The sequence below is a fragment of the Acinonyx jubatus genome, chromosome D3, assembly GCF_027475565.1.
Source record: "Acinonyx jubatus isolate Ajub_Pintada_27869175 chromosome D3, VMU_Ajub_asm_v1.0, whole genome shotgun sequence".
Classification (NCBI taxonomy): domain Eukaryota; kingdom Metazoa; phylum Chordata; class Mammalia; order Carnivora; family Felidae; genus Acinonyx; species Acinonyx jubatus.
Genome location: NC_069392.1, coordinates 21,141,570 through 21,245,713, shown reverse-complemented (window position 1 = coordinate 21,245,713; position 104,144 = coordinate 21,141,570). Strand labels below are relative to the sequence as shown.

The 104,144-nt window shown below is 40.6% G+C and overlaps 2 protein-coding genes across 9 annotated transcripts; one reads left to right on the top strand and one right to left on the bottom strand.

Annotated features, from left to right (window-relative positions):
• The first annotated feature begins 30,152 nt into the window (after nucleotides 1-30,152).
• On the top strand, nucleotides 30,153-53,544 carry DRG1 (developmentally regulated GTP binding protein 1). The gene is made up of 9 exons (XM_015081474.3): nucleotides 30,153-30,311; nucleotides 31,162-31,285; nucleotides 33,432-33,607; nucleotides 39,964-40,033; nucleotides 43,279-43,448; nucleotides 45,209-45,339; nucleotides 47,016-47,183; nucleotides 47,457-47,579; nucleotides 53,232-53,544. The coding sequence occupies exons 1-9, from the start codon at nucleotides 30,270-30,272 to the stop codon at nucleotides 53,329-53,331; spliced, it is 1,104 nt and encodes a 367-aa protein (XP_014936960.1). The 5' UTR covers nucleotides 30,153-30,269; the 3' UTR covers nucleotides 53,332-53,544.
• A 5,436-nt stretch (nucleotides 53,545-58,980) lies between these two features.
• EIF4ENIF1 (eukaryotic translation initiation factor 4E nuclear import factor 1) lies at nucleotides 58,981-103,537 on the bottom strand. Of its 8 annotated transcripts, none has more exons than XM_053206027.1 (19): nucleotides 103,519-103,537; nucleotides 102,040-102,162; nucleotides 90,112-90,185; nucleotides 86,292-86,419; nucleotides 83,279-83,565; nucleotides 82,786-82,987; nucleotides 77,915-78,090; nucleotides 72,822-72,957; nucleotides 72,429-72,608; nucleotides 71,460-71,692; nucleotides 68,529-68,600; nucleotides 67,890-68,073; nucleotides 66,834-66,913; nucleotides 66,363-66,505; nucleotides 63,614-63,698; nucleotides 62,180-62,318; nucleotides 60,755-61,099; nucleotides 60,316-60,480; nucleotides 58,981-59,734 (listed from the first exon to the last, which is right to left on the bottom strand). In XM_053206027.1, the coding sequence occupies exons 2-19, from the start codon at nucleotides 102,133-102,135 to the stop codon at nucleotides 59,493-59,495; spliced, it is 2,967 nt and encodes a 988-aa protein (XP_053062002.1). In that variant the 5' UTR covers nucleotides 102,136-102,162; nucleotides 103,519-103,537; the 3' UTR covers nucleotides 58,981-59,492. The 8 variants fall into 8 exon arrangements, with proteins under 8 accessions (XP_053062002.1, XP_026906531.1, XP_053062003.1 ...); XM_027050730.2 differs by lacking the exon at nucleotides 103,519-103,537 and adding an exon at nucleotides 103,109-103,264; XM_053206028.1 differs by lacking the exon at nucleotides 103,519-103,537 and adding an exon at nucleotides 103,109-103,264 and having other exon boundaries at nucleotides 66,363-66,502.
• Nucleotides 103,538-104,144: the final 607 nt, after the last annotated feature.

The following is a 104,144-nucleotide window of genomic DNA, read 5'->3' as shown; positions in this document are numbered from 1 at the left end:
TCCTAGGGCGTAGTAGGTGCTAAACGCCTGTTGGAGAGAATACATGAAGCTTGGAGGCTTGAGGAAAGTTCCCTGTCCCAGGAGTTAGGCAATCTAAGTTCTAAACCCAAACTGGTTGTGTCCCCTCAGGCTAGTGTTTTATCCTCTCTGAGCCATAGCTCAGAGTTCTTGGGCGGACCCCAGGATCCACAATATTTGTGTTCAAAAGTGTGTGCAGGGAGCAGCCACAAAGAGGAAAGATATCTGGTTATTGAGTGCTTACGGTATACACACGTCATCTCTCTAAGGTACATGTAGATAGATACATTCTCCCGTGGAAGAAACAGGGAAATGAGTGACTCACCCAAGGTCACACAGATCCAACCAGTTAACCTGAGTGTGCCCTTTCCATACCAGTGCCTCATGATCTGGCTATGATCATGAACTGGCTCTCCAGTGCCTTGCTTAGAAGACCATTCTGTGACTGGCTTCATCCCAGAGGGTTTGCCCAGTGAAGATGGATTCACAGAGTGCGCTCAGGATGGACCCTCATCCACAGTGCAGTCAGTGAGGGTAACAGAAGATGCATCAGCCCCATTTGCAGATAGGAAGCCTGAGGTTCAGGGAGCTTGAGTGACTGGCCCAGGATCCCACCATGGAGAAATGGCCAGAGACAGATCAGATCTCAGTTCTGGCTCCAGCTGCATGTCACCTAGGAAGTAGAATTGTTAGGGGAGCACAGAGACTGTGATGATCTCTCAAATTAATCTCTAACTCGACCTTCGTTTTTGCCTATCTCTTTTAGGCTCCCTCCCAGGATTCCATTCTGTACTTCAGGCTACAAGGTGTGCTTAGAGGACATACTTTTTTTTTTTTTTTTTTGTAATTGAGGTGAAATTTACATAATAAAATCTACCCATTTTAAAGTGTGTAATTCAATAGCACACATGATATTCAGTGTCCTACAACAATACCTCTATGAAGTTCCAAAACATTTTCATCACTCCAAGAGAAAATTCTGTACCCATTAGGCAGTCACTCCGCACTTCCAGCCCCTTTCAACCAGCAAGCTGCATTATGTCTCTATGGATTTACCTGTTGTAGGTATTTAATATAAATGGAATCACACAATGTTTGATCTTTTGAACTGGGCTTTTTTTCACTTAGCATAATGTTTTTGAGGTTCATCCATGCTGTAGCATAAATCAGTACTTCATAATTTTTTATGGCTAAATTCCATTGTAGGGATATACTATCTTTATCCATTCATCCATATATGGTCTTTTGGCGATTGTGAATAGTATTGCTATGAACATTCATGTACAAATAATTGTTTTAGTTCCAATTTTCAATTCTCTTGGATATATACCTACCAATGGAAGTGCTGGGACATAAGATAATTCTACGTTTAACTTTTTGAGAAACCAAACTGTGTTCCACTGCTGTGGTACCGTTTTACATTCTTACCACACACATATGTTTATAAGTAATTTTACAGTTGGTCAAGCTTCCCATTTTATAAATGAACATGTTGAGGCTCAGACAGGTTAATCTCTCCAAGGTCACACAGCAGGGTCCAGACTAGAACCAAACTTTCCTGAGTCTCTAACCTTTCACCCACCAAGAGTCTCCCACCCTCTCAAAGGCCCAAACTACCATCCTGAGCATTCATTGATATATTTGACAAACCTGTCCAGTGAAGAACTAAGTTAACCATATTTATGAAGCTCCTTCTCTTCTCTCAACATTTGTTGAAAGAGCCCACCACCATGTTCCCAATTTCCAGGCTGCACCTTGAAAAGATGCAGACCTTGCAATCCCTGCATCTGCCTCCTGCTGCTGGCCTGGCGGCCTCTCTTCTGTTGCCATGGAAACCACGCACCTCGGTTTTGGCAGTGCACCAGCTGGACAGGGAACTGAGAGCATCCTTGTCTCCCAGGCTAAGTGGAGCTGTCAAGGTTATTCGCTCACTAAGTCTGTATTTATTGAGCACCTACTAAGCACTAGGTTTTGGGGTTCTTTGTTTTAGACACTAGGGATATAGTTGTGGACAAGCTAGACCATGGATGGTGCTACCAAGGAGCTCACAGCCTCGGGGAGGAGACAGACAGAACACAAAGAAATAAAAAAGGCTTTTTCTGGCTCCTTTCCCCAGTTCTTCAAATTCTCCCATTTTTTCAAGCCCTGCTCAAATCCCATTTCCCCTGGGGCATCCTCCTCACAAGCTCAGATCCAAGTGATAGCTTCTCTCAGCTCTCACAGCGCTTTTTTTTTTTTTTCTGATTGCAAGTGATATGTGCATTGCAGAAAATGTAGAAAAGACATGAAAACACAAAGAAAAATAAAGATCTGAAATCTTACCACCAAGAGGTAAGCATTTCCTTCTGGTCTTTTCCCCTTTCTACATGTGTATAATATTTTTCGGGTTTATTTGTTGTTGTTGTTGTTGTTGTTGTTGTTGTTGTTTAACAGAACTGGGTCCTATTTTAGTTATTGCTTTATAATCTTGTCTCATAATAATATATTTTCTTCCCAGCACATTTTGAAGTTTCCCAAGGGCATGGACAGGGCATTGATAATAACAGAGAACATTTGTTGAACGCAAACTGTGCCAGCCACAGTACTGAGTGCATTACTTAGTGTACCCTCTGTAATTCTCAAAACACCCTTATGAGGTGTCTGCTCTGGGATTCTCATTTTACAAATGAAGAAACTCAGGACTTGGCCAGGTAAAGAAAGGAAAGTGATGGCCAAAAGCATGCATGAGACAGAGTGGTCCCTGGACCTTGATTTGCTCCTAGGGACTTCCTCATGAACCCCAGCTGCCAGTCTTTGTTGAATGATCGGCCATTAGCCAGGGACCCAATAGGAGGAGTTGATAGAATAAAGCACAGGAGAGAGGCACCCTTGTTTCTGCAGGACAACAAGAGGCCTCCCCACCTGCCTTTACTTCTTTTTTTAAGTTTTTAAATTTTTTTAGTAATCTCTACACCCAATGCAGGGCTCGAACTCACAACCCCAAGATCAAGAGTCCCCTGCTCTTCCAACTGAACCAGTCAGACACCCCCCACTGCCTACTCATCCTTATTGGGCTTGCTTAGAAGGCCTGTGAGGCCAACCCACCTCCTTCGATGACTCTCTTATGCTGCGCTGTGTTTGGCTCTCTAATAACAATAAGCAACAAGATTATTCATGGAGTAATCACCTCCTGCGGGAGCAGAGCTCTGGGTTTGGAGCCAAACAGACATGAGTTCAATTCCAGCTCTGCCTCTTGCTAACAGTGTAGCTCTGGGTGAACTGGGCCAGTATACTTAGCTCCCCCAGTCTTTCTCTGAGACTAGAATGATTGCCCACTTTTTAGAGGTAACTGCAAAGTTAGGTGGTTCATCCAAGTCTGCACCGGTGAGGATGGGGTCCAAATTGAGTACAGCACCCCCTGACTCTGACAGCAGGCTCTTTCCACTGAACCCTGGGCCTCTTTTCTTTCTCTTGACGATTGGGTTCCCTTTGTGACTGGAAAGAGTGTGCAAATCATCTGCCTGTTCTGTTCTTCCTGCTCTTTTAGCTTCACTAAGAATCATGCAAGAGGCACAGGCTCAGAAGCTCCTGCCTCCTGCCCCCACCAGGGTTATCTGGGGCCCTCTTGCTGTGGTCTTTGGGGGTGACAGTGCTCCTGTGGGCCATGGTTTATCATCTGCAGTCATTTCCTGCCTCTGGGTCACCAACAGGACCTTAACTGTTTTTCAGTTAATCAGGAACAAGAAAGGAAAAAAATCCTCATAAGCAATTGTTCTACATTTTCTGTACTCAAATTTATGAAGCCTCTCTTTTTTGTTCCTAATTAACTAAAGGACAGTGAAGGTGCTGTTGGTGACATGGGGGAAGGAAAACATGGCAGGTGGTAACCTGTGACAAACACGCCAATGGCAGAAAACTCTCTCTCTCTCTATGTATGTATGCATATATATATATATATATATATATATATATGTGTGTATATATATATATATATATATATATATATATGACAAAGAGTTAATCTCTTTAATGTAGATAGAGTTCTTAAAGATGGATGGGCACCTGGGTGGCTCAGTCAGTTAAGCGGCCGACTTCGGCTCAGGTCATGATCTTGCGGTCCGTGAGTTTGAGCCCCGCGTCGGGCTCTGTGCTGACAGCTTGGAGCCTGCTTCTGATTCTGTGTCTCCCTCTCTCTGACCCTCCCCCGTTCATGCTCTGTCTCTCTCTGTCTCAAAAATAAATAAATGTTAAAAAAAAATTTGTTTTTAAAAGATGGATTTAAAAAAAAAACTCAAGGTATTTTTTACTGTTTTTTAGACATTTTTTAAATTTGAAATTTTTGAAAATAAATTAATTATAAAAATTGTGAATGAACTTAAATGCCACAATGAATTTAAATGTACACTTTAAAATGGTTACAATGGTGGGGCTGCTTGGGTGGCTCTATCAGTTAGGCATTTTGACTCTTGATTTCAACTCGGGTCATGATCTCACAGTTCGAGAGTTCTAGCCCTGCCTCGGGCTCTGCACTGACAGTGCTAGGGATTCTCAATCTCTGCCCTTCCCCTGCTCTCCCTCTCAAAATAAATAAATAAACCTTATTGAAAATAATAAAAAAAATAAATAAAATAGTTACAATGGTGAATTTTATATATGCATATTACCTCAATTTAAATATTCTGTAAAACAAATTTTTTTTAATGTTTATTTATTTTTGAGAAAAAGGGAGCACGAGCAGGGGAGGACCGGGAGAGAGGGAGACACAGAATCTGAAGCAGGCTCCAGGCTCTGAGCTGTCTGCACAGAGCCCAATGTGGGGCTCAAACTCACAAACCATGAGATCATAACCTGAGCCGAAGCTGGAAGCTTAACTGACTGAAACACCTAGGTGCCCCTCAATTTGAAATTTCTTTAAAAAAAAAAATGCCCTGCTCAATCGGTTAAGCATCCAACTCTTGGTTTTGGCTCAGGTCATGATCTCACAGTCTGTGAGTTCAAGTCCCATATCAGGCTTGGGATTCTCTCTCTCTCTCTCTCTCTCTCTCTGCCCCTAGCCTGCTCATGTTCTGTCTCTCAAAATAAATAAATAAACTTAAAACAAAATAAAAGAATGCCCTAAAGGAAAAAAAATGTGCAAAGGACACAAGTAGACAACTCCCCAAAGAGGAAATACAAATGGCCTATAAAAACTAAATATTAAGGACACCTGCATGGCTGAGTCCATTAAGCATCTGATTCTTGATCTCAGCTCAGGTCTTGATCTTAGGGCTGCGAGCTCAAGCCCTGCAGTGGGCTCCACGCGGGGCATGGAGCCCACTTAAAAAACAAAACAAAACTAAATACTATTTCCAACATACCAATTGGCCTCTGCAGCTTCCTCAAAGAGGCTGTCTCTCAGTTAAATCCTGTTACGTTTCCAACAGCGCCCTGAGCTTCCCCAACACTGACACCACTACTCTTTAAGGTAATAATTACCCCCTAAATTGGGTTCTCTCCCACTAGACTGAGTCTCCAAGGGCAAGGACTCTTACTATTTTGACCCCACAGCATCTCCATTGCTCAGTGGAGTCCATGGGTCTCATAAATTTTTGTTGTATCAGTACATGGAAAATCATTTTTGGCTATCAAATTCTCAAATATTTTGCGACCTGCCACCATGGCTGGCAAGGGCCTAGAAGGATCCAGTGTTCTCATATCACACTGCTGGGAGGCTACACTGGGACAACTTTCTAGAAAGTGGTCTGGCGACACATTTTAAAAGCCTAGGAAATACACTTCCCCTTTGACCCAGCAATTTCACTTGTAGGAATCTGATGAAATAAGCAGAGCTGTGCCTCATGATGTAGGTTCAAGGGTGTTCACTGGAGCACGGTTTTTGATAATGAAAACTGGATACCATTTAATGTCAACAGTAGGGGTCAGTTGCATGAACAAAAGTGATGGGGCTTGGACTGAGTTAGCTGAAGACTCGGGGTGATGTGTGATCCAACCAGCAGCCCCTTTTCGGCACTTTGTGTCAGCACAACCAGACTGTGAGAAGGCAGAATGGTCCCTTGGGTCCACTCTGACTCAGGAATTTGGAGTGTCAGTCCAAGCTGGTTAATGGTCAGTCACCTCAATCCTGGGTTGGGGACAAGGATACATAGGTGGCGATACAAGCAAAACTTTGTGATTCTTGGTTCACATTTACAAAAACATTGCCAAGCTCTTTGAGGTTCCTTCCTAGGGTGACTCCCCAGCCCCCATCTGTGCAGACCTGACCTTTCAAGATTCACACAGAGAACCTGAAAAGTCAAGGTGATGGAGTAAACGCACATCTTCAGGCCTTCAGGTCTCATTTGGTTCTGACTTATAGCAACTGAGGTACAGAAAATAGGAAGAGCATCAGCTTCTTTTTTTTTTTAATTTTTAAATGTTTATTCATTTTTGAGAAAAAGAATGTGAGTGGGGGAGGGGCAGAGAGAGAAGGGGACAGAGGATCTGAAGCGGGCTCTGCGCTGACAGCAGCCAGCCCAATGCAGGGCTCTAACTCACAAAGCAGTAAGATCATGACCTGAGCTGAAGTCGGATATGCAACTGACTGAGCCACCCAGGCGCCCTGGAAGAGTATCAGCTTCTTGTCAGACAGAGGTCTGAACCCACTTCCAGCTGTGGGATTTGGGGTAAATTTACTTTACTTCCCAGAAGCTAGGGCATTCTTATGGGAAATTAGTGAGAATATTATTATGCAGACTGCAAATGCAGAAGCAAATGGTAGCTATTTTGTTGTTATTGTTTTCAGTTTAATGTTAAATGCTGTGATGAGGGAAGCACAGGATGAAAACTCATATCAAGGATGATAAAACCCAGTCTGAGGGAGCAGGGCAAGCTTCCTAAAGGATGCCGCCAACACATCCTGAATGGTAAAGGAGAAAGGCCCAGGGTATTTCTTTTCTGGCAGCTAGACCATTCTGAGAAAGAATGTACAATATTCCAATGCCAGGTGATTCCCAAACCTGGCTGGAGTAGGGGTGAGGAGGTGGAGGGTTTGGAGTAGCAGGTTATAGCAGGAACTGCTCTTCCATTCTATGTGGGGCCCTGGTATACAGTAGTCTTTTGACCTTCACTTCAGGCATGAGGATTCCTGCTTTTCTGGTCCATGGCTTATTCTCCAAAAGAAACAGAACTAGGAGTTGTACCCTGGAAAATAGTTGGAGTTTCCAGTCTTTGTGACCCCAGCTAAGTCCCTTCCTTTCTCTAGGATTCAGTTTCCTCACCTATAAAACAAGGTGGTCGACTCAGCTGAAGGTTCTCAAACTCACATTCCTCTGGGGTCCAAGTAACTTGGTGAAGTGTGTGGGGTCCATTGGGGACTTCAGGGCTGAGGAAGACACCACAGAAAGGGATGACCAGAGTCCAGCCAACAGTGGGAATGTGTTGTCAGTTCTTCCCAGTGTTGTCAGGACCCAGTGTTGTCAGGTCTTCCCATTTTTCATGAGAATCTAGAAACTTGAAAATCTCTCATTTTTAACAAGAGATTGGGTAACAGGTCCAACCTTTTTGGCAAACATTCAGTAAAGTGGCCAAATGAAACAGGCCAGTGGGCCAGAGTGGGCTTCCAGCCCCCAATTTATCATCCCTGGGATGGCTCTTCTCAGAGGAGTCCTCTGACTCAGTTTGCCATTTTATGTTCCTGAAAATTGCTCCCGGAACTCCCCAATGGGCCTTTCTCTGCTATAGTATGTAATCTATGACCTTGGACAGTGAGATCAAGTGCTTTGAGCCTGCAGGCTGTACCCCCACCATAGAAGCCCTCTGAGATGGGGCCTGGGCCTTCAGATAAGTCTCTGGTAGCCTCCCAGAAACTTATATCTTTCTTAGAAATCCCTAGAAACCTTGGCAGAGTCCCCCACCCTTGGAAGACTCATATAATCTACCCAGAGTGGCAGGCAAATTGTATCTCAGAACTTGGATTCACAGGAAGTAAGCCTGGACTGAGCCTTAGGTATCATCAAGTTCAATTCCATCACTTTATGGACCCAGAGTGGGAAGCAATCTGCCCCAAATCCAGGAGGTCCAGATCCCTGCAGAACGGATGGTGGTTACTAGTGAGCACTTAGAGGAGTCAGGTAGGCCCAGATTCAAATCCTGGCTTTGTCACTTGCCAGCTCCTGGTGTTAGCCCTTTTTCAAGATAAATAAGTTTGTTCCATAATCCACTTCTGTTTCTTGCCTCTACAGAGGCACTTTGCTTGAAATCCTACAGGAATTCCCCTTTTCCTACAGTGTTTTCTTCTAAAAAAAAAAAATCCTTCTTGTTTTTCAACAGTCAGCTCAGATTTCAACTGCTCTCTAAAGATATTCATCCATCTATTAGTTTGAATAGGTTATACATTCACAAACACACTCAAAATTCAAATGCAGCAAAGTCCTTCTTGATCTCTATCCTTTATCCCAGTAACTTTGACCTCTCCCACCATTAAGCCACTGCAGTATCCAGGATGGGGTCTTGCAGTGAAGGGGAAATGGTTGTGAAAATTAAGATTCAGCTCTGGGATGAAATCCTATGCAGCTGTTAAAAATGAGGTGAAAGAATTGTGGAAAATATTTACAAATTGTTCCTGAGTTGAAAGAGTAGGATTCTAATTTTATCAGGCAAAAAGAAGATAGAGAAAAAAAGGACCTTACCTATGGCATTTAGTCACGGGCAGAATTACAGGTGAATTTGTTTTCTACTTCCCTTTTCATGTTATTCCTTATTCAAAGTTTTCTACACAACTGGGGTACCTGGGTGGCTCAGTCGGTTAAGCAGCTGACTGACCCTTGATCGCAGCTCAGGTCTTGATCTCAGGGTCATGAGTTCAAGCCCCACATTGGGCTCTGCACTGGGTATGAAGCCTACTTAAGAAAAGAGGGGCACCTCGGTGGCTCAGTTAGTTGAGCGTCCGACTCTTAATTGCACCTCAGGTCACAAGCTCACAATTTGTGAGATTGAGCCCTGTATTCAGCTCTGTGTAACAGCATGGAAACAGCTTGGGACTCTCTCTCTTCCTCTCTCTCTGCCCCTCCCATCCCAAATAAATAAATATACTTAAAAAAAAAGAATTTTCTTTATAACAATGTATGCACTTTGTAGTCATTATAAAATACCAGTTCTTTACATCATTGACTCTCTTATACTCTTTGATCACCAAACAATTCCAGTGATCAGTAAAGTAAGGACTATTATTCCCATTTTATAGATGCACAGACTAAGGTTCGGGGGAACCTAGGGCTTGCCCAAAGCCTAGAGCTAAGATGCAGAGCCAAGACTGAAACCCAGATCCTCCCAAGTCCTATTCTTTGCTTTCTTAAGGGAAATCCCCCAGTCACTTCCTGCATTCTCTTAGCTGTGCACATGTGGCATCTAAAGATTGTGCAGGGGACAGAGAGGCCAGTGAAAACAGTCATAAAGAGACATCCTGTACTAAGGCTGGGGGAGTTTTGTTCAATGTTGATTTCCACATACATATGGGCATATGTCCATACCTTCACTGTGTTGTTTTAGTCAAAGCTCCTTTGGAATCAAACAGCAAAGATCTAGTAAAACTAGCTTAAGTAGGGGCACCTGGGTGGCTCAGTCGGTTAAGCGTCTAACTGGCTCAGGTTATGATCTTGCGGTTTGTGGGTTCAAGCCTCCACTTGTGCTCTGTGCTGACAGCTCAGAGCCTGGAGCCTGCTTCGGATTCGGTGTCGCCCTCTCTCTCTCTCTCTCTCTGCCCCTCCCCAACTCACACTGTCTTTCTCTCTCTTTAAAATAACTAAACATTAGAGGCACCTAGATGGGTCAGTCAGTTAAGTGTCCAACTTCGGCTCAGGTCATGATCTCGCCTGTTGTGAGTTCTAGCCCTGCATCGGGCTCTGTGCTGACAGCTCAGAGCCTGGAGCCTGTGTCAGATTCTGTGTCTCCATCTCTCTCTCTGTCCCTCCCCTACTCGTGTTCTGTGTCTCTCTTTCTCAAAAATAAATAAACATCAAAAAAAAAAAAACCCCACTAAACATTAAAAAATTAAAAATAAATAAAAATTAAATAAACTAGCTTAAGTGAACAGAATATGAATTTACTGGAAGGGCACTACCACATCTTGCCAAACCCAAAAGTAATGGGCCCTCAGAGGCCTGCAATGAGACATTTCAGGAAGGAGTCAGGAGTCCTGAGAATCAGTTAGAGCTCTTTTGGGTACAGGTAATAAGGTCAGCTCAAACTCGGTAAAAGAGGACTTTATTCGAAAGACACCAGGTATCTCCTAGGACAAAACAGAAATGCCAGAACTTCCAGGAGAGAGAAGAGCACTTTGGGAACCAAGGAAGTCCTTTCTCTCCATTATTTGTCTCCAACATGTGCACCAGTTTCTCTGCTTCTCTGGTCTCTGTGGGGAATCCAATGTGCCTTGTTCCCCAGCATCCCAGTGTCATGTGTGTCATTCTAGCACACAAAAGACTGGACCTCTCACTAAATTCCTAGGGGAAAGACTAAGTGACCATACTTGGATCTGTTGCCACATGGGTCCAGTCAGCTCTGGTCACAGGCAGGATGGTACAAACAAAGCGGCCAGGAGCTGGCTCTTGTTTCTCCTTTCCCTGGAGCATCCCCACCCTCAAAGATTGGTTTCTCAAAAATTTTCTAAGTTTTGTTATGTTCCTCATCCCAGCCACACTAGACACAGGACTAGAACTGCTGAGCCCAATGCTGAATCCCTTGGGGAGAGAATTGGATGAGTCCCACTCAGATCTCAGTCCCTCAGGCTGACCGTGGTGCCAGTCTTTCTCCCCTAGGAGAAGGGGAGAGGACTTGTCTTACCCCATAGCTGCCCTGACCCACACAGGGGGAGAAGGAAGTTCTCAGAAAATGTGGATTGTTATGAACTGGTCAGATACCTCACAAGATGAAGTTTCTTCCCAATGCAATTACATCATGTCGCACTGCTAAGCTTGAAAGCATCTTCATAAATGAGGCTCTCGCTTCATTATCTTCGATTGAAGCCCCAGCAAAACTAGGGCATCTTTTCATTTCAAAAACACCAGGGTTAGAAACCTTTGTGCACACCGACTAATTCAATTTGGCCAACATATTGAGCACCTACCTTGAGCTAGGCACTGTGCCAGGCCCTGACCATCCAAAGATAATGGAATATCATCTCTGCTCAGTAGATCCCTCCCCCTGCCCCCATTATTGTGTTTATGTCAGTCAAGCTCATTTAGAAATCTGTTATTTCCGACCCAGCTGCTTTGGAACTTCCATCTGACTGCATTAGGAGGCACTAAATTGCATGAATTCATCTGAGAGTCAAGATCACAGGAACTAATAATGTACTTGATCTCCTTACTCTGAATCATCATTCTTTAAAACAAAAATATTATGAAGGCCATGGACAGTGGTGAAATTAATATCCGGTTGGGATTTCCCAAGCAGCCATGGAGGCCTGTCATTATGGAGTGGGATCTGGGCCAGACGCACTTGTGATGCTCTCTCTCCAATGTATGCCTTGGCTTGTTGTGGTATTAATGGTTCTGCTGAGGGCATGAGGGGAACACACTCAACATGAGAGGCATACCTATCTGGGTGTAAGTCCTGAGTCCTCCATGTACTAGCTGGGATGGCTCACGTCCTCTCTCTGAGCCTCAGTTACCTCCTCTCTGGAAAAGGGCAGATTAGCTGCCGATTCTTCTGGGAGGAGTAGGAATTCCAGTGAGAAGCAAAAGGAAATTTTCTTTAAAAAAATTTTTTTTTTACTGTTTATTTATTTTTGAGAGAGAGAGAGAGAGAGAGAGATAAAGCGCAAGCAGAAGAGGGGCAGAGAGAGAGAGAGGGAGACTCAGAATCTGAAGCAGGCTCCAGGCTCTGAGCTGTCAGCACAGAGCCCAAACCGGGGCTCCAACTCAGAATCGGCAAGATCATGACCTGAGCCCAAGTTGGATGCTTACCTAACTGAGCCATCCAGGCACCCCAAGGAAAATTTCATATATTACTTCATTAGATATTGTCTGAATGAACTATAGAGAGCTTGTGTTTCTGTTAAGATATTCAAAACAAATTTTAAAAATTCAGAGTAAAATAGACAAAGGTAAGTTAAAAAAAAAGTTGCATATCGGCTTTTTTCATTTTCTCATTAATCCAGCAGCATCCCATGTAGCAAGCAGAGAGATGCTCCCTACATATCAACTTTAACATGCCTAGGCACATATTACTGTTAATGTCACATTGTACTCAAGCCAAATAAATGGTGCTGCTGTCTCAGCTGGGGTTTTTCTTTTACTGTGAGCACCTCATTCAAAGGCAGAGATCCTCAGATTTCTGGGATCTTGGCTGCCCCCGGGCTGGCTGAATAATCGGTAGGATCCCATGCAAAATGAAGATGCGGGGCCCCTTTTACAACAAGCAGAGAAGGGGCGCCTGGGTAGCTCAGTCAGTTAAGTGTCCAACTCTTGATTTCGGCTCAGGTCACGATCTTATGGTTTGTGGGTTTGAGCCACGCATCGGCTCCACACTGACAGTGCAGAGCCTGCTTAAAATTCTCCCTCTCTCCCTCTCTCTCTCTGCTCCTCTTCTGCTTGTGCTGTCTCTCTCAAGATAAATAAATAAACTTAAAAAAAAACAAGCAGAAAAAAGTGCTGTTGAAAGTAATAACATGTTGGGGCGATTGGGTACCTCAGTCAGTTAAGCATCTGACTTCGGCTCAGGTCATGATCTTGGGGTCCATGAATTCGAGCCCCGTGTTGGGCTCTGTGCTGACAGCTCAGAGCCTGGAGCCAGCTTTCAGATTCTGTGTGTCCCTCTTCTGCTTGTACTCTGTCTCCCTCTCTCAAAAATAAGTAAACATTTAAAAAAATTAAAAAAAAAAAAAAGAAAGTGATAACATGTAAAGCTTTTGCTTTCTTCTTGACTTGTTTTTTATTTGCTATATATTTGCTATTAATGTCTTTCCAAGGAAAGAAAAAATAAAATTTTAAGTTATTAGCATCAATATTACCATTTGGGTTTCTATTGTGCAATGCCAGTTTCCAATGCAAAAAATAGAATTTAACTCGTGTGGGTGGAATCACCAAATTTACACAATAATATTTGATGTCTTGTACACGCATTTGTGTTTTGTTCTTGCTATGACACTGGAAATGCTGCACAAAACAGACTCAACTGTTTTTCTTTCACTTCCTGATACATGTACATTCCATCAACACTCTCTCTCAGCTCACCAATGAGTAAAGAAAGACCGAAAGGGAAAGGAACTAAGGGTTGTCCTATCTTTTCCTTTTTTTCTGGCATTTTCTGCATAAGTAGTCAGCTAATACAGAGAAGGCACATGAGTAAGAAAGACTACAACAGGGTTCATTTGTCATTCGTGTTTCTAAGAACGTTAGTGACTTCTAACTTTTTTTTTTTTAATGTTATATTTACTTTGATGGGGGGATGGTGAGGGGCAGAGAGAGGGGAGAGAATCTCAAGCAGGCTCCACGCTGTGCCAAGCCCAATGCAGGGCTTGACCCCAGGAACCATGAGATCATGACCTGAGCTGAAATCAAGAGTAGGATGCTCAACCGACTGAGCTACCCAGGACTGTGTTCTCTGTGTTCAAGCAAGTTCTGATTCAAATGGAAAACATGTCTTCCCAGGACCGTGCCCCCACTTACTCATTCTTAGAATACCCCATTGACCCTGTATTTGCTTTGAGTCTCCCTGAACTCCCATGCTCCATGGGTTCACTGGAATTCTGTGCTCATGGGGCATCAAGAATGCTATGACCTTTCTTGGGGTGCCTGAGTGGCTCAGTTGGTTAAGTGTCCGATTTCAACTCAGGTCATGATCTCATAGTCCAGGAGTTTGAGCCCCATGTCAGGCTCTGTGCTGAAAGCTCAGAGCCTGAAGCCTGCTTCAGACTCTGTCTCCCTTTCTCTCTGCCCCTCCCCTGCTCACATTCTCTGTCTCTCAAAAATAAATAAACATTTAAAAAAATTTTTAAAAGAATGCTATGACCATTCTTGACATATAAGTATATATAATTATATAAGTACACCCATATTGTACTTGTTTCATTTGGTCTGTTGTCCCATAGGACTTCAGTTACAAAATGCCATTTCAGAGGTAAGACTATTAAGAATTTCAAGACGGTGACAGCAGGGCATTACATTCCAAGCTCAAGGCCCTTCTTGTTTTTTTTTAAATGTTTATTTTTTAATATTTTAATTTTTTAATATTTATGTTGAGATAGAGACAGAGAGTAAGACCAAGGAAAGGGCAGAGAGAGAGGGAGAGAGAATCCTAAGCAGGCTCCACACTGTCAACACGGAGCATGATGCAGGGTTTGAACTCACAAACTGTAAGATCATGACCTGAGCCGAAATCAAGAGTCAGATGCTTAACCAACTGAGCCATCCAGGTGTCCCTCTTTCCTATTCTTAAGTGACCTCTACATCCAATGTGGGGCTTGAATTCACGACCTTGAGATCAAGAGTTGCATGCTGTACTGACTGAGCCAGCCAGGTGCCCCTGTTTATTTTTTCTTTTTTAAATTGAAGTATAATTAATATACACTGTTATATTAGTTTCAGGTGTACAATATAATGGTTTAACAAGTCGATGCATCACTCAGTGCTCATCAGGATAAGTGTACTTTTGATACTCTTTATCTATATCACCCCTCACCCCGTGCCTCCTCTCTGGTATCCACAAATTTGTTCTCTGTTTTTAAGAGTCTGTTTTTTTCTGTCTCTTTTTTCTTTGTTTTGTTTCTTAAATGCCACATATGAGTAAAATCATATGGTATTTGTCTTTTTCTGATTGACTTATTTCACTTAAATTATACCCTGTAGGTCTGTCCATGTTGTTGCAAATGGCAAGATCTCATTCTTTTTGTGGCTAAGTAATATTCCATTTTCCATTACACACACACACACACACACACACACACACACATCTTCTTTATCCATTCATCTATGGATGGAATGGACACTTGAGTTGCTTCCATATCTCAGCTACTGTAATTAACGCTGCAATAAATGTAAGGGTACATATATCTTTTCCAACTAGTGTGTTAGTTTTCTTTGGGTAAATACCCAGTAGTGAAATTACTGGATCATATGATAATTCTATTTTTAATTTTTTGAGGAACCTCTATACTGTTTCCCACACTGGTTATATCAATTTGTATTCCTACCAATAGTATACAAGGGTTCCTTTTTCTCTACATCCTTGCCAACACTTGTTGATTCTTTCTTTCTTTCTTTTAAATGTTTTATTTATTTTTGAGAGAGAGAGAGAGAGAGCAAGCTGGGGAGAGGTAGAGAGAGAGAGGGAGACACAGAATCTGAAGCTGGCTCCAGGCTCTGAGGTGTCAGAACAGAGCCTGACATGGGACTTGAACTCTGAATGGCAAGATCATGACCTGAGCCAAAGTCAGACACTTAACCAACTGAGACACCCAGGCGCCCCATCATTTGTTGATTCTTGTGTTTTTTATTTTAGCCATTCTGACAGAGGTAAGGTGACATCTCATTGTGGTTTTGATTTGCATTTTCCTGATGATAAATGATATTGAGCATCTTTTCAAGTGTTTGTTCACTGAGACCATTTTATTTTGTTATGTTTTGTTTTATTTTATTTTATTTAAGATTTTTTATTTTTAAGTAATCTCTACACCCAACGTCATGCTCGAACTCACAAACTTGATATCAAGAGTCTCACACTCCACTGACTGAGCCAGTCAGGAGGACCATGTTAGATTTACAGAAAATCTGAGGAGATAGTACAGAGAATTTCCGTATACTATACACCCAATTATTATTACACCCCTATTAATATACCTTTATTATTAACATCTTACATTAGAATGGTACATTTATTACAATTAATGAGCAATATTGATACATTACTATTAACAAAGGTCCATAGTTTATTAAGATTTCCTTGGGTTTTTACCTAATATTCTAGATCCCATCCAGGATACCATGTTACATTTAATTGTCTTGCCTCCTTCGTTTCCTCTTGGCTGTGACAGTTTCTCAGACTTTCCATGGTTTTTTTTTTCTTTATGTTTATTTTTGAGAGAGAGAGAGTGTGTGAACTGGGAAGGGACAAAGAGAGAGGGAGATACAGAATCCCAAGCAGCCTCCAGGCTCTTAACCTCAGCACAGATCCCGACGAGCCAAGAGATCATGACCTGAGCTGAAGTTGGACGCTTAACAGACTGAACCACCCAGGGGCCCCTCAGACTTTCCATGTTTTTGATAACTTGACAGTTTTGAGGAGTACTTGTCAGGTATTTTCTAGAATATCCCTCTATTGGGATTTGTCTGATGTTCTCCTCATAATCACACTGAGGTTATGGATTTGGAGGAGGAAGACTGCAGAGGTAAAGTATCATGTTCATCCTGTCCTACCAAGGGCACATATTATGTACATGATTTAACACTGTTGATATTGACCTGAATCACCTGGCTACAATAGTGTTTGTCAGAGTTCTTTGCCAAGTTACTCCCCCCGACCTCCACCTCCATACATACTGTACTCTTTAGAAAAGTCACTATGTAGAGCCCACACTTACGTTCCCTTTCCTTGTTGATGGAGTGTCTGTATAAATAATTTGGAATTCTACACAGATTTGTCTCTTCTTCCGATTGATGTATTTATTCAGTCAATTATATCAGTATGGACTTGTGGACATATCTTACTTATGCTTTGGGTTATAATCCAATACTTCTATATTTATCTTGTTGCTCAAAGTGTTCCAGCTTTAGCCATTGGAAACTTGTATCTACAGGATTTTAGGTGAGGTTTTGTGTTGTATTTTTACAAAAATTAGGTAAACTGTACATATTAGTCTTAAATTGATTTTATATACTATATACAATGTCCATAACTCTTAGTAAAAATAATAAAGGTCTTACACATTCTTTTTTAGTAGTTATGTAACATATCATATTGTTCATATACATAATGGATTCTACTGTTGCCTTACTGATGGACATTGTTTTAGGATTTTTTTCTTTTCTTTTCTTTTGTAGTCACAAACAATACAGCCATAAACATTCTTGTACTTATTCCCAAAGTGGGAACGTGGGGTCAAAGAGCATGTATGTTTTGCATTTTAGTAAATATTATCATTTCATTTCCCAAAAGGATTGTAACCATTCACCTTTCTAATAGCAAGGAATGAAAGTGCCCTTTTTTCCACATTCTTATTAGCAGTGGATATCATTTCTTTTTTTTTTAAGATTTTATTTTTTTAAGTAATCTCTACACCCAATGTGGGGCTCGAAGTCACAACCCTGAGATCAAGAGTTACACACTTCAGGGGTGCCTGGGTGGCTCAGTCGGTTGAACATCTGACTTCAGCTCAGGTCATGATCTCACAGTTTGTCAGTTCAAGCCCTGCATTTGACTCTGTGCTGACAGCATGGAGCACGGAGCCTGGAGCCTGCTTCGGATTCTGTGTCACCCTCTCTCTCTGCCCCTCCCCTGCTCACACGCACACTCGCTCTCTCTCTCTTTCAAAAATAAATAAACATTAAAATTTTTTTTTAAAAAAGAAAAGAGTTGCACGCTTCAGTGATTGAGCCAGCCAGGTGCCTTGGATGTCATTTCTGTATTTTTATTGATATGATGGCAGCAAAATGCTCTTTCATTGTTTCTTTAACTGGAATTTCCCTGATCAGTAGACAGGGTAAGGATTTTTTTATGTTTATTGGCCATTTGAGTTTCTTCTTGGAATTGCCTGTTCATATCCTTTGCTCACTTCTCCGTCAGATTGTTTAGCTTTTTTTTCACAATTTATAGAGGCTTTTTTGTATAGTAGTAATTGTAAATGTATGTCTTTCATATGTGTTGCAAATATTTTTTACCAATTGGTCATTTATTTTTTACTTTGTTTTGGTGTTTTCTGCAGTCCAAAAATACATATTTTTTTTGGTAGTTAAATTTGCCAGTCATTTCCGTTAAGGCCTCTGGGTTTGCCTTATTTTAGAAGGTTTCTCTCACCCACGGTTTTATAAATGCTTTCTTATGGTTTCTTCTAATACTTTAAATTGTGGTCATTTAAAAAAGATTTAAGGGGTGCCTGGGTGGCTCAGTCAGTTAAGCATCTGACTTCGGCTCAGGTCATGAGCTCACAGTTTGTGAGTTCAAGCCCCACATTGGGCTTTGTGCTGATAGCTCAGAGCCTGGAGCTTGCTTGCTTCAGATTCTGTGTCTGCCTCGTTCTCTGCCCCTCCCCCATTCATATTCTGTCTCTCTCTCTCTCTCTCTCTCAAAAATACATAAACATTTTTAAAAAAGATTTAGTATTGTAGCATTTCATGTGAAATATAAGACTTATAACAATATATAGTTGACCCTTGAACAATGCAATGGTTAGGGATGCCAACCCTATGCCCAGTCAAAAATCCACATATAACTTTTGACTCCTCCAGAACTTACATATTCACCTATTGTTGATCAGAAGCCTTACCGACAACATAAACAGTTAATTAACACATATTTTGTATGTTGTATGTATTATATGCTGTATTCATACAATAAAGTAAGTTAGAGAAAATGTCATTAAATTCTACACCTGAAACTAATATTATACTGTATGTTAACTAACTGGAATTTATTTTATTAAAAAAATTGTTTATTGTTTATTTTTAGTTTTGAGAGCGAGACAGAGTGCAAGGAGAGGAGTGGCAGAGAGAGGGGAAGACACAGAATCTAAAGCAGGCTCCAGGCTCTGAGCTATCAGCACAGAGCCCAATATGGGCCTCGAACTCATGAACTATAAGATCATGACCTGAGCCAAAAGACATTTAACTGACTGAGCCACCCAGGTGCCCCACTAACTGGAATTTAAATAAAAACTTGAAAAAAAATAAAAAGAAAAAGTGTAAGAATATACATTTACAGTGCTGTACTGTATTTAGTGGAAAAAAATGATGTTTGAGTGGACCTGCTCCATTCAAACCCATGTTGCTCAAGGGTCAACTATAATTCCATTTACACCCCCAATATTATCCTTTGTCCCATTGTAGTCTGATATTTCATGTGTATATACAAACCTTGTAATACGATATTACTGTTTTTGCTTTAAACAATTGTCTTTTATTTTTTTTGTTTTGTTTTTTGGGTTTTTTTTGTGGAGAGAGAAAGAGAAAGAGCTCTTGAGCATTGGAGAGGGGCAGAAGGAGAGGAAGAGATAGAATCTTAAGCAGGCCCCACACCCAGTACAGAGCCTGACTCAGGGCTCCATCTCATGACTGAGATCATGACCTGAGCCAAAATCAAGAGTCAGAGGCTTAACCAACTGAGCTACCCAGGCGCACCTAACCAGTTGTCTTTTTTTTTTTTTTTTAATGTTTATTCAGTTTTGAGAGAGAGAGAGATTCAGAGACAGAGCAAGTGAGGGAGGGGCAGAGAGAAAGGGAGACACAGAATCCAAAGCAGGTTCCAGGCTCTGAGCTGTCAGCACAGAGCCCGATTTGGAGCCCGAGCTAACTAACTGCTAGATGGTGACCTGAGCCCAAATCAGACACTTAACCAGCTGAGCCAGCCAGGCGCCCTTAAGCAGTTGTCTTTTAAAGAAATAAGAAAACAGGGGTGCCTGGCTGGCTCAGTTGGTAAAGTATGTGACTCTTGATCTCAGGTTGTGAGTTTGAGCCCCAAGTTGGGTGTAGAGATTACTTAAAAAAATAAGAAAATGTAAAAAACAAATTTTCCGGGGCGCCTAGTGGCGCAGTCGGTTAAGCGTCCGACTTCGGCCAGGTCACGATCTCGCGGTCTGTGAGTTCGAGCCCCGTGTCAGGCTCTGGGCTGATGGCTCGGAGCCTGTTTCCGATTCTGTGTCTCCCTCTCTCTCTGCCCCTCCCCCGTTCATGCTCCGTCTCTCTGTCCCAAAAATAAATAAACGTTGAAAAAAAAATAAAAAATAAAAAAAAACACAAATTTTCCAGGTTCACTGAGATATATAGTTAACCTATAATTTAGAAGAAAAATTAAAAATATTTATCTACGTATTTATTATTTACAGTGCTCTTTTAAAAATTTTTTTGAAATGTTTATTTTTGAGAAAGAGAGACAGAGTGTGATCAGGGGAGGAGCAGAGAGAGACACACACAGAATCTGAAGCAGGCTCCAGGCTATCCGTGTAGAGCCTGACATGGGGCTTGAACTCAAGAACTATAAGATCATAACCTGAGCTGAAGTCAAGTGTTCAACCAACTGAGCCACCCAGGTGCCCCTTAAGATTTTGTTTTTAAGTGATCTATCTACCCAGAGTGGGACTCAACTTGAAAGCACAACCCCAAGATCAAGAGTCACATGCTCTACCCGCTGAGCCAGCCAGGCACCCCCTAGTTCAGCAGTTTAAAGATATTGCTCTGATATCTTCTGGCATTTGCTACTGCTGAGAAGGGCGTTGTCACATTTATTCTTTTCTACCTATATGTAAATGTGTCTTTTCCCTTCGGCTACTGCTTAGATTTTCTCTTTATCAGTGTTTTCAGTGCTTTGAATATTATGTTTTCAGGAGTGTGTTTGTATTTATCTTCCTTGAGGTTCGCTGAGCTTCTTAGATCTGTAGGATGATGTTTTCTGCCAAATTTGGGAAATTTGGGCCCTTCCTTCTTCACAAGGTTTTTCTATCCTTTTATCTCTTTTTTACATTTAAAAAATTTTTACATTTTTTACATATTATACATTTTTAATATTTTTTACATTTAAAAATTTTTTACATTTTAATATTTTTTACATTTAAATATTTCTTATTACAGATATGTTACAGTTTGATATTACCCTATGGGACACTGAGACTCTTTTCATTTTTTTCTCAACTTTTTTCCCTTTGTTTTTCAATTTAGATCATTGTTATTGATCCTTCAAGCTTTACTCTGCACTTTTTAATCTTTTCATTTAATGATTTTTCATTTAATGATTGTACTTACCTATTCTATAGATCCCATTTTTTGTATCTTCCATTTCTCTGCTGGGTGGTTTCCTCATGTTTATAATAGTTGTGTTAAATCCTTTTACTAATTCCAACATCTGGGTCCTCTTGGGGTCTTTTTCCATTGACTTTCTGTAGATTGTGTGTCTTGTTTTCCTTCATCCTTGCAAAGGTAATAATTTTTTATTGTATAGTAGACATGAATGACACATTGTAGGGCATCTGAATTTTGTTGCATGCTTTTTAGTGGTTTGAGTTTTGTTCTGGTAGGTGGTTAAATTACTGGTGGAGCCTGTTGTACCTATCAGGTTTGGTTTTAAGTTTTCTTTGGGAGAGTCTCTTGGTATTGTCTTTGGTTCTAGGGCATGGCCCTTACTCTAGGACATGGTCCTTAGTCCCATCGCATGGCCTTTTGGAGTCTTAACTGAATGCCCAAGATGTTCAGCAGGCCTACTCTGGTTAGGTTTGAACTCTAACATGTTCCAACACTGAGCAAACTGTGGTATCTCTGATCAGCTCCCAGCCCTGAGCAGTTGTGCTCTGCTAATCCTCCCAGAGGCTCACTCTGTACACACATAGCCCACAGCCCAGCCTTCTTTGGTCAAAGACTCAAGAAGTCTGTGTAGACTTCTGCCTCCTCCTACTCCCTGTTGCATTATTCTCTGCTCTTCTGTACTCTGACCTGCAAGTTCCTGCTGCTTCAGCATCTCTGAATACTGATTTCTGCCTCTTAAGCTTGGGAAGACCACTCCTTTGCTTGGGATTCACTGCAGTTGGGTAATTATCCCCAGGCAGAAAGCCAGGACAAACGTGGGACTCATCTAGTCTATTTCGCTTTTTCTCCAGAATCATAGTCTATGTTGCCTGTTTTCCAATGCCTGAAAACAATCATCTCCAGTTTTAGAGTTGTTTAGTATTAGAGGATTAGCTCATCATCACTGGAGTGGAAGTCCTACTTAAAAAAAAAATTTTTTTTAATGTTTATTTATTTTTGAGAAAGAGAGAGACAGAGTGTGAGCAGGGGAGGGGCGGAGAGGGAAGGAGACACAGAATCGGAAGCAGGCTCCAGGCTCCAAGCTGTCAGCACAGAGCCTGATACAGGGCTTGAACTCATGAACTGTGAGATTGTGCCCCGAGATGAAGTTGGATGCTTAACCAACTGAGCCACCCAGGCATCCTACTTTCTTTTTGTAACATCTTTCTTGTCTTTTTGTAAACATCTTTTTAGAGGTATCATTGGCATACAATACATTGTATACATTTACTTATTTAAGTTTTATTTATTAATTTTGAGGCCAGGGGGAGGGACGGAGAATGAGGGAGAGAATCCCAAGCAGGCTCTGTAGTGTCAGCTCAGAGCCCAATGTGGAGCTCAAAGCCACGAACTGTGAGAGCATGACTTGAGGCAAAATCAAGAGTCAGATGCTTAACTGACTGAGCTACCCAGGTGCCCCTACGTTGTACATGTTTAAAGTGTATAACTGATGCATTTTGATTTATGCATATACCCATGCAACCATCACCATAATGAAGAAATGAAGATAATGAACACATCTACTACCCCCAAGTTTCCTCTTGTTCTTTAAAACTGAAGGCAGTTCAGTTGTAAAACCATCTGTACTTGGTGCCTTCTAAGATGATTGATACTTATCTTTCCCATCTCTTTTATAGTTATTAATTTATTTAGGCCTTCTTTCTCTTCTTAGAGGAATTATAGGTTTTTGTTTTTTGGGGTTTTTTTTTTGGCCAGGATATATTCCCCTAGATTTTCTAATTATCTGGCATAGAGCTACACATAATATCCTCTTTTAATTGCTATTATTGCTGGTTATATTTCTTTTCTCATTCACGATTACTGTTTATTATTGTTTTTTATATACTTTACCCTCTATTCAGGCTTGCCAAGATATTTTTTCTCTCCTATTTTATTGGTCCTTTCAAATTCTTTAAACTATTTTTGACAAATTGTTATTATGTTTAGTTATTTTTTAAAGTTTATTTATTTTGAGAGAGAGCAGGGGGACGGGGCTGAGAGATAGGAGAGAGAACATCCCAAGCAGGCTCTGCACTGTCAGTAGGAGGCCCACGTGGGGCTCATATCTCACAAACCATGAGATCATGACCTGAGTCAAACTCAAGAGTCAGAGGCTTAACCTACTGAACCACCCAGGGGTCCCTATTTTGTTAATTTTAGATTTTAACTTTTTTGGAATTTTCTTTCCATTTTATTTGGGTTTACACAGTTCTTATACTAACTTTAAATTTTGAATATTTAATTCATTCATCTTTTTTTGAATAATAAAAACCTTTAAGACTCTAAAACTCACAGGGCACCTGGGTGGCTCAGTCAGTTAAGTGTCTGACTTCAACTCAGGTCATGATCCTGTGGTTGCGGGTTTGAGCCCCATGTTGGGCCCTGTGCTGACAGCTCAGAGCCTGAAGCCTGCTTCAGATTCTGTGTCTCCCTCTCTCTTTGCCCCTCCCCTGCTCACACTCTGTTTCTCTCTTGCTCTCAAAAATAAATAAAACGTTAAAAAAAAAAGACTCTACAATTCCCTGTGAGTACATCTTTAGCAGTATTCCTATGTCTGGTATGAAGTGTTTTATTCATAAGATTATAGACAACTTGAAATTTCACTTTTTGATTTTACTTCTTTAGGAAAGTATTTCTTAATTTCCAAGTCGTTACATTTTCCTCCTATATTTGTTGCTGATATTTCGTTTTCCTGGATTATGTTCAGAGAATGCAGCCTATGTAATCTCTACTATTTGGAGTCTTTGAAAGATTTTTAAAAATATTCTTGTATTGGGGGACCTGGCTGGCTCAGTCACTGGAGCCTGAAGCTCTTGATCTGGGGGTCATAAGTTCAAGTCCCATTTTAGAGATAGAGATTACTTAAAAATAAAATCTTAAAATATGTATTCTTGCATTTTTTTACTACAATGGTTTTTAGCACATTCACAAGGTTATGCAGCTATCATTACATTACATCATCACCTCAAAAATAAACTTCATACCCCTTAGCAGTTATTCCCCTCAGCCCTTACCCCCTAAAGTCCTAGGCAGACACTAATCTACTTTCTGTCTCTATAGATTTGCTTATTCTGAACATTTCATACGAGTGGAATTATATAATATGTGGTATTTTTGGTTGGCTTTTTCCATTCAACATAATATTTTTAAGTTTCAAGCATTTTGTAGCATGTATCAGTAATTCGTTCATTTTTTCATTGTTGCATAATATTCTATTCATGGATATAACTACAGTTTATCCATTCATCAGTTGATACACATTTGGCTTATTTCTACTTTTTACCTATTATGAATAATGCCATTTGCTTTTTGTTTGCATTTATCTCACATATATATTTTAAAATATTTTTAAATGTTTATTTATTTGGGGGGGGGCAGGCAGAGAGAGAGAGAGAGAGAGAGGGAGAGAGAGAATTCCAAGCAGACCCTACCCTGATGGTGCAGAGTTCGATATGGAGCTTGATACCATGACTGAGCCATCCAGGCGCCCCTATCTGGCATATATTTGACCATGTATAAATCTGTTTTCATTCATTCTTTTCTTTTAAGTAATCCACCCAACATGGAGCTCTGACTCATGTCTCTGAGATCAAGAGTCGCTTGCTCTATGGACCGAGCCAGTCAGGCACCCCCATTTGTTGAATTAATCAATCAATTAATTAGTTAAAGTAGGCTTCACATCCAGTGCAGAGCCCAATGAGCTTGAACTCATGACCTTGAGATCAAGACCTGAGCTGAAATCAAGAGTAGGCCACTTAACCAGCTGAGTCACCCGGGTGCCCCCATTCATTTATTTATAACCTTTCGTTGTCACATTGTTTAGGCTGGTCTAAAAAAAAAATCCAATTTAACAATATCTGTTTGAAAGGGGGAATTCAGCCTGTTTATTGTATAATAACAGATACATCGGATGTTATTCCTTTCGTTCTATTTTATGCTTACTATTTATTCTACTTTATGATTCCCTTTGTCCTTTTCCTTACTTTTATGCCTTAATCACATTTCCTTATCTCCCTGTTATGTTAGTAATCTATACACCCAAAGTGGGGCTCAAATTCACAACCCCAAGATCAAGAGTCACATGTTCTTCTGACCAAGCCAGCCAGGCACCCCACTCTCCCTGTTATTTTAGAAGCTCTACTATGCTATTTACTTCTACCATGGTTACCTTCCCATAGCTGTATTTTTTTTATTAACATACTACAATTAAATAATGACTAAGTCTTTACGGCACATTTATTTCTCTGTTCTTTCCCATTCTCAATGCCTCCATTTCGCTACACTAGATTGACATTTCTAGTCCAGGTTTTTTTGTTTGTTTTTTATATTCTACCATTTTAATTAGATTAATTAGATTTATCTTTAATTCATTTCTTTGTTGTTTTTTTATTATTTTTTTAATTTTTAAATTTTTTTTGTTTTTTAATTTTTAAAAAATTTTTAATGTTTATTCATTATTGAGAGACAGAAAGACAGAGCATGAGCATGGGAGGGGCAGAGAGAGAGGGAGACACAGAATCCAAAGCAGGCTCTGGGCTCTGAGCTGTCAGCACAGAGCCCGACACGGGGCTTGAACTCACAAACTGCAAGATCATGACCTGAGCCGAAGTCGGACATTTAACCGACTGAGCCACCCAGGTGCCCCATTTCTTTGTTTTTTAAAGAGGAGGGAAGAGAATCTATTTTTTTTTTAATTTATTTATTTATTTTGAGGGAGAAAGAGACAGCACGAGTCAGGGTGGGGCAGAGAAAGAGACAGAGAGAGATTCCCAAGCAGGCTCCATGCTGCCAGCACAGAGCCCAATGCGGGGCTTGAACCCATGAAACCGGAAGATCATGACCTGTGCCAAAACCAAGAGTAGGATGCTTAACTGACTGAGCCACCCAGGCCCCCCCTACTAATTTTTTAATGTTTAGTTTTGAAAGAGAGAGCATGAACAGGGGTTGGGGAAGAGAAAGAGGATCTCTCAGAGGCAGAGGATCTGAAGCAGGCTCTGCAGGACTCGAACTCACTAACTCACTGAGTGAGATAATGACCCTAGCCAAAGTCATTGAAAAATTGAGCCACCCACGTGACTTTTCGTTTCTTTTGTTTTGAACAAGTTTTTCTTTTTTTTTAAAATTTTTTTTAACGTTTATTTATTTTTGAGACTGAGAGAGACAGAGCATGAACGGGGGAGGGGCAGAGAGAGAGGGAGACACAGAATTGGAAGCAGGCTCCAGGCTCTGAGCCATCAGCCCAGAGCTCGACGCGGGGCTTGAACTCAACGGACCGCAAGATCGTGACCTGAGCCGAAGTTGGACGCCTAACCGACTGAGCCACCCAGGTGCCCCTTGAACAAGTTTTTTAAACACTTTTACAACTTTCTCAGAAGGTGGCTAAAGAAGGAAAGTGAATTATCTTTTTTGACAAAGTAGTATTTTGCTTTTTACCAAAAAAAAAAAAAAAAAAAAGAAAGAAAAAAAAAAAAGAAGAAGACGACTGCCTATGTGACCACAATGCCATCTCAGTTGGGTGAGCAGGATGTGTGTTGATGTTCAAGGATAATTTTCTGTTTGGGGAAGTCAGCATATACACTTACCCAGCCCAACAGTGCTCATGGAGAATACAGATGTGTGCTGTGCCTCCCTTTGCCCTGTACTTGTTCATCTGTCTGGAATGTTTCTTTTCTTCCACATCTGTTTCTATCTTCCCAGGCTCCTCTCTTTCAGAGCCCTTTTCTGACCCAAACCAGATGTGGGCACCTCCTTTGAAGCCCACAAGGTTCCTTGTTTATATCTCTTCTGATACTTACCTCATTCACTGGGCCTTGTATTACTGAGGTTTGAGTATTTTCATACCTTCACCTCTCCCCTCTTCTCTTTCTAGGAGAAAAAATACAAGGTATCTTGTCTTTGTATCCCCAGTGTACATAGTCCCTGGCACATAATACATACTGAACTGAAATGACCAGAATGTATTATATGGGTCAAGGAATCGCCCACTTGGCAAGAAAAGAAAGAAAGAAAGAAAGAAAGAAAGAAAGAAAGAAAGAAAGAAAGAAAGAAAGAAAGAGAAAAAAAGAAAAAAAACCAGACTTTGATTTAGTGAGAAGTCTTTTGTATTTTTATTATTTGCATCTAAGAGACAAAATGTTTGTAGAGAAGAATTGTCTTCATCATGCCTTAAATGAGCACATTTTCCAGAAACCCCCTTCTAGAAGCAAAACATTTATCATTCATTAATGATATGAGTAACTATCCTTCATCAAGGGCTTCCTACTCTCTATTGCTACAGTATCCTGGGAATTTTGATCTGTTTAGAAAGTAGGCTTAAAAAAGTGGTAACATGGATTTTTCATGTGTCATTATCCTGTTACTTCTCATTCCATCAACTAGAACCAGGTGTTTCGCTCGTAATCACTATGGTGTCTGTAATGTTATAAATGCTCGTTTAGGGGAAAAAGGCATTTAAATATCTGTTCTTCTTCTTAATTTTTTTTTCTCTGTCTCTTTGTTCTTATTCTCATTTGTTTAATAAATATGTTTCAAGAGCTTGGTATAGCTGCCTCCATGCTAGTTCTGGAGATATACACTGCTTCTCCCTGTGGTCATGGGTTGGTGGGGAATCAGACAAGCAAACAAGCAGAGTGATTGCGCTTTGATGGGGTGGAGCCCTGTGACTGGAGAACCTGGAAGCAGACTCCTTACTAAGCCTTGAGTACCAAGGAAAGTTTCTCAAAGAGTTCAGAAGACTATGAGGTTGAGGAAGAGTTAGCTAGAAATGGGTGGTGGAAGAAGGAAAGGGTGGGAGAATAGGATACTGAGCAGGGAAAAAAAAAAAATGGCAGCAAACCCCCGCACATTTGAAGAAGTGCAATTATTTCAGAATGGTTGGAGTGTCCTGGCAAGAGATGAAGCTTTTTTGTCTTTCTTCTGTTTCATTATTTTTATTTATTTATTTATTTATTTATTTATTTATTTATTTATTTATAAAGAAATAGTTGGGGCGCCTGGGTGGCTCAGTCGGTTAAGCATCCGACTTCGACTCAGGTCATGATCTCACAGTTCGTGGTTCAAGCCCTGAGTTGGGCTCTGGGCTGACAGCTCAGAGCCTGGAGCCTGCTTCAGATTCTGTGTCTCCCCCTCTCTCTGCCCCTCCCCTGCTCATGCTCTGTCTCTCTCTGTCTCAAAAATAAATAAAACCATTAAAAACATTTTTTTTCAATAATAATAATAAAAAAGAAATACAATGCCAAGGCACTGGTGGTTTAGCCATCTGGCAAAACAGGTCCTCTACTGCAGTTAGTACCAAGCTGACCTGAGTTAGCTATGGCTCTTAGGAGCTGAGCTTAAAGGCCTGGCCTTGGCCTCCTAACCTAGATACTTCTTAAGTGCAGAGACAGTGTCTGATTCACTTTGCTCTGTCCCCAGTTCTGGTACAGTGCCAGGCAGCAGTCAGACCTCAGTAAATATTAGTGGAATGAGTAAGACGGCCACCCAGAACCCTGGGGAAGATGAATATTACCTTTTGGCACACTTTTGACAGCTTGGGGCCCCCCAGGTGAGTCCTGGGGTGTCCTTGAGCAATGAGATTGTTAACTTAGTTGCAGGAGAACCTACTCACAGAGCAGCGATGCCCTTGATACTGTCAGCCAATTAATTCCTTAAGTACTTTGAGTTAGGAAAGACCTGCTGATTTGATTTTATCTGTCTTTTAAGACTGATCATCATATCCCATTCCAGCTGGACTTCCTCTCCTCTTCTTCCCTCCTCCATTACCAATGGTAGAAGATCTAATTACCTCATCACCCCTTAATTTATTTATGAAAAGGCTGAGGTTAAAAAAAAAAGAACAACGAAACTACTAGGCCCTTTGGGGATCTAATGTAAAAGCTTTCCTTTCCCCATCCCCTCCCTTATGCCTAATAAAACCTCCTTTTCTGTCTCTGGCAAGTTGGACTTGTTCTTACTTACAAATTTATATAAATAAACTTCCCTCCCAGGGCTGAGTGGAGGCCAGCCTTGTGGGTTAAGCCTAGCCCAGGGACTCCCAGCGGATCAACCAATCTATCAACAAGAATTCATTGATCCCACAGGAAGCTGCTTTCTAAACCAGCACATAGCTCCTGGATGTCCTGGCTTCCTCTGCACAAGACATTCAGGGAAGAGAATTGTCTTTTGCAATTTTTAATTTTATTGTTACACGAGTAATACGTGCATAACATTCATCTTTTTAAAAAATTCAAAAGATGTAGATGTAGAATAACAAGTTAAAGTCTTTCTTCCTCTCTCCTTGTATCCCATTCCACTGTTAGGAGCTCGAGACTGTATCCTTTTATTCAGACCTTTAAACAATGCACTTTCATACACGTATACCTATATAAACACCTCATTAAAAAAAATAACATAAATGGGATCACAACGTAGGTGGTTATTTATTCATTTTTAAACAGTATGTCCCGTACATCTTTCCAGTCAGACCTCACAGATCTATGTTTTAATGGCTCAAATAGTGTTTTACGTTATTTATCCATTTCCCTACTGATAGGCCTTTAACATAGTTTCATAGTTTTCAGTATTACAAGCTATGTTACAAACACTGGTACTGACATTTATCCATTCAACCATGCACTTATTGCAGGTTCACCATGTGCCACACACTGCACTCGGGGTTAGGGACAGACAAAACAGACACCTAAATATAGTTTTGAATGACTGAAAGGGGGCATTTTCTTTTTCCAAGAGGGCGAGACAGGCCGAAGATCAGTCTCTATTCAACCTAGGAGGCCGAGGGGTTCGCCGGAGACTGTCCCCAGCTGTGAAAAGGGGCCTCCGGACCCGTAGGTGCTGGTGAGGAAGAGAAGTAGATGGTTTGAGTGAGCTTTTCACTCACACCAGGCGTTGACGCCCAAGGTCGGAGGGCTGCGGCTCTCTCCGGCAGTAGCCAGAAGCCACTATCACACACCATGCGCGGGGGGCCGGGCGCGGAAGAGTACGTGGGCGCAGGTCCGGTAGGGCGGGGCCGAGCGGCGCGCGACCCTCCGCGCGCTCGGGGAGGTACAGACCAGGTCGGCCTCTCTGGCCCCCGCTCCCGCGGGCTCTATGACACCGCGCTGGCTCGCGGGACGAGGCGGGGTTGATTGAAGGGGAGGAGATTACTCCAAGCTGTACATCTCGCGGTGAACCTTGCGCGAAGTCTCTCGCGAGAAGTAGGAAGTACCGCGCTTGCGCGCTGCAGTAACGCCTGGTGGCCTTAGCAGGTCCGCTGGCTGCTGTGTGAGGGGAGGTAGGCTGTGTGCAGGCCACTACGCCCCCCGGTGACTCGCCGCCATGAGCAGCACCTTAGCCAAGATCGCGGAGATCGAAGCCGAGGTAATGGGCACAGCTGGCGCTTCACTCTCCCTCGGAGCGTTCCTTTTTCGGCAGTGTTGCCCTTGCCTGTACTCCCTTCAGCCGCGTCAGGACCGGGCCTGCGTTCTCCGACTCCTCTCAGCCCGGCCCCGTGTCCCTCCACTCCCCTCAGCCTCCGCCGGAGCCCCCCGACTCCCCTTAGCTCGGACCTTGCACCTTGGTCGGTACCCCGTTCCAGTGTTCGGCCTCTGTGCGAACATCGTTCCTCTCAGTCTTCCTTTTCTGTGGTCAACACCGAATCCTCTTCCTCTCTGTGGTCCAGCCCTGACCAGCTCACGTATTTCGTTCAGTATCTTTCTTCAGCGTTCAAAACCCTTCTCCCTTTCCCCCAATCTCTACTTGATGGCTGAATTTCCCAGAGTATTGCTCCCGGGAATGGATCTGGGATAACATCTGTGGTAGCTGTTGATTCCACACGAGTTACTATGTGATTGTATTGTCTGAAGTGCTCAGAGCTCTTTAAAATCGGGAAAGTGGTGACCCTGTATCAGACGGTGCATATCAGGTACAAGCATTGGAAAAGGAATCCACAGCTCAGTTTTAGTCTGATCTGTGAATGCTAATTGTAATGACCTTGGTCATGTCTTCTTTTTGGTCCTCAGTTGTTTGCTCTGTAGTGAGAATGGGCTGGGTGATGAAGAGAATGGATTTTTACACAGACCCCCCCCCCCCTTTTTTAAGTCTGACTAAAATGGGTATACTGACAGTAGGATCTGGAAAAAAATCATTCAGATTTGAGGGAGCATTCATTCTGGATATTTTAACCTGTGGGAACTGCTTCTGATTTATGACTGTGATTCCTCCCTTACAGATGGCTCGGACTCAAAAGAACAAGGCCACAGCACACCACCTAGGGCTGCTTAAGGCTCGCCTTGCTAAGCTTCGTAGAGAACTCATTACCCCCAAAGGTGGTGGTGGTGGTGGGCCAGGAGAAGGTTTGTGTTTTTCTTCAGCATTGGTTTGTTTTGTTTTGTTTTGTTTTTTTGGTGTATTTTCTATCAAAATAATATAGCTGTATGGTTTAAAAATAATTAAAAAATTTCTATCAAAGTAGGTGCTCCTGGTTGGCTCAGTTAGTAGAGAATGTGACTCTTGATCTTGGGGTTGTGAGTTTGAGCCCCACATTGGGTGTAGAGATTACTTAAAAATAAAACCTTAGGGGTGCCTGGGTGGCTCAGTCAGTTGAACATCCGACTTTTGATTTCAGCTCAGGTCATGATCTCCCGGTTTGTGGGTTCAAGCCCCACATCGGGCTATGCGCCGACACTGCGGAGTCTGCTTGGGATTCTTTCTCTCCTCTCTTTCTGCCCCTCCCCTGCTTGCTCACTCTCCCTCTCAGAACAAACAAACAAATAAGTAATTAATTAAAACAAAAATCTTTAAAAAAGTCTATCAAGGTAGATTTGTATTTTCTAATTCTAAATTCTTGAGCTGTGCTTATTTCAGTCTGCTGATTTCAAAGGCAAATGAGTATTTTCTAGGTAATGAACTAGGGTTCTATATATATCTTTTTTTTATTAAAAAAAATTTTTGGGGCGCCTGGGTGGCGCAGTCGGTTAAGCGTCCGACTTCAGCCAGGTCACGATCTCGCGGTCTGTGAGTTCGAGCCCCGCGTCAGGCTCTGGGCTGATGGCTCAGAGCCTGGAGCCTGCTTCTGAGTCTGTGTCTCCCTCTCTCTCTGCCCCTCCCCCGTTCATGCTCTGTCTCTCTCCCAAAAATAAATAAACGTTGAAAAAAAAAATTAAAAAAAAATTTTTTTTATGTTTATTTCTGAGACAGAGAGAGACAGAGCATGAGTGGGGGAGGGGCAGAGAAAGAGGGAGACACAGAATCAGAAGCGGGCTCCAGGCTCTGAGTTGTCAGCACAGAGCCCGACACGAGGCTTGAACTCACAAACCATGAGATCATGACCTGACCTGAAGTCGATTGCTCAACTGACTGAGCTACCCAGGCACCCCTATATATCTTTTTTTTAAGTTTATTTATTTATGTTTGTAATCTCTACACCCAATGGGGCCCGAACTCACGACCCCAACATCAAGAATTGTATGCTTTTCTCAGAATGTAGGCATAACCTATGTCCCAGGAGTTCTACTTCTGGGGGCAAGCCTATCAAAAATGCATACATATAGTCATCAAAAGAAATGTACAGACTTGTTCTTAATCCCAAGCAGAAAACTCCCAGATGACCATCAACAGCAGAATAGTTAAGTACATTGTGATATATTGTATTTATAAAATGGAATGCTGCACCAAAATGAGAAATCAAATGGGACTGATCTGTTGTCGTAGAAGTCAGAATGGCAGTTATTCTTTTGTCAGTAATAGCAGGATTGGGGGATGAGGGGGCTTCTGAAGATGGTGAATATGATTTCTTGTGGTGGATGCTGATTACTTAGCTGGTTTGCCTTGTGATAATCAGACACTTTTCTGTGTGTATCTTTATGCTTCAATAAAAGGTTAAAAAAAAAAAAAAGACAGCCAGACAGGAGCCCTTATGTATATCTTGTATTGATCCCAAAGAGGTTTTCATTGGCTTACAGGAATATGTACATACATACATCAACAAAATAAAAAATAAGGATATTGGTGCAAAGGGAAATGTAAGTAGGAAGAATAAGTTGAAGCCAAGAGAGATAAGGTTGGGACCAAAAATAATGTCATAAAGTCTGTACACTTCCTAGAGGAGGGCCATAAATTTGCCTTTGAACTTGTTTGCAGCCATTACCAAAAAAAAAAAAAAAAAGAAAAGCAAACCTAGTTAATCATACAGTTCTTAGAGTTTGTAAGACAAAAAAGAAACCCATTTTTTAGATCAATTATTATCTAACCTTCAAGCCTAAAATACTATGGGTGCTAGAAATGTATATAACAGTGAAGAATAACGTTTCTAAGTAAATATTCCATGTTAATTGCTCTAGGGAAAATTTTGTGTGCTTAAGTTCTGGAAAGGTAAACTGTAGAAAGCTGGAGAAATATGTGCTAGATGGATAGACTACTAGAATGTGAAAGGAATTACCTGAATCTCAACATTTTAAGAGATAACTTTCCTCTTCTTTTTGATATTTATTGATGTTTTAGGTTTTGATGTGGCCAAGACAGGTGATGCTCGAATTGGTTTTGTGGGTTTTCCATCAGTGGGGAAGTCAACACTACTTAGCAACCTGGCGGGAGTATATTCTGAGGTGGCAGCTTATGAGTTCACTACTCTGACCACTGTTCCTGGTGTCATCAGATACAAAGGTGCCAAGATCCAGGTGAGTCAGGCCTGCAGGCCACAGAAGGGAAGAAATCCAGTCTTTCGTTAATTTAAAAAGCACTTACGGGAAGCTGTGCATATGCCAGGCCTAACCTTTGAACTACTAGGCCCTTTCTGTCTAGCAAGCATGATAGAGTAGTACATACAGACAGTAATACAGGGGGATAGTGCCTGTCAAAACACATAGAAAGAAGGGACTGCTTTTTCACCTGAGTATATTGGGGGAAGGTCTGGTAGAACTAAAAAAGCTTCATGTAGAAAATGACAATGGAGGAGTGTCTGGGTGGCTCAGTCGGTTGAGCGTCTGACTCTTGATTTTGGCTTAGGTCATGGTCTCATGGTTCGTAGGATTGAACCCCATGTTGGGCTCTGTGCCTTGGACTGACTGACTCTCTCTCTCACAAAATAAATAAACGTTAAAAAAAAAAAAAGGAAAGAAAATGACAGTGGAGGTGGGTCTTGAAGTTCAAGTAGAATTTTATCAGCCAGAGAAGGTGAAGGGCAATTTCAGGCAGCCATAATGGTAAGTAGCTTGCTGTGGTGCAAGCTTAGGTGTGGACAGGAGTGGTAGAAACTGAATCCGGAAAAGTAGGTTGGAGCTTAATTATGAAGGCCTTTGTGTGCCCACTAAGGAAGTTGAATTTTATCTTATATGTAGCTAGGAACCATCAGAAACTTTTAAAAAAAAGAAATAACGTGATAAAATCCTTTTTGGAAGATAATTCTTATCCGTGAGGCCTGATGAAGTTAGTGTCCTGAGTTTTTCTTAGATAGATGATAGATTTAGGGCTCCCAAATGAAGAGTTCCTTTGGGTATGAAAGAAGGTATACGTAAATGTAAGATATAATGGAACATATTCTTGTTGGCTGCACAGCTAAGAAAGCAAGATTCTGATTTTTTTTTTTTTTTAAGATTCTGAATTCTATGACATTTGAATCTAGGCTGGAGGTTCCCAGACTTGCTTGATTCACAGTACCCTTAGTGTCTTAGTAATTATTTCCTGACAACTTTTCTTCTCCCAGTAATTTTTCATGGCACTCCAGGCCAAAATAAATACCTAATGGTTTAGTTTGTTAGGTCCAAGCAACAACCTAAGTATTTATGTCCTTACAGCTACAATTATTTATTAATGGGATGTGTGCACTGTTGGGTACCACATAACTTCTCAAACCATGGAATCAGATTGGATACCACCACATTTGTTTCCTTTTCCACATTGATTTTTGTGTGGTGCTTTTTATTATAGCCACTGATGAAAAATCCAACTTCCCAAAATTTTGATCTGACATAATTGAAAGCAGTGTAGTAGGCTGTAGTGTTGAAATTGTGAAGTATGTGGAGCTAGTAGTTTCCTCATTGTCTGACATGTATCAAGAATTGCTGTTTCTCTTGAAAATTTAGAATATCCCATGGGACTCTGAGTTCTCTGTGGTGCCACAGAGTACCTTGGCTCATTGTTAGGGAACTCTTGGTATAAGCATTGTTTTCCCTCTTGTTGAGCTATGCAGAGAGTTGTAAAGTGTATTCATACTTCTTTATTATAGAATCTGAAGTAGGAAGGGACCAGTATCTTGGTAGTATCTTCTTTCCTTTTTTTTAATGTTTATTTATTAAAAAAAATTTTTTTTAACATTTATTTTTTGAGAGACAGAGAGAGACAGAGTATGAGCAGGGGAGGGGCAGAGAGAGAGAGGGAGTCACAGAATCTGAAGCAGGCTCCAAGCTCTGAGCTGTCAGCACAGAGCCCGACGCAGGGCTTGAATTCACAAGCAGTGAGATCATGACCTGAGAGGAAGTTGGACACTTAACCGACCGAGCCACCCAGGTGCCGCATAATGTTTATTTTTGAGAGAGAGAGAGTGTGTGCATGCTAGCACTAGCTGGTGGGCGGGGAGGCGGGGTGGGGAGGCGGGTGCAGATCCAGAGGGAGACAGAAGATCCGAAGTAGGCTCTGACAGCTGACAGCAGAGAGCCCGATGCAGGGCATGAACTCATGAACCTTGAGATCATGACATGAACCTAAATTGACACTTAACTGAGCCACCCAGGAGTTCCACCTGGTAGTATTTTCAATGGCTTTTTTTTTTCCTGCTGGTTAGGTGCCCATGCAGATCTTTCTGGTACTCCATGTTCAAATGTATATAATAAGAGTGAGGATGCTTGGGCATATCTGGACCACTGCTTGATTGCATCTTGTTTCAGAGTCTTACTGATAATCACAGTTTTGGCAGCTCCTAGAATAACCTCTTCCCTGATGAGATGCCATTGACATCTCTTTTAGGGCTTCTGAGTGTATCAGAATAAAGTTACTTAGCCCCTTTCTTTACTTGTGTTTCCCACAAAGCATTCATTTCAGTGTCTCCTGACCTTTTAGGTGTTTTCCCCCTTTTTTGCATGGTGCTTTCTTTTCTGCCTGTGCACTCTCCTCTCTTTTTCCTTCCCTTCTGACTTTCTCCAGAAACCAAGTTAAGGAGTACACAACAGGATTAAGATGACTGCCCTCGAATGTTTTTTAAATGGTTGTTTTGTGGCAGAGCACTCATTATCTGTGATTTGGAAGGGAGAGGTGTACAAAATTAGAACCATTTACTACTAAGAATTATAAGGAGGGAGATTTCTGGGTTTTTTGTTAGGAAGGATGATGTTTTTTAATAGTAAAGGTGTCTAAAAATGGAATGGTATCTCCTGAGACAAAGAATTACTACGTCTGGAGGTGACTGAACCACCACTTACCAGGGATGTTATAAAGAAAATTGATGTATCACATAGGCGGAGATTAGCCTGCAGAAAGGATGTTCAGTTTTTAAAATTATGGGGCTTGTTTTCACCTTGCTAGTGTCCCTAGCACTCCTGTTGTTCTATGTATATAATTGATTTGCATATTTAAGTTAGTTGCTTTAACCTCTAAAGGCATTTGAGTTTGAATTAGTTTAACATTGAATTCTTAAAATCCTACAGTTTCATGATTTAAACAAATATTTATTCTTATCTCTTGGTTGTAATATGAAATTCAGATATGTTAAGCATGCGTTATTTTATTGAATGAAATTTGATTGCCACGTCTACAGCCATATCACCCTGAATGTGCCTTGATATTGTCTGAAATTTAGTTGCCACATTTAAATGGTTCATTCTAACCTTAAAGATATTTCCCTCTCAAGACAAGCTAAAATTAAGTTGTTTTTACTTTTCTAGGGCCTCAATAAATTTTCCCCTGCGTTTTAGCTGCCATAGGTAGAAAACTTGTGTTCTTTTCTCTCAGTGTAATATTCTCTTTCAGATGCTGTTTTATATGATATTATAGTCATATTCTATGTTTAAGAGTTTAGATTATCCAGATGGATTTTCCTTTTGAGTTTTTGATAGCATCAGCGAGGTTCAGTGTATATAGTAAAGCCTTTTGCTTATGTTATGTGTATATATATATATATATATATATAATATATATTATATTATACTTATATAATTATTATATAGAATATATATTGTGTAAAATATATAATTAGGTTATAATTATATAATTAAGTATAATATATAATTATATATATTATATATATCATATATAATATATAATTATATATATTATATATATCATATATAATATATATAGCAGAAAGAGATTTACTAAGTGTTAGATTATAGACTCTTTGGGAGAGTTGAAGTAGACTCTAGACTTAATTTCTAGGAACAACTGATGATGAACTTTTTGTTTTTTCAAACCTCTTTATTGAGGTATAATTTACATACAATAGACTAGATAAAGTATAAAATTTAGTTAGTTTTGACATAGCTATATACTGGTGAAAACATCACCACAATCAAGATCATGAACATACCAACCCCAGAAATTTCCAAATGCCCCCTCCCTCATGGTCCCCTTCATCTCCAAGCAATTACTTATTTATATTTTGTCATTGCAGATTAGTTTACAGGTTGAGTTGTGTATAAATAAGACCATGTGTAAATATAAACGTACTCTCTTTTGGTTAGCTTCTTTCATTCAGCGTAATTATTTTGAGGTTCTCTTGTATCACTCATCTTGATGCCCCTTATGTTAATATTCTACATAATCACAGAAGAATTACTAGAGATAGATTAATATAGATGCAGTGATCACTAAACTACAGACTGCAGATTTTTACCAATTTTCCCACCAAATGCCTTCTCATTCCATGGTGCATTTAGTTCTTTTTTTTCATTCTCCTGCTGTCTGTAATGATTACTCTGTCCTGTCCTTTAAGACCTTTACACTTAAAGAGTACTGAGTAATTGTTCTGTAGAATGTCCCTCAGTTTGGGTTTGTCTGATATTTTCTCATAATTAGACTGAGGTTTTAATATATTTTTGGCAAGAATGCCCTGAAGTGATGCTGTGTCCTTCTCAGTGCATCTTATCATGGGATTCATGATGTTACATGTTTTAAATGCTGTTGCTGACCTGCATTGGTTGGTTAAATACATTAGTATCTATAGGATTTCTCTACTGTAAAGCTATTATCTTTCTTTTTTAAAAAGTTATTACCTTTCTTTTTGTAGTTAATAAGTATCTTGGGGGAGGTACTTTGAGAAGATGCAAATCCTGTTTCTCAAACTTGCCCACTCATTTTAGTGTTCATCTGTGGATCCTGTCTGCAGTAGTTATTACTCTGCTTCTGGCCTAATAGTGATTCTTTTTTTTTTCTCTTTCCTACTACATGTTTTTAATTGGAATTCTGTTTGGAAGAATTTTTCTGTCTTATTTATTCAATAGTATGTATCAATGTAGGCTCATGGATATTTATTTTATGGGTTATAGTCCAGTACTGCCATTATTTTACTACTCGTATTGTTCCAGTTTTGACAATTAGGATCTCCTTCAGGTTGGCTCTTGTGTTCTTTTCCATAAGCCCCCATCTTTTTGAGAGTACTTATTTTTTGGCAAGACAATGCTAATCTTAGATTTTTTTTCCCTGCTCTAGCCCTGAAGTCAACCACTTCTGAAGGAACTCTAGTTTCTTTTATTGGAGAATGATGTTTAGAAATCAAGATCTGGTGTGCTTATTACTTCCCATGTAGCCTTGTAAATCAGAGTAACTAAAGTTTCCAAGACAAGGTTGATGTATTCAACATGCATTATCTTTTGTGAAGAGAGAGGATTTTGTTGTGTTATATTAGTCTTAGAGAAGGTAACATTATTATATAGTGAAGAATAGGGAGGAGATTTGAGTAGGTTCTTGAAAGGAAAAGTTGAACTGTTTAAACACCTTCTGAATTCTTTTTCATTGTGGTTTATTTAATGTGAAGTATGTTTTTATAAGGTCAGATGGGCTTATAGCAAAAGCTAGTTTTAAATGATGTTTTGATGAGCTGCAACTCTGTTCCTTGTCCATTTATGTGGATAATTCAGTATTGGCCATGCAGTGGACCCTTGGTATTTTCAGATTTTGTATATGCTCTTAACTGTTTTCAGTGGACTCTTAAGGGCTATGACTAATAGTTTGCAATTTTGCTGAGATGTGCATTTGATTTGTGTGCTATGAAGTTGGTTTTTATGTTCTTACTCTTAGGTATACACAGTAGGACTTCTCTGAAGTTTTACTTTACTGCATTTTCTGGGCATTTGAGCGGTCATTTTCAATTGGGAACACACATCAGAGTCACCCATGGAGCCTTTTGAAGTACATATCAATATGTGAACTTTGCTCTTCTAAATTAGAATTTGCAGGATGGGGCTCAGATATCTGCATTTAAAAAGGTTTTGCAGGTGACTATTCTGTGCTCACCAGCTTAAGAATGACTGCAGAAATTTTTGTGAATTGGGCAATTTGGAAGATTGGCAAAGCTCTGAGTGTATCATGTGAATATCAAGATCCGGCTATTGTCTACAGTAAGGAATTGGTGTGGGGGGCTCAACCTTCTGAAAAGAAGGGGAATATTAGGGGAATACTAATGCAGAATAATGAGTTTGGCCCTCAAAATGTGAGGGGTTTTTTTTTTGTTTGTTTGTTTTTTTTGATTTAAATTTTAGTTAGCCAACATACAGTGCAATATTGGTTTCAGAAAATTAAGATCTTACTTGATTTGGACTGTGATTTTGGGCAAATCACTTAACCTGTATGAACCTCAGCCAATATCCTGGTCTCAGGGTTGTTAGACATTTTAAACTAGATGTAAAGTATATAAAAAACTTGTAGCTGACATTTGGATGCATAGTAAAGTAATACACAGCTTATAAGGAAGATCAGATTTGAATCCTTTATATTTTGGATACTTGAAAAATAAATTATTCTATTTGATCTGTTTAGATTTATGACTGTTTTTTGTGTTTTCTTTTTTTTTTTTCCTTCTCTCCTTTCCCCATCCTTAATCTTGCAGCTCCTGGATCTTCCAGGTATCATTGAGGGTGCCAAGGATGGGAAAGGCAGAGGCCGTCAAGTCATTGCAGGTGAGTGGTCCAGGGCTGCCATCATTCTGGGATATCATCCCTTTATCAGGTACTGTTGCTTTAGATGGGGACTGTTGGACTTAGAGATTTTACTACAATGAAGGGCATAGTTTTACTTGACTTCTTACTGGAATAGAATGTCAGAACCTGAAGGGACCTCAGAGAGTAACAATCCAGATCTCCATTTGAGGAGAAACATTAAGGACAGGAAAAGTGAAGTGCTTCAGTCCAGTGTAGCACTGTTTGTGGCAGATTCAGAAGGATTCAGAACTAGAACTCGGGTTTCCTGACTTCCACCCATGTCTTTCCTTCTTCTTTTATGTAGGGTAAAATGTTACAGGGGTGCCTGGGTGGCTCAGTTGGTTAAGTGTCAACTTCTGCTCAGGTCATGATCTCGTGGTTTGTGAGTTCAAGCCCTGCTTCGGGCTCTATGCTGACAGCTTGGAGCCTGGAGCCTGCTTTGGATTCTGTGTCTCCCTCTGTCTTTGCCCCTCCCCTGCTTGTTTTCTCTCTCTCTCTCTCAAAAATAAATAAACATTTAAAAAAAAAGTAAAAATGGGGGCGCCTGGGTGGCGCAGTCGGTTAAGCGTCCGACTTCAGCTCAGGTCACGATCTTGCGGTCCTTGAGTTCGAGCCCCGCGTCAGGCCCTGGGCTGATGGCTCAGAGCCTGGAGCCTGTTTCCGATTCTGTGTCTCCTTCTCTCTCTGCTCCTCCCCCCTTCATGCTCTGTCTCTCTCTGTCTCAAAAATAAATAAACGTTAAAAAAAAAAAATTTAAAAAAAAAAGTAAAAATGTTATAAAAGGCCAGTCATAAATTGCAGCAATCTGCTACTCCACCTCTCCTCACCTCCACCGTCATTCCGCATTGGCAAATATTGTCAACTCTTGAACGGTTCTTTCTGTTTTTTACCTTCATTTTTTTTTTAAGTTCATTTATTTTGAGAGAGAGAGAGAGCGCGCGCGTGCACACGTGTGAACTAGGGAGGGGCAGAGAGGGAATCCCTAGCAGACTCTGCACCAATAGCACAGAGCCTAATGTGGGGCTTGAACTCAAGAACTGTGAGATCATGACCTGAGCTGAAATCAAGAGTTGGTTGACTGACTGAGCCACCCAGGCGCCTTTGCCTTCATATTTTTAAATATTATGCTTATATTGCCATTTCATGATTAATTAATTAATTTTAGATATCATCTGTTGGTTTCATGTCATATTGAGAATTAGCTCTCTTATACTCCATACGACTTTTCCTATTTTTTTTTTTTAAGATTTTATTAAAAAATTTTTTTGTGTTTAATGTTTATTTGAGAGAGAGAGGTGCGCGTGTGAGCGGGAGAGCAGAGAGAGAGGGGAACAGAGTTTTCCGAGGCCAGTACTGCGCTGACAGCAGAGAGCCTGATATGGGGCCCTAACTCACGAACTGTGAGATCATGACCTGAGCTGAAGTTGGATGCTCAACTGACTGAGCCACCCAAGGGCCCCAAGATTTTATTTTTAAGTAATCTCTACACCTAATACGGGGCTTGAATTTATAACCCCAAGGTTAAGAGTCGCTTGCTTCACTGACTGAGCCAGCCAGGTCCCCACCTACCCCTTGTCTTTCAAAGAAATTATATCACAGTTTGTAGTTAACTTATCAATTGTAATTTACATTATTATGTAATGAATATATAACTTTTGTTCAATGCTAAGATAAGTAGTGTGTTGTGACTTCGCTTCTTTTCTCTTGAATCTGTTTTTGAAATTTGTTTTTCAAGGAGTTAGTAATTGTTTTGTTTTATTTACATTTCTGTGTTTGCTACTATTTTTCAAATATTCTAACAGATCAAATGTTTATCCATCAGTATTTTTCTAGATACTTAAATATAGCTCAAGAGTTACTGATTTCATTCTTTCCCCACAACCCTGACACTACTGTCCTGTACCCTGTCTTCTTTCTTTTTAATTTTATTGTCTTTTTTAAGTAGGCTCCACATGCAGGGTGGGGGTTGAACTCACAACCCGGAGATCAAGAGTCACATGCTCTACTGACTGAGCCAGCCAGGCACCCTGTCTTCTTGCTTTAATCTGGATTGGTTGCTTTCTAGATCAGCACTGTCCAGGAGTGCAATGTTCTGAATCTATGCTCTCCAGTATGGTAGCCCCTAAGCATGTGTGGTTGATGAGTGCTTTAAAATGTGCCTAATGTGACTAAGGAACTGAATTTCAATTTTTTTTCACTTTAATTAGTTTAAATTTAAATAGCCCAGGTGGCTAGTGGAGTCTATATTGGATAGTGCAGTGCTAAACTCTTTTGCATGGCTGTCATCCTGAGACTTTCTTCTGTGTTCTTGTGTGGAATCCTCTGTTTCCTAGAGTCGGTGTTCTTTTTGGGGGTCATTTTTGTTTTGCTGAAGCACATTCTTTAGTAAACTACCAGAAAAAAGATAAATTGATAGGTAAATTTTTCTGGTTTTTTCATGTTTGAAAGTGTTTTTATTCTGCCTTTATATTGAATTACTAATTTTAACTATTTATAGAATCATATGTTAAAAGTTATTCGTGGATGAATATCAGAAACATTATGCTAAATTAAAACGGTCAGGAACAAAAGACTGTATTTTGTATTATTCCATGTATATGAAACTTTAAAAATTGCCAAACTAACCTATGTGACAGAAAGCAGATGAGTAGTTGAATGGGAATCAAGAGGAAGATTGATTTCAGAGGTGATGGAAATGTTCTGTATCCTGCTTGCTTATGGTGGCCATACAGGTATATATATTTGTCATTAAACTGTATGACATGGACACAGTTTATTTTTTATAAATTACACTGATAATATATAATATATGTAATATATGTGTATATAATTATGCTGGTAATAAAGTTGACTAAAAATATGCTAAGCAGATGATCTTTTTTAGAATTCTTATTGTTTTAAATCTTTCTAAACTTTTTCAGGGATTTAGGTTATTGCCTGGTTCTTATCTTCATTCTGACTTGTTTTTCTGCTGGTGTATCTAGAAGTTAACACATCTTTTAGAGATACCAGGAGAAAACAAGGCATACATTGCAAATTGACTTCTGGGATAGAATTTGGTAACCTTAAGAACTTCATGTGTGTCTTTATATTAATAGGAAAAAAAAGTCCTTTGTTTCTAAATGGAATTCTACCCCTCTCAATACTCCAGCTTTTGAGTATCTGGCTTAGTTAAGTCTTTAGTGACCTTTGCTTACATATAAATTATTTTTTCCATTCTTCAGTGGCCCGAACATGTAACTTGATCCTGATTGTTCTGGATGTCCTGAAACCTTTGGGGCATAAAAAGATAATTGAAAATGAGCTGGAAGGCTTTGGCATTCGTTTGAACAGCAAACCCCCTAACATTGGCTTTAAGAAGAAGGATAAAGGAGGCATTAATCTCACAGCCACCGTAAGTGGAGGTGACATGGGTGAGACAGGCTGCTGAAGGAACTAGGGTGGAAGGATGTTGACATTTGGAAATTACCTGGCTTCTAGCACTAACTGAGGTAACACAACAACCTTGTAATGACTGACAGAGTAGGACAAGAATCAATCTCAGACTTACCTTTGCAACTTCATTTCTTCTTTTAGGTTATTTTTTGGTATGGTATGGGAGTATAGACCAGTCTTAATGCTTGCATAAAGTAGATGGCTACTAATATCAAGTGTTTTCATTCATTCAACACAGATTTATAGAGCACCTACCATGGGCAAAATGTTGTTTTAGGCCCTTGTTGGGAAGGGAGGGAGGTTGGAAGAGGGAGCAAAATAGAAATCTCTGTCCTTACATTCTGTGTGGAAAAGTAACGAACAAAATTAATGAGTCCGTACAGTATATTAGATGATGATAAATCTAAAAATTAAACTAGGGAAAAGGGATGGAGAGTGTTGGTGGGGTTGTAACAGTGGGGGAGATAGAAGTGCTTGATTGTCAAAAGATTTTGGAAGTAGCTGGTAGGAATTACACCTGATTTGGATGTGGGTTGTGAGAGAGAGGACTATAAGATTTTTTCCTCAGCTGGAAAAATAGACTCTTATTATTAAAATGGTAGCACTTTGGGTAGGATAGGATTGGAGGGGAGGGGAAGATCAGGACATTCGGTTTGAGATGCTAGTGAGACATCCAAGTATTACCATCAAATAGGCATATGAGGAATAATCAAGGCTGGAGGTACAAATTTGCTGGTTAGCAACTGTAGAGCCGTGGGCTTAGCTGAGATCACTAGGAAGTAAGTATAAATAGAAAAGAGGTTCAGGGATGGAGCTTCCTCCCCAACTCCCACCCCATGATTATAGACTGGGGAGATAGGAAGAACCAGCAAATAAGACTTCTTAGAGAAAGAAGGAGGAGAACCAGAAGAGTTTGAAATCTTGGAAGCCAAGTAAAGAAAATGTTTCATATTGGAGGAGTAATCAGTTTGCTCCATGCTGCTTGCTTCTAAGTCATATAATTGAGGTCTTAGAATTTCCTACAACATTTAACATTCTAGAGGTCCAGATAATATGACTAGCATAAAGTTAAGCTGTCCTGCCCAAAAGATCTTTCCCGTTATCCTGTCATAATTGAATTTGAACATTTCATATTATTTCTGAATTTTTTGCTAAGGCTGCCATAATAAACTGCTATATAGATTGGGTGGCTTAAACAGCAGAAGTTTATTTTCTCTTAATTCTAGAGGTGCTGGGTATCTGAGATCAAGGTACGAGCAGGGTTGGTTTCTTCTGAGGCCCCTCCTTGGTTTGTAGATGGCTGTCTTCCCTTTTTGTCTTCAGATGGTCTTCCTTCTGTGTGTCTGTATCCTAATCTCCCTCTCTTGTAAGGATATCAGTCACATTGAATTAGGGCTCATTCATATGACCTCATTTTAACTTAGTTAACTCTTTCAAGACCCTGTCTTTAACCCTAAAGGTCACATTCTGAGATACTGCGGTTGGGACTTCAACATATGAATTTGGGTGGGAGTGATTCAGTCTATAGCACCTTCATTTGAGTTTAGAAAGATTATTAGTTTTCAAGTATTTGCTAATAAAAGTCATTTACTCTTATCCAGGATAACAGACTTCAGAAATGAACTTGCTCCTTAGCTAGAATTATTCAGGTACAATGATGGATACTCTTGGGAGATTTTTTTGCTCTGTGACCAGTTACTGTCTTCTGTGCTCATTTAGTGCCCTCAGAGTGAGCTGGATGCTGAAACTGTGAAAAGCATTTTGGCTGAATACAAAATTCACAATGCTGATGTGACTCTGCGTAGTGATGCCACAGCAGATGACCTTATTGATGTGGTGGAAGGAAACAGGTACTGACTACATGTACAGTCTGGTGCTTGAGTTTCAATTTAAGCCTTGTAGTGGAAACATTGGATTATAAATCTGGATATTCTAATTCTGGATATCTTGATTCTAACTCTAGCTGTGCTAGTATCTCAGATAAATAGTGGGCCTTGGTTTTGTTAGCTGTAAATTGATTTTGGTTTTTGTAAATTGAAATTGGTTTTGATTTCTAACATCCTTCTTTGCTCTTAAATTTGGTTATGATGGTTAAATTCCCCATTTCAGTTACTTGCTGTGAACTAGGTTGTCCCCTAAGCTGTGTCATACAATGGTGGAAGGGAGTAGTTCACAATCTGCTGTCCTAGAATTAATCCATCTGAGAAAGCCTGTAGGCTATCCTATAGAACTCAACATGCTGGGCTGTATCTGTTCTCTCTAAGGGTAACCTAAGGGTATGTAGCTAAAGCCCTATTTCATGAAAAAGTACTATTATTAGTATTTTAAATTAATAATTTAAGCTACTGTAAAAATTTTTCCTGGCATTTGAGCATAATATTTTTTATTTTTTATTATTTTTTATTTTATTATTATTTTAAAATTTTTGTTTTTATTTTTATTTTTTCCTTTTATTTATTTTTTAAATATATGAAATTTATTGTCAAATTGGTTTCCATACAACACCCAGTGCTTATCCCAAAAGATGCCCTCTTCAATACCCATCACCCACTCTCCCCTCCCTCCCACCCCCCCATCAGCCCTCAGTTTATTGTTTTTTTTTTTATTATTTAAAAAAAAATTTTTTTTTAACGTTTATTTATTTTTGAGACAGAGAGAGACAGGGCATGAACGGGGGAGGGGCAGAGAGAGAGGGAGACACAGAATCTGAAGCAGGCTCCAGGCTCTGAGCTGTCAGCACAGAGCCCGACGCGGGGCTCGAACTCACGGACCGTGAGATCATGACCTGAGCCAAAGTCGGACGCTTAACCGACTGAGCCACCCAGGCACCCCTATTCTCAGTTTTTAAGAGTTTCTTATTGAGCATAATATTTTTTAGTTGCTTTCCTGTTCATTTGTTTCTATTTGTTGGATGGATTTATTTGATTTTCATTTGAAAACAAGCAAAGGCTAATTCTTTGAGTTAGGCCATTGTATAAGTGAGGCATTTGAAGCATGAGAAGTTGTGGCTTGCTATCAATAATTAGTAGCCTTGGCTGCCCTATTGATTGGACATTAGGATTGTGACTTTGCCAGATGTTATGTTTTTTATTTAAAAAATTATCATGAAACATGTTATTAAAAGTTTATTTACATTTATAATTCATAAAACAACTTTGTAGGAAATTGACTCTGAGACTTTCCCAGGGACTTACATCTAGGAAGTGACAAAGGTGGGAGTAGATTTAGTCTGTGTGACTCCAAAGCTTGTGTTTCTTCTATTGCAGTATGATCTCTCAGTAATTAGCTGCATGGCGCAGACTAGGGCCTGAGTTTTGTGACTTCTCAACCCATAGTTTACTTTTTCAGACATTTGACCTTATTTTGGTAGGAAGCCTTTCGTGGGGAGGGATTGAGGGGTTGATCTGCCTCTTGCGCCTCTTGAGAATCTCTGATTTGGGGTCCTGAGCAAGGAGATGCTAATAATCACACTGAGAGTTTTGTCAAAGGCTCCAGACTAATGTCTTATTTTATTCTATTTCTGTAGAGTTTATATCCCTTGTATTTATGTATTGAATAAGATTGATCAGATCTCCATTGAGGAATTGGATATCATCTATAAGGTGCCTCACTGTGTCCCCATTTCTGCCCATCACCGCTGGAATTTTGACGACCTATTGGAAAAGATCTGGGACTATCTGAAGCTAGTGAGGATGTAAGTCTTAGTGGAAAGGGTCATATTGCTGTAGGAATTAAACCAGACTGTCCTAAAATGATACTTCCTGGAACTCATTAACATAATTTGTCTCTTTTTGGAGATACAAGTATATTAATTTCTATCATGTGCCAGGCCATATTGTGGGCACTTTCTTCCTCAAGTTGAAAGTTATCTGTGTCTGATCTTCTCAGGGGTGATGGAAGGTTGATTTGCATTTAACACATGAAACGTTCCAAGAAGTAAGCAACCTCTGCTCCCTCTCTGTCCTAGTTACACCAAACCCAAAGGCCAGTTGCCAGATTATACATCCCCAGTGGTACTGCCTTACTCTAGGACCACGGTGGAGGATTTCTGCATGAAGATTCACAAAAATCTTATCAAAGAATTTAAATAGTAAGTATCATGGGCATGTAGTGCCTTCTTTTCCATGGGAGCTACTGATTCCACTAACTACCAATTCTTAGGGTAGCATTAAAGAAAACGGGCATCAGGGAGACTGCTGAAATGCTTGCTTGGTTAGAACTCTGCAATGTCTTCCTAAAACCATGCTAAGTTGGAGCAGGAAGAGCTCTAGAAGCCTCATCGGGTCAGGAGAGCTGACAGTACAAAGGGCTCTGACTTTATTCTGTTAATTCATATTCCTTTTGGCAAACACAAATGTGAATTCTTCTTGCCAGCATCATATTGGCCTCCAGTGGTTACTGAAACCCACTCTAAACCTTAAGCATGGGTAAATTTCCCTAAATCTCTTTCATATACTTTTCATTGCTGATACAGGCTGAAAAAAAAATTCTAACAGGCTGAAAAAAAAAAAAAAATTCTAACATTATATTTTGAGCTAAGTGAGCTAATTTTAGACTTACAGAAAAGTTGAAAAATTAGGTAAAGAGTTTCCTTATATCCCTCACCACATTTCTGATGTTACCAGCTCACATAACCATAGTACAGTTATCAGGAATAGAAATTAGCATTGGTATAGTATTAACTAATTTTTAGGCCTTATTTGAGATTTATTTATTTTTTTTATTTAAGTAATCCTACACCAAACATGGGGCTTGAACTCACAACCCTGAGATCAAGAGTCCCATGCTCTTCTTTTTTTTTTTTTAATTTTTTTTTTTTAATGTTTATTTTATTTTTGAGAGAGAGAGAAAGAATGTGAGTGGGTTAGGGCAGAGAGAAAGGAGACACAGAAGCAGAAGCAGGCTTCAGGCTCTGAGCTGTCAGCACAGAGCCCAACGCAGGGCTCGAACTCACGAGCCGTGAGATCATGGCCTGAGCCTGAGTTGGACGCTCAACCGACTGAGCCACCCAGGCGCCCCATAAGTCACATGCTCTTCTGACTGAGCCAGCCAGGTGCCCTTTATTTGAGTTTTAATACCTGTTCTACCAGTGTCCATTTTGTGTTTCAGGAATCTACGTGGCATATAGTTGTTACTTCTCCTTAGTCTTCCAGTTTTTCAGTCTCCCAGTAATATTTCTTTAGCCTTTCACTGTCTTTGATGACCTTGGCACATTGAAGAGTACTGGTCAGTTATTCTGTAGAATGTCCCTCACTTTGGGTTTGTTCAGTGTTCTCTCACGACTGAAGTGACATGCATTTTTGGTAAGAATATCACAAAAACTATGACATATCCTCAATGCATCCTATCACAAGAATCATGATGTCAGTATATCCTATTGATAGTGATATTTACTTTAATCACTTGGTGAAGTTGGTGTTGGTTCGGATTCTTTACTGTAAACATAGTACTTTTCTTTCTTTGTATTTGATAAATATTTTGGGGGAGTTACTCTGAGACTATGCAAATCATGTTTCTCTTCTTGCTGATTTTAGTACCTATCAGTGGAGCTTGTTGGCAACTTTTATTGCAGTGTTGTTTGTCTAATGGTGATTCTTTATTTCCCTCTTTGATTTTACATTTATTTACTGGAGTTCTGTGAGTTAGAGCTATTGCTTCTCTCCTATTAATTTAATTCATAATTATATTGGTATGAGCTGTTGGGTATTTTTTCCATGGACCATAATCCAGTACTACCATTATTTTGTTACTCAAAGTGTTCTAGGTTTGGCAGTTAGGAACTCCTTCAGTTGGCTCCTGTGTTCTTTTAGTAAACTGCCATTTTTTTTTTTTTTTTTTTTTTTTTTAAGCATTTCCTTACTTTTTGGCACTACTAGATGTTCCTGATTCATAATGATTTTTCCCTGCACCACCCCTGGAATCAGTCACTTCTCCAAGAAGCCCTGGTATACAAGATGTGTGTGCTAGGTGTGTTCATTGTTAGTGGGCTATCATTGTTTATAGGCCGTTTCAGCAGACAGCTAGGAAGTGTATGTATGGATACTAACCCATGCTTACATCTTTATTTCTGTGTCTCTCTTGTCCTTCCTATTTATCCATCTGTTTACCCACCCTCGCATCCTTATCTTAAAAACCATGAACTTAGGGACGCCTGGTGGCTCAGTCAGTTAAGCATCCGATTCTCGTTTCGGCTCAGGTCGTGATCTCATGGTCGGAGATCAAGCCCTGCATTGGGCTCTGCATTGATGGTGCTTCTGTCTCCCTCTCTCTGCCCCTCCCCTGCTGATACACACACAAACACACACACACATTTTTTCTTTCTCTTTCATAAATAAATAAATACATGCATACATACATAAATACATAAATAAAAACCAAAAACCTGTGAGCTTATATGGTTACCTCTGATTCCAGTTCGACACCACAGGGTTTGTTTTAAAGCCTTTTCCTTTTTCTTATTTTTAACATCTTTCTTCAACCATGAGAAACCTGGCTATCATTACTTAATCTACTTATTTACTTAATTCTAGTGTGTGTGTGTGTGTGTGTGTGTGTGTGTACGTATATATATATATGTAGTAGTTCAGAATTGCAACCTATAACCCTATGAGAAATATTTTAACTAACTGGATTACAGTATCTATGAATAGTTCTTTTCAACTCTATGGGCTGAAATTTAAAAAGTTGTTTTAAAATTGAAGAAAATAGAAAATCATTGTAGAAGATCAGGAAAATATGGAAATAATGACATTTTAAAAATACTTGTTTTTTGTCCATTGATTGATGAATGGATAAAGAAGATGTATACACACACATATACATGCACTGGAATATTATTTGGCCATAAAAAGGAATGAAATCTTGCCATTTGCAATGATATGGATGAATCTAGAGAGTATAATGCTAAGTGAAATAAGAGAAAAACATACCATATGATTTCACTCGTGTGGAATTTAAGAAACAAAACCAATGAGAGAAACCAAGAAACAGACTCTTAATTATAAGAAACAAACTGATGGTTACCAAAGGGGAGGTGACTAGGAGGTGGGGGGATGAGTTACATAGGTGATAGGGATTAAGGAGTGCACACTTGTCTTGTTGAGCACTGGGTGATGTATGAATTGTTGAATCACTATATTGTACATCTGAAACTAATATGACACTGTTAACTGACTGAAATTAAAATAAAACTTGGGGTGCCTGGGTGGCTCAGTTAAGCACCTGACTTCAGCTCAGGTCATGATCTCACGTTTCGTGGGTTTGAGCCCCATAGTGGGCTCTGTGCTAACAGCTCAGAGCCTGGAGCTTGCTTCAGATTCTGTGTCTTCCTCTCTCTCTCTCCCCCTCCCCTGCTTGTACTCTGTCTGTCTCTGCCTCTCAAAAATAAATAAATGTAAAAGAATAAAAAAAATAATATACGTAAAAAAATAAAAATACTTGGGGTGCCTGGTGGCTCAGTCAATTAAATGTCTGACTTCAGCTCAGGTCATGATCTCGCAGTTTACGAGTTTAAGCCCCATGTCACCCTCTGTGCTGACAGGTCAGAGGCTGGAGCCTGACTCAGATTCTGTATCTTTCTCTCTCTCTCCCTCTCTCTTCCTTTCCCTGGCTCATGCTGTCTCTCTCTGAAAAATAAACAAAAAAAATAAAAATACTTGTTGCTGATCCTAAGAATATTAGAAGAGTGAAGACCTTTATTAAGCCTGACATTCCTTTAATCCAAAGTAACTAAATTCCATGTGCAGGTGCTAATTTTCACTATCCTCAAACCATTATATTTTAGCATATATTTCAATTAATGCAGGAGAGTCTTGTGAAGTTAGATATTTTCCATTTTCAAATATGATAGATTTCTAGATAATTCTTACCTTCCATGGTGGCAGGACGCTGTTCTAAACCTCTAGAGAACTGTAAGTTAGCCAGGGAATTAAATGAGGAGGGAGAAAAATATTTTGGAGAAGAGACCTATCAAAGCAAATAGAGGGGCGCCTGGGTGGCTCAGCTGGTTAAGCATCTGACTTCAGCTCAGGTCATGATCTCACAGTTTGTGAGTTTGAGCCCTGCATCAGGTTCTGTGCTGACAGCCTGGAACCTGCTTCGGATTCTGTATCTCCTTCTCTCTCTGCCCCTCCCCTGCTTGTGCTCTGTCTCTCTCTCCCTCAGAAATAAAATAAACATTTAAAAAATAAAAAAAAATTAAAAAAAACCAAATAGTTTTGTTTGGTTGCTATTTTTCTGTTTTCTTTCTTTTTTTTAATTTTTAAAGTTAAAAAATTTTGTAGCACATGCACTGGGAAGGGGCAGAGAGAGAGGGAAAAAGCATCCCAAGCAGGCTTCAGGCTGTCAGTGCAGAGCCTGATGCGGGGCTCGATCTCACAAACCTTGAGATCATGATTTGAGCCGGTATCAAGAGTTGGATGCTTAATGAACTGAGCCACCCAAGGCACCCATCTTTTTTTTTTGATGATGAAACAAAGAGCATTTTAACCATCTTAATAAAAATTCAGCTTTAGGCCTACTAATTATAACATTTGTCCTTGTTGCATTCTTTTTATGTCCTTGACCACATGTACATGTCCTTTGATCATTTACTATGTGTTTTCTGTGTGTTGCAAGATTCACGTCATTTTTATAACCATGTTTTTTGCATTTTTTGCTACTTTACATAGTTTTCTTGTCTTCATACACAGACCTTTCCCTTTTAATTACTTTAATCTAGGATTAGTAACAATATGGCCTTTGATATGTTTTGGTGCATTGCTCTCCAAAAGGGCTGAACCTGTTTACACTGCCATCAATAAAATAGGAGGCACTGATATTGCCGCAGGCATTGAATATGATTATTAAAAACTAGTTTTCTAGTTTAAGATTATAAAATGGTCACCTTGCATTTATCTTGCTTGTTAGTGCATTGAAAAATTTTATGTATATTTGTTTTACTAATGGTGTTGTATCTGTAACTGTCATTTATCTGTTTTCCACAAAGTGAAATCTCGTTCAGTGATTTCTTTTTGGAACATAGGTTTTTAAAGATGTTTTGTTGCAAAGACCATATAATAACAACATGGCCACCTTTTTCTATCACTTGGTACAAGATTCTTAGCCTCTGTGAGGCAGGTCTTAATGTTTTGTTCAATTTCTGTTACTAGCACAACAAAATTTTTATCTACAGGCCTCCAATACTAAAAATATCTTCATAAATTCAAAAAATCAGGAGAACATACTAGTTACGGTGTCTTGGGAGGGAGGAAGAATTTTCCTAGCATGGCTGAGGAGGGAGGTGCTTTATGGTTTTAGTAGACCCAATAAAAACTGGTATTCAGTAACAGTCTGTAACTGACAGTATAAGAATCAGTTTTCAGTCTGAATTATTTCATTGTATTTTTCTATAACCCTTATTTTTTTCTTTTAATTTTAAATTAGTCTTGTAACATTTCTCATTTGTGTTTTTTCTCTTTGACTTTCCTAAATTGGCTCTGGAAGAAGAGGAACCACACAACTTCCAAAATTTTTTGCCACTTTGTATCTGAAGGTGCCATTGTGCTATACTGCTGGGAAAGCTAATACCTCTGGGCTTTGAATTTGGTCCTTGACTCTGGAGAGGGGATTTTGGCTGTTGTAAGCCTATAGTTCTTAAGAGCTAGAATGCTAAATCTGAGCAGAAAGGTGGCATCCAGGTAAATAGGGTAGAAGCTAGGTGATTATTTACACTGACTATTTTTTTTATTTCCCTTCTCTACAGCGCTCTGGTCTGGGGTCTGTCTGTGAAACACAATCCTCAAAAAGTGGGTAAAGACCATACGTTGGAAGATGAGGATGTCATTCAGATTGTGAAGAAATGAAACCTGTCCCTCTGCCGGGCCAACCACAAGAGCTTTCCCCATGACTAAGCACCCTACCCGAGACCCCTTCTGGCTTTGGCAGCCAGTGGATCAGGATTCAGGGGAGGGAAATGGAGGCACCCAAACTGGAACTTTACTTATCTTAACTTGGTGTCACCTTGTAAATTCAACTGCATAAAGGACCTGGTAAGCCAGCCAGCTATATGCAGTTCACGTGTCATTGTCAGAATTTGTTTTGGGATGGACTGAATGAAGATGACTATGTACAGTGAGGCAGCTGCAGAAGGGGTTATTTGGGAGCTTGGTTTTGAGTGTGAAATGGATAAAAATGTGACTGCAACATCTTACTTGATGTTTAGTCATGGGAAACCCTTCCAACTGGATGTGGCCTTCACTCTTCTTAAGTGGCCTTTCGCAGATGATACTGGAAAGAGGAAGGACTTGACGTAAGTTAACTGATTATTCCCTGCAAGGCTAGCCCATGTGGGAGATGGTGTTATGTAGCAGTTGAGTAAAGTACTCTGACCAGACGCAAGATTTCGAATTGCATGGCCACTTCTAATTAGCTTTGAAACCCTGCATAAATTATACAACCTCTATAACCATCAGTTTCTTCATGTAACATGGAGATGGTAATAGCACTTGTGTTCTAGAGTGGAGATTGTTAGTATTAAGGGAGATAGTACTTGTCAAATACTTAGCACGGTATCTGGCATGTAAGTACTTAGTGAATGTTGGCTCTTATTGGTCTCTTTCCTTTACCTGAGCAGAGGTTTGTGTGTCCACATATGTGTATGTATGAAGGTGGGATGTTAGATGGAAAGGTGAGGTCAAGACTATTTAAGAGGGCACTAAGGGCATAATCAGAGGTTTTTGCTGGAAAGACAGGAACATAAAGGGATTTCCTTGAATATTGGGAAATTTATTGGCAAAAATTTTTGTGCAGTAGACTGGGTTAGTGAGAATAATGGCAAAGGGAAGGTGTGGGCATGTACGTACCCAGATTGACTTGCTCTGTGGAAGAAGAGAAGTCAAAGATTATTTCAGTATGGATTACAGGGGTGATAGAGAAGGGTAGTCCCTGAGAAAATTAGGAAGGGAAACAGATTTGCAGAAAGACAGTTTGATTTTAGGTGAAGTGAGCTAGAGCTTCTAACAGGTTATGGGGGCTGAGGATGTGGGATTATCCATATACTCAGCCTTTTCCAGTGCTTGTTACTTATGCTACCTGAGTGACAGTTGTTTCCCTGATAGTTTACCTGGAGCTTGAGCTCACCTCTGTCCCCAGACATAGGAGATAAGCCCCTCAGGCCTGGTGTCCCAGTCACTTTGCAGGATATAGACCTTGATATCCCTGGTGCATTCATGATAGAGGCCATACTCTAGAGCCTACCCCAATTCTTTAGAGAAACATTGACTTTCTGAGCTGTGAGATTTCCAGCAAGGTTTGCTCTCCAACCAGAGCAAATACTGTGTTTCAGGGGAGTCCTCATGTTCAAATTCACATCATTGGGCAAGAATTTAGCATTGCTAGGATGTTGGGTAGGGGAGGTTGCTGAAAGCCAGTTCATCCAGGGACTTCTGATGTGCTTTGAATAGGCCTTGCTTCCATCATTCAACATCCTCCCCTCCCTGCATCATTGGCCCCTTGATGCTTGAGGAGAACATTACCCTACCTTTTTCCTTTCTTTCTTTTTGGGCTCAGACTTGAGAGTTCTGGGAGAGGAGTATAGTTTTGTGTTAGAAATGCTGTCTGGGGTAGGGCTGCTAAGGAGAGGCATTCCCATAGTAAAGGCTTTCTCTTGAACTCCAAGACTACAGTGGTTTGGCTTTCAAAGCTTGAATTCCCTGTACAGTTACATACTCCATTTCTTTCCTGGTTTTTAAAAAAATAATTTTTTTGTTGTTGTTTATTTTTGAGAGGAGAGGCAGACTGCAAGCACAGGAGGGGCAGAGGGAGAGGGAGACACAGAATCCGAAGCAGGCTCTAGGCTCAGAGCTGTCAGCACAGAGCCTAATGCAGGGCCCACACCCACGAGCCGTGAGCTCATGACCTGAGCTGAAGTTGGATGCTTAACCGACTGAGCCACCCAGGTGCCCCTTTAGTTTTTTTTTTTTAAGTTTGAGAGAACTTGTGTGTGCATGCCCGTGGGGGAGGTGTAGAGAGAGAGGGAGATAGCGAGAATCCCATGCAGGCTCTGCACTGTCAGTGTAGAGCCCCATGTGGGGCTTGGATCCGTGAACCGTGAGATCATGACCTGAGCCATAGTCAAAAGTTGGACACTTAACTGACTGACCCACCCCGGCACCCCTTAAGTTTATTTAAACAATCTCTACATCCAACCTGGAGCTTGAACTCACAACCCTGAGATCGAGAGTCACATACTCTAATGAGTGAGCCAGCCAGGCACCCCTTTCCTGATCTTTTTTATAGCACAGATAAGCAGACTCAGTGTCCTGTGCCTTTAATGTTAGAATGCCTTTAGTTGTATTTTACAGCAAATACTAACTAAACCAGCTGAAGTGGAAGGAAACTTGGTCTCTCACATAAGTTGTCTGGAACTCACTCAGATGGGCTCATGGCAGCTGTAATGCCATTGAGAATCCAGATTTTTTTTTTATCAATCTACTCTGTCCACTGTAGTTTGGGTTTGCTGAGCAGCTGGCTCCCCTCACAATCACAGAATACGATTTACATTGATGCTTTACATCAGCATCCAGAGGATACTAAAGAGGGCTGGTTTTTATCTTTTTTGGGAAGCTATTTCCCAGAAACTGCCCAATTTGTCCTGTGTCTTACGGTCTTAATTGGGTCACATGCCTATTACACAGGGTTTGAACCCACAGACCGTGAGATCATGACCTGAGCCAAAGTTGGACGCTCTACCAACTGAGCCACCCAGGCACCCCGCCTATCCTTGAATCTGTTGTTGGTAAAGGACATAGAATTATTGAAGAATCAGAGTATACACCTGTAAGTTATCTTCATTCCTGGAGTTTGTGCTCTTCTCTTTCATTTACAAAGAAGTCAGTGGACCTGACTTCGGTTCAGTCTTAGAGTCTGGCTTATAAGGTATTCAACTATGTTTTGAAAAAGGGTTGGCTGTACTTGCCAATTTTTTCCCCCACTTCTCATTGCTTGCACTGACTTCCCAAGTACTGGCTGCTCAACCGCTTCCTTTTGGAGGCACTGTTCTTTCCTCCTACCTGACCACTCTCCTTAACAGTAGGTCTTCCATGAGGTTCTTTGTGGCCTTCTTCTGTTTTGCATTGAGGAGGCCTTCCATATTCTTTAGCTCCTCTTAACCTTTTTTAAAATTTTTATTTTTGGGGCGCCTGGGTGGCTCAGTTGGTTAAAGCGTCAGACTTCGGCTCAGGTCATGATCTCACGGTTTGTGGGTTTGAGCTCCACGTCGGGCTCTGTGCTGACAGCTCAGAGCCTGGAGCCTGCTTTGGATTCTGTCTCCCTCTCTCTCTGCCCCTCCCCTGCTGGCGTGCTCTCTCTCAAAAAATAAACATTAAAAAAAATAAAAAATAATTTTTTTTTTTTTAAAGATTTTTGAGAGTGAGAGCACAAGTCGGGGAGGGGCAGAGAGGATAGAGGATCCGAAGTGGGCTCTGCACTGACAGCAGTGAGTCCAATGTGGGGCTTGAACTCACAAACTATGAGATCATGACCTGAGCCGAAGTAGGCCGCTCAACCTGCTGAGCCACCAGGTGCCTCTTAACCGTTTTGTTTTTTAAATTTAAGTATAGTTGACACACAATGTTACATTAATTTCAGGTATACTACAGTGATCCAGAAAGTTTACATGTTATGCTATGCTCACAGTTGTAGCTGTCCCCATACAACATCATTGCCTGTATTCCTTGTGCTATGTTTTATTCCCATGACTTCATAACCTCTGTGTTGCACATCCTTCTAATCCTGATTGCTTCTAATCTCATGCCTGCTAGACTTCCCAAAGTTGGTCCATTTAAGACCTCTCTCTCCTGTTAGCTTAGACATCACTTCCTCCTGCTCTAACCCTTTTATCAGGTTCTTAGCTCCTTAAAGACTGAATTAGCTTCCTGTTTTGCTTCCGCTCCCCCCACCCCAACACCAGAATAGTTTTGAAATCTGTAGGTCTACTTCGTAATGTGCTAGCGTTAGCAGCATTCCCTTATTTCCTTCTGGCTGTATCTTACCAATCAGTGGCTAATGGCTTTGCCAGTTGCTTGGTGCCTATGTTCATTTTGATCCCTACTAGCTTCTAGCCTGAAGAGAAACCCTTATTGGCAGCTCCAGCTGAATTCTTCCCACCCTACTTCTACAACTCTTGGTTCAACACCAAGGGGAAAAGAAGTCAAAGAGGACAACACAGGAAAGGTAGAACTGGATTCAGGCATCTGTGTTCTCCCATTGTTACTTGAGACTGCTTTCTAGCTTACACCTGTGGCATTTGTAAGACTTCTAAACATAGGATCTATTTCTGAAGCTACGGCATCCCACTGAGTAAATCCCATGGGGGTTTGGGGAGCAGGAGGATTAATGAAATACTTCCTAGGAAGACTTCATGCTCAATCCACAAAGCTAGGTTTAAGGCAACCTGGTTTCTTATATTCCTGGAAGTGATAGGGTGGACAGCTCCAGGTTTATAGGCAATGCGCCTAACACTGAAGACTCAGGCTGTTTTTTACCCTTGTAGTCAAAATCCAACTACCTAGCCCTTCACCTGTGAATCCAAGAACAGCCTCATTATTTGACCCTCTAGCATGAAGTCAAAGTAGTTTGATGGCCCTAAATGAACAAGTACTGAGAACTAGGGCAAATTAACTTGAGAAATAAGTTACCACCTCAGATCACTAGGACTGAAAAACCTTCAGTCAGGAAAGGGGACTCAAGACCATAGCTATAGTATTCTTATAGAATCCTGTTCTCTAATGCTATGCATATAGTTAAGGTGAATAAAAATAATTGTGAGCTGAGGAATGAGATACAAAACACAAGGAGACTGCATCAGTCTTAAGGATAGTTTCGTATGGAAAAAGAATGGGTTGAATGAGAACTAGGAGGCCCTGTTTTTCTTTATAGGTGACTTTGAGCTGGAGAACACGATGCCAACAGACTATTCAGTTCTGCCCTAGTAAATGTGGATTTGTTTGGGAAAAGCTACCATATGCATGATTACCCAATAAATTGTTTTCACTAGGTGGTTTTAATCTAAGATATTATACATTATAATCTGGTGTTAACCACAAGGCTTTCTATAGGGCCATTCCAGCCTAAGCTGTCCCATTAGAGTCTTCAAGGCCCAGAAAATGTGGACAATGTTTCCTCCTCCTAAATGAGATCGAGCTCAATTCTGAGTTTTAAAGGAAAATTAAGGGGCACCTAGGTGGCTCAGTCAGTTAAGGGTCCGACTTCAGCTCAGGTCATGATCTCGTGGTCTGTGAGTTTGAGCCCTGTGTTGGGCTTTGTGCTGACAGCTCAGAGCCTGGAGCCTGCTTCAGATTCTGTGTTTCTCTCTGTCCCTCCCCTGCTCACACTCTCTCAAAAATAAACATAAAAATTAAAACTTCAGGTTCCCTAAGGGAACCTACTGAACCTCATAGGTCAGCTGGTGGTAAATGAGAAGGAATGAATTGAAACACAACAGTGCCATTCACTTCATTCACACACTTAGCATATGCAACTTTAATCAACCAAAAGAAAAAGTCCCAAATGTACAAGTGAAAAAAATCCAAACTGTTGACACAGGCTTAACTAATACCAGCTACTTTTATATACAGCTGTATAAGTTCAAAAAAGCTATCCTATATGTATATACAAAAGTTGTTTATACACAAGTCTGTACATAGGGTCTATACATTTATTTCCTTGGAACCCTTAGGTGCCACCTCTTGGTGAAGACACCAACACTTCATTCACATATCTTACAAAAAAAAAGACTATTTCCAGGACTGACAACACTGTGCATCCTATATTCAGACCATGTAGGCTCCATTCAATTGGTTAAGATCCTTCTGTCAATGCAGACCACACCAGGTGCCTGGGCTTCCCTAAACAGCTTTGCACAGAATGCTCCAAAGTAAAAGCCTGTAAATCAACCCAAGATGAAGCAGAATCCTGATCAGGGTACCACCGTAGGTCCAGGCATAGGTGAGCCTGCCTGCCCTGTTCATTGTCGGTATTCCAATTCATCTACACTGATGACTTTGGCAGGCATGGAGGGTAGGGGCTGCTGTAGCACATCTGAGCCAAACCACTTGGCGAGGCCCACTGGGGAGCTGCTCCTCTGGCTGGGGCGGTGCTCCAGCTGAGAGTGCATGTGAGGCAGGCCTGATCGGGTGGGCACATTCTGAGGGTTCGTCTGAACGCTGACACCTGCTGCCTGGGAACCAGAGCCTGGGGGATGAAGAACTATGGGGATAAGAAAGAAGGGTTATCACTCAGCATGTAGGGGAAAGTAGTTCTGTATCAGAACTTGCCTTACTCAAATCCTATTCATAAAACTACAAATAGAATTCTTTACCAGAGGATTTATTATAGGGCTTAACTCCTTTACAAAATACAAGACAGTACCTTGGAAAGCAGGGCTATTCAGAAGTCATCCACATTGAGAAGCCATCCTAAATGGCACGTCCACTACTTACCATGACAAGCAATCATATCATAAAAGTACTAACATTAGATGGGGAGAAGGCATCTACTCTGTACAGTCCCTGTGCTGAACTTCTGTCAGGATTCTCAGCCTCCTCTCTTCAAGAGGCAAAGGACAAAAATGCCAGAGCATCATCAGCTCTCCCATTGTCTTTACAGGGACAGGAGTTCTAAATCCCACAGAAGTGGGTTCGTATTCTGATTATCCCCTTATCCCGATCTTGCTAGGATAAGTTTAAAGAATGAACTGTGTTAATTCATCCCCTCCACTGGAAACTGGTCCAAAAGCTTTAAGCCTGTTCAGCCCATCCCCAGCTCCCCTGGCCTATTCCTGAACCTACCTGAGCGCTGTAGCTGCTGTTGCATCATTGCCAGATGCAGAGGTGTCCCAGGACGAGGGTTTAGGAGAGGGTGACTAGCTGCAGGTAAAGGGTAGAAGGGTTGACCCAGGATTGGGCCTGATATTCCCTGTAAATGAGCCAGGTCCATCCCAGGAGGAAGCACACCTGTTGGACAGGGGGAAAAAAAGTGATGAGAAGTAATCTACCTGGAAATTTTCAAGCTTGGCTGATCTACAAGTTTAACAACGAACAGTGCTTAAATTAGGTTCCTAATCTTTTAATGGACTAAGGGATAGACTGGATTGGACCCACTGCCCACCAGTTAGATGGAAAAATCTAGCAACATCTTTCTAGAGATAAGAAACAAACAAAAAAACCTCTCATAGTACAGTACTTCATCCATTCTGGCAAATGCTGTCATGCCAGGTCAGAAACTTACCAGCTTGGAGCAAACTTGGAAGATGCTGTGGATGTACTCCCTGGGCCAGCATCCTTTGGACCAACCCTGGGTGAAGCTGGTGAGCAGGCCGAACGATTGGAACATGGGGAACAAGGGGAACTTGGTGGACAGGGCGGAGAAAAGGTGTTCCTGGAACTGGGGATGCCAAGGTGGGTGTTTTTCTCCCAGTTGCTTTAGGTCGATAATCTTGCTCTTTGGTGTAACGGTTGGTCTGAGATAGTGGGGTAGAACATGAAGACCGCTGCAATGTTGACAGTTTGGGATTTGTAGTGGGAGAAGAGTCTCGATCAGCACTGGGCACAGCGTTGGAGGACACTAGGTTCTCTGTAAGGACCCAGACAGAGAATATTTTGGTACTGGCAAACTTCTCCCAAACATGCTGTCTTCCCAACGATCCAGTAAATCTCACTTCTTAGGAAGTTTACAATCTTATTTGATCTTACAAATTCAGAGGATTGTTTCATAGGAAACACCATGTACCTTATGAATAGGCCTAGTCAAGGACACAGGGGTAGTTTGTCAGGGACAGAGCTGGAACAAGACCACAAGTTTTCTAGTCTCCAAATACATTGCTGGAACAGAGTTTACTCTTCTTCTAATCTTCCCAACCCAGGAATAGCTATGGGCAAGTGAATCTGGCTTATGGTCTGGTGGTCTAACTCAGGCACCTTGCTCTGCCTGCCCATATGGTTGTGGTCTGGATCTGTGTGGGAGCTAGTACTATCCTAGATTAACATGCTTTTTTAGCCTAAGGGGAAAGTCAAGTGAAAGTAAAATTATGCAAATCCACTGCAATGGAAATTTAAATTACAGACTAGTGAAGAAATCTGAATTGCCTTTTAGTAGGACAGGATTTTTTTTTTTCAGAAGCTTTCTCACAGGCAAAAAGCTCTCAGACCAAGACTCTAGACTTGTGTAAACCTATTAGAACCACTTCACCATGTCCTTGACAATCCCAACTGTGCAATTCCTAAAAGCCTTGCTCACATTTTCTATACACTTCTAAAAGGCTTTCCACACCTTATTATTCACCCATTGCACAGATTTTGTTGGATACTTAGTCTCTGTAGACCAGAGAGAATCTTTCAGAAGTAAAACTGGTTGTACCATGTTAATTTAATTTGCTGAATGTACTAATAATTCAACTATGAAGCCTCAATAAGGATTCTAAACAAAATCTCATTCTTCGTCCTGTACCACTATTAGATTGGTCAGAATTTCAAGTGGTTAAGCAACCGTGAAGCTGGTTGTACACTTCTCATTGTCAAACACAGAACTGTGTATTCCAAAGCAGGCAGGGGTTTTGTGCAGGGATTTGCAGAAAATCAGGTCAGCTGATTAGCACTCAAGCCCGTGCTCTGTCACATACTCTTAGGCAGTACACCCTCAACAGCTCTGCAGTACCTTCACTGGCCTTCTGAGTGTCCTCTTTACTGTCACCAAGAGCTGCTGCTGCTTTTCCAGATGCTGGCTCCTCCTTGCTTTTCTCTTTGCTCTCATACATCTTACGGATCACTGAGGTAGGGGTGAAGGAAGGAGAAAGCTGCAGAGAAAAACAGTATTAGCACATTCTCTAACTGCCTTTCCTAATCAAGCCAGAGTTAATTGGTCAAACTGAAGAGTCCCCTTACTGGCTACACGTGCAGAGGCCAACTCCAGTGTTCTGGTGTTTACCCGCTAGAGGAAAAGAAATAGATGGGCCATATGGGTGGTGTCCCAAGTGCATCATCCCTTGCTCACATCTCACTTTCACCAAAACCTAGACTTAGCTCTAACACAAAGGTAGTTAAAGCATAGAACTTCAACCTACCCGTCTGTGTCTGTGGTGATAGGGACCTACCTATGCAACCTCTGCTTCAGCCATTTTCCCAGCCTGGGATTAGGCTGAGAACAGGGGAAGAACATGGCCAGAAGTAAACTCTAGAGCAAGAGCCCTTAACTCTAGAGCAAGAGCCCTGTCAACTGGGAAAGGATAATTCAGAGACAACCTCAGAACCTAAATTCCTCTATAGTCTTAATTATATCCCATCTTAACTTGGCTACCAGGAAATTCACAATTATCTTAATAATCTCCTCAGGCCCTAGGACTCACCATTTGGGGTCATTTTTTCCCTCATCTCTTCACTGCCTATTTTTACTTTGATGATTTTACTGTGCATGTGACTTTTCTCATTAACCCTAAATCCTTGACGGTAGGAGACAGGGCATGAATTATGAACACAAGAGCCCCTTCTAGTAATGCAGAGACCCATTTGGGGTCCTGAAGCAGAGTAATAGTTTTTCCCTTTGTCTATCAGCTTTAACTAGGTGATAAAGATCTTTGGGGGATAAAACTTAAAAAAAAAAAAAATGCTGGTACATAAATGAGTCAGTGGTAAAACTAGATTTATCGTCATAAAGAAGCAAACTCCTTTGTCCTAGCCTTAATTCATATCACTGAGACCTGAATCTGAATTTGTGAAGTCTCCACTATGTTTCATTGGACTCCTCATGATCCAACCCCATTCACCCCTCCATCTCACCTATCTTTGGCCCCTATCCTCCCCTACTCCCCAATCCAACTGTTCATTTGTTTGAACACACTACATTACCTTATATGTTGTAGATCATACTCCTCTATCTGCTGGAACAAACTTTCCCCAATGTAGGGGCTTCACTAGAATCTTAAGAGACTATATCCTGAAAGGGGAAGACCTAATAAATAAGCAAGTGTGAAAGACTGAGTCAGTTATTCCTATGGAAGGCACTCAAGGACACTTTGGGGCACAGAGTGATACAACATAGGTACAATTGAACGGAGAAGCCTTGAAGTTGTTCACAAAAGCAAATGTCACTGACCATGCTTGTGATGGAGGCAGCAGGGGCAGGGGAAGAGGAATTCCCTCGGTGCACGGGTGCTGGTGACTTGGTCACTCGTTGTTGCCTGTGAACAAACCAAGTATCAGTATGAGCTCCAAGCTGCTCCAACTCCAAATCCTAAAACCACAGAATACTCAAGACCAGCTTAGAACTTTAATATCCTATTTCCCTCATCCATTTCAATTTCCCAAGCATTTATTAAGTGCCTAATATATGCAAAACCACGTGCTAAGTCCTAAGGGAAGACAAAAGATTAAACATGGTCCTGGGCCTTGCAGGAACTCTTTTGTCCACTGGGGAGACGCTAACCTAGGGGAAACTAAGGTATGTACATATTAGATACTAATAAGGTGTAATGGGAAAATGAGGTATAGAAGGAGTGACAGACTACTCCTACTGAAGGGACCATGGGAAGGAACTGCAGTGAATTGGGTGTGACCAATGAGAAAGCTAGAAGATGGAGAACAATGATTCAGGTAGAAGGATCAGGTATATGGTCTTGGGAATGTAGCGTTATCCAGGGCTGGCATATACTTTACTTATAGACTATGCCAGTGAGGTAGGCTAAGGAGGGCCTTCATTCTGTGGTCCAGGTTGTGCTCCAGAGAGTAGGGAGCAATACTGATCAGCACAGGGCCTGGCACAGAATTGATGCTTCGTAAGACACTGGTTCAAATAGAGGGCCAAGAGCTTCAGTTATTTTAAGACCCAGTTACATGCAGCATTCCCCATCACTCTTGGTCCACACACAAAGTTGATCCCAAGTCTTCCAAATAAAGTTTAAAACAACAGACTTCTCTTTTCTCCCGTTTTATCCATTCTCCCTTAACTTGGAGAAAACAGATGATGAAGATGTAAACAGGCTGAGAGAAAAATGAATTATATGAGCTCACTGGCTAATGAGAGTTTCACTGCATTTCAGCTGTCAGACCTTGTGCCATGAGGGCCAAAGCCTTAGTGATTCTGGAAATTCCTAAATCATAAAGATGAGAATGCTAAACCATGGCTTCTTTCCAGTCAGTACCAGATAAGCCCCACTGCTGCCACAGAGAATCTGAGCATGACAACAAAGAAGAAACAGATCAGTAGTACTCTGAGTGATCATGAGGAAAACCCCAAGTCTGGTGGTTCTGCACAACCTATCATATATTCCTTCTGATAAACATATTTGTGCTAGAAACTGGGGTAAGTGCTGGTGATCCAGCAATAAACAAAACAGACAAAAAAAATCTCTGGCCTCATTACATTCTTTTGTTTGTAGGGCAGAAAAGTTACTATAGGCAGAGAAATAGACAAAACATAAATAGTAACCTGGAAGGTGATAAGCACAATAAGAAAAAATAGAGACAAGGAGAAAGGCGTATCTGTTAGGGGACATAACTGTATACAGGGTGTTCAGGGAGGATCTTAGAGGTTGACATTTGATCCAAACAACATAAAGGCTCTACTGACACTGACTTGGGTCTTCATTTTGAGTAACTTGCATTTTAAAAACCTAAGTTTCTGTATCTGTAAAATGCAGTTATTTACACCATCTACCTCAGGATTGTTGCCAAGAGCAAATAAAATTATGGATATCAAAAGTGCTTTGAAAGTCAATTAAATCAAGTCAATGAATTATTAAGAAACTACATTATATTATAGAGAGAAATCCAGTGACAGGTTCAATAGACCAGTCCTGAGATCTCCCTTTAGGGTGAGGGCTACTATATATAGGATGCATTTATGCAAGAATACACAGTACTTACTAAGTCTCAGTGTCTTCTGAAAGGGTCAACATATAAAAACAGATGAAGCAAGACAATGAGACACTGATACAATTTTAAGAAAAATACCAAAACACAAGTACCTCTTAACTACCAAGTATACTGTATGGGCAGGACTTAATGTTTCAGGGATAAACATTTTGGTGATAAAACTGAAGAAATGAAGGTGGCATTTCCTTTTATTTTTCTTCAATTTTTAAAAGTTTATTTTTTTAGTAATCTGTACACCCAACGTGGGGCTTGAACTCATGACCCTGAGATCAAGAGTCACATGCCCCTCCTACTGAGCCAGCCAGGTGCCCCAGTATTTACTTTTAAAGGCTGGATGGGATGACTTCTGAGGGAGGAAAGGGGTATTACTGGGACAGGGCACATAGCTTCTGGGTAGCTAACAAAGGATTTTGTCTTGTAATAAGCTGTACATTTGTTTAATGCAGTTTTCTGTTTTATTTTACAACAAAAAAGAACAATATTGCTAGCCCTTTCCTCCTAAGTAATGGCTTGTTTTACTACTTGTTGCAAATATCAGAAGGAACAGGAGGAGACTGAAGTCATTAATCATTTGTTAATAGCTTTGATCAACAAACCTTGGATCAACAAACCTGCATCAAAGGACAGTTTGGTAACTCAACAAGGAATCTGTAGGGGAAGAACCTAGGTGGAGTTTTACTAAATTTTCATCATTAACAATTATAAATAAGGAGCTATATTAGCTAGCTACATTTGTAAAAATGAATCCTTTAAATCAAGAATATAAAAATCTATATATAATGAAAAAAGCCTATGTCCCTGCAGAATTCAATCATATCACTTCCTCTGCTGAACACTTGGGAGACAGAATTCTCACCATATATTGTACAATGTAGCAGTGTGTATCACAGAATTTTACTATGGATAACCAATTTGCTAATCTGATGAAAATTAATATGCAAATCCCCACAAGGGCAGGATTAGTAACTTACCTGTTTCTGAATCCGTCTCTGGTTCTGTCCACCTGTGGTTTGCCAAAACCAGGCTGGTAGAAGTTTGCTGCCTGCACCGCAATGTCATGTGGCAAGGCCAGCCCCTCCAAAGCTGCCTGTTGTAATTCTAGCTGGCTCATCTGCTGAGCGGAAGAGGCAGAGGAAGATCCGAGAAAAATGAGGACAGTCAATGCACTTTCTACAAAGGTCTCTCTTCACTCTTAGAAAGGTATGTTTATGCAGCAGCTGAGAGAAATTAGATACTGCAAACCTGACTAAACTGTGCTGCCACCCACCGAATAAGATTTTAACAAAGTGTGACTTTGTTCACCAATTTTCTGGCCTTCACTGAGCTTGGTTTATAGTTCAAACTCACTTCTAAGCATTGCAACAATTTAATTTTCCATCCCACAGTCAACAAGAAGGATGAAAAACAAGCGAAAAATTGAGTTAGAGAAAGTTCAGACTGACCTGGGCCGTGACTGGGCTCATGGGTTTGCGCATGCCTTGGAATGGATCTCCGAGTAGCTGCTGTGGTCCTGGTGTAAAACCTGATGGGAAAGTTGCAGATTCAGTGAATGTCAAGAGAGCACACATCCATTAGAGAGACGTTATCACTAATGCATGCTGCTTCTTACTGAACACCATCTCTTTCAGGGAAGTGGTGACTTCCAGGCTGATGATGTCCCTCTTTTGTAGTCCACACTGGGTGATGTGGACCTTAATCAGAGCATTTAATGATCCAAACTGCTATATTCACATCTTCTCCACTAAGCTTCAGCTCTGTCCCTTCAGAGCTGAGAACTCTCAGAGAGAAGTGCTTTTTACTCAGTGATTTGGCTCCTTATCATGGAAACAGCTGACAACCAGACTCCAGTGCTTTGAGGTTTACATTCTTTCCATTCTATCTTGCAAATTGTGGAAGGCAGATTACAAAAACTTACTCTCAAGGTATGACTGGCAGGGGCCAGAGTGGCCAGCAGCCTCGTGGTCCAGGGTGACAGAAAACAATGAGATTTTGCACAACACTTATGTTAGACCGCTTTCTAGAACTGCTTCTTCTATTTACATTCTGTATCAGCCACCAGTGCTCACAGTTAACTGCATACCAACTTCATTAGGTTGGTAGAGAGCCACTAGCCTGACTTCTACTCTATCAAGGAAAAACCTAGTAAGCCAAATTAACTTTTTTGGATTGAATTCCCAAAATAGGGAACAAGACTAAAGAGCTAGATCCAATTTATATAATTGTGATCAATCTTAGGAGAGAAAACTATAATATGAACATATTTATCTAGAAGGGCAGCCAGATAAACTATCTTCCAATTTTCTGCCTCACCATACCCCCCAAAAAAAGCATAATAAATTCTCAGATTTCTTTTTAAATTCTTCAAGGATACCCATGAAAAAGACTTTGCCAGTTCTAGGGGACAAGTATAACCTTTGTTATACTTAGGGGAGAATGGACAGACATCTGTGCACAGCAGCATTTACCACCCAGGCGCCCCAATGCACAGCAGCATTTACCAATTGGTGATGGTATTCTAGGACGAAGGTAGTCTGCTGAGGCTGCTCGCGTTTGAAACACCTGTGACAAGGGAGGAGAAGGTGCTCTTTGGCCTAATAAAGATGTTGTAGGCTCCAAACTCCCCATAAGGCCACTGAGAAGATTGGAAGAAGCAGGTCTCTGAACTGGTGGACCCAGAAGTTCCTAAAGGCAGAAAAAGTAATCCTTGTGAACAAGCCTATTTCTTTCTCCTAGTCAGAGGCTATGAATTATGGATTAACTTTTGGAAGCCAACGATGAATCTCTCTCATGCTCCACTGAAGGAATTGGCACATGTACATGCAACACATTTCTCTCATTGTTCAGCTAGCAACATTTGCTTTAAGTTAGTGCTACAAATATAGGTTAGGTACTTTAAATTTCTATAGAAACTGCAAACCTGTAAACTGGAAGTCAAGAACTTTGTCATCTTCAGCCACCTCCCCACCCCACAATGAGATTAACAGTGACACAGAACTATGCCAGGTAGCAACACTGTACCCTCAACTGTCAGACCACATGGATCATTCTCTAAGGCCCAAAGTTGGACCACTACACAAAACCAGTTCAGAGGACTAGTGTTCAGGACTCCAAGGCCATGGTATAAGATGGTGAAGTACCTGCAGGATGTTCTTAGGGACAGGCTGGCCTGGAATCTCAGCAGGGGACATCAAATGGCTTTCAAGGTTTCGCTAAAAAAGTCAAAGGAAAACTTATTTTAACCTTCTTACACACACAACTTACAGATTAATTGGGGACCACAAGAAAGCATTAAAAACTCCCCAGGGAGTTGGCACTTAAGCAGAATGATGTCAAAAGCACAGAAATCTAAGTTAGATCAACCTGTTCCACTTGCTCATCACACACAGGTCCCAAAGATCTGGAAATGGAAAGAATCTGCACGTGTACATGCAAAGTCCACTCAGAGACCCTCAGATGGTCTTTTCCTCCCTGTGGTAACCCTAGTGCATTTCACTGTCTCTACTACTGTGACCCAAAGAAGAGAAAAAGGAAATGGTGAAATAGAGGAGCACCTAGTAAGAAGCAACAAGAAGGAAATTCTGATAATTTATAGATTTTAATTTTCAAGGCAACCTTTGCTACCCATTATCTTTGAAACAGGATTTATAGACTACAGATGGTAGTTAAAAACCTAGTAAACAACATTAAAGGTTGGCCAGGATTGTTATATTTCAGAGTTTCACATTTCAGGAAATTTAAACTTTAGTATTTTTAATGAGCTGTTACAAAATGGGTCTCATATACAGGACAAAATTCAGATCCTCCACTTCTTGTGCTTTTAATGCAGCAGCAGTCATCCAAATGACATTACCTCCTGCACTTCAGGACATCCTTATGTCCATTTAGCTCTGCCTGAAGTGCTTTCTCTGGTACACAGTTTTCTTTTCTACTAGATGAAGCTGCCAAGGTCCACAGCAATGTCCTCAGGCATGACAAACAACCCAAAGATCTCCAAGTGTTTTATTGTTGGTTTTGGAATTGGGACTGCAGAGGATTTTAATAAGAGATCTCAAGAGTCATTTAATTCCATCTAACAAAAAAGGGCAACTTTATACTACATGGCTTACTGTATTTGGAGGATAGAGTCTCTACAATTCAATTTGAAATGGAGGTTAGATGGAACAAACATATCCTTTTTTGGTGATGAAACAATATGGTTGAACCTAGACAGATGGACGCGGATAATAGTATATACATAACACACACAGCCACAGTAATTGACTTGATTTTAAAATAGACCATGAGTTAACAACATGCAGCTCAAGCAATACCTTGGGATAATACCTGGTGTGCTAAACATTAGTTTCCTTGTTGCTTTCTTTTCTAGGTTAGGTTGAGTTTGTGTTACTTTTTGTGTAGCAACTTGAATTATATCATCCATCCCTTTACACAGGTGTTTGAGGCTCACTCCCTTGGCCAAATATTATTTCAGACCACTGAAACCCCAACATCAAACCAGTTACCCTCACAAGGCAGGGTCAACTGTGTCAATATCAAACCCTAGCATCACATCTGAAACAAAATGTTCAAAAGCATCAGGTAAACTTGAATCCTCCTGTTCCCACTTCTTTACTCATTCACACTAAAAGAAGGCACTTAACAAGACTTGACTCAAGCACTTGACTTACAAGCACACAATCACCGAGACACAGATGAACGAGAAAAGTATAGTTTGCGATCTTTTAATCTGGTGCTCATGTGAAAGCATCTGGATCTAGTAATTCTTTGTATGGACGTAACTCTGAAGCAGTTTAAGAGAAAACATTCCCCTATAACTGGCATGGTGTGGTCAGATACAAAGGAATGAGTCTACTTAAGATGATTTCTTCCAGGGGTAATATGTCAGTCCTGGCATTAAGGCCAGGAACAATGGCATCTCTGTTGGAATCTGTCAACTGCTGGTCAGATAAAAAAATTCCCACAATCGATTGCGCCTTCCCTTGGTACAAGGCACGATGAATCAAACAGTTACTAGTACCATGACCAACTTGTAGTTCCCAGAAATGATGATGTTAGAAGAAAACAAGAGGCTGGGGCACCTGGGTGGCTCAGTCAGTTAAGTGTCTGACCAGCTCAGGTCATGGTCTCACAGTCCGTGAGTTCGAACCCCATGTCGGGCTCTGTGCTGACAGCTCAGAGCCTGGAGCCTGTTTCAGATTCTGTGTCTCCCTCTCTCTCTCTCTGACCCTCCCCCATTCATGCTCTGTCTCTATCTGTCTCTAGGATAAATAAATGTTAAAAAAAAAAAAAAAGGAAGAAAACAAGAGGCAAAACTCAATAAATTTGCTGTAACTTAGCAACAAATCTATGTTTACGTTTTTATTGTTCATGTTTGCCCTGCTTCCCTTATCACCTTGTATCATCAAGGGACAGCAATACTGACACAGGCCATGGCTAAGAACCACCACTAATGTGTTATGACAAAGACCAGTACGCACTATACACCTGCATCTGCTGGCATGCAGTCACTACCTAATCAACTTCATGCCCCAGGATGGTTTTACATGTCACAGCTTTTTCTAGTTAGTAAATTAACAGAATGCAATGATCTTGAAAAATCCATCTTAGATACTTTTTACAAGTTATTCATAGCACTGTCAATTGCCTTATCAAGAAAGCAGGTAATTCCCGGTGTATAGGAGTGATTAAAAAACGTAAAAAGAAAGATGTACTGTAAACATATGGTGAATTATTTTGGCTTAAGTAGCTGAATAAATAGGAAACTTTCTCTAGAGTACAATCCAAAAATATTTTTACACCTTTTTTTGGCAATGACTTAAAGTTATATCTGAATTTTTCTATCTTTATAAACTATCACCTATAAAAGATCCATCAACCACAAGCTGCTTTTTCTAGTAACAAATAGCACAGTGATAATTAAAGAACACACAAAAGCATCAAGGACCAAATGCCTATTAAAGAACTTCCAACTTAGAATACCATTTTTTTTAAAGTCCATTTATTATAGGGGGAAGTGGAACAGAAAGAAGGAATAGGAGAAAAGGCTTGGGTTTGTGCCAAATACTTACGCTGACTTTGGGCTGAGAAGGCAAAGTCCCACTTGCCTTCATGGTGCTCACTAGTTTGTTGAACGCGGTCATATCTCCATCTTTTTTGAGTTGTCGATTGCTGGTTACAGCACTCAGGGTCTCCTCTAAGTGTTCTGCCATGAAGGGAGTTGAATTCTTCACTTGCTGGTCCACCTTCAAGCCCTTGAGCCCTGCTTCTACCTCTTCTACTGACAGCACAACTCCTGAATGCGCTGAAACATTGAGAAAATCCAGATTAAGCCAAGTAAGGGAGTATGTGGTAGGAGTTCTCTGGGGCTATCATGATGGTTAAAGTGAAAATTTATTTCACAGTTGAAGTGAGGTTGCCAGAAAAGGTTGATGCCCTAATTGACAAACTGATAACCCTTAAAATCACAGCTGCACAGCGGAAATAAGGCCATAACTATGTACTCAGTACGAAATGGCATAAATAAACCGTAAGTGTTACAATGCTAGAAACGGGAGACCACTTGGGGTGTAATGCTTTAAGACTTGGTAAGATCTTTAATGTGCATCTTGCAGAAGGACCTCTCATAAGTCTTCTGGAGACTTGTTATCAGGGACAAGAATCCCAGATAGCCTAACATCAGTAAGGTTGCTACCTTCGCTATGGTTATTTTATCATTAAGGTTTTATGTTGAGAGTGCATAACATAAGAAAATGGCAGACTGGGGCAAACGTGTGAGAAGCTGCCAAGTTATGCCCAGGAGAACTATAACATTAGCTGGAAGTGTTATGATCAGGATCCAGGTAATAAGGAAGACTTGGATGGAAAGTCTACTGACTACCAGATTCTCAAAGAGGTGGTACTGTTTGATAAAAAGTTTTTTGAAAAACATTAAATAGAACCCACTATCTGACTTTTGATGAAACAGCAGTATGTTAGAACCAACTGCCTGATATCCACACTTTTTCAAATGCCTAAAGCAGACTCTAATAAACACTTACAGCTCTCCTTAAGCTTTTCTTTATTTGCAGAAAGACTGGAAAGAAGAGGTTTTAAATCCACTTTGGCTTTCTGTAGCATTTCTAAAATATCCACTTTATTTTCAGCATGGTCTTCCAGTGGGATAGGAGCAAAATAATTCCCCGAGTTCTGTCCAGGAGAGAGGATGGCTTGTTCCAGACCTAATATTGCAAGTAAATACATTTATAATCAATTAGTCCCAATAAAACACAGAAACAGATCTTCAACAGTATTAAGAAGGCATAAACTGAAGGGGTTTTTAAGTATCCAGAGAGCCTTTAACCCTAATGGACCCTAACTAATGAAGACAGAATGAATCATTATCAGAGAAAGCTCCAATCTACATTCAAGGTCAGAATCTGAAGCCATTTTACCTGCTAGTCTCTCCAGTTCTTCATGTGGTGTTGACCCGAGACTGCTGGATCGGCTTCCTGATCGGCTCGGGTTAGAGAACCACCTACTGAACCGACTGGCAGAGACTGACCCTTCTCCCAAAACATCTTCTATCATCTAAAGGGAAAGACAAAAGGAGCTAAGATAACAGTTTCTAGGTGAAAGGGACAACAAGGTTCAAATTTTAAGAAAAGGTCACTTACTTTGAAGCTTCCTTTGATGCTGCTGACCTGAAGGTAAATACTCTCAGAAATTACGATTTTCAACATCTTTAATTTTTCTTCCCCTCCAAGGTCATTTGAGTAACCCAAAGGTAGGCGTTACTGATCATGTACTTTCTAAGCATATAACGAAAAATCTCTTGCCATATAATGTGTTTTGGATTTCTATCCTTTGCCTCATTAGAAACTCCATGAACTACTTAATGTTCTCAGAGGACATAGTTTCAAAATCAAAATTACCATAGTAAAGCATTCCATTGCCAAGCTGATGAGTGGTCTTCAACTAAATATTAAGTATAGAGAGATGATGACAGCCCTTACTTCAAACTTCAACTTTCTCAAGGCTGTAATGAACATCAGAAAATTCAATGGTGACAATTTCGGGAGCCAAAAGCTAAAAAGTAGAGCTCACAGAGATCATAATTGCAGTCAAAGTTTAGAATGTGTCAGGATGTGAAAGATTAACTTTTAACTGTCCTCTAATATTGGTTTATTTTTTTAAACGTTTATTTATTTTTGAGAGACAGCACACGAGCAGGGGAGAGGCAGAGAGAGAGGGAGACACAGAATCCCAAGCAGGCTCCAAGCTCTGAGCTATCAGCGCAGAGCCCGACGTGGGGCTCAAACTCCCAAACTGTGATATCATGACCTGAGCTGAAGTCGGAAGGTTAACTGACTGAGCCACCCAGGTCCCCTTGTCGGCATGAATTTAATAGGGAGTTTGCAGGTGTTTGTTTTCTTTTGACCCCAATCTCAACAGTTTTCAGTTTAGTAAGAACAATTAAATGATGCATTATAATCAGAAATAATTTCTCAACACTATTTCATAATAATTTCCATGATCAATCCTTCTTAAAAACTAGATTGAAGCATTAAAAAAATGCATATTTTAATTCTACGCTATCATAAATCCAGTTAAATATCCAAATTGATCTTTATGCAGTGTTCTTATCAATATTTAGAAAAGACAAGGTAAAGCAAATGTCAATCCAAAAAATGAGGCACATCCTTGAAAGTAAGGCATAAACTTTCATTTCTATACCAATGATAAAGAGAAAACAGGTTTTCCCCAAAACTGGTACACGGATGGCAAAGTTAGTGACTCTGTTTCATCTAATGCCTGGAACTCCCAATTTCCAAAGTGCAGCAACAGCAGGTTAGATTCTTTTATTCTCACCTGGGAGAATTTCCTCATAATGTACCCAAACTAAGCCACAGAGTACTTCTCTTGAACACAAGAATGAAGGGTTTTAACTCATGACATTTATTATTTGTGGCACTTCTATTTTCTGATTCAATTTCAATCACACTTCACTTATAAGACTCACACACCTTCAATATTAATGCTGTCAAGTGTAAATTTTTTGCAATAGTTAAAATATAAGAGAAACATTATTAAATATCAATTCACTGAAAAATTGAAAATTTTATCTAAAGTATAACCATGTCAGTGACAAACAGGATTTTAAAACTAAAAGCTATAGCCATTAAAAATGTTATAATGTTGAAGAGTTTGACATTTTATAACTAGCAAAAATCTCTTTGCATTTTAATCCTTTTATTTCCTCTGACCATAGTGTATAGGAAAAAGGTCAGAAGATACACAGGAAGAACATGAAAAAGGACATGAATATAAAGTAATTGGACATTTTCTAAAGATATGACAGTAAGTGTTGAGAAAGTCATTTCCTTCCATAGTTCGATGAATGACCAACTTTGTTTCTGTTAGAGTGGTTTTATTATAGCTAAAACATAAAAAGTAGAAACAAAGTTACTCATTCAATTAACTTTTATTTATTAAGTAGGCTCCATGCTCAAGGTGGGGCTTGAACTCACGACCCTGAGATGAGAGTCATGTGCTCTACGGACCGAGCCAGCCAGGCACCCCTGACACTAAGTTACTCTTACACACATTTATTGGAAATTCCACTTTCAGGAAAGTAAAGCATTTTAAACCCCAAAGGAATCCTGAGAGGATTCATCTAGGCAGTCATTATTACCACACAGCAAGCAAGGATGATCTAGCAGTAGTTAGATTTCCTGCACCTTGGTACAGGAAATGGAGAGCTGGACCCACTGCTCTGACTTCTTGGTTAAGACATCCTCTGTGAACATTCTTGTCAGCTATCAGCTGTTCAAGAAGAGGAGCCTATAAATGTAATCTGGTAGATTTCATCTGCTCTTTCTAGATTTTTAATAACCTTTCAAAGTAACTTATGACTGTTAGTCTGGTCCTTCAAACAAAAGTCATTTGATAAGTCTTATCTTAGGATTCGTATTATTCTGATCAGATACTGTAAAATATTTTCTTTGACAATGACTAGCTTTTACTAGTCATTGTCAATGACTAGTAAATGATTAACATTTTTCTTTTAGTACCTTCCACTTTTATGGAAATTTCTATATTTTTGTATTTGTTTCACTCTAGTTTGACTTTGGGGATTTGCAATTAATGTACCTAAGGCTATACCTTTTCTTCTGAGCATACTTCTGATCACACCACCAAGGGTTTTGTGTGTCATGGTCCTTGTTCATCACTCTAAATCATTTACGATTTCCACTTTGATTTCCTTTTTCTTCATTCAACATACATAAGCACCTGTTACATGTCAGGCCCTATAGTAATAGTTGCATCATATCTAAAACAAACTTATTTTTAATTATTTAACTGAAATTACTTGCACATGTGATCCAAATTTTCAGTTTGCATAGATTTTTATGACTTTCAACTTCTAATGTGATGTAATCCCAGTAAATATAGCCTACAAATACAGGTATAATTCTATTTTTATCTATTAATACCTAACACTGGTAGAGCTTACTAAGTGCCATGCACTACTTCAAGCACTTTATATAACACTTGTCAACTGATGCTCAAATCCTATATAGTTCTTATTTTTCCGAATTGGTCATTTAATGAGCAAATATTAGAGTTATACAGCATAATCAGTATTTTTAACTGATCCCAGTTTTGCTTTTAAGTGAACCTATAGAATATACACCTTAATGAGCAGGACTTTCATGAAAAACATGGAGACCTCTTAGCCTAGTAGCAACTACTGCTCAGCTTTAGCCAAATTTTGGTTGAGGGTGAGGGCCAAATATAGTGTGAAGTTCCTATTCCTCCTTTTATACTTTAGAGGCAGTATAGTTATGGTGAACTGAAAACAAAGACTCTTAACTGAAACTGCATGAATCAAAATTCAGTTTCTACCACTTACTACATGTGTGACTTTGGGCAACTTATTTAAACCTGTGCCTGTTTCCTCGTCTGTAAAATGGAAACTGTAGTAATTAATTTATAAGGGTTTTGTGAGGATTAAATGACTTATTGTATGTAAAGCCTATAACAATCAGCACTCTATGCGTGTTACCTATTATCAGGTTTAGTTTTGGATTCTTCTTCTACGTAGGCACACGCGTTAAGCTTCACAGGTGCTCACATTTGGAGCCATAATACGCCTATAAATTTTTACCTTTTGCTGTGAAAACTTTTTATAGTAAGATTTCCACCTAAGAGAGTGAAGGGGGGCGGGGGATGGGGAAGCCACTAACATCCCCTCAAAAGCTAAGAATTCTACACCAAAAAAATTAAGCTCACATCTGAATGCAACATTTCTGCTCACAGTGAGCCAAAGGACTACTACTGACTGGCTGACTGTAAGTGAGAACCAAACACACAGTTACCTGAAGAGTGCTCTAGACAAGTGTGTTCTTGGACCACATGGAGGTAAGTTGAGAGAATGAAAGTAAATGCTTAGAAACTGCAGCAATTTGGCACTGCTGTGACTTTTGTACTTTATACTCAAGTATTGGTTCTCAATGGACTGAAAATAGAACCTGGCCCCTCACCACAGAGAATTTAAGAGGTACTGTCCTAGAACTCACCTGCAGCCCCATACCTATTAGTGCTAGGCAGTGTCTGCTCACCTGTTCCAGGTGGCCATCTTTTGAGGACTGGGACCACAAATGACAAAGGAGACAAGCCAATATTGCCTGTTCTGTCACACCCAGTTCTCTCTGCTCACGGGATAATCAAATAAGGAGCCATCATAGTTAGTTAGGAAGTACAGTCATTTAAATTCCATGAATCACCAATTTTAAAGGACAGGTCAAATGTATTTGCTATTGTAAATGGGACCTCTAGAACATACAGATGCTTTTGGGCAAATGTTTTTAAAATTCTGTTTCATCATGGTTCTCTGCACTCTTTCAACAACCACAGAACAACTTCATTTCTGTGTGCACAGGTCAGAGTGCTATCTTTTCTCCAATTTGTTGAGGCTATAGTAATCCCTAAATGACCAAAGGGGCGAGGAGCAAAGGCAGCAGCAAGTGAGGATTTGGGATGCTTACTGATTCTACTTTGAAAGTTGAGAAAAACTGGACCTCAGTAGTTTAACAGCAACACTGAAAGTATTCCAAGTTGCTTTTCATTGAAGATTTTCAAAACCATCACACCACAAAGTTACCACCTAACAAGTCAACCTTACCCAAGGAATGTACATCAGCATGATACTAATCACCAATTATAAAAATCCACCTCTGCAGCAAGTCTAACAAACACTTAACTACCTAAAAATAAAAGCAATGTTCTTAACATCTAAAGATTTCTTCCTTCAATGCTACCAGACTAGAAAAAGAGGTAAGTGGTACAGAATTCTCAACTTGGTCATTTCCACTCAGACTCCCAAAACAAAGCCACAAAAACTCAAATAATATTTAAGAATAAAAGCCAAAATCCCCAAAACATCTACCAAAACAATACTTTAAAAAGAGGTATCTGAGATACTTAGGTCAAATTTAACCATACAGTTGCTCCATCTCATTTATAAGCGTGCTGCTACACTCACCGAAGCCAAGCATGGCACCTTATCAAGGTTAAAGAACTCATTAAAGTCAAATTCTCCTGGGGACTGCTCAGGCAAGACGGCGTCCCTTGGCACTTCCTGATCAGCAGCAGGCTCCTGTGCCAGGATGACCTCCACCTCATCCTCTTCGGCCACTCCTCCATTGCACTCGACTATGCCTGAAAGCAAAACCAGGACAAAAACAGACTGATCAAGTGAACTGCTCTAGACTTATTCTGTGGCCTCAGCCATCATCACACGTGCAAAAGAGCCATAGCTAACTTTAAAGACAGACCTTAGGTACCGATATAGCATTTACAACAGTAAAACCATTCGCTTCCTATGGGAGCTAGGAAAAAAGCCCTAGTAACAGGCCAGCACACCAACACAATGCAGGAAAGATTATGGTCCCTCCACCACCCATTCTTCAAGTTTTCCGTAATGCAGCAGGTTCTATTTCTAATGGGATTTTTTTTTTTTTTTTAAAGATAGTTTTTTGCAAGTCTCTTGCTGCTTAAAAATGGAACCAAATTAATTTGGCTCTGCCTTCACCCACGTAATCTATACCACTGCTTTAAGTCAGGGTTCAACAATCTAAGGTATTTATGTGAAATCTGGCATGAGGGCAATTTTCACTTGCCTACAGGTTGGTTGTAGCTTATCCTTCAAGGCAAACCTCAAATGGTACCTCTTCTGGGAAGGCTGACCTGCCTACCTATATTTACCCTGCCCAGAAAAATTAATCACTGCCTTCTCTATAATCCTTGTGTTGTCTCTCAAAGTGTCTACTGATACCGACCTTCCTGAAGGCAGGTAATCTGCTCTAATCAGTTTCGTCTTACTCTCAAGTGCCTGGTATATCTAAAACTTAGTATTGTTCGGTTGTTGTTATTAGGATAAGAAGGTAAGGGTCTAAATGAAGCTACCAAATGTTAAAATTTGAGGAATCTAGTATCTTCGTTTTAGCTGGGATATGGGTAAAAGGCAAAACACTTAGGATAAAAAATTTTTCCTCTTTTAAAGAAGTGCCCTGAGATATACTAGACATTCAACTTTTTAAAAAATGTTTATTTACTTATTTTGAGAAAGAGAGCATGAGTGGAGTAGGGGCAGAGAGAGGGGGAGAGAGAGAGAATCCCAAGCAGGCTCCATGCTGCCAGTGCAGAGCCCAATGTGGGGCTCAATCTCACCAACTGTGAGATCATGACCTGAGCCAAAATGAGTCAGATGCTTAACCAACTGAGCCACCCAGGTGCCCCTAGACATTCAAGTTGTTTTTTTTTTTTAACATTTATTTTTGAGACACAGAGACAGAGCACGAGCAGGGGAGGGGCAGAGAGAGAGGGAGACACAGAATGTGAAGCAGGCTCCAAGCTCTCAGCTGTCTGCACAGAGCCCGAAGTGGGGCTCAGACTCACGAACCATGAGATCATGACCTGAGCCAAAGTCAGACGCTTAACCGACTGAGCCACCCAGGCGCCCCATCAAACTTTTTAGTTTGAAGGACAGAACTCCCAAAGCCCCATGCTGCAATAGTACCAATGTAAGAACTGCCTGTACTTTCAAGATCTACAGCAGACACGAAGTCTTCCCATTAAAAAAAAAAAAAAAAAAGCGCCAAATCTTGGACCCATCCCTTCTCAAAAGTCCCTAATAGTTACCTCAGTCTTGTTATTAATCAGACCAAGAGACGCTAAATGCCATCAGCTGCTTTCATTCCAGTAATGCTTCAAACACTGCACAGCAAAGCAGGGAATTCAATACCTAAAGGGTTAAGTGGCTTGCTTACCCAAGGTCTCAATACTAGCCAAGTGGCAGAAGCTTTAACCCTAAGATGGCCACCGATACTCTTCCACACCAAGCTCTGAGTATTACAGCAGCACTGCTCCTCCACAGGGGTGGCTGCCATCTAACTACCGTGAGCCTTCTGACAACCAGTAAAACAGACAAGGTTTGTGAGCCATCGATAAAGCAATCAGCAGTCTCTCCAGTGGGTTAGAACATACTTACTGAAAAGAGAAGCAAATACTATCCCTTAGAAACTGACATTTAAACTAAAATGACTATTTGGTGGAGGTATCCTCACTTTACAAAGAAATTGGGCCCTAGAAGAATTAACAATAGCCTAATCAATGCCCAGTTTGTGTCCTTTTCCATTAGAGCAGTGCTTCTGCCTGATCCATTTTACTAAGCAGAACCTGCCAGCCCACCTCAGGATCGACAAGTGATAATACATTTTGCTGTAGTTTTGGGTCCCAACTTAAGGATGAAAGCCAGAAACAAGAGTCTGTACTTGGTTCATACATTTACAAAAGAAATTTTAATATTTCTCCTATGCCTTTTATTTTGTGTTGAGATGAGAAGATCTCTTAACAGATAAATAGCTTTTGCAGATAACAAGAATGTTCCACAGCAATTTTATGCCAGTGTCAAGGTTTCTGGAAAGCAGACAGGGTCTGTCAACTGAGAGTGGGTATGAGTGGGTAGGGATATGCACTAGTAGACAAACACAACTGGCCATTTATCATGGTAGACTCAAAAGGCAGAGGCCCAGAAAAGATAACTAGGGACAAGTTTTACCACATTCAGAAGGACCACATACTTTCATTAGAGAGAAAAACTGAAATTTTCTTTTCTATCAATGGGGGGATTTAGCTATTTCTGACTTCTACATAATTTATTTTCTGGTTACAGGTGTAATGCACATTTAAATTGTTTCATTAATATTACCATATATGCATCACCTAACTGTCTAAAGTGAATACTCAATACACATCAATTTTAAAATCATACAGGCAGTGAATATGTTTGTCCTATTAACTGCTACACTGCCAGCACTAGTATGTGCCTGCAGAGAACTGCTACATAAAAAATTCAGGGGAGGGGGGCCTGGGTGGCTCAGTCAGTTAAGTGTCTGACTCTTGATTTCAGCTCAGGTCATGAACTCACAGTTGTTGAGCTGGGCTCCACACTCAGCATGGAGCCTGCTTGGGGTTCTCTCTCCCCCTCTCTCTTTGCCCTCTCTGCTTGTGTGTGCATATGCACGTGCTCTCTCAAAATAAACATTAAACAAAAATTCAGGGTAAAGTTAGAATACAAATAAAAACTGGACTAAAAGGCACTCATCATCCCTCCCCTCATTTTTGTAGCCAAGATGAAATTACGGGGTACCTGTTTATCCTAAATACAGTGGTTACGACAGCCTAGGGACCACTGGCAATTAACTACTGGGATGAGTGAGCTAGGACTCCCGGATTCCACATGGGGCTCTGCCATGAAATCCATGTGACAGGGTCTTGGGTTGTCCCCTCTTCCAGGCCTGTCTCTCTCTGTATCTATAAAGTAAGGAGGTGATACTCTCACTCCTTTTGGTTCATCCACTTGTTGATACAAGAATGGTTGAAATTCACATTGCAGTCGAGTTATGAAAACGTGCTTCTTTTCACCAGAAGCCTTATCTTTATCATTATGTGAAAAGACCACACTGGGCTGGTGCTCGTTAGCCTGAGAATGACACAAAGCCATGTCTCAAAGGTTATTTAAGAGCAAAGCTTTACAAGTTACCCACTGATGTCATGCATCACTCTAGGGAACAACATGTAACAGCATAAAGATAATGGTAATGTCTACTGTATTTTAAAGATATTACAAAAAAAAAAAAAAAAGACAAGTGATTTCTCCCTTTCCTTTCTCTTAAATTCCACTAGCTCATTTTCTACGCAAATATATCTTAGCCTTATAATTTTAAGGTGGCACTACACATTTATGTATCAAAATAGCTTTTTTTGTTTTTTTGTTTTTTTTTTTTAAGTAATCTCTATACCCAATGTGGGGCCTAAACTCATAACCCTGAGATCATGAGTGGCACACTTTACCAACTAAGCCAGCCAGGCACTTCTAAAATAGCTCTCCACTTTTGTTGCCTAGTAGCTGCCAAAAGGTATTTTCCAACCAAACGTGAAGGCTGAAGAGAACTGGAATTTACTGAAGAAGTGCCCACAAGAGTCTGAGCTCTGATGTTCACATTCAATCTTTAATGCTAAGAGTAACCCTTAAAGTTATAGAGTAGGCACTGTCTTCACCTTACAAAGAAAACAAGTCCACCTATAAAGAGTTTTATCAAAGATTATCCTTTTTGTAAGCAACTGCCCCAATACTCAAATCCAGGCTAGCCGGCCTGGCCACCTCAAAGCCAGGCTACTGGAAAATGACTAATGGGACCCCCCAACTCTGCACCAGGCACCTCTCACACTGTTAACTCTGGCTTTTCAGTTTAGTATGGGAGCTACCTGACCTTATCTCATAGTTGACTGAGTCTGGGAGAAGCCAAGTCAGAAACAATTGATGTAGGAAGTCTAACAGTATGGTGAAGAAGGTGGGCTCTGAAGTACAAAAGAAGTTGCTCAATTCCCAATTTCACTACTTACTTCGTTAGTGTCCACAGACAAGTCACTCAAGCCTTCTGTGCCTCCATTTGCTCATCCACAAGATGGGGAAAGAAGTACCTACCTCATAGGGTTGTTAGAAGTAGGATTACACAGACAAAACACTTATCACTGGGTCTAGTGCTCAATGAATCAAACTCCTCCACTATTTTTACCACATTTCTTATCTCTGGGGAACCCTTTTATGTACACAGTACTCTTACAGGGGAATGTGAGACTTTTCTGTTTAGCACCACAGGCAGAACAAATTGAGGATATAGTATCCACACCTAATAAATTCAAACTTAGCAGCTTCAAAATCAGGCTGCAATGTTAGAAACTTGCTACTTCCTTCCAATGGGTACAGTTGTTCCTAAGTGCACATTCAGGCCAATTACAAGCACATCTCATTTTAGAACAGTGAGCTCCCCTCTCAAAGTTTTTGCTGACCTTCCTTCACAGAGGCTGTCCGTCGCCTTGTTCTTTTTCTCCCCTTGTGATCTTCTTCCAGTATCTTATCATCAAAGCCAGTCAGTTCAATGGTTTCAGACTGACTTGTGGGTCCAGCTGAGAACCATTCTGGTTCTTCTTCTGTGTAGGAATCATTTCTTCTTCGCTCACCAAAGACACGCTTACTATCCCCAAACTCCCTCTGGAAAAGTACACAATCAAGATAAAAAAATAAGGTTCTAGTTATGGCATTTCTACCTCAGTCAAGGTCTTGATGAATTAGGTAATGCTCAATAATGTAATGAAGATACTATGCTGCAGACTTGAAGCACCCCCACCCCCACCCCACCCCACCTCCAGCACTCTTTCTGCTCCTCTCTATCTGGCTTAAGAATGGGCTCTGTTCATCCAGCATCTCAAAATAACCTGGTATAAACAAACTGCATATCAAGTCCCTAAGCACATGAGGGGCCAGAGGATCTAGAAGACAAACCCTAAATCGCTTGTCCTTATAGTCCCTCTCTCGATCTCGGTCTCTCAAGTCCCGCAGGTCCTTATCACTGAGTCGGTGATCCTTCTCAAAGGTCCGAGCAGAGATTATTCTTCCGCTGCCAATCCTTCGTCCGCCAAGCAGGCGAAGCCCATCACTGTCTTTTTCCAATGGACTTCCTGAGTGCCGGGAACTAACAGCGGCTGTCACATGGCAGCCCCCTCCAAAGCTTCGTCTCTGTGGGCTGAGAACAACATCTAAGTCATCTTCTTTCACACGCTCTCGTGGATCTGGAAAGGTGGCAGAAAGGGAAAGTTAAGCAAACCAGTAGGGTATTTTTATTTTCTCACTGGTATGTCCATGACTAGTGGTGGTGAGAGTACTGGAAAAGAATTACCACTGAAATAGTTACAGAGTAATATGTATATTACATATTTAAATAAGACTGAGTCTTTTGCTTTTTCTCTTTGGAGCAATAAATGTACTTCATAATGATTTTCCAGGATTACTCCCCACAATCCCTAAGACCTTATATATTAGAAAATATCTTGTCAATTAAAAAACTATATTAGGTGTCAGTATTTGAAAGAATAACTGAAAAGTTGAAGTGTTTCAAAAACAGGTTAAAGTGTTTCTTCAACAAATGGTATTTAATAGGTGTATACCCATATGAAGAACTTGAACTGATACCTGGTACCACATACAAAACACAAAATAGATCGTAGATCTAAACTATCTAATGATAGAAAACTTCCAGAAGAAAATATAAGAGGAAATCTTTGTGACATTGGGTTAAGCAGAGTTTTCTCAGGCACAACACCAAGAGCACAACCCACTAAAAAGAAGAAAAAGCAGGGCGCCTGGGTGGCTCAGTCAGTTGGGCATCTGACTTCGGCTCAGGTCAAAATCTCACGGCTCGTGACTTTGAGCCCCACGTTGGGCTCTGTGCTAACAGCTTGGAGCCTGGAGCCTGCTTCGGATTCTGTGTCTCTCTTTCTCTGTCCTTCCCACTTGTGCTTGGTCTCTCTCTCAAACATTTAAAAAAAAAAAAAAAGATAAACTGGGGTTGATCAAAGTTTAAAACTTCTGCTCTTTGCAAGATACTATTCTGAGAATGCAAAAACAAGCCACAGACTGGGAGAAAATATTTAGAAGTGTACATGTGATAAATGACAGACCTATATCCAGTACGTATAAAAACTCTTCAAATTTAAAACACAATCGGATTTAAAAATGGATAAATGCTTTGACCAAACATTAAAGAGGGTATCTGGATGGCAAATAAACATATGAAAAGATACTCAACATCATTAGTCATTAGGGAAATGCAAATTCAACCATAACGTGATACCACTACACATCTATTAGATTGGCTAAAGTCGCAAAGACTCATCATTCTAAGTGGTGACAAGAATGTGGAACAAACAGAACTCTCATACACTGCTGCCAGAAACGTAAGGTGGTATAGCCATGTTGGAAAACAGCTTGGCAGTTTCTCAAAACGTTAAACATACATTAACTATAGGACCCAGTCATTTTACTCTTAGGTATTTACCCAAGAAAAAAGTGTATGCCTATATAGAGAATTGTATATAAATGTACATAGTTTTGGTTAATTGTCAAAAACTGGAAACAACTCAAATGTTCACCAACAGATATATGGATAAACTGTGAATTCATACAATGGAATACAACTAGTCAATAAAAAGGAACTATACACCCAACATCACGACTGAATCTTAAAATAACTATTCTGAGTGAAAGAAGCTACCCAAAGAGTGTATACCGTAGAATTCTATTTATAATGAATTCTAGGAAATGTAAACTAATCTGTAGTGATAGAAAGCAAATCAGTGCTTGGCTGGAGGGGTGGGAAGTAGGAGTTGGGACTCACAGAGATACTAGAGAACTTTTGGGCATGACAGAAATGCTTATTCCTTTGATTGTGGTAATTAATGGTTTCACAGGTGTATACACTGTCAAAACATCAAATTGTACACTTTATGTGCAGTCTATTGTAGGTCATTTATATCTCAATAAAGGTGTAAGAAAATCAAACATGTCACCACACTAAAATTCTTCCTAGAAAAACCAGAAAACTATAGTCCAAGTGAGGAAAAGCTCCTTTAATCTTCTCACCAGAAATAATACCTAAAATGGTATGTACTTCTCCAGAATGTCCGTGTAGTGTCTCCATGTTTTCCAAAAACCAGACACAGTATGGACAAGCTTCCAATTTACAGTTTAATACTCCTACATATGGATGTACCAAAGTTTACACAAACCGTTTCTACCACTGGCCATTTAAGTTGTCTAGGAGTTTTCATCACTTAATAAAATCTCCATGCACATCTTTGATGATTCTCCTAAAATTCTGTTTGAGGGACATTACTGCACTAAGCATACTGTACAATTGTGCAGAAGGATCAAATATCTCAAGGTAGAGTCACCCCTATCTTCTTTGCCAGTTCCAAATTTGTTTTATGATGGTATTTCCACTTATCACAAAAGAAGCTCCCTCTGCAACAAGTTCCTTGACTAGTTTCTATACTGCCAGCCTCCATTTCACTCTTCAGTATCTTTTCTGGTTTAAATCGGTAAAGGTACGGAAAATCTAACTTTAGTCCAGTCTCAAACCATATCCAAACCCTGTATTAAAATTGTAATCTACTATTAAGAACTGCCAGACTGTTTAATACCTGAGGACTAGGTCTCATATATAAGACTAAGCAGAACCAGATTTCCAGCACAGCATTATGCTCACTACCCTTACTCAGTTACCCTATCGATGAAAAACATCAGTACTTTTAATTCCAAAAGCACATAGTCTAATACGGTCTACTTGTCACTGCTATATAGGAAGGCCAAGATTTTTCTCTGTTAATCAGGAAAAACCCAACTGATAAATCAGTTTCCTGATCATGACATTTTCCCTGAATAAAACTCTCCACTAAGAATGAAACTAGCAGCAAAGAACACTGTCTCCAAAATTGCTGCCCCACTTCTACATGCTCACCTACTATCCTGCGCACAAGGGAAGGCCGGTCTGAATCCAACTCTTTCTTCAGACTTTCCACTGGTGAGTTCCTCCCTGAAGCTGGATAGAGAGAGGCATGCCACTTTTCAGGGTCCCAGACGCCATCACTATAATAAGTCAAAGGGTACCAACAGTTAGCACTTACACCCATAGATTACATGTGTGGTCTGATTTCTAAACTTCTTCAGGCAGTAAGTCATGGAAACCCCTTTCCAATTTAAAACTTCATGGATACCATTAGAATGGTTAGCTCTTTTAAGATGGAAACAAAAACAGCTACAGACAGTCCCTGTGGTTCACCTAAGGATGGTTCCATTTTTCAATGGTACACATTCAGTAGAAACTGTGCTTTGAATTTTGAAGTTTGATCTTTTCCCAGGCTAGCAACATGTGATCCAATAACCTCTTGTGATGCTGTGTACCAGCAGTAAGCCACAACTCCTAGTCAGCCAACGTGAATACAAGAGTAAACCACACCATTCTGTACCCAACCATTCTGCTTTTTACTTTCAGTATTTATATATATATATTTTTAATTTTTTTAAATGTTTTTATTTTTGAGAGAGACAGAGTGCAAGCAGGAGAGGGACAGAGAGAGGGAGACACAGAATCTGAAGCAGGCTCCAGGCTTTGAGCTGTCGGCGCAGAGCCTGATGAGGGGCTCGAACTCACAAGCTATGAGATGATGACCTGAGCTGAAGTCAGACATTTAACTGACTGAGCCATCCAGGAGCCCCTCAGTACAGTATTCAATAAATTATATGAGATATTTAACACTGCATTATAAAATAGGCTTTGTGTTTGATGACTGCCCAACTGTAGGCTAGTGTAAGTGTTCTGAGCACTTTTAAGGCAGACTAGAGTAAGCTATGATGTTTAGTAGGTGAGGTGTATTAAACGCATTTTCGACTAATAATATTTTCAACTTATGATGGGTTTATTTATTTAAAAAAAATCTTTTTTAATGTTTTTTTTATTTATTTTTGAGACAGAGAGAGACAGAGCATGAGCAGGGGAGGGGCACGGAGAGAGGGAGACACAGAATCTGAAGCAGGCTCCAGGCTCTGAGCTGTCAGCACAGAGCCTGACACGGGGCTTGAATTCATGGACTGTGAGATCATGACCTGAGCCGAAGTTGGATGCTTAACCAACTGAGCCACCCAGGCGCCCCTTATGAGGGTTTATCAGGACATATACCATTGTTAAGTTGAGGAAGATCTGTATTAACTAATATTTTGCTGTTTTTCATGCAACACCAATAGTCACTTGAAAACCAGTGATCTGTGTATAAATGAAACATCAGATCACAAACCTTGGGGTGCATATGGATTACAGTAACTATGCCTGTCCTATACAAAAAACATGCTCCATAATATGGATTAGTTTATTGAAGATTAACACAAGGGAAGAAAAAACCCAGTTTACTGCAGATTAGTGTAAGGGAGGGAGAAAAACCTCTCTCTAGTAGTGCCTAGAATGCTTGGTGTGTACTTTTCCAGAATTTCTACACATAATCTTAGTTTCTCCCCAAAGGTTTAAAAAAAAATTTTTTTTTTAACATTTATTCATTTTTGAAAAGCATAGAGACAGAGCGCGAATGGGGGAGGGGCAGAGAGAGAGGGAGAAACAGAAACAGAAGCAGGCTCCAGGCTCTGAGCTGTCAGCACAGAGCCCAACGTGGGTCTCAAACTCATGGACCACGAGATCATGACCTGAGCCGAAGTCGGACGCTTAACCAACTGAGCCACCCCGGTGCCCCTCCCCAAAGGCTCTTAATAACGTAAAGTGTGTGCTTTGGGTTCTATTCTGTTACTCCCTAATGATAAGGTGGCAGTTGGTACAGCATGCAAAGCAGAAACGTTACAGCCCAATGATTTGGGATCAAATTCTAGTTTTGCCATTACCACCATGGACCTCCAGGACAAGTTAATAAGCTATGCCCTTCACTATTCTTTTGAAAGGACTTCCCAAACCCCAGACTAGACCAGGCTGTGCTATACACTAGCAGGGTACTCTGCACTTGTCCTTCACAGTCTATAATGGTGGTAATGATAAACTCTTGAGTATTTGACTGTATCCTTCCATGGACCAATGTTCCATTAAGGCAATTTCTGATAGTACCTGACATAGTATTTGCCACCTAACAGGTTCCAACTGAACATCTCTTGAATAAGTGAGTCAACCTTTCAATCTCTAACACCTCACAATAAAGGAAATATCACCTATCTTCTGGTATGTTGTGAGGATTATTTGGAGTTTAAGAATCAAACAAATTTTAATTCTGAGAAGAGAAATACCAGGATGACAAGCTCTTTCCTCTTTCTCTCTTATTTTCATTACTATTACTAGCACACCTTTACTTAGAATAAAAGTGAGTAGGGGCGCCAGGGTGGCTCAGTCAGTTAAGCGTCTGAATTTGGCTCAGGTCATGATCTCACGGTTTGTGGATTTGAGCCCTGTGCTGACAGCTCAGAGTCTAGCTTCAGATTCTGTATCTCCCTCTCTCTTTGCCCCTCCCATTTGCGCTCTCTCATTTTCTCTCAAAAATAAATATTAAAAAAAATATTTAAAAAATTTAGAATAAAAGTATGTGGACCATAATTTTATTTTATGCCAAGAAGAAATAGATCTAAGAAAATTCAACTTGAGGCATAAAAAAGATTGACAGCTCTAATGAAGGAAAAAACCCAAACAACAGCTTATCTGGGACTTATCAAAAAATCCTAACCAACTGGAACCGCCTTTATTCAAGTATCATCTTCATCAGCAGAAAATGGTGAGCAGTCCAGACTTAGCAACCTTCTGAGGAGTAGATATACAAATAAAAACAGTATGCCCTATTCAACAAAGAAACTAGACATAATATACTTTATATGTTAAAAATGTGGGCCATATGAACCATTTACCTTGATATTTAAGAAGTGACCTTATAGTCTTAAGATGACCATAACAAGTGCAATGTAGGGTGATTGTAAACATTTTCAGACCGTAATTTGGCTCTAGTCTTCTCAAACCAAAGCGTTCTGCTTATGAAGCAGCCCAAGATGCAAAAGGGCTCGTCTGAGTGGCTGAATGGTTTTTTCGTTTGGGAACAGGAAGGATGGGGCAATGCTACATGGCTCAGAGTCCTCCTGATCAGCTTTCTCTGGGCAGGCCCTTGAAGGACCCCCAAAGTACAGTATGAAAACCACCACTGACAGAAGGCCCTGGAGAGGACTCATGTGTTTAACTCTTAAAATTGCTTTCTCACTATGTGTCTCTGACCAAGTCATTTTCTAACTTTAGTTTCATTATCAGTTTGTTGAAAGGGAATTGGGTTAGTTGTCCTTAGAGTCCTGTAAAGCTCAAAAAAATTTTTTTAATGTTTATTTAGAGAGCACGCGTATGAGAGAGTGCACGCACAGAAGCAGTAAGTGGAAAAGAGACAGGGAGACCGAGAATCCCAAGCAGGCTCTGTGCTGTCAGCACACAGCCCAATACAGGGCTCGATCCTACAACTGTGAGATCATGATCTGAGGTGAAATCAAAAGTTAGACAACTGACTGAGCCACCCAGGCATCCCCTCAAATTTTTGAATAGTTTAAAGCTAATTAATAATGAAACCAATGAGGACAATGCAGGAAACTATTTAGTTCATAACTTATCTAGGATATATTTGTGTAGAAGCCCTAAATCATTATCTCTGAAGTCTCGCCCACTCATCATTCTACCAAAAAACTCCAAAACAATTCTTAAATTACCATGTTTGGTAAACAAGATGTTGACTAGGAGGAGCACTCCGCTCCCCCTTCACCCATACCTGTCATATTTTTCAGAGAGGCATGATGGCCTCTGTTTGGAATGAGGGCGTTCTTTTATATCCAAGAGCTCCTCCTGGAAAGAGAAACCAAATGGTGATTTTGAGTAATATTTCTCATGCCACATATTTTCAACTTATATTTGTTCTCAGTAATGACTGGAGTGCCTATCTTAAGCATGTCACACAGTTCTTATTTTTTTATGCCTTGACTTATTCCAGAAAGGACTGGAGTTAGCTCAAGATTCTTACAAGAAGATGCTCAAGCAGAATTGGCAAATAATAGTGATTAGCTTTTTTCTAAAACAATTCTCTCACAAATTGCCATCCAATTACATAGTTATAGTCGACCACACTGAATGTTCATCAAGGTACGGAAGCTTCAGGCTTAAATAAAATTTCCAGTTAATTTTTCTACTCTTAAATGTATGAGAGGCCAACTTACAAGTAGATAGTTTTAACATAAATTTGCAGAGAAAAAAAAGCACAAAGCACACACCCATTTACCATTTATCTGATCTGCCTGTTAACATTTTACTTTAGCATTTGGGTTCTCCACACCTTTTTTTGTTTTTGTTTTAAACCATATAAGGGTTACTCCTCAATACTTCAGTGCTTATTTCCTAAGAATGAGGATACTCTTTCATAGTCTCTTATCTGGTTCCATGAGAAAATTAAGCCTTATAAAAAGTATTTTGAGTGACTAGTTTTACCATTCTCCCAAGGATTATGCTTGGCCTGTATCATTGCAGATGCCTAAGAGAGAGGCAAATCCATTACAAACAACACATGCCTGAGGGCCTAAGGGCTTACTTCTGAAGAACCTAGTTAAAAAGGGCTGTCAGTTTTATACAATTATAAATGATACTTTTATCTAACCTACCCCTCCAGATTCCAATTTGTCAACTGACCCAACAAGGTCCTTTATATTGTTTTACCCTCCAACACAGGACCCAGTCTAGAATCAGATATTGGTTGTCCTATTTCTTTGGAACATTTCTACAACTGGAACATCTCTACAACTTTTGTCTTCGATGACACTGACATTTCTACAGAGTGCAGCCTTTTTTTTTTTTTTCTAAGAGAACATTATTCATTTTGGATTTATCTACTGTTTCCTCATGATTAGATTGAGGTTAAGTATCCAAAGAAGAGAATACTAACCCCAGAGATGTTGTGTCCATCTCAGAGCATCACCTCTGGACACCTGTGATGTCCATCTGCTGCTTAGTAGTGGCAGTATGCGGTCTGTAGGGAGACTGCAAATACCCTGGTCTTCATCAAAATTTCCCCCTAAATTTAGCATCTATTGATGAATCCTGCCCAAATTGATCTTGATTTCCCAACTCTAGGCCTCTCTCCATATTGACCAGTCAGCACTTGGCATTTCACTGGTAGGGCAAACACTAATCCTCCCTTTTCCCCTCCCTGTGTGTTTACCTATTATTGGCATGGGCTCACAGATACCTAATTTTTCCAATGGTCTATAATTCATTAATGCCCTTAATTGTTCAGGGGCTCAAATTAGGAGCCTCTTCAAGCTGGTTCCTGGGTCCTCTGTACATTCCCCATCATTTTCTAAAAAGCCCTTCCTTACTTTCTGTCTTATCTTGTACCATCCTAGCCCTAGTGTCAGCCATTTTCTCTGAGAAATCTGAGTTCCTTTAAGTGAAGCATGGTATCAGAAACCAAGGTCTGGGAACTAAATATTCCCATTTGCTTCTCAGTTCTCTCAGAACTAGGAAACACGTGCAATTACACGTGCACCTATATACCTATGTGTTAATGCACACACATCTGCTCATACACCTGCATATACACAAAAACCCACGGCCTTTTTATTTACATTTCAATACTTTTACGATAAAGTAAAAAAGGCAATTCCCAACCTTTCACTACCAGTAAAACGCTACAACTACCTTGCAAAAAAGTATGTACATACCACTGTGCCGGGGCCTCTGCAAGCCTCACAATAGAATGCTTGCTGTTGCTCTGATCACTGCTTCCCATATCTTGGGGTAAATATGGAGGAAGAGACTTACTCTTTCAGCCTATAGAAATCATTGCACGTAAGCATGCCATGAGTTCACTCAGTGTCTTCAGACACTTGAAGCATCTAAATATTTTCTCCATGATTGCAAAATGCCCTATGCCCAGATGACATTTTAATTTTTAAAACCAGATTTTCAATCATGCATTTGCATTGTTTTAGGATTTATGAATTATAAACAAATACTTTGGGAAGAAATACCTAGACAAATGAAGAAGTCTGAGATAAACAAAATTCCAAATATAAGAAAGTATCTAGAGAAGGCCCCAAATTCTGAAAAAATTGTCAAAGCAACGACCTACAACCTAGAAATCATCAGTAATGACTCAAGTCCAGTGAAATCTACAGGGCAAGCGCGGTGTCAGTGGCGCAGGGTGACACAAATTTGGCAGTGGGTGGAGGAAGGGTGGATGGACCAATAGTAGTTACAATGAAGTAAATATTACAAGAAAGAAATCCTGAGGACAGGAAGGCTTAAAACATTTTCCAGCAGAAACAGGAAAGATCTTACAATACAGGAAATACTTATACATATACTACAGGAAAAAATATTGCAAAGCAATTTTCTGTTATTAGAAGCAACCCAAAGATTATTTCATATTCCCTTACTCCACCACCCTCAAATACAAATATTGAACTGAACCCTAGTATACTATTAAACTAAGGGCAATATATTTTATACTTAAATATGTATGCTTCATATACTCAAATTTCTAAACAATAAGGCTTTGTTTGAAACTTTTAATCCCCAAAGGTAACAGGGAGCCCAAGTGATAGGCGTTTTCTATTACTACTACAACAGCTGTCTGCTGAAACTCATGATTTTACTGATTTATTTAGGAGTCAACTGGAAAAGATTTAACATTTTAACATAGCCACAAAACATGCTGGAGAACCAAATGTTCTATTTGTGGGGAATCAAAAAAAATATTTTCACAAAGATAACAAACAGTCTTACAAAAGGGAAATGGGGAGACTAAGGAGAGAGGATGACAAATTGAATGTGGAATCCCAGATGGGATCCTGGGACAGAAAAAGGACATTAGATAAAATAAAGGACAGGTAAGTAAAGCATGGACTCTAGTTAATAACACGTATCAGCATTGTTAATTGTAACAAATAGACCATACTAACGTATTAACAGGGAAAACTCTACTATATTCCCAGTTTTTCCATAAATCTCAAACTGTTCTAAAAGATAAAGTTTACTTACTTCTATCTCATACCATATACAAAAATGAACTCAAAATATATCAAAGACATAGATATAAGAGCTATAATTATAAAACTCTTTGAAGAAAATGCAGGTGTAAAAAGTTCATGACCTTGGATTAAGCAATGTTCCTCTAGCTGGGACACTGAAAAAGGGTAAGCAACCAAAGGAAAAAACATATAAATTGGATTTTAAGTTTAGGAACTTTTGCGCTTCAGATGACTATCAAGAAAGTAAAAAGGCAATGCACAGAACAGGAAAAAATATTTACAAATCATGGATCTAATAAGGGTCTAGGGTCCAGAATACAGAGAGAACATGTAAAATTTAACAACAAAGGGGCACCTGGGTGGTTCAGTCAGTTGAGCTTTTGACTCCAGCTCGGTGATGATCTCGCAGTCATGGGATTGAGCCCTGTGTTGGCTCCACACTGGGCATGAAACCTACTTGGAATTCTCTGTCTCCCTCTCTGTCCCTTCCCAGCCCATGCTCTCTTTAAATAAAACAGATAAAAGATTTCAATAGATTTTTCTCCAAAGAAGATACATAAATGACCAACAAGCACATGAAAGATGTTCAAAATCATTTGTCATTAAGGAAACGCAAGTCAAAACCATAGTGAGATACCACTTCACGTGTACTAAGTTGGCTATTAAAAAAGAAAAATGGGAAAATAACAAGATTGACAAGGATGTGGAGAAACTACAGCTGCCAGTGCAGCTGCTCCGGCAAACAGTGGCAGTCTCTCCAAAAGTTACAGTTACTATATGACCTAGCAATTACAGTCCTAAGTATATACCAAAAGGAACTGAAAAAATTATGTCCACACAAAAACTTGTACACAAATGCTCACAGCAGCATTATTTACAATAGCAAAAAAAATAGAAAGCCGTATGCCCATCAACTGATGAATGGATAAACAAAATGTGGTAAATCCATACAATGGAATATTATTTGGCAATAAAAAGGAATGAAGTACTGATACATGCTATAACACAAACCTTGGAAACATTACATTAACTGAAAGAATCCAGACAAAAAAGGCCACATGTGGTAGGATTCTGTTTATAAGCAATGTTTAGAATAGGTAAATCCATGGTCAGAAAGTAGATTAAGGCTTGCCAGGGTCTGGGGAAAAGGGATAATGAGAGTGACTACTAATGGGGGTACAGAGTTTCTGTTTGGGGTCATGAAAATATTTTGGAATCAGATAATAGTGATGGTTGTACAACTCTGAATTTACTGAAGACCACTGAATGGTACACCTTTAAAGGGGTGAATTTTATGTTAATTATATCTCAAAAAAATATTTTATTTTGAGAGAGAGGAGGAAGTGGGGAAGGGCAGAGAGAGAGAGAGAGATGGAGGGAGAGAGAGATTCCCAAGCAGGTTCCAAACCCTCAGTGCAGAGCCTGATGCAGGGCTTGAACTCCCGAGCCGTGAGATCATAACCTGAGTGGAAATCAAGGTTGGATGCTTAACTGAGTCACCCAGGCACCACTCGATAAAAAATATTTTTAAGTAAATTAAACTAAGGTGTTCAGTTACCCAGAGGTTAATATTTTATTTAATTTCTTTCTTACAGACTTACTGCTCTAACCACAGACTGATAAATGCCAACTATCCTCAGATGAGAGTTGCTTAGGTTGGTAAAAATGTTTTAATTTTCCTTCCCAAGTTATTCCAGTTTTCTTTGTTGACTTTATATGCTTAACATATACTAGGTGTTAATAAATATTCCAGGGACTGATTATACAACTTGACAGGCCTATAAGAGCACAGGATAGAGCAGTGAGCCAGTTGTATACACTGGCATTAACCATGCCAGCAGCACAAATGGTGCTGCTGACCAAGTGCATCGCCCACCTGTCTATAGAGGATGAAGAGCCATTTTGTTTAACAGGCTGATAACTGGGAAAACAAAACAGTTCTTGGATTGTAAAAGCTGCTGGGAATAACTTTAAACATCTAGATAAAGTTCTACTTACTGTTCTTGAAAGCAGGGCTTCTTAAACCAATTTCATGGCCTCAAGGAAACCATATGCAAAACTGCATTTGTGCAATTTCTGCAGTGAGTACTCACACCTTCAAAAGATTTCTGATGGGCCCCAAAGAAGTTAAGAAGTGGTACTTTAAATGGTTGTTTCTGAAAATGTGGCCCAAAGTGCACTTGGACATTTAGGGACAATGAGAGCTCCTCCTCGTGGGGTTTAGAGAGTTAGATCTGTTATACCTTCCACCAACATCTTAAGTGGCATCAGATGGTATCCCAGACTAAGAAGGTTCCCCATTAAGGTGGGGAGGGGAGAAAACATGAGCTAATTCAATACAAAAATTGCTTTTTTCATAGCTATACACAGAACATTTCCTGCGTACCAGGCTTAGTATCTAGAATACGCAGATGACCCTTGGCCCTGACCCCATGGCTCTCCAGTTTCTCAAGAGAAGTGTTCTTGAACTTGCCATTTCATCAAGAGCCCTTTAAGAGCAATATTCCAGAAAAGGCAAGCTCTTTGGGATATTTTCAAAGAAAACCTTCAACTTTGGCTAAAGGCAAAATACGTGGAAAGTGTTCTCTGAGTTGGGAATGCTCCTTCCCTAAGAATATTTCAGGGGGTAATGGGAGATTACCCTTTTGCAGACTCCTACGAACCCACAGGAATTTACTAATTATAAACAAATTCACGGGGCGCCTGGGTGGCTCAGTCAGGTAAGCGTCCGACTGCGGCTCAGGTCATGATCTCGCGGTCCATGAGTTCGAGACCCACGTCAGGCTCTGTGCTGACGGCTCCGAGCCTAGAGCCTGGAGCCTGTTTCGGATTCTGTGTCTCCCTCTCTCTGACCCGCCCTCGTTCATGCTCTCTGTCTCAAAAATAAATAAACGTTAAAAAAAATTTTTTTTTATAAACAAATTCACTACAATTACCATCTGGACAAGAGAACAGTTAATATGTGAGACCTTACTTTTTGCACAGGTTTTAAAACCTGACTAGGCAAGAATAAGCTGCTAACTGCCCAACAGCCATTTTCTTAGTTTTAGCAGCTAACCTGACATTTTCCTTAAAGAAAATGTCAAGCTTCCCAAAACAATTTGAGAAGTACTAATATGGGCACCCACTTTTAGTGATCAATATTAAAGTAAAAAGCAAATTAATGTGAATATAAGCCCAAAACAACAGTGGTTAAAATCCACATCCAGTTTCTTGTTGCAGAAATCTCATGCAGAAGCAGCTGCAGGTTCTGATGACATTCTTATGTTCTAGAAGAATTTCACATGAGTCACTGACATAAGATGAAAGGGGAAATATTTACCTTTGTGAGTTGAATTCAATTCACAAGAGCAAAAAGCTCAACTTTTAAAATATTAAGAGATATTTTATAAAAAACCCAAAGTTTTATTTCATTGTTAATGGTCAAAGCACTGTAGAAGTGACCCAGTACCTTATTAGTGTGTGTGTGCCTGGCTCTTCCTAAAAAGGCTCTGCCTAAAGAAGGCAAATGTCCCCAGAACAGTGTTTATAGGTTGGGTCATCTGCCTTTGACCTTCTCTCCCAGTCCCCACCCTCAATACAACCACTAGCACTGGGACTGGTCATCGGGCTCTTAGATGGTTGCTGACTGACCAGATATTCATTCTGTTGAGTCAGATGACTTTTCTGAAAGGATTAGAAACCTGTTAAAAATAGATCACAACGAGGTAATGGTACCCACAGACGATAGCCGGGGCAACGGTGAAGTAACAACATAGGGAACACATGGGATACATTCCACCATCCACCATTTATGAAGTTTGTTGCTGTGGGCACCATTTATAACAGTTCTTACAGGTAGGTCAGAATTCAAAGGATCCTGCAGAGCTGTTAAGCAGGACCTCAGACCTGGATTCATCCAAGCATCTAATGGTGGCTGATCTGATGCAAAGACTTTCGCCTACTGAAAGATTTGAAACTAAGAAAATGCGAATGGGGGAAAAAAACCCACCAAAGTCTGTTTTCTCCATTAATCTGGCCAACACAAAAAAATTAATCTTGGCTTTTAAATGTGTTTATACAATGGATAAAAAACAATATAAAATGTTAAGTAGGTAAATACTAGAAGAAAACTTAAAACCATTTTTAGGGTAGTGACATTACATCTTAAATAGGGCTTTCTGGTTTCATATTAAACTGGAAATAGTTACTGTGACATTTAAAAATTAAGCATCTTGATCTGAAGTTGGTATCTAAAGAAGATATCTTTTAATACCCTCCTTATTACATCCTAAAGAGTTTTTAGCACTTACTGTGCGTCAGCCACTTTTCTAAACACTTGACATGCATTTTCTGATTTATTCCCCACAAAAATCCTATGAAGTAGATACTATTCCACCCGCATTTTACAGAGGAAAAGGATGAGAACCAGAGAAGCTAAGTACGTGACTGAAGGCCACACAAGGTAAGTGGTGATCCTAAATCAGGCAGTGGGGCTCAATGCCCCTGATCCTCTTGTCTTCACTGCTTCTCTGGGGAGGACAAGGAAGGTGCATGACACCTCCCAGCAGCTGCCACTCAGTGTTGGGTTTGTCCCTGCCCAGCGGGACTACCAGGAACCCTGAGCCAAACTGCCACATCCTTGGGTAGGCTTTCCTTAAGTCAGCCTCCCTTCATAGCATCCTTCACTGAATCAAAGGCCCAACCCACAAATCTTTATGTTAACAGTTCCAATTGTAAAATGACCGGTTTCTTATCTAGCTAGAAGTTCCCACCGTGAGCAAGGAGGAAAGTATACTTATGGGGGCAAGAGCCCTGAATCCCCACTTTTCAAGATGACTTAGAATTAGAACAGGTAAGAAAGAACAACCATAAGACAGTATCTATGGTGTTGCCAGCTGACCCTCTGTAAGAACTTGTAGTTACCTAGTTTTCTGAACAGCTGAAACATTAAGATTGTATGATTTTTCATACCATAGTTCTCCAATATAAACAAATATCCTTAACTTTTATATTAGCTTAAGTTTGTAGCTAAGTATGTCACTGAAATGCGACCTGTTAGAGGTTACTTCTCAATTTGGTTTATGAAAGGTATCTATGAAGTTATCAAATTAGATATCTAAAAATTAGATCAGGTATAGTTAAACCTGATCATTTGACTACTGATTTCAAGCTAGGACTTAAATCATAGCCCCTCTTTTCTCAGAGGCTGGACTTCAAGTCTTATAACTGATTCTCTCCAAGAAGGCTAGGAGAATTACTCAAATTAGTCCACTTCTGGTGCCTTTTTTTTTACCGGTTTAAATTTTTTTTTTTAATATTTATTCTTCAGAGAGAGAGACAGAGCATGAGCTGGGGAGGGGCAGAGAGAGGGAGGAACACAGAATCTGAGGCAGGCTCCAGGCTCAGAGCTGTCAGCGCAGCTGTCAGGGTTCGAACTCACGAGCCGCAAGATCATGACCTGAGCTGAAGTCGGACACTCAACCGACTGAGCCACCCAGACGCCCCTTTTAAATGGTTTTAAAGCAAAGATATAAACATGGTTGTATCACGGTGACTAAGTGCCCATCAGCCACAAATCAGGGTGGAGTGCCTCCTCTGAAGATCCCTACAGACACCAAAATGGTGCCAAGGCAATGAGCACACATGAAATTAAACTCAGTAAAATCCAATCCCTACTTTTTTTAGCTGGTAGATTGGACAGGTATGATTAACACTGGGCAGTACTAAGCTGAATATTAGCAGTGCCCCCTGCTTTTATACCCTGTTCAACTGGCAGGTGATAAAATTTGATAAGGAATCAGTAACAAGACACAGGAGCAGAGAAGGAGCAGCACCAAATATGTATATCCTAAAATCAGTTTGTCTATTCAAAGAAAAAGAACATGGATCTGAATAGTGGAACAGTCCAAAGCATTTCTACTTTGTGTTTGAAACAGAAGATGGTGTCACCAAGAGCAGGTACCACACCTCAAGAACTAGTAAACAAGGACCTCTGATGAAGGTAAGAAAAATTTGAACAGGCCTCAAAGTCTTTCCATTAATAAGCATGACTACCTTATCTTGTTTTCCTAAATCAACAGTTCTCAAACTTGAATCAGAGTCAGAATTCCCTGAAAGACTTGTTATATGTGGACAACAAGGCCCTATCCCTAGAATCTGATTCAATACCACTGAAATGGGGCTTGAGGTTTTATATTTCTAAGAGGTTACCAGTTGGTGCTAAACACTAGTTCAGAGACCACTGTTTGAGAACCACTGTCTAAAAACACTTTTAATCCATGACTTTGAGGGGGAGATCCCACTGTGTAACCTCCAAAAGCCCTTCAACATAATTCAAACACTTTATACATGCACATTTAAGTGTTACCAAAACATAGCTTTTGGTCTTGGGAATCTGGCCTAGCGAAACGGACCTGAGTGAGCTTATAAATTAAGGGCTCAAGATTCCCAGAATAACAGGTGCATATGATACATCCACTTATAACCATTCCAGTTAATCATCACTGAGGCTTAGGGGTAGGCCTGAAAGTACCTAATGTGATTCTTAACTTGACTTCCTAATACATTCATGGAAACACAATGGACACCAACAGAACCCTAAGGAGTAATTATGCATCTGACTTGCTTGACAACATCAAGACCATATATCAAGTTCTCCAAGGAAGACTAAAGACTTGCTATTCAAAGTATGGTCAGTGGACCTGCAGTAAGGGCACCACCTGGGAGGTTAAAAAGCCAAAATTTGAAGCCCACTCCTAATCTAACAGAATTCACACTTTATAAGGGTTCATAGGTAATCCCCAGACAAACCAACATTTAGGAAGCAAGATAGACAATATAGCACAGGAGACTCTGATATGTTACTTTTAAAAGCACTAGGACAAATATCTGGACTTCTCCACCTTCATGGAAAAAACTCTAGAATTCTGAACAGACTACTAACATCATCTCATAAAACAAATGAATGCTAAACTAAGAAGGGTCAAAGTTTAAGAAGCCCTCTCATCTAGCCAATATGTTTTTTAGTCTTGTAGTTAACATTCCACATTTACAAGTTCTCACAAACACATCACCTATAAAAATCACTGAGGACAGTTTCCTTCTATTGCTTCCAAACTTTCTAGCCCACGCAGAAACATTACTACATGCTTTATTCCAATAGTTTGATCTCAGTATGTAGGTAAGGAGTAGGATGGCTGAAGTATTATTCCAGTTGTGCAAAAACAGACCACTTACTATAGTTCTCAGAACACAGGATTGTTTCAAGCTTTCTTCAAAGGAGAAAGGCTTAGTTTGCCTCAAGGACTAGATTAAGTAGACTGTGAGAAACACATATGCATGAAACCACTACCCTAACACTGCCTAAACATGATCCTAAAACTGCCATGAACTAAATCTTCTAGAATGGAATGGACAGTAAGCCAATTTCCAATCAATTTTGGTAGAGAAGACCATTATATCTAAGATTCACTGTCATTAACCTAAAAAATGTTCTTAATCATTTCTTTGAGGCACATTTATCTAAGTATGACAAAATTCTAAGACTATATTATCAAAAGTGGGCAAGATTGACCTTCTTTATCTTTACTGTAGACACACACAAGTTCTAGCCTAAGAGAGATCAATAATACCTTCCCTAAAAATGACTTAAGCCTAAATATGGATATACATATAAAGATAGTCTATACATGCCACCCTTTGATCATTATGAAAGTGATTCAAAAGGCTCTCTGCCTGGATTCTACAAGTAGAATACCAATTAAGAACTTTTATTCAAAAAGTGCTAGGAAAGTTGAAATCACGTAAGCATATAAAATAAGCAGTTCAAATCAGTTTCTCTTCATTTAATAAGATTTTCTGCATTTGGAATTCAACTATCAATATTTTAGATAATGAATTTAAATCGTGAAACATGGCTTCAGCACTTTCAGGTTTGAGAAAAACTACATTTGGAAAGACCAAATCTGAATGAAAAAATGAAATACTATCAGATTTTTTTTAATACTAAAAATGAATATTACTCTAACAACACTTGATACTTTACCAAGTAGTGGCACCAGTACACAAACAAGGCCTGACTTCAAAATATTAATCATTATTCTGGAAAGTCAGGGATAATAACCACATCAGAACCCTTGATTGGGTCCATACTTAGGAAATACAGATATGGGACCAACTAGAACATGACTCTTCCTGTCAACAGTCCCAAGCACATTTTTTGTACTCCAGCCAATACATTTCAGGGAACGAAAAATGAATTCACAGCTGAGTCCTGTCAACCTCTTCAGAAACATTTAGGAGTCAGTAAGATACTGAGCTTCAAGTACAGAACCTTGAGTGATTTGCATGCAAAACTGGAATCCTTACTCTACAGCATATAAATCAGTAATATACCAGTTATGGTTGTTATAGAACATTTGAGCCAACATACACTGATCCACAAATTCATATGCCATCTAAGCCAATATTCCCTTCACGTGAAAACGACTCAGAAGCAAATTCTAGTTTAAATTGCGTATTCACACTTCCAGAAAAAAATTCAAAGAAATGCTTTACTAAATTTAGTAATATTTAGTCCATATAGTGAGTCAGAATGAGACTCCCACTTTTGATAATACTAATGGAATATCTACACAATGTTACCAACCTCCCCCACCTATATAAAGAAACACTATTTCATTAGTAACAAAGCTTACTTTTGTATAGCGATGGGGGGATTTGGAGGCTGGTTGCTTTTTCAGGTCAAGAAAGGCATCTCCGTTTTCTGTTTCTCCCACACTTCTCCTATCCATGGCTCCTTGGTCTACAATTCTTTGCACCTGGAAGATAAATCAGCAAAACTGTTACAGAGAACACTATGTTTTCAGAAAACTGTTTAAAACACTGAAACTCTTTTATCTCTTAAAATGACTACCTTTTAAAAACAAAGTCTCATTCAACAACTATTCCATAAACCAGAACCCACTTGGAAATAGAACGACTGGTACTTAGCTCTTCTAGTTAAGTGTTCTAAGCATCAAGGGGGTAAGGAAAGCATAAGTAGAAGGTGCCCAAATCAGGGTACAGCCTTCAAGCAGCTTTAAAACAAAAAGAAACCAAAATTAGTCACTGCCACCCATGAGGACCTTTCAGACAGCAGTGGGGAAGTTTTCCGAGTGGGGGCAGGTAGGAGACTAGTTGGGGCTGGGGATCCGGGAAGTCGGACTGTGGTAAAGTGCCTGTCACTTGCCAATGGACGGCGCCAGCTGCCCCTTGTTATCCAGAGGCCAGGGGCTGGGGCCCGAGCGCCCCCCACCCGGCCGGCGGCACCTGTGGCCATGTCAGGGGCGCCCGTAGCAAGGAAGGGGCGAGATCCGGCTTCAGCTCCGAAACTCGGCTTTCCCGGGCCGCGCGACCCCAACCACCGGCCCCTCGCGCAGGCCGCGGCCCAGAGGCCTCCTTCGGAGGAAGGGCGGGGACTGTACTCACGGAGGGGAGGCGGGCCGAAGGGAGCGGGGAGACCGAATCCCCCGGCCCGGCCGCTCCAAGCTGGAGCCGGCGCAGGCCCGCCGCCGTCCGCCCCGGCCCGGCGGCTCGGGCCCCGCCAGCCCGCCAGCCCGCTGTCCGCCGGCCGCCCCGCTGGCCTCGCGTCCCTGCCCGCCCCCCGCGCGCGCCCCAGCGCTCGCGCTCACGCACGCGACCCCGGGAGCAGCGCGCCCGCGCCCCTGCCCTTCCTGCGGCCCTTGGCGCGCGGCGCCTCGGCTCCCGCCGCCACCAGGCCCTTACTCTGTGCCTCCGCCGCTCGGCGGCCCTTCGCCTCGGCCGCCGCTCCCCTCCCTACTGCCCGCGCCGGTCAGAGGGCTGTTCCGCGCGGCCTTCGCTCTCGCCCCCCCACCCCCCCGCCAGCTCGGACTGTCTCTCTTCAGCCGCCGTAACCACGGCCCAGCCCTCCGCCCCTCCTCCCGGGCCCCCTCCCCCTTAATAACTCCCTCCACGCACCCGGGCCCCAGCACCGCCTTCGCCGCCGCGCGCCCGGATGTGAGGTGGCCGCGGCAGTGCCGGGCGGAAAAGAGAAACATCTCGGCGCGCTCCTGGGGCGCCGGCCCTTGCGTGCGTCCGGCGGCGGGGAAGCGGAGGCGCGGAGGAGATGGCGGCGGCGGGGAGGGGGAGGCGGCGGGGGCGGCAGAAGCCCTTACCGGTGCGCACAGGCGGTCGTCCTGGGCAGCCCTGAGGAGGACTCTGCTTTCCCACGCGCGCTTCGGGGCGGAGCAGAACGGGCGGGCGGTGCTGGGAGGCCGAGGCCAGAGGCTGGCAGTTCTCCCTGGAAGGCGGTGGCACCAGGGAAGTGGGCCGGGGTCTGCGGCCTGGTGCGACTTGGGAGCGCGTCGACTTCGACGTTCGCACAGTTCGCAACGGCGGAGAAGCCTGGGGCTTCGGTAGTGGCAGTCTGAGGAGAACCTGGGGGCTTTTGAGCTTCCCAGTTGTGGGCCCGAATCTCAAGTTTTTCATTAGTGGGTGTAATGTTGGGCAAAGCCCGAACAACTTTTGAGTTTTCGCTCTCCTTTCTAAAACGGCCCCTCTCTATAAGTTTATGAGATTGTGCGTTGTTCCGTTAACAAACTTGCCGCGACTGCTTTCGATTGAGCGAAGGGCGACTGACAGATTCATTGAAAGGGTTTTTTCCCCCATCATAACTCCAACCTTTCCATAGCTTGCACAGGAAGGGGAAGGGCGAGTGTCAAGCGCTTAGCACAGTGGCGAGACTGCAAATGGGAACACAGATGCAAACATAATTTCCCTACTCTGAGACGTAAGAGTAACT

Excerpts from the sequence above, each read along its gene's own strand:
- DRG1 (XM_015081474.3), top strand. The coding sequence starts at position 30,270 with ATGAGCAGCACCTTAGCCAAGATCGCGGAGATCGAAGCCGAG. Across the intron at positions 30,312-31,161 it reads TCGCGGAGATCGAAGCCGAG|ATGGCTCGGACTCAAAAGAA; the intron begins GTAATGGGCACA and ends CCTCCCTTACAG. Across the intron at positions 47,184-47,456 it reads TATCTGAAGCTAGTGAGGAT|TTACACCAAACCCAAAGGCC; the intron begins GTAAGTCTTAGT and ends TCTCTGTCCTAG.
- EIF4ENIF1 (XM_053206027.1), bottom strand. The coding sequence starts at position 102,135 with ATGGATAGGAGAAGTGTGGGAGAAACAGAAAACGGAGATGCCTTTCTT. Across the intron at positions 82,988-83,278 it reads ATAAGGACAAGCGATTTAGG|AGGGAGTTTGGGGATAGTAA; the intron begins GTTTGTCTTCTA and ends GTACTTTTCCAG. Across the intron at positions 62,319-63,613 it reads CTGCCTCCATCACAAGCATG|CTTTCTCCTTCCTTCACCCC; the intron begins GTCAGTGACATT and ends TTTTCTCTGCAG.